We start from the raw sequence: 117003 nt of genomic DNA, 5'->3' as shown, positions 1-117003 counted from the left end.
GCAACAAAGTCAAGGTATTGGAGTTGCCATCACAAAGCCCTGACCTCAATCCTATAGAAAATTTGTGGGCAGAACTGAAAGAGCGTGTGCGAGCAAGGAGGCCTACAAACCTGACTCAGTTACACCAGCTCTGTCAGGAGGAATGGGCCAAAATTCACCCAACTTATTGTGGGAAGCTTGTAGAAGGCTACCTGAAACGTTTGACCCAAGTTAAACTATTTAAAGGCAATGCTACCAAACACTAATTGAGTGTATGTCAACTTCTGACCCACTGGGAATGTGATGAAATATATAAAAGCTGAAATAAATCATTATCTCTACTATTATTCTGACATTTCACATTCTTAAAATTAAGTGGTGATCCTATCTGACCTAAAACAGGGGATTTTTTACTAGGTTTGAATGTCAGGAATTGTGGAAAAACTGAGTTTCAATGTATTTGGTTCAACTGTAATTGATAACATTTTATAGGAATTATGACTCACAGCTAAGCTTGCAGACAAATGTAATTTGGAATCCACAGTAACCTATTCTTACTTACAGTAACTACCTACTGTAGTTTCAGTTCCATGTCTACTTTGAGGAAACTGACACAGCTGCAATAGACTTCCACCTCAGCATCCACCACCATCCATCAATTAGTTGTCCTCTCTCTCTCTCTCTCTCTCTCTCTCTCTCTCTCTCTCTCTCTCTCTCTCTCTCTCTCTCTCTCTCTCTCTCTCACTCTCACTCCATCTCTCTCTCTCTCTCTCTCTCTCTCTCTCTCTCTCTCTCTCTCTCTCTCTCTCTCTCTCTCTCTCTCTCTCTCTCTCTTTCTCTCTCTCACACACAAACATTTTCTAAGAATCTTGAAGAAATTTCAATTAAAGGGACCCAACCATTGGTCAAAAATTAACATTGTTATTACACATTCAAATGTATTTGAAGTAATGCAAAGAATCTGAGCGTTTCCAGGGTAAAAATTAATGGTGCTTTTTCAACAGTGCAGGAACCACGCAGTGCAAGTTTGATTTAATCCTACCCTTCTATTCGCTGTTTAGAGCGTTGTCCAGTATCTTCAGACAGGGCCTGCTTACCTCTGGCGTTGGGGCTGTTTCACTCTTCATGGTCCTATACTTTAAAGCCAGGGTATGGCTCTCCTGTAGGCTGTGAATGGGGACAGTTGTAGTGGTGTCAGGAGCAGGACTCAATCAACATCACCTGCTGGTGGCTCGTCTGGCCCTGGGGGCAATGAAAGGCCATGCGGACAGTCCTGGTGCAGTATGGGCTGCAGCAGCGGCCGCCCAGATACTGTAGGCCACAGAACCGGGGTCTACAGACCCGCGTGCTGAAACAGCCCTGGTGCTCCAGACGAATGGGTAAAGGAGACATATAGCTGCTCTTGCAGGTACCCGTTCCCTTGAATAGACATACTGTACCTAGCCTAGTTGGCATCAGACAGTTATTGATAACATTGAATGAATCTGATTGATCTCTCTCATGAACTCGTATTTGATCAATATGAACTATGAAATATTTTGATAACTTTCACTGCTGTTCTTCATAATGCAATTCTTCTGATGGTATAGATCAGGGGTGTCAAACATACGGCCCGCGGGCCGGAACCGGCCCCCAAGGAGGTTCGATCAGGCCCGCAGGATAATTTGAAAGTGGAAAAAATGCATAAAAGACATGGAATTAATTTTTTTTTTTTTTTTAAGACAAGCCGCATCACTGAGACAGACTGAAAACAGCAGACGGTATCAATGCGCCATCTGCTGCTTGTTACGACGTTGTTAAGATTGTTAATGTCTCTACCTCTCCACTACACCCTCATTAGCCAAAATGTCGTTATCCAAACGGAGAAAAGTAGATAAGGAGTGTAGAATTTTCAAAGAAAAATGGACCACGTCCTATTTATTTACAGAGATGCACGGAAAACCTTTGTGCTTGGTGTGTTTGCAACAAGTTTCGGTATTGAAGGAATATAATATTCGACGCCACTACGAGACTCATCACAGCGAAAAATATGACGGCTTGCAAGGACAACTGAGAAGAGATAAGATTAACGAATTGCTGGCGGGTCTGAGGAAACAGCAGTCAACTTTCATCCAGAGCCAAGAAGTCAGTGAAGCAGCGGTAAAAGCCAGCTACCTAATTGCTAGCGAAATAGCATTAGCATCGAAGCCGTATTCCGACGGTGACTTTGTTAAACGATGCATGATGAAGGCGGCTGAACTTGTATGTCCCGAGAAGCGACAAGCTTTTGCCAATATTAGCATGACGAGGAATACTATAGCAGAGAGGATTTCGGAACTATCGGCAGATTTAGACAGTCAATTGAAACAGAGAGTCAAGTCATTTATTGCATTTTCCGTGGCAATTGACGAGAGCACTGACATCACAGACGTGGCCCAACTGGCCATATTTATTCGAGGAGTTGATGAGACATTGACTGTTACTGAAGAGTTTCTTGAGTTGGTGCCAATGATGGACACCACAACAGCCGAGGACATTTTCGGCTCTGTCCTTGCTGCATTGGACAGAGTTGGAGTGGACTGGTCCCGCACTGTCAGCCTGGCTACAGACGGCGCGCCATCCATGGTCGGAAAGAAAGCAGGTGTCGCGACAAAGTTCAAAGACAAAGTACAAGCCCTTAATGGAGGAGATCGTTTCTGGACATTTCACTGTATTTTGCACCAGGAGGCATTGTGTTGCAAGTCGCTGAAAATGGACCACGTCATGGAGGTGGTTGTTCGCACTGTAAATTTCATCCGGTCCAGAGGTCTGAACCATCGTCAGTTTGACAAACTTCTCAGCGACAGCAACATTAGCCACAGCCTGCCATACCACACTGAAGTGAGATGGTTAAGCCGAGGCGCTGTGCTGAGGCATTTCTTTGATCTACGAGAGGAAATCGGACAGTTCATGGAGAAAAAAGGAAAACCGGTGTTGGAATTACAATCTCAGGAATGGCTACGGGACCTTGCATTCTTGGTTGATATTACTGAACACTTGAACAATCTGAACAAAATGTTGCAAGGCCGCAAAAAAGTTGTCACACAGTTTTCTGACAACATACATGCATTTAAGTTGAAGCTGACTTTGTGGGAGATGCAACTGGCAAATGGCAACCCTGCCCTGATTTTATCAGTATCTACTACCAGGGTACCCCAAATTAACAGCCCTGGCTGCTAAAATGTTGTGCATGTTTGGGACAACCTACCTTTGTGAACAAATTTTCTCAGTGATGAATATCAATAAAACAAAAATGCGTTCAAGGCTCACAAACAAGCACTTAAATGACATTCTGAAAGTGACAGCTAGTCAGGACATGACACCTGGTGTTGATGCACTTGTACAGGCCAAAAGATGCCAAGTTTCAGGTACAAATACAAGTCCAGACTAGACTAACACCTTTAAAATGCTGCCTTAGATACTGTTTGCATTGAAAGAATACAGCTCTGTGAAGATGAATCCTTACTGTGGTGATTTAAAAAATGTGCACTTTAATGTTAGTCAGCAGCTTCAAAACAAAAGTTGTGTGATGGAATTCTACTGTTCATACAACTCCATACATTTTCAGTATGTATTGTATGTGTATGTATGTTTCATGTATGAAGTTTACAGATTTACAGGACAGGCGAACACTTTCTTCATTACACATTTAAAATCACTCTCCTTAGTTTGTAAGGTGTACGCAGGGATTACATTTAGATTTTATATGCGTATGTGTAAGTGGTTTAAATTCCTTTCTTTAAAAGTCTCATTTAATCTTAAAGTGCATTACTATATTTTTCAGTACCAATTAAAGTTTTGTGCCTTTGTACAATCAGTGGGATCAGTTGCAATGCATATTTGTGAATGATAAAAGTAAATTGCACATTTGTCTAAGGAAATATGAGGTGTTTCATGTAATGTTTTGTAAAAGGATAGTTCATTAAATTTCAATATTTTCCTAATGTTCTTGTGCTTCTTTACACCAAAACAAAGGAAAGACATTATATTTTGGTTATTTATAGCAGAGTATGGTATAATTTTAATGGTCCGGCCCACTTGACATCTCCCTAGGCCGTATGTGGCCCACGATGCGAAATGAGTTTGACACCCCTGGTATAGATGTATGATCACTTGATGGTCAATGTAAGTAAAGTTACATCTAAGTAAAGGTATAATTGTAAGCCATATCAAGTCATTATTCTCATTTGCCAAAAAGTGAGGTACGAGAATGAAATGCACAAACTGTCTATCCATCTGGAGTGGCAATCCATCCTACCTGAACCAACCATCTGGAGTGGCAATCCATCCTACCTGAACCAACCATCTGGAGTGACAATCCATCCTACCTGAACCAAACATCTGGAGTGGCAATCCATACTACCTGAACCAACCATCTGGAGTGGAAGTCCATCCTACCTGAACCAACCATCTGGAGTGGAAATCCATCCTACCTGAACCAACCATCTGGAGTGGCAATCCACCCTACCTGAACCAACCATCTGGAGTGGAAGTCCATCCTACCTGAACCAACCATCTGGAGTGGAAGACCATCCTACCTGAACCAACCATCTGGAGTGGAAGTCCATCCTACCTGAACCAACCATCTGGAGTGGAAATCCACCCTACCTGAACCAACCATCTGGAGTGGAAGTCCATCCTACCTGAACCAACCATCTGGAGTGGAAGTCCATCCTACCTGAACCAACCATCTGGAGTGGAAGTCCATCCTACCTGAACCAACCATCTGGAGTGGAAGTCCATCCTACCTGAACCAACCATCTAGAGTGGAAGTCCATCCTACCTGAACCAACCATCTGGAGTGGAAATCCATCCTTCCTGAACCAACCATCTGGAGTGGAAGTCCATCTTACCTGAACCAACCATCTGGAGTGGAAGTCCATCCTACCTGAACCAACCATCTGGAGTGGAAGTCCATCCTACCTGAACCAACCATCTGGAGTGGAAGTCCATCCTACCTGAACCAACCATCTAGAGTGGAAGTCCATCCTACCTGAACCAACCATCTGGAGTGGAAATCCATCCTTCCTGAACCAACCATCTGGAGTGGAAGTCCATCTTACCTGAACCAACCATCTGGAGTGGAAGTCCATCCTACCTGAACCAACCATCTGGAGTGGAAGTCCATCCTACCTGAACCAACCATCTGGAGTGGAAATCCATCCTACCTGAACCAACCTTAAAACAAATCCGGCAGACAGTTTGAGCAGTAAGAGTATTTGCAAAGTGTTTGAGGTAAAGAAAGGTGAAGATAGCTCCCACTCACCTCAAGCGACCTGCTGTGCTGCAAGACAGTGGCCTGCCATAACCTGACCTGGCACAGTCTGGTCTGGGTCTATGAGCGGCAGGCCAAGTTCTGGTTTGAGCTGCGGGTGAAGACACCTGGAACACAGCTGTGGGAGCAGAGGCTCCAGTCTGGGATCTGCTTGATGCAGTTTGTAGCTCAGGTACTTAACCTGAGAGTGAGCTGCATCACCACCAAATTCCTGATGCAACCTCTCCCTCTCTGGTGGTCTTTCCACTGGGTCGTGTTGAAAGACAAGGGCAATGTGATGCCTTTTGGCCTCATGGAGTTTGGCGTGTGACATTATTGTGGTTGGATATGGCTTTGCTAATACACACAAAATACATTTAATGAATAATTAATTAAAAACATATATTGTTCATTAACCAGTTTAATGTAACTAAATTTGATTTTAAAAATGTAATCAAAATAATTCCCAAAAGGATTTATTTACCATGAGAGGGCCATAAACAATAACGAGTAATGTTGCATACTCCAAGAAAGGCTGAAATCTCACCTTTCTGGTAAAAATAGTTATAAATTGCTGAGGTGTAGTCACAGGAGACAAGCTCAAGTACACAGTACAAATATGATAAAAATTTCAAATATTTTTATATGTATTTCCTATTCAACAAAACTGTATGAATAAGGCTTGGAATGACTTATATTCTTTCTTAATATAGTATAATACAAAAAGCTCTGACAAAGGCCAAGAGGCCGATATGTAAAGCTTAATAAAGAGTGATACTAGCAAGAGCAGTGTGCGGGTTTCCCTTTTCTCACGTTATTCAGTTGTTTCAGTTTAGTGTCCGAGTGCGTCCGAATGCATTCGAGTGTCCGAGTGCGTCCGAATGCATCCGAGTGTCCGAGTGCGTCCGAATGCATCTGAGTATCCGAGTGTCCGAGTGCGTCCGAGTGTCCGAATGCGTCAGTGTGTCCGAGTGTCTGAGCATCCGAGCATCCGAGTATCCGAGTGTCCGAATGCATCCGAGTGTCCGAATGTGTCCGAGTGCATCCAAGTGTCCGAATGCATCCAAGTGTCCGAATGCGTCCGAGTGCGTCCAAGTGTCCGAATGCATCCGAGTGTCCGAGTGTCCGAATGCATCCGAGTGTCCGAATGTGTCTGAGTGTCCGAGTGCGTCCAAGTGTCCGAATGCGTCCGAGTGTCCGAGTGCATCCAAGTGTCCTAATGCATCCGAGTGTCCGAGCGCATCCAAGTGTCCGAATGCGTCCGAGTGTCCGAGTGCATCCAAGTGTCCGAATGCGTCCGAGTGTCCGAGTCCATCCAAGTGTCCGAATGCATCCGAGTGTCCGAGTGCATCCAAGTGTCCGAGTACGTCCGAATGCGTCGTCCAAGTGTCCGAGTGTCCGAATGCATCCGAGTGTCCGAATGCGTCCGAGTGTCCGAGTGTCCGAGTGTCCGAGTGCATCCAAGTGTCCGAGTACGTCGGAATGCGTCGTCCAAGTGTCCGAGTGTCCGAGTGCATCCAAGTGTCCGAGTGCGTCCGAATGCGTCGTCCAAGTGTCCGAGTGTCCGAGTGCATCCAAGTGTCCGAATGCATCCGAGTGTCCGAGTGCATCCAAGTGTCCGAGTACGTCCGAATGTGTCGTCCAAGTGTCCGAGTGTTTCCGAGTGTGTCCAAGTGTCCGAATGCGTCCGAGTGTCCGAGTGCGTCCAAGTGTCCAAATGCATCCGAGTGTCCGAATGCATCCAAGTGTCCGAATGTTTCCGAATGCATCCAAGTGTCCGAATGTTTCCGAGTGCGTCCAAGTGTCCAAATGCATCCGAGTGTCCGAGTGCATCCAAGTGTCCGAGTGTTTCCGAGTGCGTCCAAGTGTCCGAATGCATCCGAGTGTCCGAGTGCATCCAAGTGTCCGAGTGTTTCCGAGTGCGTCCAAGTGTCCGAATGCATCCGAGTGTCCGAGTGCATCCAAGTGTCCGAGTGCGTCCGAATGCGTCGTCCAAGTGTCCGAGTGTCCGAATGCGTCCGAGTGTCCGAATGCGTCCGAGTGTCCGAGTGCGTCCAAGTGTCCAAATGCATCCGAGTGTCCGAATGCATCCAAGTGTCCGAGTGTTTCCGAGTGCATCCAAGTGTCCGAATGCGTCCGAGTGTCCGAGTGCGTCCAAGTGTCCAAATGCATCCGAGTGTCCGAATGCATCCAAGTGTCCGAATGTTTCCGAGTGCGTCCAAGTGTCCGAATGCATCCGAGTGTCCGAGTGCATCCAAGTGTCCGAGTGCGTCCGAATGCGTCGTCCAAGTGTCCGAGTGTCCGAGTGCGTCCAAGTGTCCAAGTGTCCAAGTGTCCAAGTGTCCGAGTGCGCCATCGCACGTATGTTGATTTTGTCCACCCACACCAAACGCGATCAGGACACGCAGGTTGAAATATCAAAACGAACTCTGAACCAACTATATTCATTTGTGGACAGATCGGAAAGCAAACATTTATGGCATATTTAGCTAGCTAATTTGTCCTGGAATATAAACATTGTGTTGTTATCTTACCTGAAATGGAGGTCCTCTACTCCAACAGTTAATCCACAGATAAAAGGGTAAACCAATTTTGTTTCTAGTCATCTCTCCTCCTTCAGGCTTCTTCTTTATATGGAGGTTCGCAACCAACTTTAAGGTGCATTACCACCACCAACTGGACTGGAGTGTGGACCCCAGTTCATCTTTCAATCACCCACATGGGTATATGCTCCTAAAGATCAATGAGGAGATGTGAGAGGAAGGATTTGCAAGGCGTCAAGCATCACTAATAGAACCAAGTTCTATTTTAGCACCTGGCTATGCAGGCGCTCATTGACTCGTGCGAGCAGTGTGGGTGCAATGATTGAATAACATGTATGTGTAAATGTATTTTGCGACTCTCGCGTACATGATGTGAGCGGTGTGGTCAACATGTAATGGTCTCTCTTGAGCAAAGCGTCTACCCCTGTCTCTGTGGACGCCTCACAGATCTCTAGCTTGTCTCCCTGAACTCGTTAGGAACTCGCCTTTTAGCTCAAATGAACCTTGTCCGTCTATGACAAACAGAAAGGATTTTTGTTTAAAATGTAAAAACAGGGTCTTTACATCTAGGAGGTTTTAAATGTGAATATTGTGGTTTCAAATGCTTTATTACATTTGACTGCAGGATTCAATACAGCCTGTCTACTGCTGTGCTGTAAGTACTGGACTCCTTGCACACACTCCACACCTTTGAAGCATCTACAGTAGGCTAGCTGCAGAAACGGGTGATACTTTACTTGAAGGGGGTATCCGTACATAAGGCATTCATAACACCTTCATGAAACCAGTCATAACATGTGTTAAGAACGTTGTTATGAATGATACTGTAACCTTCATAAACTGTTATGACTGCTTTCATAAAGGTGTTATGAATGCTTTATGTAAAACCTGGTTCAATGAAAGTGTTAACCAAAAACAGAGTCTCAATGATGTTATTACTCCATTGGAATGCTACTGTGTAAATACTGCCTTGCAGGTTCAATTGAACTGCTCCCTTTTGTCAAACAGGAAATATCTGAAATGCATCCTAATTCCTCTGTGTTTTGCGCTTCAAGATGTTTTGTCATGGCAAACAAGCAGTACATGTCTTTGCAGCACCTAATTTATTTCAAGACTTTAAGCAAGTAGTTACTTCATTTCAACATTTTGACCAAGGGATACAGTTCTCTGTGTATTTTGTTGCTTATGTTTGCATCTGTGCTAGTAATATACGCATATACAGTGCAGTGTTGTAAGTTACAGTATACGAATGTTTAGCTAATGTGGGGTAACTAGTAGGCTGTCAGTGTTCAGAAAGTTGACATTGAGCAATTTGAAATAAATTAACTCAGTTAGATTTTTGTACTTTAACTCAAAATGAACAAGTGTTATTGTCAATCTGTTAATTTTACTCAAAAGATGACCACAATTTGCAGATTGCCTGTTTGCTATCGTAAAGGTGTAAGAAATGATAGCTAGCTAAGTTACTTACTGCAGAGTAGGGCTAGCTATGATTTAACTAGTAATGTAGGCTGGTAGTTGATTTTAAGGTACAGTCATGACAATGGGGATTTGTAATTAAGATTGAGATTACACTAAAATGTGGGTAATTGGATGCTTACATGCTGACCAGACCGGACACATCGTGCGCATCGCAAAATAAATGTAGAAATCCATGTTATTCAATTATTGCACCCACACTGCTCGCGCGCACCAACGAGCATCTGCATTGTGTGTTGTTTGGGGTTTTAGGCTGGGTTTCTGTACAGCATTTTGAGATATCAGCTGATGTAAGAAGGGCTATATAAATACATTTGATTTTATGTTTGATTTGATTTGATTTTATTTGTATGTTTAACACTTATCGACCCAGATGATATATTCATGAAAACAGAGTGACCCAAATCTCTCCAGTGTGTGTGTGTGTGTGTGTGTGTGTGTGTGTGTGTGTGTGTGTGTGTGTGTGTGTGTGTGTGTGTGTGTGTGTGTGTGAGAGAGAGAGAGGGAGAGAGAGAGAGAGAGAGAGAGAGAGAGAGAGAGGGAGAGCTGTAATTCCGAGGTAGAGACACTGACTGATCATAGTATGTTATTAAATAATTTTAGTGAAGTAACCCTTTTAGACCACACTATCTGCCACTTTGAAGAACTCTGGGTGAAATGAATGATCACTTCTACTTCTAATCAGCAATCATAGGATGCATTTTCTGTCATGGCCATTGGACCCCCTGAAGTAACCTTGGCCACCCCCTGGCAATCCCATGTATTTAACTCTAGTTCCGGCTCTGGGTGGAACACATTGGAGTAGGATTCTATTGTGCAAGAATTAGCCTGTATTCTACACAGACCTGTGCGGCATAACCAATCAGAGCTGCAGTAGGCCTCTATGCAATTAGACCATTGCCATATATGGATCTAAGACATTTACTTTGAACTGGACTGTTTTTACAGCTGTGGTGAAAGCAAGAGCTGCATTTAGCCACATGTGCACATTTTGATCATATTCTTTGCTAGTTAGTGAGTTATTAGCCCAGTTATAAATCATTTGTAGTCAGCAATCGGGGAGTGAGTTTTGCCTTAAAGGGTCAGTGTTGTATTTTGAGTCAAGTATATGTAGCTAAGTAGCCAAAAGGCAGAGGGTCGCCTAATTTGTCTGATTCTTTGTAACACTGGTATGGGAATAATAATTCATTTTATTTGTGGTTTCTTACATTAAATAACACAAAAACATTTTCAGTCACCTTCTTGTCTGAACTCCACACATTGGCTGCTACTGTAGGCTGAATGATAGAACAGCTACTTCCATGTTAAAATGTTATGGGATGCATTTTCTACATTGTTTTTGATGGTAGACCACTCTGGTAGGCCTACGTTATGATCAAATAGCCAAAGTAGCCTACTTAGCCACTGTTAAAACTGTAACTTAAAGCGGGTACAACCTCAGTCACAGTAAAATCGCACTGGAAGTTGCACAGAATTTTCACAATGTTCGTTTGCGCTCAGCAGACCAGAAATTTGCCCCCCAAAATTAGAGGGAACATTGGTTGGGAGGTGTGGCATTTGCCAACAAGTGTGCAGTAGAATGTGTATTAGCAAATTGTAGCAGATTTGCTTGCTAGGGTTTTGTGGCAGGGTGGGTAAAAGGCGTGAACTGTGGCTTAGACTCCAAACATGTCACGTGTGCGCTACTGGTGGAGAAGTCAGGTGCAGGAGAGCAGAGAGTTGTAAACAGGAGCACACTTTATTAAGGCAGAGGCAAATAAAACACGCCACTGGGTCAAAACCTCCAGCCAAAGGTAAAAGTCCTATGCGCGAAACATTTACAAAAATTTAGCAAATGTTGTACAATTAACATCCCTCGTGAAAAGCCACGGAATTTCTGTTTCTGTTTTTCTACAGTATTTCAAGCTTTCCTACAGCCTTATGCTAACCTTAACCTCACAGGTGTTATGCCTTGACTGAACCATAGAGGTTCTTGCATTTTGCAAGTTAACCTGTTACTCCTACCCCCTACTTTTTCGAACATTCTGTTAAAAATCGCGCAACATTTCAGCACCCTGCTACTCATGCCAGGAATATAGTATATGCATATGATTAGTATGTGTGGATAGAAAACACTCAGACGTTTATAAAACTGGTTAAATCACGGCTGTGACTATAACAGAACGTGCATATGATTAGTATGTGTGGATAGAAAACACTCAGACGTTTATAAAACTGGTTAAATCACGGCTGTGACTATAACAGAAAGTGCGTTTCATCGAAAAGTGCAGGAAAATCTGATCACTGAAAATTGAAAAATATATCCATGCGCCACTTCAACCGATTGATAAAGGTGAACCACATTAAATGGGGCCGAGGTTGCAATACCTACAGCTTCCACACGATGTCAACAGTCTTGTCATTTGCCTACGATTTGTTTCATGGTCAAACGAACAAGAGACAGCCCATTTCTTCAGGTCTCCGACCGGATATTTTGGTTGAGATTTACCCGGACATTATTTCCAGACGTACAGCTATAGAATATACATCGCCTCGTGATCAATTTGATCGCTTATTAACGTTTACTAATACCTAAAGTTGCATTACAAAAGTATTTCGAAGTGTTTTGTGAAAGTTTATCGTCAACTTTTTTAATTTTAAAAAATGACGTTACGTTATAAAACGCTATTTTTTTCGTTGATCACACAGTCTTCATAGATCGATATCTAGGCTATATATGGACCGATTTAATCGAAAAAAAGACCCAATAGTGTTTATGGGACATCTAGGAGTGCCAACAAAGAAGATGGTCAAAGGTAATGAATGTTATATATTTTATTTTGCGTTTTGTGTAGCGCCGACTATGCTAATTATTTTGTTTACGTCCCCTGCGGGTCTTTTGGGGTGTTACATGCTATCAGATAATAGCTTCTCATGCTTTCGCCGAAAAGCATTTTAAACATCTGACTTGTTGCCTGGATTCACAACGATTGTAGCTTTAATTCAATACCCTGCATGTGTATTTGAATGAACGTTTGCGTTTTAACGAGTGCTATTAGCATTTAGCGTAGCGCATTTGCATTTGCATTTCCAGATGTCTAGATGGGACGCCTGCGTGTCAGGTAGGAGCAAGAGGTTAAAGTTGGACCATAGAATGTCATGATTTTGATGAGCAAATGAGCCCTGCATCTTGGTCGTGCATTTGGAAATATGCTAATTAAATGTGTGTCACCCAATTACTCATTCAAATAGGAAAAGGTTGAAGTCTTATTTGCCTTTCACCTATTGATTACTGTCCTACTGCTATGGTGTCTGGGTAAATGTTGTTGCTTTGGCTGTCACAGACCCATTCCCTGCAGCACCTCCCTGGCTGGTGCACTAGCTGGGGATTGGGGCAGTTGGCTGCGGCAGGCACCTGGAGGTCATTACTGCACAGTGACACGCAGGTCACCCCACCAACCAGGCAGTGGCACAGCTGTGCACACAACTGCTGGAATGTCTGGCCCTCCTCGAAGCGCATTCCGTACACTTCACAGCCCAGCGAGTTCCAGCCTGGGCACAGAGAGAGGAGTAGACAGATCGTGAGACGGGGAGGGGAAGAGTGAACTTTGATCAGTTTAGTACTTGAGGCAAATGGATAGTGTATGTGGTCAAGGGAGAAGATACTGTATGGCTGCCCTCTATTAACATCAATGCTGATAATGCTTGTTGTGTCCGTCAGGAGGTTGTGGGATTATTACCCTTGGCTGCTGTTCACAATACAAGAGAATTTGGAAGTAGTTAGGCTATGTTCCTATTATTTATGGAATTGGGTAATCAACATTGGTCTCAGTCAAAGACTTCCTGTGCATGAATAAAATGGGATACAGTCTTACATCTCTCTCCAATCTAGCTCTTATTATCATTATCATGTTCACATAATGGAAGACATTTGACTATCACACACAAACCTCTCTGTTCAGCCTTCAACCTCCTGCCTGGCACACACCTAGCAGTAGCTCCGCTTGTCCAGCACCGTGGGCACCTCTGGAGGGCAGTGTGGCACGGGCCAGGGGCAGTTGTGGCATGGGACCCCTGCACAGCTGGCACCACACCTAACACAGAGGCGTTTACAGTAGGAGGATGAACTGCAGTGACGTGTGTGGAAGAAAGGTTTTATCCAGCTGCCTTTTGTTGACTGTACGCTGTAAGGCTTTTTTGTGTGCGACTGCACTGTATATCTTATTGTACTTTTGTGTATATTTGTTTGATTAACTTGTTGCAAGGCTGGATGCTGGTAGATGAGAAGCCAGTACAGGGAGTGAACATTGAATTAGCAACGGACATGGAACAGGACAGGACAGCGTCTGGACATGAACATATAATGACATTAATGGTTGAGGCGTGGGAGCCTGATGGGCCGGCTGAAGTATGACGTGGGGTGAGCGCCTCTCGAGCCAGCTAAGGAGTGGAAGCCTGGAGAGCCAGCTAAGGAGTGGAAGCCTGGAGAGCCAGCTGAGGCATGGGAGCCTGGAGAGCCAGCTGAGGCATGGGAGCCTGATGGGCCGGCTGAAGTATGACGTGGGGTGAGCGCCTCTCGAGCCAGCTAAGGAATGGAAGCCTGGCGAGCTAGCCGAGGCACCCCCGGTTCCCTCTGCAATGGCACTCGGATCCGACTTCACCAACCAAAACAAAAACAAAAACTCCCTGATGCTTCTTTTGGTGGTGTCAGCATTCTGTAAGGATCGACGCTGGTAGACGAGAAGCAGGTACAGGAGTGAACATTTAATTAGCAACGGACAAGGAACAGGACAGGACACCATCTGGACATGAACACATAACGGAGCAGACAGAAATAGAGAAGGCAATCAACAATGTGAAGGAGTCCAGGTGAGTCCAGTGAGCGCTAATGATGGTGACAGGTGTGCGTAATGAAGGGCAGCCTGGCGCCCTCGAGAGCCAGGGAGAGCGGGTGCAGGCGTAACACTTACAGGGTTGTAATGTAACTTCCGGTTCGAGGCTTTCTGGAGTCAGCGGGAAATTAGCCACAAAGGAATCCTCCTACCGGAATTTTTAACACAGGATTTCTTTTTAAAAAAACTGAGAATTTATGGAAAGTTTCGGGAATGCTTGCAACCCTACTAATACAGTAAAACAATGATGGTCAAACTTTTGGGGTGGTGTATTTCGATTGCAAATCATTTAATCCAGGATTCTGAACTAGATGTGCTAATTCTCATGGGAAACAACACAAAAAGATTTGTGGTAGGTTCCACCGAGCCCCGTCAGTAAATTACACCATGATCGTCACACAGGATGTATTGCACACATATTACCCACATGAAACATAAGCTGGTCATTTACAGCATCACTTCCACCTTTGTGCTGTTGTAATTTCCTTTAGACTGTTGCTGTGTAGACAAAATACATAACCCCAAGGAGTTCTGCTAATTCTGTGCAATATAGCCTAGAGGTCTTCAATATCTTGCCTCCTGCAGTCAAAGATATGTTATGCAATACACAACTCCCCAACGTCTCACCATAGAGCACCTCAACCCCCAGCATCCCTGTGACCGCGAACATCCAGTCGTGTGCTTTCAGCTCTACCACACTGCTCTAGTTTTAGAACGTTTAGTATCAGTTTGTGAACCACCTTATACTATTCTCGCCAGCCTAAAGCTGGCGATCAGGCTGAACTTTCCATCAACTGTCCATTTTCTTCCAAGAACAAGATAAACCATTTTAAGATGATTGATAACTTGAATTTGTGAGGAAATTCCTGAGTTTGTCAGGCTTCAACTGAGTGACGATACATAACAACAAGGAACTAACGAGCATAGCGTCTCGTCGGTCCATCATCAGGGGTTAGCCAGTTTCTTCTCTCTCTCTATCTCAGGAAAGCTGCGATGCCATTTATGGTGGTGTGTTAGCAAACTGCCTGCCTCTGTCCATTCATTTATAAAGTCTGCCTTCTGATGTCACAGATGGTGGACTAAATATATAAATAGTTACTGGACAGGAATAAAAAATAGTTCAAATTCCACATTCCTGCTACCCAATCAATCATCAATCAAATTTATTTAGAAAGCCCTTCTTACATCAGCTGATGTCACAAAGTGCTGTATAGAAACCCAGTCTAAAACCCCAAACAGCAAGCAATGCAGGTGTAGAAGCACGGTGTAGAAATCTCCCTAGAAAGGCTGGAACCTAGGAAGAAACCTAGAGAGGAACCAGGCTACGAGGGGTGGCCAGATTATAACAGAACTGACATTTACTCCTGAGGTGCTGACCTGTTGCACCCTCTACCACTGTGATTATTATTATTTGACCAGCAGGGTCAAATAATAATAATCACAGTGGTTGTCGAGGGTGCAACAGGTCTGCAACTCAGGAGTAAATGTCAGTTGGCTTTTCATAGCCGATCATTCAGAGTATCTCTACCGCTCCTGCTGTCTCTAGAGAGTTGAAAACAGCAGGTCTGGGACATGGTAGCACGTCCGGTGAACAGGTCAGGGTTCCATAGCCGCAGGCAGAACAGTTGAAACTGGAGCAGCAGCACGGCCAGGTGGACTGGGGACAGCAAGGAGTCATCAGGCCAGGTAGTCCTGAGGCATGGTCCTAGGGCTCAGGTCCTCTGAGAGAGAGAGAAAAAAAAGAGAGAGAGAGAGAGAGAGAGAATTAGAGAGAGCATACTTAAATTCACACAGAACACTGGATAAGACAGGATAAATACTCTCTCTCTCTCTCTCTCTCTCTCTCTCTCTCTCTCTCTCTCTTTCTCTTTCTCTTTCTCTTTCTCTTTCTCTTTCTCTTTCTCTTTCTCTCTCTCTTTCTTTCTCTCTCTCTTTCTTTCTCTCTCTCTCAAAATTCAATGGCTTTATTGGCATGGGAAACATGTGTTAACATTGCCAAAGCAAGTGAGGTAGACAACATACAAAGTGAATATATAAAGTGAAAAACAACAAAAATTAACAGTAAACATTACACATACAGAAGTTTCAAAACAGTAAAGACATTACAAATGTCATATTATATATATATATATATATATATATATACAATGTACAAATAGTTAAAGGACACAAGATAAAATGAATAAGCATAAATATGGGTTGTATTTACAATGGTGTTTGTTCTTCACTGGTTGCCCTTTTCTCATGGCAACAGGTCACAAATATTGCTGCTGTGATGGCACACTGTGGAATTTCACCCAAAAGATATGGGAGTTTTTCAAAATTGGATTTGTTTTCGAATTCTTTGTGGATCTGTGTAATCTGGGGGAAATATGTCTCTCTAATATGGTCATACATTGGGCAGGAGGTTAGGAAGTGCAGCTCAGTTTCCACCTCATTTTGTGGGCAGTGAGCACATAGCCTGTCTTCTCTTGAGAGCCATGTCTGCCTACGGCAGCCTTTCTCAATAGCAAGGCTATGCTCACTGAGTCTGTACATAGTCAAAGCTTTCCTTAATTTTGGGTCAGTCACAGTGGTCAGGTATTCTGCCGCTGTGTACTCTCTGTGTAGGGCCAAATAGCATTCTAGTTTGCTCTGTTTTTTGTTAATTCTTTCCAATGTGTTAAGTAATTATCTTTTTGTTTTCTCATGATTTGGTTGGGTCTAATTGTGCTGTTGTCCTGGGGCTCTGTAGGGTGTGTTTGTGTTTGTGAACAGAGCCCCAGGACCAGCTTGCTTAGGGGACTCTTCTCCAGGTTCATCTCTCTGTAGGTGATGGCTTGGTTATGGAAGGTTTGTGAATCGCTTCCTTTTAGGTGGTTGTAGAATTTAACGGCTCTTTTCTGGATTTTGATAATTAGTGGGTATCGGCCTAATTCTGCTCTGCATGCATTATTTTGTGTTTTACGTTGTACACGGAGGATATTTTTGCAGAATTCTGCGTGCAGAGTCTCAATTTGGTGTTTGTCCCATTTTGTGAAGTCTTGGTTGGTGAGCGGACCCCAGACCTCACAACCATAAAGGGCAATGGGCTCTATGACTGATTCAAGTATTTTTAGCCAAATCCTAATTGGTATGTTGAAATTTATGTTTCTTTTGATGGCATAGAATGCCCTTCTTGCCTTGTCTCTCAGATCGTTCACAGCTTTGTGGAAGTTACCTGTGGCGCTGATGTTTAGGCCAAGGTATGTATAGTTTTTGTGTGCTCTAGGGCAACAGTGTCTAGATGGAATTTGTATTTGTGGTCCTGGTGACTGGACCTTTTTGGAACACCATTATTTTGGTCTTACTGAGATTTACTGTCAGGGCCCAGGTCTGACAGAATCTGTGCATAAGATCTAGGTGCTGCTGTAGGCCCTCCTTGGTTGGTGACAGAAGCACCAGATCATCAGCAAACAGCAGACATTTGACTTCGGATTCTAGCAGGGGGAGGCCGGGTGCTGCAGACTTTTCTAGTGCCCGCGCCAATTCGTTGATATATATGTTGAAGAGGGTGGGGCTTAAGCTGCATCCCTGTCTAACCCCACGACCCTGTGTGAAGAAATGTGTGTGTTTTTTGCCAATTTTAACCGCACACTTGTTGTTTGTGTACATGGATTTTATAATGTCGTATATTTTACCCCCAACACCACTTTCCATCAGTTTGTATAGCAGACCCTCATGCCAGATTGAAATCAACAAAGCATGAGAAGACTTTGCCTTTGTTTTGGTTTGTTTGGTTGTCAATTAGGGTGTGCAGGGTGAATACATGGTCTGTTGTACGGTAATTTGGTAAAAAGCCAATTTGACATTTGCTCAGTACATTGTTTTCATTGAGGAAATGTACGAGTCTGCTGTTAATAATAATGCAGAGGATTTTCCCAAGGTTACTGTTGACACATATTCCACGGTAGTTATTGGGGTCAAATTTGTCTCCACTTTTGTGGATTGGGGTGATCAGTCCTTGGTTCCAAATATTGGGGAAGATGCCAGAGCTAAGTATGATGTTAAAGAGTTTTAGTATAGCCAATTGGAATTTGTTGTCTGTATATTTGATCATTTCATTGAGGATACCATCGACACCACAGGCCTTTTTGGGTTGAAGGGTTTTTATTTTGTCCTGTAACTCATTCAATGTAATTGGAGAATCTCTCTCTCTCTCTCTCTCTGTAAAATCTTTGCCAAGGTGGCTCGTGGTGGCTCGATGCCCTATTAAGATCGTTTACATTGGTGTTTCCTTTATTTCAGCAGTTACCAGTTCTACAGCTGCACCATTGAGAGCTGATATGGCAACTGCTCGGTATCTGACCGTAAGGCGCCACAGAGTGTAGTGGGTACGGCCTAGTACATCACTGGGGCCAAGCTTCCTGCCATCCAGGACCTATATACCAGGCAGTGTCAGAGGAAGGCCCAAAGAATAGTCAAACACTCCAGTCACCTAAGTCATAGACGGTTCTATCTGCTACCGCACGGCAAGCGTTACTGGAGCGCCAAGTCTAGGTCCAAAAGGCTCCTTAACAGCTTCTACCCTCAAGCTATAAGACTGCTGAACAATTAATCAAATGGCCACCTGGACTATTTACATTGACCCCCTACACGGCTGCTACTCACTGTTTATCCTCTATGCATAGTCACTTTACCCTTACCTATATATACAAATTACCTTGACTAACCTGTACCCCCGCACATTTACTAGGTACTAGGCCCCCTGTATATAGCCTCGTTATTGTAATTCTACTGTGTTACCTTTTAATTTTACTTTATTTTATTTAGTAAATATTTATTGATCTGCACTGTTGGTTAAGGGCTTGTAAGGCTGTATTCGGCGCATGTGTTTTTCACAGAGAAGGCAAAAACCTACAGAGCAAAGACCAACCTTGCCACTGTGGACACTGTCCATCGTTCTAGATACTTTGACAATTACAACATCTGCAGGGATGTAAAATCCACACACGTCCTTCGGCCCTTCTCAACGTTTTTGTGGAAAATCAGAAATGTGTTATAATTGACTTAAGTTGTGGATTTTGTTAAATTAAAGCTTTTTCAGATTTGACTTTTTATAAAAGTAATTGCTTTAGAATTATACTTTTTAAATGTTTTAAAATTGAAATTCCATAGACATTTAGAAAGACAAACATGGCGCAAGTAACCCCCAACAACAACTGCTCCTGGACAGTAATTGTAATCAAATGTATCACCAACTGTTTGTTAGCAGAAAAACCTGAATTATAAACCCAATATATATTTTTTATCATCTTGAATAACACTCTATTATATCCCCTCAAGATGGTGCAATTGTAACACTTTGATATCAAGTTTCTACTGAATTTTCATTGGGGAAAAATAGTTATACTTTTTATGGGCCTATTTATTTTTCTGGTGCGACACTGAAAAAACATATACAACCAAAAAGTAGGCTATGGTGCAAAGGTGCGTTCATAGAACTTTATTTTATTTTTATTTTTTAGAAAATAAAGTTTCTAGTGGTCGGGAGTTGGGTATCCTACGTAGGTGTATAGGGGTAGCATCACGCAGCAACACTAGCACATTCAGACTTCCGGTTTTCGGAAGTCTTAAAAGTCTGTGGTAAAATGCTAATCGTATTACACGAAATCAATGATCTTATCACTGAACCAATTGCCAATGCTTATTTTATCAAGATCCTCAGTGGTTACTGAAAACAGTTTCCTCTGAGTTGGCTTAGAAATGTCTTTATGTTGAGAGGAATCACAGTCCTTCAATTCGACAGTGCATAAGTAAATTACTTCTTTCAGACCAAAGTGTATGTGACCAATGAAATGTGATTTGACTTGAAGTGGAGGACCTCTACACTACTTATCCTGTCATATGCAACTAGACAAAATGTGTCTTTGTACAGCAATTTGTTGAGTAATTCTAAACTATAGCCCACTGACAATGTTGATGTCTCAGTGCAGTTTATGTGCCAAAGCTGGCCATGACTTGAATGCAATTTCTCAAATGGGTATTCGTCTGAAAATGTGACTATACTGGAAATAGTATATGTATGTTTGCTAAATATGCAAGGTAGAATAAAGCTTCTAGGTCATTTGATCCTAGCCATGTCCATTTTTACAAGCAGGCTGTGGGGCATAGGTTACATAACGACTTGAATGTTGAGAGCCCTTTGAATTCTTAGATATATCACATGCTCTGTTCTGTTGGTTTTGATTGAAACCAACAAGGTATTGGTCCATGCTGTCTGTAGAAATGTCCCTCAGTTCTACTAGCAGTTGTTTTGTAGTCTGGCCATACACTGCCTGGGCATCACACTTACTGGAAATATTTTAACATAGACTCTGAATGTATTGTCGATAATTTGCTAAGAAATTTGTAGGTACAATTTCCTAAACAAAACGTTAAACTATGTCCTTTACACCACTGTAATTAAGTTGTTTATGAACCATGGATTGTGAAAATGTCCCTGAAATCAATGCTTCAAACTGTGAAATGGCCTTATTAAAGTGAGGAGACTGTTTCACTTGATCAGCTCTAAGTAATCACTTATTGCATTCAGAAAATAGTGATGTACAGTATACGGAAGAACAAATATAAACACAACATATAAAGTGTTTGTCCCATGTTTGATGTGCTTGTTTACATCCCTGCTACATCCATGTTAGTGAGCAGTTCTCATTTGCCAAGATAATCCATCCACCTGACAGGTGTGACATATCAAGAAGCCGATTAAACAGCATGATCATTACACAGGTGCACCTTGTGCTGGAGACAATAGAAGGCCACTCCAAAATGTGCAATTTTGTCACACAACACAATGCCACAGAAGTTTTGAGGGTTTGCAATTGGCATGCTGACTGCATGCCAATTGCATTGGATGACGGATCACCACCTCAAGCTGAACCTCGGCAAGACGGAGCTGCTCTTCCTCCCGGGGAAGGACTGCCCGTTCCATGATCTCGCCATCACGGTTGACAACTCCATTGTGTCCTCCTCCCAGAGCGCTAAGAACCTTGGCGTGATCCTGGACAACACCCTGTCGTTCTCAACTAACATCAAGGCGGTGGCCCGTTCCTGTAGGTTCTTGCTCTACAACATCCGCAGAGTACGACCCTGCCTCACACAGGAAGCGGCGCAGGTCCTAATCCAGGCACTTGTCATCTCCCGTCTGGATTACTGCAACTCGCTGTTGGCTGGGCTCCCTGCCTGTGCCATTAAACCCCTACAACTCATCCAGAACGCCGCAGCCCGTCTGGTGTTCAACCTTCCCAAGTTCTCTCACGTCACCCCGCTCCTCCGCTCTCTCCACTGGCTTCCAGTTGAAGCTCGCATCCGCTACAAGACCATGGTGCTTGCCTACGGAGCTGTGAGGGGAACGGCACCTCAGTACCTCCAGGCTCTGATCAGGCCCTACACCCAAACAAGGGCACTGCGTTCATCCACCTCTGGCCTGCTCGCCTCCCTACCACTGAGGAAGTACAGTTCCCGCTCAGCCCAGTCAAAACTGTTCGCTGCTCTGGCCCCCCAATGGTGGAACAAACTCCCTCACGACGCCAGGACAGCGGAGTCAATCACCACCTTCCGGAGACACCTGAAACCCCACCTCTTTAAGGAATACCTAGGATAGGATAAGTAATCCTTCTCACCCCCCCTAAAAGATTTAGATGCACTATTGTAAAGTGGCTGTTCCACTGGATGTCATAAGGTGAATGCACCAATTTTTAAGTCGCTCTGGATAAGAGCGTCTGCTAAATGACTTAAATGTAAAAATGTAAATGTAGGAATGTCCACCAGAGTTGTTGCCAGAGAATTTTAGGTTAATTTCTCTACCATAAGCTGCCTCCAACGTTGTTTTAGAGAATTTGGCAGTACTTCCAGCCGGCCTCATAACCGCAGACCAGACCAGTACCTCCACATCTGGCTTCTTCGCCTACGGGACAATCTGAGACCAGTCACCCAGAGTAAAACCCCAGTAACTTATATCATTCAGAGCCCCATGAAATTACACCATTCTACAGACCGTACTGAGTACTCCCCACCCCACTTTAACATCAGCACAAATACACATGTTTCTCTATAAAACAATAATGCACATTATTTGCATTGGGGCCATTTATTTGACCTAAACCCCACATTTTACATTTACATTACATTTAAGTCATTTAGCAGACGCTCTTATCCAGAGCGACTTACAAATTGGATTTAATGTAAACGTCACGAAAACATTAACAAATATAAAAAACGGTTAATGATTTTTATACATCCTGAATAAATACAGGTTAAAGGCACTTTTCTACTATTACGTGGGAGACTTTTATTTTGAACAGTTCCGAAATTCCTTGACCCGGAAGTACTTCTTTAGTGTTGCTGATGATATGCTGTTGGGGGTAATAGCCTACGATCGAATGCGGGAGCCAACAGACTGCATGCTTCAAGTATTGTTGCGCTTACAGTCGCATGCACTTGTAGCCCGCATATCAACTGGGAATAGGTTATTTGAAGTTCAAAAGTACAGTTGATTCCTGTCGTTGATAGTTCTTAGATACGAAATGGATGCCAATCCATCCTTCTCGCTGGCATGTCTTTACAGAAGCGATCCAATTTATTCCCTCTGTGCCTCAGATTTAATGACCGCTTCTCAAACTGTGAACAATAATTTCATAAAGGAACAGAAGCAATTTATGAAGGTAACGTTCTGCTTTTTATTGTTATTTTGTATTTTCAAATTTTCCTTCCGATTCGCTTGTTTGAATATAACCCACATATTTAGACTTATGTTTAATCTTATAAACGTATAGCATACAATTGTAGGCTATCTTTTACTGGGCTTGTATATTTTACAAGTAAAAAAAATAAATAGCCTTTTCATGTTCCTGTAAGCATATATTCACTTTCACATTGACATTGAAAGTTAGAAGCATCACGTGACTTTTAATAATTCCACTTACTGCTCTGTTAACTTTGTAAATAATTGTCTAGACAGTGAGACGAGATGGTGACTTATTCATTTTCAGCTTAACCCTTTACACTCGTGGGAATTAGCCAATATGGATAGGGCTAAATTGAAATGTTTCTTACAGAGGAAATATGAAAAGCTTTTGGATAACAATGTTATCAATTGAAAGGGAACAGTTTGGAGATTATGGGGAAATTATTAGACCAAAGGTGAGGACACAACAGTTCAAAACAGAATCCAAACATTACACTGTTGATTTTATATGCAGTTTACATTTACTTAACTTTTTGCTGCATTTGTTGATAGTGAAATCTGAAAATACTCTGGATACACTTAGTAGCATGATAAGTATATTCCTGGAAAATGTGGGCCAGGCAAGAGTTTGAGTGAGAGGACTAACTCATGTCTCTGTGGCCACAAACCTCAGCAAAGTGTGCACAGTTCCTAAGTAATTTCAATGCACTTTTATGACTCAAATAAGAGTCTTCAACTGCAGTGCATTCGGAAAATATTCAGACCCCTTGACTTTTTCCACATTTTGTTACATTACAGTCCTTATGTAAATGTGATATTTCCCGTTTTTTTTATACATTTGCAAAATAAAAATAAAAATGTTTTTGCTTTGTCATTATGGGGTATGTGTAGATTTATAAAGCAAGAAATGTATTAAAAATAAAAATTGAAATATCACATTTACATAAGTATTCAGACCCTTTACTCAGTACTTTGTTGAAGCACTGTTGACAGCGATTACTCCCTCGAGTCTTCTTGGGTATGACGCTACAAGCTTGGCACACATGTATTTGGGGACTTTCTCCCATTCTTCTCTGCAGATCCTCTCAAGCTCTGTCAGGTTGGATGGGACCGTTGCTGCACAGCTATTGTCAGGTCTCTCCAGGGATGTTCGATCGGGTTCAAGTCCAGGCTCTGCCTGGGCCACTCAAGAACATTCAGAGACTTGTCCCGAAGCCACTCCTTTGTTGTCTTGGCTGTGTGCTTAGGGTTGTTGTCCAGTCTGAGGTCCTGAACGCACTGGAGCAGGTTTTCATCAAGGATCTCACTGTACTTTGCTCCGTTCATCTTTCCCTCGATCCTGACTTGTCTCCCAGTCCCTGCCGCTGAAAAACATCCTCAAAGAATGATTCTGCCACCACCACGCTTCACCGTAGGGATGGTGCCAGGTTTCCTCCAGACGTGAAGCTTGGCATTCAGGCCAAAGAGCTCAATCTTAGTTTCCTTCATTCACTCATTTAGCTCTCCCAGCTGTGCTGTTGAGGAACTAGAGCAAGCACACTCTTCATTATTTTGTCTCGAACACAACCCTGCATCCCAGCAATCACACAATTACTGTTGTTGTTTACACAATCCAAAAACGTCCATTATAAATCTCAATATGGGTCAAGTGTGCATCAGTTGATAGGTTGTTCTATTGCCAACATGACTGTTCAGAACAAACCAGGGTATGACGCCATGTCATCTTGTAACTGTACATCAAACATAGTGATCATAAACGTTGACACTGCGTATGGCAAGAGTTTTATGATATGGAAATGTGAAGTGCGTTTCATCTTTCAAAATACTGTACATAGTCCTCTTCAATAAGCATTTCCTTCACTCAGACAACACAAAAGTGGGCCAATTAGCTGGGGGCAACTTCTTGTTGCGAGAGGTGCTCAAGTTCATAACTGCTGTCAGTCAAAACCCATACAGCGCTGTGAAGCACAGAGCCAGAGTTCTAATGTCATGTATAGCATGTTACTGTACAGCAATTGCTCTCCAATTCAGGCGTTTATCAGTGCCCAAATTGGCCATGTTCAACCCGTACACGGTTACGAGTGTAAAGGGCTACCAGAATGTTTCGTAAAAGTTCAAACATGGTTACATTTCATTTCAATTTTGGTCATATTCTAGGAACGTTCTCCAACTGGTTCGATATTGGGAATGTTCCCAAATAGTTCAGAGAACGTTAAGAAAACTTTTCATACAAAAAACACGAGAACTTTAACGTTCAGAGAACATTCTAAGAATGTTATTTAAGAACATACATTCTGTTCTCAGCATCAACAAAACTCCCTCTATCCTGTATTTTGTTAAGTTAATTCAGGCGTGTTGGTCGCGCCCACTAATTGGCCACACCCGATCTTAATGAGTTCTTGTTTCCTTTGATATGTGGTCTGTTTGAAAATACTAAAATGACCAGCTTTGTAAAAAAACATGGCACTCTAGCTCCATCCTGGTGGTGCAGTGGACTAATTCCATGGATAGAGAACAGATTATTATATGTTTGAATCTGAACTGACAAGATAAAGAACAAATATCTCATGCACTTGCTCAACAGATCAAATGACACTGCTACTTGTGTCCATTCCAACATGGCCATTTAGTGACTTCCTCCCTTGCTGTCTCTTTCTCAGACTCTGAAGAGGCTGGAGCAGCAGCAGCTTACCTGCATGCGTCAGCTGAACGAGGAGCAGAGGACCTTTGCCTTCGTCATGAACAAGAGGCTAAGCCAGAGGGGCGCTACGAGGCCTCAAACGCTCCCCTCCAGTTCAGTCTCCTCTTCTATCGTCCCTCTGTCCATTAGGGGGTCCCAGTCTGCCCCGGCTGCTCTCGCCACCCGCAATGGGGCCAACAGAGTTGGCAGTGCCAAGAGCGCCAACGGCAGAGTCAAGTTTGAGCAGTCTTCTTCCAGCCTCTCGCCGTGGGCAGTGAAATTACAGAAGAAGAGCATGGAGATGCAGGACAGAGAGGCAAGGGAGGTGAGCACTGTGAGTGGTCCTCTGTTCCTGACCTGACCATGAGCTGCATTACTCTGAGTGACCACTGTAATGGTTACCAAAAATTACCTTTCTTTCTGTAAAGGTGGCCTTTTTGCTTGGATGAGAAACATCTGTTTTGTTAATGACTTTTTTCTCTCTTTTATTAGGTTTTGAAGGAGTATGGGTCCTCGGCTGGTCAAAGGTGTTGTTGTGAATGTGGTCACACCAGGGAGCTGTTGGACAGGAGACTGAGTTGTCCAGCCATATTACAGAGGCATCACTCTTGATTCTGCTACGGTATGGGGTGTTATGGACGTATGATACAGGATATTGCTACAGGGGGGTGCGAGAGTTTCTCTTGAACATCATCTACCTACTCGTACTGGATCGATATAGCTACCTTATTTCTTGGAGGTTATGCCATGCCAATGGATATCTGGACAGCATTTTACGTCATGACCGATAACTGAGTAACACTGTACGTCATGACGATAACTGAGTAACACTACGTCATGACCGATAACTGAGTAACACTGTACGTCATGACCGATAACTGAGTAACACTACGTCATGACCGATAACTGAGTAACACTACGTCATGACCGATAACTGAGTAACACTACGTCATGACCGATAACTGAGTAACACATGACCGACGTCATGACCGATAACTGAGTAACACTATAACGTCATGACCGATAACTGAGTAACACTACGTCATGACCGATAACTGAGTAACACTGTACGTCATGACCGATAACTGAGTAACACTACGTCATGACTGATAACTGAGTAACACTACGTCATGACCGATAACTGAGTAACACTACGTCATGACCGATAACTGAGTAACACTACGTCATGACCGATAACTGAGTAACACTACGTCATGACCGATAACTGAGTAACACTACGTCATGACCGATAACTGATAACAACGTCATGACCGATAACTGAGTAACACTGCGTCATGACCGATAACTGAGTAACACTACGTCATGACCGATAACTGAGTAACACTACGTCGATAACTGACGTCATGACCGATAACTGAGTAACACTGTACGTCATGACCGATAACTGAGTCATGACCGATAACTGAGTAACACTACGTCATGACCGATAACTGAGTAACACTACGTCATGACCGATAACTGAGTAACACTACGTCATGACCGATAACTGAGTAACACTGTACGTCATGACCGATAACTGAGTAACACTACGTCATGACCGATAACTGAGTAACACTACGTCATGACCGATAACTGAGTAACACTACGTCATGACCGATAACTGAGTAACACTGTACGTCATGACCGATAACTGAGTAACACTACGTCATGACCGATAACTGAGTAACACTGTACGTCATGACCGATAACTGAGTAACACTACGTCATGACCGATAACTGAGTAACACTACGTCATGACCGATAACTGAGTAACACTGTACGTCATGACCGATAACTGAGTAACACTACGTCATGACCGATAACTGAGTAACATTGTACGTCATGACAGCTTCATAATAAGTTACATGAACTATGTCAACATGTCATTACACCTTTAACTGTTTACAGTACATGAAAAATGACACTGCCTTGTCACTTGACAGTCAGTGACATAAGATGCCTTTACATCTTTTGACATTTGTTATGTCATGTTTATGACCATAATATGACACTGTTGTGATGTACAGTTCAAATAAAGTGTTACCAAGGTACATTCTGTGTTCACCTATATAACTTGTTTCCTGAAGATGACAACATAATATGTATATATTGTTTTTATTTTTATCATGGGAAGTTGAATGCCAAGTTTTATTTTTTATCAAAAATGTAAATTAGATCCGACTGTTACTCAAAGGAATATGTTCATAATGTTTTTGTTTTTTTAATTGATGACAGATTTTTGTGTGTGTAGTTTACTAAATAAACTATAGCTTATACTGTATGTTACATTTACATTTAAGGTTGGAATTCAAACATTTGATTTTAGACCAATGACAGCATTAAGAGATGAAACCGATTGGACCGTAGCAGCAACATTGTATAGACTGTACTTATCTGAAAGTAGTGACATCATCCTGTGTGACGCAGTGGGAAACAACGTTCAACGGAAGGAAATCACAGAAGATAGCGCACAGTTGAGGACTTAGTCTAGCAATCGCTTGTAGAGCACTACAACAAAATCATTTAGTTAAAATATTTAGTATTTTCAAAAGTTGGTACTCAAATTATATCTACACTGAGAGTCCAGGACAGAAGAGTAACGTGTACCGTTCCAGGAAGAAAACCACTAAAGAGGTTGAGTGCAATCTTGTGCCGAAATCAGAACATTATGGGAGCTGTCTTCGGGGCCTTTTCTGTCGCAAGCTGGGTAAGGTGCTTCTCGTATATCATCACGACCATATTTGTGAACAAGAACCAGGTTGACATGTATGAAAGAATGGCTGAGTATCCCAGGCAAGTGCAGCTGAGGTGAGCTCATACAAGGTTGTCAGGATCAGTGGTGGAAAAAGTACCCAATTAGCATACTTGAATAAAAGTCAAAATACCCTAACAGAAAAAATTGAACGTCCCCCAGTAAAATAGTAACTTTACTTGAGAAAAAGTAAAACATTATTTGGTTTTAAATATATTTTAGTATGAAAAGTAAAAGTATAAATCATTTCAAATTCTTTATTAAGCAAACCAGACGGCACACTCAGACATAATTCACAAACAAATCATTTTTGTTTAGTGAGTCCGCCAGATCAGAGGCAGTAGGATGACCGGTATGGGGTGCCAGAATTGAGCCTCGTGATGCCTCTCACCAAGTTACCTAACGTCTTCCTTGTGCTGTAAAATACTGCCATGAATTAACATGGACTGTCAATGGAGACAAGTATTTTTCTAATACCCTGACTACACCGAGGGCTTTGCAAAATAAAGTTAGGAATCTATGTTATTCAATTATTGCACCCACACTGCTCGAGAGCGTCTGAAGAAATTGTGTGGAAGAACATACTCTTTGGGGACCAACCAGGTCAACCTGCACTAAGGTTAATTACCTTAGCGCAGGTTGACCTGGTTGGTCCCCAAAGAGTATGTTCTTCCACACAATTTCTTCAGAGGCTTATCAAATCACTTAGAATCTGTTTCTCCTACTAGAAGTTTGTACTGTGATTTACTGTTTAGTGAAGAGAACGGTTAGAGACAAAAACCCCTTATAACACCACTGTTGCTATTTGTGGCGGCAGGGTAGCCTAGTGGTTAGAGCGGTGGACTAGCAACCAAGTTCAAACCCTCAAGCTGACAATCTGTCATTCTCCCCCTGAACAGGCAGTTAACCCACTGTTCCTAGGCCATCATTGACAATAAGAATTTGTTCTTAACTGACTGCCTGGCCGGTTGGTAAAATGAGGAAGTAAAAGTCAAAACTGTTCGCTGCTCTGGCTTTGGAACACACTCCCTCACGAAAAATCAATCACCACCTTCCGGAGACACTCTTTAAGGAATACCTAGGATAGGATAAAGCAACCCCCCTTAAAAGATGTAGATGCACTATTGTAAAGTGGCTGTTCCACTGGATGTCATAAGGTGAATGCACCAATTTGTAAGTCGCTCTGGATAAGAGCGTCTGCTAAATGACTTAAATGTAATGTAAATGTATTTGTTTCAGTATGTCTCGATCAGAAGTCAAGAGACCAGTTCATTTCCACTACATGCATATGCTAATTTATTTGATTCATACACTGGCTTGTCTGGCTGGCATCTTTTCACTTTTAACAGGCTTTCCCTTATCTACACTGAAATAATATTATTTCAGTAGTCCTATATTATGATTTTAAAAAATTATAGCTCATAAGTGGTATAATATATATCTTTGTGCTATATATCTATTGTATGTTCTAGGATACAACAATGAATCATTTTGAACTAACAAATACCACCAAGGGATACTTTACAATTTACAATAATGAACACCTTGTGAAACAGCTGTGAAAACCAATCTGGCAATATTTTAGATTTAAATATATAAACATTCATATATTTTTTTGGTACATGTGTGAAATTTACTTTCACTGATTTTTTGTACACTCACATGGCAATCAAGCTGAACTACTGAATTCTGGTGTGTGGAATATAGAGGTGGTGGTTGCTGTGTGGATGGGAGGTTCTGCCTGTCACTTGTTCTCAACAGGCAGCCAGTCTCAGAAAGGGAGACTGCAAAGTCCAGGCGCTGCTGCTCTCTTTGTTCTGAGTGTTTGCAGTGCTAGTGTTTTTAGTTAATCTGTGTATCTCACATGATATGCCCAGTATGATAGTTTTCTTGCTCTTTCTTAGCAGATAATGACAACATGACAATAACAGTAGCTGATGTAATGAAAAGTTGTAGGGTGGTTGATAATGGAGGACATCAGGTGGATCCATGTCTGGGTGTTAGGCAGAAACCCCTAGGTCCTGGAAAACAGGAGCATAGTAAAGGGAACAGGGTAGGAGATAGCTGATAAACCTGTGTGTTTGCTTGTTTACATCTATGTAAAAATACAGTCATTGAATGATTTAATTGGAATGTTTGATTAGACATTATTAATTAATAATGTTAATGGCAGACAGAAAATAAAGGATACCTGTCTGTAATTTTTTACGTCAGCGGGGTTGATGAGGGAGGTAAGGCATGGGCCATGGAAAAGATAGCGAGATGAGTTGTGAGAGAAACTCCAGAGTGGTGTCATGACCACTGGAGTCATACACCTTAACAGTACCTACCTGGAAGCAGTGGTTACTTAACAAGTCCCAGTCGTTAGCCTTGAGATGGACTATTTGGAGAAACCCCTGGGCCTGTATTGGTACTGCTGACAGCATGGCGCTGCAGCCCACCACGGTGAGGCAAATGCAAATAGTTATCCTCAGAGATGTTTATATTCACCTTAACGGATGGCAGTGAAAGAGCAGCAAGGTTTCCCAGGTCTCGCCTTCCTTTTGTCCTTCTTCCAAGCCTAGTCATTCACCCGGATGTCGAAGCATTTGGTCCCCTTGATCCTCCTCTGGTGGCTCTCCTTCTGTTTCTCTCCCATGTTCAGTCTCACCTTGATAATATAAATACATGCAATTATATTTCTTATTGTTACAAATGGAGGTTGACCGATTAATCGGAATGGATGATTAATTAGGGCCGATTTCAGGTTTTCATAACAATCGGAAATCTGTATTTTTGGACACCGATTTGGCCAAATTTTTTAAATTGTATTATTATTTTTACACCTTTATTTAACTAGGGAAGTCAGTTAAGAACACATTCTTATTGCAGTAAGAAGCCAAGGTAAGTTGCTAACTAGCATTAAACTTATCTTATAAAAAACAATCAATCAATCATAATCACTAGTTAACTACACATGGTTGATGATATTACTAGTTTATCTAGAGTGTCCTGCGTTGCATATAATCGATGCGGTGCGAAAAAGGACTGTCGTTGCTCCAACGTGTACCTAACCATAAACATCAATGCCTTTCTTAAAATCAATACACAAGTATACATTTTTAAACCTGCATATTTAGTTAATATTGCCTGCTAACATGAATTTCTTTTAACTAGGGAAATTGTGTCACTTCCCTTGCAAAACAGTGTTTTTTTTGTCATGTAGCCCAGGGCCTCGAGCAAAATATCTTATTGTAACAACAAGAGGACAAAAGAGCATTGGTCCTCTTTTGGGCACAGCTCAGTGATAAGTTATACAGTCGTTCTTTGTCTCAGGCCCAGGTAATAAGTGTTGGCCAAGGCCAATATGCTATACTACCCATAAAACCCACACCACAACTACCACAACCACTACACAATCAACACCGCCAATTTAAAAAAATATATATATTAGCATTTGAGGGAGTTGACAAGTTTGTCCTCAGATTTTAGACCTCTCAGAGAAGATGAAGCACATTTCTCAGACTAGCACCCAGGGCAATTTTAAATAAATCTCAAAAGGGAAAAAAAAATTGATTGGGTTGTTTTGATTGCGTTTGAATTCGGTTCCTGTCTACTACCACATTGCTGCAAGTGCCAATACTAAGGTTAATCAGTCTGCATCGACTGGCTTGTCCCTAACTGACCTAATATGTTTCAGGAACGTTTGGCAATGGTTTTTCCCTATCTCTTTCCCTCTAGGTGCCGTGTCTGTGTAGCAGTGCGACATGCTTGCTGTGCAGGTGCTGTCCCTAGAGCAAGAACTCCACGGTGACGCGAGTCATCTACACCTTCATCCTGTTGCTAGGGACCATTATAGCCTGCATCATGCTGTCACCGGGAGTGGACGAGCAGCTAAAAAAGGTACGAGGCGTGCCAATCAATGCGTTTTTTCAATATACATACTACCGTACTTCTGTCATCGAAAAAACCTTGGTTTCATGCATGTTAACATCAGAAGCCTCCTCCCTAAGTTTGTTTTACTCACTGCTTTAGCACACTCTGCCAACCCGGATGTCCTAGCCGTGTTTGAATCCTGGCTTAGGAAGGCCACCAAAAATTATGAGATTTCTATACCCAACTACAACATTTCCGTCAAGATAGAACTGCCAAAGGGGGAGGAGTTAGCTTGATGCCCTGATCCACCTCTACGCAGACAACACCATTCTGTATACATCTGGCCCTTCTTTGGACACTGTGTTAACTAACCTCCAAACGAGCTTCAATGCCATACAACACTCCTTCCATGGCCTCCAATTGCTAGTAAAACCAAATGCATGCTTTTCAACCGTTCGCTGCCCGCACCCGCCCGCCCGACCAGCATCATAACTCTGGACGGTTCTGACCTAGAATATGTGGATAACTACAAATACCTAGGTGTTTGGCTAGACTGTAAACTCTCCTTCCAGACTCATATCAAACATCTCCAATCCAAAATCAAATCTAGAATTGGCTTTCTATTTCGCAACAAATCCTCCTTCACTCACGGCGCCAAACTTTCCCTAGTAAAACTGACTATCCCACCGATCCTCAACTTCGGCGATGTCATCTACAAAATAGTTTCAATTCTCTACTCAGCAAACTGGATGCAGTCTATCACAGTGCCATCCGTTTTGTCACCAATGCCATTTGTACCACCCACCACTGCGACCTGTATGCTCTAGTCGGTTGGCCCTCGCTACATATTCATCGCCAGACCCACTGTCTCCAGGTCATCTATAAGTCTATGCTAGGTAAAGCTCCGCCTTACCTCAGCTCAGTGGTCACGATAACAACACCCACCCATAGCACATGTTCCAGCAGGTATATCTCACTGATCATCCCCAAAGCTAGCACCTACTTTGGCCGCCTTTCCTTCCAGTTCTCTGCTGCAAGTGACTGGAACAAATTGCAAAAATCGCTGAAGTTGGAGACTTACATGTCCCTCACTAACTTTAAACATCAGCTATCTGAGCAGCTAACCGGTCGCTGCAGCTGTACATAGTCCATCTGTAAATAGCCCACCCAATCTACCTACCTCATCCCCATATTGTTTTTATTGACCTTTCTGCTCTTTTGCACACCAGTATCACTACTTGTACATCATCATCTGCTCATCAATCATTCCAGTGCTCCGACACTCCCGTGCTCCAGATTGCGTGCTCGGAGTGCGCTAGTATGCATATTGAGAAACACCCAGTGTGTGTGTGTGCATGAGATGATAAGCCATGATGTGTCATAGTAGATGTTTGCGTACATGGTAAATGGTTGCGGCAGGGTAGCCTAGTGGTTAGAGCGTTGGACTAGTAACCGGAAGGTTGCAAGTTCAAACCCCCGAGCTGACAAGGTACTAATCTGTCGTTCTGCCCCTGAACAGGCAGTTAACCCACTGTTCCTAGGCCGTCATTGAAAATAAGAATTTGTTCTTGCCTGGTTAAATAAAGGTAAAATAAAAAAATAAAAAAATAATGCTTGAATACCTGGGGAGGCTATTGGTGAGAAGGGTTAAGTCACACAAAGTATAGAACAGTAGGGGCCTACAGAGATACAACTTACTGCATATTGAGGCTGCATTAACATTGCAACTCTGTGTATACTGTCATTCTAAATGTAAAAATGTACATATACAGGTAACTGACAAAATAACAGAAACACCAACATAGTGTTTTAAGGGCGTTGAGCCACCAGAGCTGCCAGAACAGCTTCAGTGCGCCTTGGCATAGATTCTACAAGTGTCCGGGAACTCTGTTGGAGGGATGCGACACTATTCTTCCACAAGAAATTACATAATTTGCTGTTTTGTTGATGGTGGTGGAAAACGCTGTCTCAGGCGCCGCTCCAGAATATCCCTTAACTGTTCAATTGGGTTGAGATCTGGTGACTGAGACACACAAACCCTTTACACCCTCTATGCTCCCTCTTTCAAAGTCACTGAGATCTCTTCTTCTCGTCATGGTAGCCAAACTAATGGGCTGCCCAGAATTTTTTATACATGACCCTAAGCATGATGGGATGTTTTAATTTCTTAATTAACTCAGGAGCCACACCTGTGTGGAAGCACCTGCTTTCAATTGACTTTGTCTCCCTCATTCACTCATGTTTCCTTTATTTTTGCAGTTACCTGGGAACGTTGAATGACTTTATGACCATGTTAATTTTGTCAACAAAAATAATGACAAAAATATTCGTCAAACACATATTTTTCCGTGGCAGTTGCCGTGACAATAACTGACTAAATAAATCCAGAAAAAAACTATAGCTAATCAAATAAATAAATAATTTATGTTGAGCCACATCGGCCTGCATTTTACATCCACAATGTGGCTGCAGCATCTGGAACGTTGATAACAATGGCAATGATGCGACCGAGTGAAGGAAATGCAAAATACTACTGTACTTTGCCAATACTTTGCAGCACCATCTGGTGATTGTGCTTCTCTCTCTCGTCTGTTTTGTATGTAATGTGTAATATCTATGTAGGCTGAATTAGGAAATTACATGGCCAGATAATTCTTCTGTCATTTATTATTATTATTATTATTGCATATGTTTGTCATATTTCTGCGTTGGGAAGAGAATAGGATGTTATGCAGAAAAATATATTGGTAAGACAAGGCTGTGTATGTTTCTGCTCATGGAAGTCAGTTATTTATGTTCACTATAGGTTGAGGCAATACAAATATGATGGAACTAAAATGAAAGGGCATTTAGTTGATAAAAAATGTCCCACTGTTTTCGTCATTTTGACAATAACTACACTAAATCATTATTCAAATGACAAATGTGTCTAAGTCTTAGTCATTTTGACTGTAATATAATTAAGACTTAACTAAATGAGCACTGTTGTATGAATGGCTATAATACTGTATGTGAAAAGTTAACTTTTGTGGTACCGTCTCTCATGATAATAGCCAACTTGTTGTTGACCAAAGTGAAAATGTTAGGTTATTGAATACAGAATCACACAGCTAGACTATAATAATGCTGCCTACTCTGTACAGTAGATTAGACTGGCCTGAATGGTTTGTGAGAATGTCTATCTGTGCCTGTAGATTCCTGGGTTCTGTGAAGACGGAGCAGGCTCTTCTATCTCAGGAATCCATGCCAACATGAACTGTGAGATCTTTGTGGGCTATAAAGCCGTGTACCGGGTGTACTTCGGCATGAGCATGTGTTTCCTGGTGTTCGCTCTGATTATGATCAACGTCAAGAACAGCCGAGACCCACGCTCTGCCATCCACAACGGGTAATCACCCATCACATGATGCACCCCCTAAAAAAAATACATGAAAAAATAAAAAAGTACAGGCCTAGATGTAATCATATTTATTACTACGCCAACTTTGACTAAAAAGTCAGTATTAAGGTGAATAGCCTTTACTGTTATTATAAACTGAAAATGTACACTGCTTGTAACTAATGTCATAATGAGGTACTGGTAAGACACCCTTGTTTGTTGACTATTTTCTGTCATACAGTATGACTATCACACTGCTACAGGCACTGTCACAACAACCATTGGCAATATTAATAAAATAATCTCTTACACAACAGGTCACTGAGCTAACGTGCTTTAGGCCACCGTGCCTCTCTGAAACAGAGGATAATAACAGCAGTAGAATTTTTAGTAACAGCAATACATCATAAGCCTATTCATATACAGTGCATTTGGAAAGTGTTCTGACCCCTTCCCTTTTTTCACATTTTGTTACGTTAGGTACAGCTAGGGATGCACAATATATTGGTGAGCATATCGGAATTGGACGATATTGGCAAAAAACGCCAACATCTGCATCAGCCCGAAGTCTAGTTTAACGCCGATATGCAAAACCGATGTCAAAGCTGATGTGTATACCTATATACCATAGGTAGATGATGTGTATACCTATATACCATAGGTAGATGATGTGTATACCTATATACCATAGGTAGATGATGTGTATACCTATATACCATAGGTAGATGATGTGTATACCTATAGGTAGATGATGTGTATACCTATATACCATAGGTAGATGATGTGTATACCATAGGTAGATGATGTGTATACCTATATACCATAGGTAGATGATGTGTATACCTATATACCATAGGTAGATGATGTGTATACCTATATACCATAGGTAGATGATGTGTATACCTATATACCATAGGTAGATGATGTGTATACCTATATACCATAGGTAGATGATGATGTGTATACCTATATACCATAGGTAGATGATGTGTATACCTATATACCATAGGTAGATGATGTGTATACCTATATACCATAGGTAGATGATGTGTATACCTATATACCATAGGTAGATGATGTGTATACCTATATACCATAGGTAGATGATGTGTATACCTATATACCATAGGTAGATGATGTGTATACCTATATACCTATATACCATAGGTAGATGATGTGTATACCTATATACCATAGGTAGATATATACCATAGGTAGATGATATACCTATATACCATAGGTAGATGATGTGTATACCTATATACCATAGGTAGATGATGTGTATACCTATATACCATAGGTAGATGATGATGTGTATACCTATATACCATAGGTAGATGATGTGTATACCTATATACCATAGGTAGATGACATAGGTAGATGATATACCTATATACCATAGGTAGATGATGTGTATACCTATATACCATAGGTAGTAGATGATGTGTATACCTATATACCATAGGTAGATGACCATAGGTAGATGATATACCTATATACCATAGGTAGATGATGTGTATACCTATATACCATAGGTAGATGATGTGTATACCTATATACCATAGGTAGATGATGTGTATACCTATATACTATATACCATAGGTAGATGATGTGTATACCTATATACCATAGGTAGATGATGTGTATACCTATATACCATAGGTAGATGATGTGTATACCTATATACCTATATACCATAGGTAGATGATGTGTATACCTATATACCATAGGTATGATGACGTATATACCTATATACCATAGGTAGATGATGTGTATACCTATATACCATAGGTAGATGATGTGATGTGTATACCTATATACCATAGGTAGATGATGTGTATACCTATATACCATAGGTAGATGATGTATATACCTATATACCATAGGTAGATGATGTGTATACCTATATACCTATATACCGTATATAGGTAGATGATGTGTATACCTATATACCATAGGTAGATGAGGTAGATGATGTGTATACCTATATATATACCATAGGTAGATGACGTATATACCTATATACCATAGGTAGATGATGTGTATACCTATATACCATAGGTAGATGACGTGATGATGTGTATACCTATATACCATAGGTAGATGATGTGTATACCTATATACCATAGGTAGATGATATACCTATATACCATAGGTATGATGACCATAGGTAGATGATGTGTATACCTATATACCATAGGTAGATGACGATGATATACCTATATACCATAGGTAGATGATGTGTATACCTATATACCATAGGTAGATGATGTGTATACCTATATACCATAGGTAGATGATGTGTATACCTATATACCATAGTAGTGATGTGTATACCTATATACCATAGGTAGATGTGTATACCTATATACCATAGGTAGATGACGTATATACCTATATACCATAGGTAGATGATGTGTATACCTATATACCATAGGTAGATGATGTGTATACCTATATACCATAGGTAGATGATGTGTATACCTATATACCATAGGTAGATGATGTGTATACCTATATACCATAGGTAGATGATGTGTATACCTATATACCATAGGTAGATGATGTGTATACCTATATACCATAGGTAGATGATGTGTATACCTATATACCATAGGTAGATGATGTGTATACCTATATACCATAGGTAGATGATGTGTATACCTATATACCATAGGTAGATGATGTGTATACCTATATACCTATATACCATAGGTAGATAGGTAGATGATGTGTATACCTATATACCATAGGTAGATGATGTGTATACCTATATACCATAGGTAGATGATGTGTATACCTATATACCATAGGTAGATGACTTATATACCTATATACCATAGGTAGATGATGTGTATACCTATATACCATAGGTAGATGATGTGTATACCTATATACCATAGGTAGATGACGTATATACCTATATACCATAGGTAGATGATGTGTATACCTATATACCATAGGTAGATGACGTATATACCTATATACCATAGGTAGATGATGTGTATACCTATATACCATAGGTAGATGATGTGTATACCTATATACCATAGGTAGATGACGTGTATACCTATATACCATAGGTAGATGATGTGTATACCTATATACCATAGGTAGATGATGTGTATACCTATATACCATAGGTAGATGATGTGTAAACCTATATAACATAGGTAGATGATGTGTATACCTATATAACATAGGTAGATGACATGCATACCTATATACCATAGGTAGATGACGTGTATACCTATATAACGTAGCTAGATGATGTAATGACGCCACGAAAAATACAGCGCTACACAGAACAAAAGCAGAAAAATACTAAGTGCACACTTCCAACAACTAAACAAGTTCAAGTCGAGTAGTCACTTGAAAAAGTAAGAACATTTCAGCGAGACAACTCAATGGCCAAACCCATTAACGCCAAGATAATAGAATTCATTGCCCTTTGACAATCAACCGTCCTCTGTCGTGGATGATGTTGGCTTTCACCGACTGATCGAGCCCCGGTACACACTATTTTTCAGATGTTGCCCTACCGGAGTTCACAGTATTGTTGACACTCACATCCATGAGCTACTTGCTATGGGCGTCACTACTATTAGCTTCCCGACTAAGATTTGGACCAGCGATGTCAGCCACATGAGTATGCTGAGTCTGACGGCACAGTGGGTCGACGAGGATTTTGTACTGAGGAAAGCCGTATTGCATGCTCAAGAATATGTTCTTTCTCATACCGCTGCTGCCATTTCAGTGGCATTTGAGAACATATTTGAAACTTGTAAACATGAACACTCCTAGCTCCATTCGAACAACTGTCTCGAGAAATAAGCTAATCAACTGCGTCTGCAGCAGATGTGATACCCTCTGTCATGGCATTGAAACGCCTGCTCAACAAACTGCCGACACAGACCGTCTGGTTGAAACTTACATAAGTACTCAAGGCTTTGAACAAGCGATTCGGTGGCATTACCTCTGAGCCTCTTTACTGTGTCACCACTATGCTCGATGCCAGGTACAAGGACCGCTACTTCGATGCAGACAAGAAACAGGGTTTAGGTGAAATGTTACAGACATGGCTGGACAAGATGGAAATGGACACAGTGATTGTCCGTGGCCTCTCTTCCTCGGCACGCACTGACAGCTGAAACTTCACTGCTTGATATGTATGATGAAATCCTGTTTGAGAAAGAAACGACTGAACAAATGAACAACAAAACAGCACAGCAAGTAAGTGAAAGAAATAGGTTTTGATTATGTTTTACTAGTAATGGGGACATACGTAAATGCCAACAAAATACATTTTGGGTCAGTGTGGTGTGTGTGTAACCTTTATTTAACTCGGCAAGTCAGTTAAGAACAATTTCTTATTTACAATGACGGCCTACCCCGGCCAAACCCGGCCGATGCTGGGCCAATTGTGCACTGGCCTATGGGACTCCCAATCACGACCGGGTGTGATACAGCCTGGATTCCAACCAGGGACTGTTGTGACGCCTCTTGCACTGAGATGCAATGCCTTAAGAATGCTTAAAAGGCCGCTAAAATTGTAAATATCGGTAACGGTACTGTTTTTTACACAAGGAAAATATTGGATATCGGTATCGGCCAAAAATAACATTGGTGCATCCCTATTTACAGCCTTATTCTAAAATAGATGTTTTTTCTTCCCCTCATCAATCTACACACAATACCGCATAATGGCAAAGCAATAACAGGTTTTCAGACATGCACATCATTAGCCTATTCATGTATATTTACTAGGTATACCCATGCAACAAATAACCATGTAATATGTGCGTTTTGAAAAATGCTGATACTGTCAATGTATATTATTTTGTATTTTATCTGTACACCACATCAAGAGTGGCATTATTGAAAGATCATACTATAAAAAAAATATTTCATAGTTATTTTACATACTTTTTATAATGATTCATGAAGTCTATCAAAACATTATCAAAAGGGATTCGGTTGACGAATGACTTCCTTCCCCCATGCAGGTTTTGGTTCTTTAAGATTGTCACCATGGTTGCCGTGACAGTCGGTGCCTTTTATATCCCTGAGGGGCCTTTCACTCACCATAAGATTGACCCAATTTAAATAAAGAATTTGTCATAACATTTGTCTATTTATTATGATTTATCGATGTAGCACTTGACCATGCACAATCCGCATAAACATTAGTGATATACTTTTAATTGTTGATATTACAATTTATTGGATTATTAAGACAATTCATTGTTGATACACGCAATTAATCATTGAATGAGTTGTAATTGTAATATACTAGTAACTCTATACTTAGCAGTGCTTGTGGATATTTGTGATACGATGATGGTCTCTTTGTGTGTGTGCAGTGTGGTTCGTGGTGGGTACCTGTGGGGCGTTCTTCTTCATCCTGATCCAGCTGGTTCTGCTGGTGGATTTTGCCCACTCCTGGAATGAGTCCTGGGTGGATAACATGGAGAGTGGGAACTCCAGGGGCTGGTATGCAGGTGAGTCTGCCTGACCCTCTGCTAAGGAAGTCAAATCAAATCCAACCTTATATTAAATACACTTACAATCACAACACACGTAGTTAGCAGTCAAACAATACAATGAAGGAGAAAGAAAAGGGCAGAATAAAAGAGCATCAACACACAAGTGTTTATGATTGGCTAAATAATTTTGCTAATTAGAGATGCTGATGTGATGTTTTATTTGAAGTTGTTGGGGCTGTATTCTAGACCTAAGGAAAGCTTTTGATACTGTTAACCATGAGGTTCTCATCACAAAACTGTCCAAGTTTAACTTTTACCCCAATGCCTTGAGATGGATGAAATCATACCTTGAAGGAAGAACTCAGTGTGTCAGAGTGAGCAATAAGCTGTCGCCCACTCTTAGCTATGATGTGGGCGTGCCCCAAGGGTCAATACTGGCGCCCCTCCTGTTAATTCTATACATTAATGATCTGCCTTCTGTCTGTACTGGGTCTGAAGTTCAAATGTATGCAGATGATACAGTGATATACAGTACCAGTCAAAAGTTTTGACACACCTACTCATTCAATGGTTGTTCCTAATTTTCTACTATTTTCTACATTGAGGAATAATAGTGAATATGTCAAAACTATGAAATAACACATATGGAATCATTTAGTAACCAACAAAGTGTTAAACAAATCCAAATATATTTTAGATTCTTCAAAGTAGCCACTTGCCTTGATGACAGCTTTGCTTTTCTAACTGTCTTGAAGAATTTACCACATATGCTGAGCACTTGTTGGCTGCTTTTCCTTCACCCCGGATCCAACTCATCTCAAATCATCTCAATTGGGTTTTTGTGGAGGCCAGGGCATCTGATGCAGCACTCCATCATTCTCCTTGTTGCTTTTAAGTATTTTGTTTTGTTGCTTTTTTGTGCTATTTCTCTGTCTGCATGCTAAGTGTTGCTTGTCTTCTGTTCCTCTGTCTGCGTGCTACGTGTTGCTTGGTGTATGTTCCTCTGTCTGCGTGCTACGTGTTGCTTGGTTTATGTTTCTCTGTCTGCGTGCTAAGTGTTGCTTGTCCTATGTTCCTCTGTCTGCGTGCTACATGTTGCTTGTCCTATGTTTCTCTGTCTGCGTGCTACGTGTTGCTTGTCCTATGTTCCTCTGTCTGCGTGCTACATGTTGCTTGTCCTATGTTTCTCTGTCTGCGTGCTACATGTTGCTTGTCCTATGTTCCTCTGTCTGCGTGCTACATGTTGCTTGTCCTATGTTTCTCTGTCTGCGTGCTACGTGTTGCTTGTCCTATGTTTCTCTGTCTGCGTGCTACGTGTTGCTTGTCCTATGTTCCTCTGTCTGCGTGCTACATGTTGCTTGTCCTATGTTTCTCTGTCTGCGTGCTACGTGTTGCTTGTCCTATGTTTCCCTGTCTGCGTGCTACATGTTGCTTGTCCTATGTTTCTCTGTCTGCGTGCTACGTGTTGCTTGTCCTATGTTTCTCTGTCTGCGTGCTATGTGTTGCTTGTCCTATGTTTCTCTGTCTGCGTGCTACGTGTTGCTTGTCCTATGTTTCTCTGTCTGCGTGCTACGTGTTGCTTGTCCTATGTTTCCCTGTCTGCGTGCTATGTGTTGCTTGTCCTATGTTTCTCTGTCTGCGTGCTACGTGTTGCTTGTCCTATGTTTCCCTGTCTGCGTGCTACGTGTTGCTTGTCCTATGTTTCTCTGTCTGCGTGCTACGTGTTGCTTGTCCTATGTTTCCCTGTCTGCGTGCTACGTGTTGCTTGTCCTATGTTGCTCTGCATGTGCTCACTGCTTATTGTTTGTCTGTATTGTTATTGTAATAGTTTTTAATAACTTGCCCAGGGACTGCGGTTGAAAATTAGCCGCTGCTAAAACCCGCACTTTTACGTTGATTCATGTGCACTCTACCTGTAAAAATTTTAATAAACTCAAACTCAAGTCCTGTTTTAGCAACTTGGTACTTTTTAGTAAAGTATGTAATATCAACTCAAGCAGGTAAATACATGGTGAACTGTATCATAAGGTCAGGGGTCAATAGTGCTGACACTATATAATGCTCTATGACAGAATCTGTCCTGCTTTATAAAAACAATGCAACTAGAATCTGATTCTCTCTGTCCTCTTCTGTCCAGCCTTGCTTGCTGTAACTGGACTCAACTACATCATGTCATTTATCGCCGTTGTCCTGATGTACCTGTTCTACACTCAGCCAAAGGGCTGTCTGCTCAACAAGTTCTTCATCAGCTTCAACATGATTCTCTGTGCTGTAGCCTCTGTCGTGTCCATCCTGCCCAGAGTACAGGTAAGCCCTCGTTCGGTGTTCATTAAATGCTCATTTAACGTTCATATTCATCATTTCATTGGTAGGTCAGTTTTTAGCATTTGCCCTTGTAGTGGTTAAGGTTAGCGTTTGGGGAGCGTAGGCTGAACCTTTATCTGCTAAATGTTTATGGTATGCTTTTGACATTTAACTTTAATCATGGGTGTGACCCACCTGTGTATTGATTTCCTGGTGACTGCTGAGGTTAATAGTGACGCCTCGGAGATAAAGCTTGAAGTAGGTCTTAAAAGACTTGTGTTTAAGAACAGATTCAGGCCCTAATTATAACACATGTCTACCAGTAGGTGGCGGCTGGTGACGTTTGAGGATGGATTTTGAATCCATCCTCCCTTTCCTACCTGGAGAAACCTCCACTGATGCCTACTCAGATGTCACTTTCATCATGTTTTTAATTTATTTATTTTATATATATATACAGTGGGGCAAAAAAAGTATTTAGTCAGCCACCAATTGTGCAAGTTCTCCCACTTAAAAATATGAGAGAGGCCTGTAATTTTCATCATAGGTACACTTCAACTATGACAGACAAAATTAGGAGAAAAAAATCCAGAAAATCACATTGTAGGATTTTTTATGAATTTATGTGCAATTTATGGTGGAAAATAAGTATTTGGTCACCTACAAACAAGCAAGATGTTTGGCTCTCACAGACCTGTAACTTCTTCTTTAAGAGGCTCCTCTTTCCTCCACTCGTTACCTGTATTAATGGTACCTGTTTGAACTTGTTATCAGTATAAAAGACACCTGTCCACAACCTCAAACAGTCACACTCCAAACTCCACTATGGCCAAGACCAAAGAGCTGTCAAAGGACACCAGAAACAAAATTGTAGACCTGCACCAGGCTGCAATAGGTAAGCAGCCTGGTTTGAGGAAATCAACTGTGGGAGCAATTATTAGGAAATGGAAGACATACAAAACCACTGATAATCTCCCTCGATCTGGGGCTCCACGCAAGATCGCACCCCGTGGGGTCAAAATGATCACAAGCAAAAATCCCAGAACCACACGAGGGGACCGAGTGAATGACCTGCAGGGCTGGGACCAAAGTAACTAAGCCTATCATCAGCAAGGGCATTGAAGATGAAACGTGGCTGGGTCTTTCAGCATGACAATGATCCCAAACACACCGCCCGGGCAACGAAGGAGTGGCTTCGTATGAAGCATTTCAAGGTCCTGGAGTGGCCTCCAGTTCTCAACCCCATAGAAAATCTTTGGAGGGAGTTGAAAGTCTGTGTTGCCCAGCAACAGCCCCAAAACATCACTGATCTAGAGGAGATCTGCATGGAGTAATGGGCCAAAATACCAGCAACAGTGTGTGAAAACCTTGTGAAGACTTACAGAAAATATTTGACCTCTGTCAATGCCAACAAAGGGTGTATAACAAAGTATTGAGATAAACTTTTGTTATTGACCAAATACTTATTTTCCACCAGAATCTGCAAATAAATTCATAAAAATCCTACAATGTGAATTTCTGGATTTTTTTCTTCTCATTTTGTCTGTCATAGTTGAAGTGTACCTATGATGAAAATTACAGGCCTCTCTCATCTTTTTAAGATGGAGAACTTGCACAATTGGTGGCTGACTAAATACTTTTTTGCCCCACTGTATATATATATTTGATTTTTAACGCCTCCACCAATCCCCCCCTCTTCGGAGGACAAATATATTTTCGTTTTTTTACAGCTTTTCTGATATATTTACATACATTTTACAGACACATTTTACATATATACTACTGTTCAAAAGTTTGTGGTCACTTAGAAATGTCCTTGGTTTTGAAAGAAAAGCCATTTTTTTGTCCATTAAAATAACATCAAATTGATCGGAAATACAGTGTAGACATTGTTAATGTTGTAAATGACTATTGCAGCTGGAAACGGCTGATTTTTTAAATGGAATATCTACATAGTCATACAGGGGCCCATGATCAGCAACCATCACTCCTGTGTTCCGATGGCACGTTGTGTTTATCATTTTAAAAGGCTAATTGATCACTAGAAAACCCTTTTTCAATTATGTTAGCACAGCTGAAAACTGTTGTCCTGATTAAAGTAGCAACAAAATTGGCCTTCTTTAGACTAGTTGAGTATCTGGAGCATCAGCATTTGTGGGTTCGATTACAGGCTCAAAATGGCAAGAAACAAATAACTTTCTTCTGAATCTCGTCAGTCTATTCTTGTTCTGAGAAATTCCATGTGAGAAATTGCCAAGAAACTGAAGATCTCGTACAATGCTGTGTCCTACTCCCTTCACAGAACAGTGGAAACTGTCTCAAACCAGAATAGAAAGAGGAGTGGGAGGCCCCGGTGCACAACTGAGCAAGAGGACAAGTACATTACTCCGGGATGCTGGCCTTCTAGGCAGAGTTGCAAAGAAAAAAACATAGACTGGCCAAAAAAAGAAAAGATTAAGATGGGCAAAATAACACGGACACTGGACAGAGGAACTCTACCTAGAAGGCCAGCATCCCGTAGCCTCTTCACTGTTGACGTTGAGACTGGTGTTTTGTGGGTACTATTTAATGAAGCTGCCAGTTGAGGACTTGTGAGGCGTCTGTTTCTCAAACTAAACACTCTAATGTAGTTGTCCTCTTGCTCAGTTGTGCACCGGGGCCTCCCACTCCTTTTTGTATTGTAATCTGTATAATTATAGTCTGTATAAAGACAAAAAGGCCATTTTTGTACAAAGGATGAGCCTTTCTTAATAATCTACTGGAGAACTATTTGGGGTTTAAGTATAATTTATGTATGAGTGATGCTTTTAGTGAGGGGTTTAAAGATTTAATATTTCATCATTTTAGCCCCCCAAACTGATATTCATTATATAAGTAGGCATGTTTAATTTTGTCTGGCTTAGCATTCCAAATAAAATGTTTTTTTTTTTTTTGCTCATATGATTTAAAAATGTTTAGTCTGGAGTAGGCAGTGCCATTAGTACGTAAGTGAACAGTGATAGGACCAAAGAGTTAATCAATGTGATTTTTCCATAATTTGACAATGTCATCATGTTCAAGTTTCAACGTTTATTTGCCACGAGCACAGTATACAACAGGTGTAAAACAGTACTGTGAAATCCTTTCTCAAGAGCTCTTTCCCAACAATGCAGTGATATTAATATAGAGAAGCGTTTCCCAAACACGGTCCTGGGGCCTCCCAAGGGTCCCTGGTACTATACAGCTGGTTCAAATAATCATCAAGAATTGGACAAGGGCAAAAACCAAAACGTGCCCCAGGACCGCGTTTGGGAAACCCTGATATCAATCGTAATAAAATCATGGAAGAAAATAAACACATTTTTGGAATCCGTTTGTAAATCACAGTTTTGTTTAATTATTTTTAGAAATTCCAGCCCCGATCCGGTCTACTCCAGTCCTCCTTCATGACTATGTACACCATGTATCTGACCTGGTCGGCCATGACCAACGAGCCTGGTAAGAGACACTGTTATAGCTGCTACCCCAACAGCATCCTTTACCTGTTCATCTATTGTTCATTATTAATTCAAACTTAATTAACCAATAGTTTAAATGCTTCTCTATATGACTAATTACTCGGTACTATCAAATAAATTCTCAATTACAAACACGTTGTTGCTTAAACTCTACATTGCCCACGAAAATGGTAAATTCACCTGTTCAGCTCGAGTGAAACGGAAAAATCACCACCCCCTCTCATGGATTAATGATATGATTATGCTTTACAACTAATTAAAATATATCTATAAAAATGAAAGGGAGAAAAATTTAACCTCAAAGTCTTACATTTTTTTCCCTGTTGGGCAACCACCCCCCGGGCCCCCTTTAGACCGTACATGCAACCCCAGCCTGCTGAGCATCTTCCAGCAGACACTGGTGCCCACGCTGGCCCCACTGGAGATCGAGAACCAGACGACTGTGGTGATCATCGGCACTGAAGAGCCCATCCTCTCCTCCCCCTATCTGCAGTGGTGGGACACCCAGAGCATTGTGGGATTGGCCATCTTCATAATTTGCATCCTCTATTCCAGGTGTGATTGGTCAGTAAGGCAGACTTGGGTACAGCTACAGCACATCGTTTGGGGAATATAAGTCATGTACATTTGTCAGTGCCTCACAGTATTAGTGGATGTGGTGACTCCCTCATTCACATAATTAGAATTTCAGTTTTCAGTTTGAGCACTCTGAAAGCGCTAATGCAATCAAATCAAATCAAATGTATTTATATAGCCCTTCGTACATCAGCTGATATCAATCCACTTTGGTTATATTTTATTAAAGCATTACAATAATTAGAAATACCTATAAATGCTTACCCATGCTTATTGTTAGATTCTAAATAAACAGAGTAAAACAGACAACTAGGAAAAGCTCAAACCAAGTTTATTCCCCAAATGGGTCGGACAGCTGAACAGACAAAAACACATTTACACATTTAAACCTTCCTCGTATGGTGAGACAGCCAATACATCTCTGTTGCTTGGCAGAAAGTTAAGTGATATGAGTAATAAACTGTTCCTTCATCTGACCTGACCTCAACCCCCATTCCTCACTAATCCTGAGCTATCCAACCTTATCAGTGACTAAAACCTTTTCATTTACTCAGTAACATTCCAAGCTCCTGGCTCATATCCAACCTCCATTGACCCCACCATATACATTCCTACTACAGATAACCATTAACGTCTGGTGTAGCAAGTATTTCAAATTACAACCCAACAACTGAAACCAGACTGTTGCCCTTCTCTCCATATGATACTTAATATCTAACAATAACATGTTCTGACAACTCTCTGCATTCCCCTTTCTCCCTCAGTAACATGAATAAGGATATTTCATATTTAAAGTTAGTCAGAACCCATCATTATAAATGCTTTACTTGCTATGTTATAATTGCTAATGAAATTATAGTGCTTATTATAATGCCTATAAATGTGTACTTCCTTGCAGCATCCGCTCGTCCAACACCAGCCAGGTGAACAAGTTAACCATGGCCTCTAACGACACAGTGATCCTGGAGGAGAGTAAAGCAGGCACCCCGGACGAGGAGGGAGGGACGGGACCCAGGCGTGTGGAGGATAACGAGAGGGACATGGTCCAGTACAGCTATTTCTTCTTCCACTTCATACTCTTCCTGGCTTCGCTCTACATCATGATGACTCTCACCAACTGGTACAGGTCAGTATGGCCAAACTACACAGATGACCAACGTTGTGAAATGCTGTGTCTGAAAACGTTACTAGCTGTCAAGACTTTGCTTCCTCCGTCCTTGTTTCCTTAATTCCCTTTGAGGATTTGTTCTTGGTACACCTTGGAGAGGATCCAAGGTTCCTCACTCTGAGAACCTCCTCCAATGAGCTTTGAAGGTAATTGAGAAAATAAGGACAGAGGGAGCAAGGATTTGACAGCTAGTGACATTTTCAGACACGGCCATGTTGTCAAACTTGGTCGTGCACATTTTGAGGTGAAGTTGAACTCCTCTTTTGTGATCCCATTGTGTTCGTCAAAAATACAGAGGAACCACAATGTTTTGACACTAAAGAGGAAATAACATTAATTACACATTGTGTTCTTTTATAGTTCAACATGTTATATTTCAATGGAGGCCGCTCCATCTCTCTAAAATGAAAGTGCCCACAAAGCAACGCTGCAACGCAATACTTCTTCCATGGATATTTCTCTTACAGATTCACATCGTAACAATTGTTCAGATATGACTATATATACAAATCTTATTTTTTTCCCATACAGTCCTGATGCAGACTACAATGCCATGACCAGCAAGTGGCCGGCAGTTTGGGTGAAGATCTCCTCCAGTTGGGTGTGCCTTACCCTCTATACCGGGACCGTGGTCACCCCGATGATACTCACCAACCGGGACTTTAGCTGAGAACGCAGTATTTTCTTTTCGCGTTCCTTATTGTGATTCCTGATTTAGTAAAAAAAAAAAAAAAACACAACATTGACCACATGGCCTAGATTTCAAATGATTTCCTGTCAAAATTACCTGTTTTGTTTTGTGTATTAGATGTTGATGGTTTCTCATAAAAAATCTCTTTAGTTGGCCTTTAGATGCATTAGAAGAAATAGATTCACATATGAACCTGGTGTTAAATCGCTAACCTTGTTGGTGCATTTGAAGGTTGACAGATGTGTTTTTTGGTCAATTTTGTGCAATTAGGGACCAAATCGTGTATTGATGGTTGACCTTTATGTCAAAAGAACATTTTTACATTTTCCTTTTTTTTTTGTACATTCTCTCAATGTAAATTAATCTTTGACTGACTAACATTCCAAACCAACTATAAGAATGTAAGATCCTTTATCTCTTGAGTAAATATACACTGAGTATACCAAACATTAGGAACACCTTCCTAATACTGAGTTGGACCCCCCCCCCTTTTGGACTCAGAACAGCCTCAATTTGTTGGGGCATGGACTCTACAAGGTGTTGAAAGCGTTGTGTTGTGACATGGTAGGGGTGGTATACAGAAGATAGCCATATTTGGTCAAATACCAAGTATACCATATTTTGGCAAGAACAGCTGAATTTAGCAAAGAGAAATGACAGTCCATCATTACCTTAAGACATGAAGGTCAGTCAAAAACTATCAAGCGCTATGATGAAACTGTCTCTCATGAGGACTGCCACAGGAAAGGATGACCCAGAGTTACTCTGCTGCAGAGGACAAGTTCATTAGAGTTACCAGCCTCAGAAATGGGCAATTAACTGCACCTCAGATTGCAGGCCAAATAAATTATTCACAGAGTTCAAGTAACAGACACAAATCAACATCAAGAGTGTTCAGAGGAGACTGTGAATCAGGCCTTTATGGTCGAATTGCTGCAAAGAAACCGCTACTAAAGGACACCAATAATACTGTAATAAGTCTTCCGATTAATGTTATAGTCAAGTCAGGACAATTCCCTTTACCGTTATATTTAAGTCGCTTAGCGTATTACAGACGCTTATTTAGTTATAGCTAAATGTTTTTTTTTCTTTTCTTTACCCCTTTTTTCTCCCCAATTTCATGGTATCCAATTGTTGTAGTAGCTACTATCTTGTCTCATCGCTACAACTCCCGTACGGCTCGGGAGAGACGAAGGTTGAAAGTCATGCGTCCTCCGATACACAACCCAACCAAGCCGCCCAAACTGCTTCTCAACACAGTGCGCATCCAACTCGGAAGCCAGCCGCACCAATGCGCCAGAGGAAACACCATGCACCTTGGCTAGCGCACACTGTGCCCAGCCCGCCACAGGAGTCGCTGGTGCACGATGAGACAAGGACACTGACCAAGCCCTCCCAGCCCTAGGCCACAGGAGTCGCTAGTGCGGCCGATGAGACAAGGACGAACCCAGGGACTCTGATGGCACAGCTGGCGCTGCAGTACAGCGCCCTTAACCACTGCGCCACCCGGGAGGCCCAGTTATAGGCAATTCTGTTCAGTAGTAATTGAGTTTGCATAGGTTTATCCTAACATGATTTAATAGTGTAGTAAGCTGCCATCCCCTTTCCAATGCCTTTCATACTGTATCTGTAAATTGTGTATTATGAATCTTTGAATTGAGAGCAACATGAAAGTGTAGCTATCAGTGTTTGTGGATTGCTTTCCAAAAACATCTATTTCAACAATCTACTTCAAGTGTTTATGCTTCTGCCAAGTATTTGTGTAATCTTTATGTTTGTGGAACATGCTTCAGTTCCCATTCAAACTGTAGTTGTGATGAGGGTCTGCTTGTGGAACATGCTTCAGTTCCCATTCAAACTGTAGTTGTGATGAGGGTCTGCTTGTGGAACATGCTTCAGTTCCCATTCAAACTGTAGTTGTGATGAGGGTCTGCTTGTGGAACATGCTTCAGTTCCCATTCAAACTGTAGTTGTGATGAGGGTCTGCTTGTGGAACATGCTTCAGTTCCCATTCAAACAATGAGGGTCTGCTTGTGGAACATGCTTCAGTTCCCATTCAAAAGTTGTGATGAGAGTCTGCTTGTGGAACATGCTTCAGTTCCCATTCAAACTGTAGTTGTGATGATGGAACATGCTTCAGTTCCCATTCAAACTGTAGTTGTGATGAGAGTCTGCTTGTGGAACATGCTTGTTCCCATTCAAACTGTAGTTGTGATGAGGGTCTGCTTGTGGAACATGCTTCAGTTCCCATTCAAACTGTAGTTGTGATGATTTGGAACATGCTTCAGTTCCCATTCAAACAGTATGAGGGTCTGCTATTTCAGTTCCCATTTAAACTTTTGTGATGAGGGTCTGCTTGTGGAACATGCTTCAGTTCCCATTCAAACTGTAGTTGTGATGAGGGTCTGCTTGTGGAACATGCTTCAGTTCCCATTCAAAAGTTGTGATGAGGGTCTGCTTGTGGAACATGCTTCAGTTCCCATTCAAACTGTAGTTGTGATGAGGGTCTGCTTGTGGAACATGCTTCAGTTCCCATTCAAACTGTAGTTGTGATGAGGGTCTGCTTGTGGAACATGCTTCAGTTCCCATTCAAACTGTAGTTGTGATGAGGGTCTGCTTGTGGAACATGCTTCAGTTCCCATTCAAACTGTAGTTGTGATGAGGGTCTGCTTGTGGAACATGCTTCAGTTCCCATTCAAACTGTAGTTGTGATGAGAGTCTGCTTGTGGAACATGCTTCAGTTCCCATTCAAACTGTAGTTGTGATGAGGGTCTGCTTGTGGAACATGCTTCAGTTCCCATTCAAACTGTTATGAGGGTCTCATGCTTAAAGTTCCCATTCAAACTGTAGTTGTGATGAGAGTCTGCTTGTGGAACATGCTTCAGTTCCCATTCAAACTGTAGTTGTGATGAGGTCTGCTTGTGGAACATGCTTCAGTTCCCATTCAAACTGTAGTTGTGATGAGGGTCTGCTTGTGGAACATGCTTCAGTTCCCATTCAAACTGTAGTTGTGATGAGGGTCTGCTTGTGGAACATGCTTCAGTTCCCATTCAAACTGTAGTTGTGATGAGGGTCTGCTTGTGGAACATGCTTCAGTTCCCATTCAAACTGTAGTTGTGATGAGGGTCTGCTTGTGGAACATGCTTCAGTTCCCATTCAAACTGTAGTTGTGATGAGGGTCTGCTTGTGGAACATGCTTCAGTTCCCATTCAAACTGTAGTTGTGATGAGGGTCTGCTTGTGGAACATGCTTCAGTTCCCATTCAAACTGTAGTTGTGATGAGGGTCTGCTTGTGGAACATGCTTCAGTTCCCATTCAAACTGTAGTTGTGATGAGGGTCTGCTTGTGGAACATGCTTCAGTTCCCATTCAAACTGTAGTTGTGATGAGGGTCTGCTTGAACATGCTTCAGTTCCCATTCAAACTGTAGTTGTGATGAGGGTCTGCTTTGGAACATGCTTCAGTTCCCATTCAAACTGTAAATGGTCTGCTTGTGGAACATGCTTCAGTTCCCATTCAAACTGTAGTTGTGATGAGGGTCTGCTTGTGGAACATGCTTCAGTTCCCATTCAAACTGTAGTTGTGATGAGGGTCTGCTTGTGGAACATGCTTCAGTTCCCATTCAAACTGTAGTTGTGATGAGGGTCTGCTTGTGGAACATGCTTCAGTTCCCATTCAAACTGTAGTTGTGATGAGGGTCTGCTTGTGGAACATGCTTCAGTTCCCATTCAAACTGTAGTTGTGATGAGAGTCTGCTTGTGGAACATGCTTCAGTTCCCATTCAAACTGCGACTCTAAAAAATATTGTATGCTATGTAAGATAAATAAAGAGAATGTTTTGTTACAAAAGTTTGGTGCAAATGTATGTAATATTTCCTGTTGTTTAACAGTAATACTATTTCACTATTTTGTTATCAGACACACTACCATGTGCTATGGCAAGTATGACTGTATTTCCACATGTAAAGTGAATAGTGACTTGGTCGCGGAGTTCAATAAATAGTATATAAATATAATATATGCCACTGAGCAGACACATTTATCTAAAGCAACTTATAACAGTGAGTAGGCCTACTTACATTGTATGTATTGGCAACTCAGCAGGAATTAAACACAACCCTGGCATTCCGAGTGCCCAACCTTGAACTAACTTAGCCAGACAGGACAACGCAGATCACAGGACTACAGATGTAATTTCCGCCATATTCTGAATAAATGGAACAGTCAACGAAAGGTGCTCAGATTGCAATTGAATAAATTAAATGGTGTTTACAAATATATTTTAAAGAAACATTTCTGTTGACCATCATTGACATTGCACTTACTCGTTTGCCTTCTGCTGAAAGTATGGGTAGCTGCAGCCCAGTATGGCAACTGGAGTGTGGGTGAGTGGGTGTGTCGCCAGGAGTGGATGTATGGAATTCGAATCAGCTAATTGGGCATATTTGTTGCCACTCAAGCCCGTTTTGCGCAGCCGTGTTGTATTGTGTTGTACAGCCATGCCTGAGACCTGATCATATCACAGTCATGTTGTCGGCAGTAGCTAGTGTGGCCATTTGATTCCCTTCCATGATTTGATTTCAAGTAGGATAGCAGCCCACACAATCAATAACTAATATTGATAACCATCTAGACATCACCTTGTACAGTGCCTTGCGAAAGTATTCGGCCCCCTTGAACTTTGCGACCTTTTGCCACATTTCAGGCTTCAGAGCTAACTTCCCACATGACAGAGAAAAAAATACCTCAGTGCTGCTGCACGTGACGACGACCTCTATCCACATCACTAGCTTCTTCAACCCGGAGTCAGCCGCCGTGCCAACCACCTTCTCTGCTACCAAGCAAACATTGATTGTGGTAAACAAGAATGAAATGCTAGATGCTGGAGTATCGTGGGCTCTGAAAGTGGCGAACTCACACTATTCTTATAAGTCATGTGTAGACACGAGCCTCGTTTTCCCAACCATGTTCCCGGACAGCCAAATTGCATGGATATTTGCATGCGGCGAAATAATATGTGCATATCTCAGTACATTTGGGCTCGCACCTTACTTCATTCAAGTCCCTCACAGTCAGAGAGTTGTCCAGGCAACGGACATATGTAATGCTGTTTGACAAGAGCCTGAACCACCAATTGCAATCAATGCAGATGGGCATGCATGTGAGAGAGGGAGAGAGAGAGGAGAGAGAGTGAGATGGTGAGTGAGTGAGTGTTAGAGAGAGAGTGAGTGTGTTAGAGTGAGTGTGTGTGTTGGAGAGAGAGAGAGTGTAACCATACATTTGGTTAGCAGATGTTAACGCGAGTGTAGCGAAATGCTTGTCCTTTAGTTCCGACAGTGCAGTAATATCTAACAAGTAATCTAACAATTACCCAACAACTACCTAATACACACAAATCTAAAGGGCTGAATGAGAATATGTACAGTCGTTGCCAAAAGTTGAGAATGACACAAATATTAATTTTAAGAAAGTTTGCTGCCTCGGTGTCTTCAGACATTTTTGTCAGATGTTACTATGGAATACTGAAGTAAAATTACAAGCATTTCATAAGTGTCAAATGCTTTTATTGACAATTACATGAAGTTGATGCAAAGAGTCAATATTTGTAGTGTTGACCCTTCTTTTTCAAGACCTCTGCAATCAGTCCTGACATGCTGTCAATTAACTTCTGGGGCACATCCTGACTGATGGCAGCCCACTCTTGCATAATCAATGCTTGGAGTTTGTCAGAATGTGTGGGTTTTTGTTTGTCCCCCTGGCTCTTGAGGATTGACCACAAGTTCTCAACGTGATTAAGGTCTGAGGAGGTTCCTGGCCATGGACCCAAAATATTGAAGTTTTGTTTCCCGAGCCACTCAGTTATTTATCACTTTTGCCTTATGGCAAGGTTTTTATTTTTATTTTTTTATTTCACCTTTATTTAACCAGGTAGGCTAGTTGAGAACAAGTTCTCATTTGCAACTGCGACCTGGCCAAGATAAAGCATAGCAGTGTGAACAGACAACACAGAGTTACACATGGAGTAAACAATTAGCAAGTCAATAACACAGTAGAAAAAAATGGGCAGTCTATATACAATGTGTGCAAAAGGCATGAGGAGGTAGGCGAATAATACAATTTTGCAGATTAACACTGGAGTGATAAATGATCAGATGGGCATGTACAGGTAGAGATATTGGTGTGCAAAAGAGCAGAAAAGTAAATAAATAAAAACAGTATAAAAACAGTATGGGAATGAGGTAGGTGAAAAAGGGTGAGCTATTTACCTATAGACTATGTACAGCTGCAGCGATCGGTTAGCTGCTCGGATAGCTGATGTTTGAAGTTGGAGAGGGAGATAAAAGTCTCCAACTTCAGCGATTTTTGCAATTCGTTCCAGTCACAGGCAGCAGAGTACTGGAACGAAAGGCGGCCAAATGAGGTGTTGGCTTTAGGGATGAGGTGCTCCATCATGCTGGAAAATGCATTGTTCGTCACCAAACTGTTCCTGGGTGGTTGGGAGAAGTTGCTCTCGGAGGATGTGTTGGTACCATTCTTTATTCATGGCTGTGTTCTTAGGCAAAATTGTGAGTGAGCCCAGTCCCTTAGCTGAGAAGCAACCCCACACATGAATGGTCTCAGGATGCTTTGCTGTTGGCATGACACAGGACTGATGGTAGCACTCACCTTGTCTTCTCCGGACAAGCTTTTTTCCGGATGCCCCAAGCAATCGGAAAGTTGATTCATCAGAGAGAAAATGACTTTACCCCCTCTCCTTGAAGTTCTTGATGATCCGATAAATGGTTGATTTAGGTGCAATCTTACTGGAAGCAATATCCTTGCCTGTAAACCCCTTTTGTTCAAAGCAATGATGACGGCACGTGTTTCCTTGCAGGTAACCATGGTTGACAGAGGAAGAACAATGATTCCAAGCACCGCCCTCCTTTTGAAGCTTCCAGTCTGTTATTCAAACTCAATCAGCATGACAGAGTGATCTCCAGCCTTGTCCTCGTCAACACTCACACCTGTTTTAACAAGAGAATCACTGATGTCAGCTGGTCCTTTTGTGGCAGGGCTGAAATGCAGTGGAAATGTTTTTTTGGGATTCAGTTTATTTGCATGGCAAAGAGGGACTTTGCAATTAATTGCAATTGATCTGATCACTCTTCATAACATTCTGGAGTACATGGAAATTGCCATCATACAAATTGAGGCAGCAGACTTTGTGAAAATGTATATTTGTGTCATTCTCAAAACTTTTGGCCACGACTGTACATATAAATATATGGATGAGTGATGGCCGAGCGGCATCACTCATATCATACAATGTGGCATTGTTTAAAGTGACAAGTGATCCATTTATTAAAGTGGCCTGGGATGGGGCTTCAATGTAGGCAGCAGCAGCCTCTCTCAGTTAGTGATGGCTGTTTAGCAGTCTGATGGCCTTGAGATGGAAGCTATTTTTCAGTCTCTCTGTCCCAGCTTTGATGTACCTGTACTGACCTCGCCTTCTGGATGGTAGCGGTGTGAACAGGCAGTGGCTCGGGTGGTTGTTGTCCTTGATGATCTTTTTGGCCTTCCTGTAACATCAGGTGCTGTCGGTGTCATGGAGGGCAGGTAGTTTGCCCCTGGTGATGCGTTGTGCAGACGGCACCACCCTCTGGAGAGCCTTGCAGTTGAGGCCGGTGCAGTTGTTGTACCAGGCTGTGATACAGCCTGACAGGATTCTCTCAATTGTGTATCTGTAAAAGTTTGGCAGGGTTTTAGGTGACAAGCCAAATCTCTTTAGCCTCCTGAGGTTGAAGCACCACACTGCCTGTGTGGGTGGATCGTTTCAGTTTGCCTGTGATGTGTATGTTTAAAACTTTCCACCTTCTCCACTGCTGTCCCTTCAATTTGGATGGGTGGTGCTCCCTCTGCTGTTTCCTGAAGTCCACGATCATCTCCTTTGTTGACATTGAGTGAGAGGTTGTGTTCCTGACACCACACTCCGAGTGCCCTAACCTCCTCCCTGTCGGCTGTCTCGTCGTTGTTGTTACTCAGGCCTACTACTGTTGTGTCGTCTGCAAACTTGATGATTGAGTTGGAGGCGTGCATGGCCATGCAGTCGTGGGTGAACAGGGAGTACAGGAGGGGGCTGAGCACGCACCCTTGTGGGGACCCAGTGTTGAGGGTCAGGGAAGTGGAGATGTTGTTTCCTACCTTCACCACATGGGGGAGGCCCGTCAGAAAGTCCAGGATCCAATTGCAGAGGGGTTGAGACCCAGGGCCTCCAGCTTGATTATGAGCTTGGAGGGTACTATGGTGTTGAATGCTGAGCTGTTGTCAATGAACAGCATTCTTACATAGGTATTCCTCTTGTCCAGATGGGATAGGGCAGTGTACAGTGTGATTGCGATTGCATCATCTGTGGACCTGTTGGGGTGGTATGCGAATTGGAGTGGGTCTAGGAAGATGGTGTTGATGGTTTCATGACCAGCCTTTCAAAGCACTTCTTCATTACAGATGTGAGTGCTACAGGGCGATAGTCATTTATTCATGTTACATTGGAGCTCTTGGGAACAGGGACAATTGTGGTCAGTTTTAAACATTTTGGGATTATAGACTGAGACAAGGAGAGATTGAAAATATATAAAAATAGGGGTGCGTGTGTGAGAGTCTGTGGATTTCTTTAGATATTGTTATGAATTAAGGAAACAATAATACAAATATATATAATATAAATAAGAATAATATATGCATATTAACAGCTGTAACAACGATAAATGTCCAACGGTGGTGGGGGCCGGGTAAATGTTAGTTGGGACAGGTGGAGCAGGTGGCTTGTGTTGTTTCGGTGGGAAGAAGTTGTGTGTGTGCTGCTGCTCCAGTTTCAACTGTTCTGCCTGCGGCTATGGAACCCTGACCTGTTCACCGGATGTGCTACCTGTCCCAGACCTGCTGTTTTCAACTCTCTAGAGACAGCAGGAGTGGTAGAGATACTCTGAATGATCGGCTATGAAAAGCCAACTGACATTTACTACTGAGGTGCTGACCTGTTGCACCCCCTACATCCACTGTGATTATTATTATTTGACCCTGCTGGTCATCTGTGAACATTTGAACATCTTGGCCATGTTCCGTTATAATCTCCACCTGGTACAGCCAGAATAGGACTGGCCACCCCTCATATCCTGGTTCCTCTCTAGGTTTCTTCCTAGGTTCTGGCTTTTCTAGGGAGTTTTTCCTAGCCACCGTGCTTCTACACCTGCATTGCTTGCTGTTTGGGGTTTAGGCTGGGTTTCTGTACAGCACTTTGAGATACAGTGCCTTGCGAAAGTATTCGGCCCCCTTGAACTTTGCGACCTTTTGCCACATTTCAGGCTTCAAACAAAGATATAAAACTGTATTTTTTTGTGAAGAATCAACAATAAGTGGGACACAATCATGAAGTGGAACGACATTTATTGGATATTTCAAACTTTTTTAACAAATCAAAAACTGAAAAATTGGGCGTGCAAAATTATTCAGCCCCCTTAAGTTAATACTTTGTAGCGCCACCTTTTGCTGCGATTACAGCTGTAAGTCGCTTGGGGTATGTCTCTATCAGTTTTGCACATCGAGAGACTGACATTTTTTCCCATTCCTCCTTGCAAAACATCTCGAGCTCAGTGAGGTTGGATGGAGAGCATTTGTGAACAGCAGTTTTCAGTTCTTTCCACAGATTCGCGATTGGATTCAGGTCTGGACTTTGACTTGGCCATTCTAACACCTGGATATGTTTATTTTTGAACCATTCCAATGTAGATTTTGCTTTATGTTTTGGATCATTGTCTTGTTGGAAGACAAATCTCCGTCCCAGTCTCAGGTCTTTTGCAGACTCCATCAGGTTTTCTTCCAGAATGGTCCTGTATTTGGCTCCATCCATCTTCCCATCAATTTTAACCATCTTCCCTGTCCCTGCTGAAGAAAAGCAGGCCCAAACCATGATGCTGCCACCACCATGTTTGACAGTGGGGATGGTGTGTTCAGGGTGATGAGCTGTGTTGCTTTTACGCCAAACATAACGTTTTGCATTGTTGCCAAAAGTTCCATTTTGGTTTCATCTGACCAGAGCACCTTCTTCCACATGTTTGGTGTGTCTCCCAGGTGGCTTGTGGCAAACTTTAAATGACACTTTTTATGGATATCTTTAAGAAATGGCTTTCTTCTTGCCACTCTTCCATAAAGGCCAGATTTGTGCAATATACGACTGATTGTTGTCCTATGGACAGAGTCTCCCACCTCAGCTGTAGATCTCTGCAGTTCATCCAGAGTGATCATGGGCCTCTTGGCTGCATCTCTGATCAGTCTTCTCCTTGTATGAGCTGAAAGTTTAGAGGGACGGCCAGGTCTTGGTAGATTTGCAGTGGTCTGATACTCCTTCCATTTCAATATTATCGCTTGCACAGTGCTCCTTGAGATGTTTAAAGCTTGGGAAATCTTTTTGTATCCAAATCCGGCTTTAAACTTCTTCACAACAGTATCTCGGACATGCCTGGTGTGTTCCTTGTTCTTCATGATGCTCTCTGCGCTTTTAACGGACCTCTGAGACTATCACAGTGCAGGTGCATTTATACGACTTGATTACACACAGGTGGATTGTATTTATCATCATTAGTCATTTAGGTCAACATTGGATCATTCAGAGATCCTCACTGAACTTCTGGAGAGAGTTTGCTGCACTGAAAGTAAAGGGGCTGAATAATTTTGCACGCCCAATTTTTCCGTTTTTGATTTGTTAAAAATGTTTGAAATATCCAATAAATGTCGTTCCACTTCATGATTGTGTCCCACTTCTTGTTGATTCTTCACAAAAATATACAGTTTTATATCTTTATGTTTGAAGCCTGAAATGTGGCAAAGGTCGCAAAGTTCAAGGGGGCCGAATACTTTCGCAAGGCACTGTATCAGCTGATGTAAGAAGGGCTTTATAAAAACATTTCATTTGATTTGTAGGGGTGTCCATGTTGCTGGGGATCGGGAGTGTCTGGTGCGAGAGAGGCAGGTTGAAATGGCCAGAGTCAGAGTCAGAGTAGCGCAGAAGGTGACATATGCTGAGGCAGTGAAGAAAATAGAGAAGTATGAGCCAAGGGTGAGACATCCTGAGAAGATCCCAGTGATTATTAGATTTGTGCCAGCACAGAGGGATAGGCTAACGAGTGATTTATGCTTCAGTAAGGTTGGCTTCTTAGCGTTCATAGCAATGGTTATCAACTGTACTGCAGAAATGGAACGTAAATCACAGACAATAGATGTAAAAAATAAAATAAAATAAAAAGTGGAAAAATGATTGGAACCTTTTCCCTGTTTGACCACTAGAATGTTATGACATCTCCACTGTGGGGCTCTGTAGTCTAGTTTGAAACTTTGTCAGTAATTGGCCCAAGGTGGAGGGGAGACATGTTTACTGTTGCCTTGTTGTAGGTGTTTATATTGTAAGTACTGAACATGGAATAATAGAGATATTATAGATTTTGACTGCCAAAATGCTGTTATTAATATAAATGACCAGATTTGCAAATGTAATGTATAACGATACCCAACTACATTGAAAATAGTAGGTTGACAAAAACATCTACTGACAGCAATTATATCATAAATATCAGGGGCCTGATTTGATCATAAATTGTGCATACCGATATGTTGAAATAAAAAAGTGATTTATATGCCTGTCAAACTTATTATTCACGTTGGATTTTGCATGAAAATGTAAAAAATCAAATAAACATACAGTATTTTTAAAGAACTGAGTTACGAATGAAATTACACATTTCTATAAATTAGTTCCCAGATAAATGTAAATGCACTGGTGCACTGAACAAATACATGGAAAAATGAATGCTAACATGATAAAAATAATAATAATTTAAATCATGCTGCCAGGTAACTTTCCCCATCTCTCAGAACTGCAGATTTTCCTGCTGAGATCTAGATTAGCTGGGAAGAGTTCAGCAGGAAACGCCATCCTCGGCAGAGATGAGTTTGACCTGAGGAGAGCTGCTCAGTGTGTGAAGAGATGGAGAGACGTTGCAGGGAGGCAGGTCACTGTGGTCGACACTCCAGGCTGGTGGGGAAATTACCCTGTAGTGTCCACTCCTGAGCTGATTAAACAGGAGATTGTGCTCAGTGTGTCTCAGTGTCCCCCATGACCACACACTCTCCTCCTGGTCATACGGGGGGGGGGATGATTCATTCACAGAGGAACACAGAGAAGCAGTAGGGGATCACCTGGAGCTTCTCAGGTGAGAGAGTCTGGAGTCACACTATAGCGCTTTTCACATATGGGAAAAGACTGGGACAAACGACCATTGAGCAGCATATTCAGAGAGAAGGGAAGGCTTGTTGAGAAATGTGATAACAGGTATCATGTCCTTAACACTAAGAACAGGGGAGATGTCACAGCGCTGCTGGAGAAGATAGAGAAGATGGTGACAGTAAACAGAGGCCTTTATAAGCTAAAGAGAGGGATACTAGAAAAGATTGAAGACAGAAGGAAAGCAGAGGATGAAGGGAGTGAAACGGAGACTGAAGGTGCAGCAACAGAGAGATCATTGTGAGACTAATGGGGATGTTTATCTGACGTTAATGACGCTTGTCAATTTTTAGAACATTTTATAGTTATTTAGCTGAAAAACTTACCTATTTTGCTCTGTGTCACAATATACTATAATTTCTGACACAGAGCTAAGGCATATGTCTTACAACATACTGTATGTCTCATGTACATGGCAACAGTCAATGGAATATCAATTTAGCAAACAGTTTATTCCGAACAATGGCCATTTCATTCCTATAGTCATGTATGTCATCACCTAAAAAGTCTGTTCTATCTCTCTGCCAGGTGACTCCGTCCATCTCTCAATGCTGAGGATTGTGCTGCTCGGGGCTAGATTATCTGGGAAGAGTTCAGCAGGTAACACCATCCTGGGCAGAAAGGAGTGCCTGTGGGTAGCTGCTCGGGGCTAGATTATATGGGAAGAGTTCAGCAGGTAACACCATCCTGGGCAGAAAGGAGTGCCTGAGGGTAGCTGCTCGGTGCTCAAAGAGTTAGCATCCTGGGGAGGCCAGCTCCCTGATTATATGGGAAGAGTAGACACTCTAGGCTGGTGGGAAGAGTTCAGGGAAATCTCCACATAGAGTTCACTCCTAGAATGGTTAAACAGGAGATTATGCAGCTGCTCGGTGCTCAAAAGTAGCAGGGAGGCAGCTCCCTGTGGTAGACACTCTAGGCTGGTGGGGAAATCTCCACATAGAGTTCACTCCTAGAATGGTTAAACAGGAGATTATGCACAGTGTGGGTCAGTGTGTCCCAGGACCCCACACTCTCCTCCTGGTCATACGGGGGGATGTTTAATTCACTGAGAAAGAAAAGCAATAGAGGAACACCTGGAGCTTCTCAGTGAGGCAGTCTGGAGTCACACTATAGTGCTGTTCACCTATGGGGACTGTCTGGGAAACACAGCCATTGAACAGCACATTGAAAGTGAGGGGGAGGCCCTCCAGTGGCTTGTTGAGAAATGTAGAAACATGTATCATGTTCTTAACAATGTCAACGAGGGAGATAGCACTCAGGTCACAGAGCTGCTGGAGATGATAGAAGAGATGGTGGCAGGAAACAGTGGAGATGTGTTTCCTGATCAGATCAAACAATCTGCACCAATCAGGAAAACTGACAGTATGAAGTGGCTTCCTCCAAACAGTAAGAATAATTCTGACTAAGATGTACAGGGGTCTATGCAGAGTATATTTCTGCAAATCTGACATTTGATAAAAACATGTAGAATCTATCTCAAATTCAAATAACACCATTTTTCCAGCATGAACATTGCCATTTTGTTTACTTTATAACCATTGTGATTAGGTTGATCAACACTGGTTCTAATTAATGTTCTTATTTTATACCACAGTGAGTGGAGATGACTGATCTGACTACCAGTCTCAGAGAACCTCTGCATATGGCTCCCTGAGCTCCATAGCTGAATCTGAGATAAGATCAGGATCCACTGGAGGAAATGGACGACTGATGATGCTGACAAAACCAGGAAAGAGAGCAGAGAACTATCAGTGGCTTCCTCCTAACAGTAAGCTATAAGCTGGTAACTTAATTTCTATTATCTTACTCTGACTTCCGGTGTCCAACTCCCCATCTTGTTGTGTTGTTCCACAGTGAATGAAGATGACAGATCTCGTAGCCAGTCTCTGGGAAGCTGTCAAAATAATTCTATGAGTTTCATAACTGAGTCTGAGACCAGCTCAATACCCAGAGGAAAATACAGGGGTCTGGAACAATCTGCATCAATCAGGAAAGCTGACAGTATGAAGTGGCTTCCGCCAAACAGTAAGAAGTATTCTGACTAAGATGTAGTACAGGGGTCCATGCAGAGGATAGTTCTGGTAATCTGACATTTTCTTAACATTTATATAATCTATCCAAAATGTATTGAGCATGAAAATGATATTTTTTATGTTTAGTTTATAACCATTGTGATTAGGTTGATCAACATTGGTTCTCATTTAGCTAAATATCTCCCTATTTGATTTCTAGAAAAACATTCCTTTGTCTGATCTTCCCCGTTTTAATTTTGCTCCACTTTCTGGTCTGCTTCCTGTCTTTCAGTTTGGTGTAGGTTTTTCTTTTGATTGCCTCTTCTGCAAATTTAGTGGGTGGTCATGGTGGGTGTCTTAGGTTCCAGTTGTTGTTGCTAGTCAACTTTCAGTGGACACCCCATGAGTCTTTCAGAACCCCTCCTAAAATAGTGGTGGAAAAGTAACCAATCTTCATACTTAAGTAAAAGTAAAGATACCTTAATAGAAAATGACTCAAGTGAAAGTCACTCAGTAAAATACTACTTCAGTAAAAGTCTAAAAATATTTGGTTTTAAATATACTTCAGTATCGAAAGTAAAAGTATAAATCATTTAAAATTCCTTATATTGAACAACCCAGTAGTACTTTTTACTTAGGTACTTAACACCACTGCTAAATCCCACTTGTTTGATTTTGGTTGTGGTCAGTGACTTTTTGGTAGTTCCTCCTTCTGTTTGAGTGACATTATTTGGTTATTATTTGGTTTTCTTGCTGGGAAAAAGCCACTACAAAATCCAGCTGATAGGGGTAACTGTGCAAGATATTGTATATTGTATAGATATTGTATATTATTTTTTCTGTAGCACAGTTGGTAGAGCACGGCGCTTGTAACGCCAGGGTTAGTGGGTTCGATTCCCGGGACCACCCATACGTAGAATGTATGCACACATGACTGTAAGTCGCTTTGGATAAAAGCGTCTGCTAAATGGCATATATTATTATTATTATATTATTAACACTAACAAAGGGGGAGTGGTAGGACCTGTGTTTTTAGATTTGCAAAAATTATTTTATACTGTAAATCAGTGTTCTACTTTCAAAACATTCAATGTTTAATTTCTCTCCCAGTGCCTTAACATGTATGGATTCATATTTATCTGACAGAATTCAGTGTGTTAGAATCAATTGGAAAGACTCATTTTCTGGCAACTGTACAACCAGAAATGTCTAAACTTTCAAGGATTTTAGGTCCATGTAAAATATATAAAATAATATGTTTTAAATATAAAATAAATAAAAAATAGAATTACAACGCTGTAAAACATGATCAGGGTTTCAGGATGTTATTTATTTTACTATGACTTTGTTTTGGTGGCAGTTATGAAGAAAAAAAAACACTGCAGAGTTCATTGAAAATGTCATGGTTGATTAGCTTTTTTCATTAGGTAGGGTATTTTCTCTTGAACCATATGGTCTATCCACTACAAACCCATGGACAACATGTAAAGACCATTTTTAAGAAAAAATTTTAACACCCTTTTTCGTGGTATCCAATTGTTAGTAGTTACTGTCTTGTCTCATCGCTACAACTCCCGAATGGGCTCGGGAGAGCAAAGGTCGAGAGTCATGCGTCCTCCGAAACACAACCCAACCAATCCGCACTGCTTCTTAACGCAGCGCGCATCCAACCCGGAAGCCAGCCGCACCAATGTGTCGGAGGAAACACCGTACACCTAGCGACCTGGTCAGCGTGCACTGCGCCCGGCCCGCCACAGGAATCGCTAGTGCACGATGAGACAAGGATATCCCTACCAGCCAGACTCTCCCTAACCCGGACGACGCTAGGCCAATTGTGCGTCGCCCCATGGACCTCCCGGTCACGGCCGGCTGCGACAGAGCCTGGGCTCAAACCCAGAGTCTCTGGTGGCACAGCTAGCACTGCCCTAGACCACTGCGCCACCCGGGAGGCCCGATTAAGACACATTTTTAATTCATATATATTTTTTAAGTCATTCAAGTATAAATGACCTGTTTTAATTACATAAATTACTGGTTGTTTTGCAACCCTAGCCTTGAGCAGTCATGTCTGTGGGTATTAATGTTACACTCAGAAAGTGAAAAAACTGTTTAAGTAAATTAAGGAAATAACCACTTCACTGAGCTGTCTGTCTAAACTACTGGCACACATCTGGAACACCCATGCATACCCCACAAGACATGCCACAAGAGGTCTCTTCACAGTCCCCAAGTCCAGGACAGAATTTTAGAGCCATGACTACATGGAACTCTATTCCACATCAAGTAGCTGTAAAGCAGTACAATTAGATTTTAAAAACAGATTAAAAAACACCTTATGGAACAGCTGGGTCTGTGAAGCAACACAAACATTGGCACAAACACATACGATAACATACATGCACATGGATTTAGTATTGTAGATATGTGGTGAAGGAGCCTGAGGGCACACAGTGTGTTGTGAAAATTCTGAATGTATTGTAAAGTTTTTAAAATGGTACAAACTGCATTAATTTTGATGGACCCCAGGAAGAGTAGCTGCTGCTTTGGCAGTTTGTTTTGATTAGTTCTTGTTTTCTTGTCTTTTTTTTACAATTTTAAAACCCATCTAGGCAATGATTGATGATTTAAATTTGTCTGTCCCTAATACATAAACTGAAGACCCAGAGCTCTGACTTAATGTATGTTACTATTAAAAAATATATTATTAAAAATATTTATTATTATTAAAATAATAATAATAATATTTAACCTTTATTTAACTAGGCAAGTCAGTTAAGAACAAATTCTTATTTACAATGACGGCCTAAGAACAGTGGGTTTAACTGCCTTGTTCAGGGGCAGAACGACAGATTTTGTTTTACCTTGTCAGCTCGGTGATTCGATTAACACCCTTTCGGTTACTGACCCAATGCTCTAACCACTAAGCTACCTGCCGCCCCAATTGAAGTGTTTATAGTGATCAATCTGCCATTTTCATACCGTATGCAGGATGTAAGTATATAGGGTTACGAACCTATGTTTGTTAGATTAATTTACCTCAATATAAAAGGTGTAGTACTGACACTTTTTTCCTAGTTTAGGCCCCACATTTCATGAGCATATCTAGTATGCTACGACAAATGCATCAAATTAATTTACAAAAATAACCTTAGGTATACTATATACTTTAGCGGTAATATCCTTATATACATCCCAGACCTGGGTTCAAATACTACTTGAAATTATTTCAAATACTTGAGCCGTCCTTTATTGAGCTTTCCTGTTGTAATGGAACCAATAGAAAAGTCGCAAAAGTGCAAACACAGTATTTGATCAAAGGTCTGACTTCCCTTGACTAGGTGACTATGAGATCTGATGTGTGAACACCCTTTCCTCCGGTTCCTTCTGGGCACTGTGGACCACCCGGCACCTGAACTCTGAGCCGTAGTCCTCCGAGGTGTGGCTCAGTTTGAGGAAGCTCCACATAGAGTAGAGGCCATTGATGTTGAGGCTGGGTGGGGAGTTGAAGAACTGGCTGTTGGGGACCGTCTGTCCGTCCTTAAACCATGTGACAGACACTTGTTCAGGACAGAAGTCTTTGACACAGAGGTTGAGCGTGCACTCCTCATCCTGCAGAGGGAGTAGTGGCTCACACTTGATGAACATCACGCTTGGAGGAGTACCTGGTGAAGAAGGTCCTATTTATTACAGTAGGCATCAAATGGAATAAATTGCCTGAAACAGGGAGGGAGTACTTGGACTTGTCTGAAAAGAAATTATAATTTTCAGTTGCAAAAATAGTTTTGCTATGATAAGCCCAAATGAACATAACTGATTACACACATCACGTTTGCGCAAAAAAGTTATCAGAAGACACTCAACTTATCAGAGGAAGACACTATCAACTTATCAGAGGAAGACTATCTTGAATAACAGCTCCATCAGTTATATTCTGTCTCTTGATGCCTTCTGAACAAAATTAGGACAACCAACAAATAGAATTCCATTTCCAGGATGTAAACTTGCCCTCTAACTCATATTTCATCTACACATTATGACAATTACCACCATATAGCCTAGCTTTGATTGTCTGAATACGTTTGTGAGATAAATGTAGAAACGTAACTAAAATAGAGTTAGACGCCCCAACCAGTTTGAAAAAGAGTTTGTGACCCCTGTGCTAAAAAGAACAGCATGTCTTTGATTACCTTGTGTGTTAATATGATAGAGAACGTCTTTGTATCCTGGCCCGGCGAAACTGGAGTGATACAAGCGGCATGTGTAGACCACCTTCTCGTCTTCCTGAGCTATTGTCAGTTCGATCTTACTCCACATGCTGTACATCCGCTCGTGGTCAGAGAACGGTCCATAGTTAGTGACTGTCCTCACCTGCTCCCCGTCATTTCTCGACCACTCGAGATGGAGGTCGTCCGGGTAGAACTTCTCGACCCGACAGCAGAGCACCAGCAACCTCTTCACCTCTGGGATCTGAGGCATGCTGGAGATGTGAAAGAACGATGGAGTCACTGGGGAAAATGAAAAGGGAACCGTGTGTTATGTCAAAAGTGGCACATTTCTAGATATTGGTACAGATTCAGTTGGATGGACTTTTTTGGTTGTTTTATGAATGACAGTGTATATAAAATATTATATATAATGTTAACATGTCCACTCATTTGTATTGCTCTCAAGACCCACTTCAAGCTTGTACTACTACACGACTTTGAACACAGAACAGTTCAGCATGACGTACTGGTTACATTACGTTATTACATTATTATAGTTATTCCATGACATTATTACATTACCTTTTACACTTACAGTGGTCTCTCTGGTGATCTTCCTACCTCTGTACTGCACAACACACAGGTACTTAGCCTGGTCCTCCCTAACTGACAGACAGACGGACAGGGTGGACACGTGATGCGTGCTCTCAGAGTGGATTTTAGCCTGGTCACTCAGGTCCTTGTGGCTCAACAGTGCCTTTGATTGGCTATTGGAAGCTGCGTTACAGTCCCTGTTGGCTGTTATCTTGTACCATTTCACTTTGAACTCTCTCAGTCGTACTCTTTTAATGGTGCATTTTAAGTTGGTCGGCTTCATGGCATAAACGATGGTGGGTTTGATGATGTCAGAGATGCTGGGAGGAACTGAGGAAAAATACACAAATATTATGACAATGATCATGCTACATCGGTAGTCACTGTGATGCGTCAGGAGTCACCATGCTGCATCAGTATTCACCATGCTGTCAGTAGTTACCATGCTACATCGGTAGTCACTGATGCGTCAGTATTCACCATGCTGTCAGTCGTCACCATGCTACATCATTATTCACCATGCTGTCAGTCGTCACCATGCTACATCATTATTCACCATGCTGTCAGTCGTCACCATGCTACATCAGTATTCACCATGCTACATCAGTATTCACCATGCTGTCAGTAGTTACCATGCTACATCAGTATTCACCATGCTGTCAGTCGTCACCATGCTACATCATTATTCACCATGCTACATCAGTATTCACCATGCTGTCAGTCGTCACCATGCTACATCAGTATTCACCATGCTACATCAGTATTCACCATGCTGTCAGTCGTCACCATGCTACATCAGTATTCACCATGCTACATCAGTATTCACCATGCTACATCATTATTCACCATGCTGTCAGTCGTCACCATGCTACATCATTATTCACCATGCTGTCAGTCGTCACCATGCTACATCATTATTCACCATGCTGTCAGTAGTTACCATGCTACATCAGTATTCACCATGCTGTCAGTCGTCACCATGCTACATCAGTATTCACCATGCTGTCAGTAGTTACCATGCTACATCAGTATTCACCATGCTGTCAGTCGTCACCATGCTACATCATTATTCACCATGCTACATCAGTATTCACCATGCTGTCAGTAGTTACCATGCTACATCAGTATTCACCATGCTGTCAGTCGTCACCATGCTACATCAGTATTCACCATGCTGTCAGTAGTTACCATGCTACATCATTATTCACCATGCTGTCAGTAGTTACCATGCTACATCATTATTCACCATGCTGTCAGTCGTCACCATGCTACATCAGTATTCACCATGCTGTCAGTAGTTACCATGCTACATCAGTATTCACCATGCTGTCAGTCGTCACCATGCTACATCATTATTCACCATGCTACATCATTATTCACCATGCTGTCAGTAGTTACCATGCTACATCATTATTCACCATGCTGTCAGTAGTTACCATGCTACATCAGTATTCACCATGCTGTCAGTCGTCACCATGCTACATCATTATTCACCATGCTGTCAGTAGTTACCATGCTACATCATTATTCACCATGCTGTCAGTAGTTACCATGCTACATCATTATTCACCATGCTGTCAGTCGTCACCATGCTACATCATTATTCACCATGCTACATCAGTATTCACCATGCTACATCAGTATTCACCATGCGACTTCGGTAGTCACCATGCTACGTCCGTAGTCACCATGCTGTCAGTAGTCACCATGCTACATCAGTAGTCACCATCCTACATCAGTATTCACAATCCTACATCAGTATTCACCATGCTACATTATTATTCACCATGCAACATCAGTATTCACCATGCTACATCAGTATTCACCATGCTACATTATTATTCACCATGCTGCATCATTATTCACCATGCAACATCAGTATTCACCATGCTACATCAGTATTCACCATGCTACATCAGTATTCACCATGCTACATCATTATTCACCATGCAACATCAGTATTCACCATGCTACATCAGTATTCACCATGCTACATCATTATTCACCATGCTGCATCATTATTCACCATGCAACATCAGTATTCACCATCCTACATCAGTATTCACCATCCTACATCAGTATTCACCATGCTACATTATTATTCACCATGCAACATCAGTATTCACCATGCTACATCAGTACTCACCATGCTACATTATTATTCACCATGCTGCATCATTATTCACCATGCAACATCAGTATTCACCATGCTACATCAGTATTCACCATGCTACATCATTATTCACCATGCTGCATCATTATTCACCATGCAACATCAGTATTCACCATCCTACATCAGTATTCACCATCCTACATCAGCATTCAACATCCTACATCAGTATTCACCATGCTGCATCATTATTCACCATCCTACATCAGTATTCACCATCCTACATCAGTATTCACCATGCTGCATCATTATTCACCATGCAACATCAGTATTCACCATGATACATCAGTATTCACCATGCTACATCAGTATTCACCATGCTACATTATTATTCACCATCCTACATCAGTATTCACCATCCTACATTAGTATTCACCATGCTGCATCATTATTCACCATGCAACATCAGTAGTCACCATGCGACTTTGGTATTCAACATGCTACGTCGGTAGTCACCATGCTACATCAGTATTCAACATCCTACATCAGTATTCACCATGCTACATCAGTATTCACCATGCAACATCAGTATTCACCATCCTACATCATTATTCACCATGCAACATCAGTATTCACCATGCTACATTATTATTCACCATCCTACATCAGTATTCACAATCCTACATCAGTATTCACCATGCTACATTATTATTCACCATCCTACATCAGTATTCACCATCCTACATCAGTATTCACCATGCTGCATCATTATTCACCATGCAACATCAGTAGTCACCATGCGACTTCGGTATTCAACATGCTACGTCGGTAGTCACCATGCTACATCAGTAGTCACCATTCTACAAGGTGTGCAGGCTTTTGTTCCAGCACAACAGAACACACCTGAATCTAATAATCACTTCTTGGATGTAAACGTACCTGTGTAAAAATACCTGTAGAAGAGCATTGCACCACCGATGACAGAGAAGACCAGAAGAACACTAACAAGACTAGTAACTACCATCAGCGTTACAGCATTCAACCCTGGATCTGATGAGAGGAGTTAGAAGTACATGTTGATAAAATACACTAGAAATACACTGAAATTGACTTTCAGTCCATTGAAATACACTATGTGTATAGTAGTGTTCAGTTGAATCCTTATTAAAACACCCAATTGCATTTTTTTTAAAATTCTCATTGTATTTATCTGTATTTGTTTTTATGTCTTTATATTTTTATGTTTATGTATGCTTAATGAAATATTTTCATTTATGCTCAGAGCCGCAAACTACATTTCCCCATGGGGAAAATCCAGTATAATTTGTTCTGAATCCCAATATAAAGCTGATAGAGTGGTGTGTTGGCTTCCCACCTTGCACAGTCAACAAGATGCTTTTGCTGTATTTTCCATCAGGGTAGGACCTATGTTCAATGTGACAGATGTACATGGCTCCTCCGCTCCCTACGGCTGAAGCCTGGACAGTGATGTGACTGCTGACACTGTAGGTGCCGTCTGGATTGGGCACAGCCATTCCAGTGCACACATCACGCGAGATGGCCCCGCGAGCCATGCTCCCACGGGCCACCCGGGAGCCATTTTGGATCAGCCAGGTCACAGCCAGATTCTCTGGGTAGAATCCTGTGATGTCACACATCAATGTCCGTTCCTCCCCCTCCTTCACCATGGCGGTCTCTGGGAAGGACACTGAGGGTCTGGCTGTAGGGAAAAGATGGAGTAAAGAGTGTGAATTACTTTCCCTCACTGTGGCCTAGTTCACACACAATTAAATACATTGTACACAAAGAGTGTGAAGTTGTGAACTAGGCATGTGTGTGTAAGGTAAAGCCATGTCATTATGTAAATAATAAGATACATCCATTAGGATACTACTGGAGGCCTATTCTCAAAAATGTCACTTACTTTCACAGCAATAACAAATACGATTATAGCATCAGTGGAGGATGGTGTCAGTAAAATTGGAGGACCGGCTCATTGTAATGACTGGAACAGTAACAAACACATTCCATTCCACTCATTACTATGAGCCGGTCTCTTTTCAACAGCCTCCACTGCCTATCATTGCTTCATTTTCTGCTGGGCTAAAATGTTCTGGTGATAAAATGTACAAAAGGGGCTAACAGAACATCAGACATCACCTGATACTTCCAGCTGTGAGGAAACTTTGTATGTGTTGGGAGTGATGATCACTCTGCAGCGGTAGAGTCCCTCATCAGCCACGGTCATGTTGAACAAACGAAGGGATGCATTGCCCTGAAGCAACCCCGTTTGGTCGACTCGAGACCCTTCACGATGCACCTTGGCACTCTCGTTCTGGAACGTATACACTAGGTGCTTTATGGTCTCTTTATCCACCATCATCCCCCACTCAACCGTGATTTTCTTCAGCGGTACATGTTCAGGCTTCTTGAAAGAGCAGTTTAAGGTAACATCTGTGCCAGCTAAGATGGCGATCTTTGTTGTAGACTGGGCCATTGCACCTACAGTCCAAAACACAAACCAGTTTGGGTAATATATTTTTATGCCAGTCATGAGAGTTTGGGGTTGAGTGCCTTGCTGCAGTATTTGAATATGAAAAATGTTCACATGAGACTGCAGCATGTAGCTGGCAGGTATTTTATGATATCACCCTGACTCACGATCAATATGTAGGATACAATATGTTTTTGGTCAATTTCTCACTGATAAGCTTACATTTTTTTGTTTTGCTGTCACCGTACCCAACCGGACACATTGGGAGCAGCGCCCCTGGGAGCACTTAGGGGTAAAGTGCCTTGCTCAAGGGGTAGGTAGTATACAGGGATATGAGAGCCAACAACCAGATCACTTCTTGCAGATTTCCCCACAGGCAGCTTGGGGGTTCGACCACTGCCCCATAATTACAACTGACATTTTTTATTTTATGTATTTAACGAGGTAAGTCAGTTAAGAACAAATTCTTATTTACAATGACGGCCTACCCCGGACGACGCTGGGCCAATTGCGCGCCGCCCTATGGGACTCCCAAAAACAGCCTATTCTCTGTTACATAAAAAACATGCATAGCAGAAACAGCTACTGTAAGATATCTTCCCATAAATGTAGTAATGCAACGTTAAAGATTAGACGTGAAAAAATGTTTAAGAACTTGTTTCGTAGCCAAGACAAATACTATTGCTCTCTACTAGGACTGACTTTGACCTTTGTCCCACTATTCCGAAGAAACCTGTAGTTAGAATACAAAGACAATCAAAACACTGGCCAGTTTTTCCTCTTACCTTTACAATGCAAAATAATGAGCAGAATCGTAGTGACATTTTTAATATCCCAGCTACTATTCATTGGTAATCACTTTGGGTTTTTACTGTGACAAGCGCATTGAGACTGGAGAGCAATTCTGAAAGTAAACTTTGACACAGATCTCAGTCAAGTGTGTTCCAATGCTCCAATTGAGTCACAGGAAAGCTCATAAGTTACCAAATATGGACATCGTTACGTAACAGTGAATATTGTGATTGGCGCAATAGAAATAGTATTGAGAAATCATTGCCTGCATACTGTATGGGGCTGACTGAGGAACCACATTCTAGATTCTCAGCATACTAAACTAAACTGAAAGAACACAAACCAATAAAAGCGAGCAGTCTTTTATTTCAAAAACAAATATTTCTAGTAACATAAAATTGTGGCACTGACAGTCTCTATGCTTCCATACAAATATCAAATAGAACTTAACAAATCAGTGCCAAACAGGGCATGTCATTATAAATGCATATGCACAGATTATCTTGTAGGTTCCCTTTAACCTACCGTCGACCTTTCTATTCTCAACCGACCCACGGCCTCTTTCTCCCTCTCAACCGACCCACGGCCTCTTTCTCCCTCTCAACCGACCCACGGCCTCTTTCTCCCTCTCAACCGACCCACGGCCTCTTTCTCCCTCTCAACCGACCCACGGCCTCTTTCTCCCTCTCAACCGACCCACGGCCTCTTTCTCCCTCTCAACCTTTCTCCCTCTCAACCGACCATCGGCCTTTCTCCCTCTCAACCGACTATCTGCCTCTTTCTCCCCCTCAACCGACCATCTGCCTCTTTCTCCCCCTCAACCGACCATCTGCCTCTTTCTCCCCCTCAACCGACCATCTGCCTCTTTCTCCCCCTCAACCGACCATCTGCCTCTTTCTCCCCCTCAACCGACCATCTGCCTCTTTCTCCCCCTCAACCGACCATCGACCTCTTTCGCCCTCTCAACCGAACTTCGTCAAGCTTTTTGATGACAGCGTGGGACTTCTTGGATGAGGCTGCGTAGGCCTTCAGCAGCTTCTCGAACAGAGCCTCAGTGTTGGGGTGGGTGCTGAGGAAAGCTTTCTCCAGCACGTACATATCCACTCCCTTGTCCTCGGGCAGCGCTGATATGTAGCTCAGGCCAAAGTCAATGAGGACCAGCTCCGTATCTCCGCTCTCAGTGCCCGCCTTCAACAGCATGTTGGAAGTGGTCAAGTCTCCATGGACAACGTCCTCATCGTGCATTTTGGCCAGAATCTGACCCATCTTCTTAGCGAGCTGGTCCAGGCGTTCCTCTGGGGGTTTCTGGGCAGAGGAGAGCGGGGTGGAGGCGATGTGGTCTCGTACGGTGATGGAGCCGACGATGTCTTCAAGGAAGATGCAGTGGGAGGTGTAGTCTACAAAGTAGACGACTGGTGCAGATATGCCTGAACAGAGAGAGAGAGAGAGAGAGAGTGATAGAGAGATATATTGGTGGGGATGAGAGAGAAGGGGGGGGTATAATTAGACACTAATACAGATCAGGGATATACCGGCTTGTATCTTATCTGATATGTACACTACATGGCCAAAGTATGTGGGCACGTGCTCGAACATCTCCTTCCTAAATCATGGGCATTAATATGGAGTTGGTCCCCCCTTTGCTGCTATAACAGCATCCACTCTTCTGGGAAGGCTTTCTACTAGATGTTGGAACATTGCTGCGGGGAATTCCATTCAGCTACAAGATCATTAGTGAGGTCAGGCATTGGTGTTGGGCGATTAGGCCTGGCTCAGAGTCGGTGTTCCAAGTCATCCCAAAGATGTTAAATGGGGTAGAGGTCAGGGCTCTATGCAGGCCAGTCAAGTTCTTCCACACCGAATACCAACAAACCATTTCTGTATGGACCTCGCATTGTGCATTGGGCCATTGTCATGCTAAAACAGGAAAGGGCCTTCCAAACTATTGCAAGCACAGAATCTTCTAGAATGTAATTTTATGCTGTAGAGTTAAGATTCCCCTTCACTGGAACTTAGGGGCGTAGCTCGACCCATGAAAAACAGCCCCAGACCATTATTCCTTCTCCATCAAACTTTACAGTTGGCAATATGCATTCAAGCAGGTATAGTTCTCCTGGCATCCACCAAACCCGGATGGTCAAACACGATTCACAACTCCAGAGAATGTGTTTCCACTGCTCCAGAGTCAAATGGCGGTGAGCTTTACACCACTCCATCCAACGCTTGGCATTGCGCATGGTGATCTTAGGCTTGTGTGTGGCTGTTCGGCCATGGAAACCCATTTCATGAAGCTCCCGATGAACAGTTCTTGCGCTGACCTTTTCAGAGGCAGGTTGGAACTTGGTAGTGAAATCAAATCAAATTTTATTTGTCACATACACATGGTTAGCAGATAATGCAGGTGTACCGAATCCACTCATTTAAAAAGGGGTGTCCACATTTTTTGTATATATAGTGTATGATCTGCGGTAGAACAGTATAGGCCTAGCAATCATCAACATCCTGTATTGGAAAGATTTGACAGCTGTCCAGTTCTAGACACCTGTGCAGTGAGAAGCAGCTCTGTAACTAACATATATTTCAAGATTAAAAATGATTGCATAGAACCCCTGTAGTAACTCACTACCTCTTGTCCAAAGATTGTCCCTCTGATTTTCAGTTGAATCATTCATGGCAGTGCGGACTGCATACAACAGTTAATTTGGCCTATGCTCTAGGCCTGTTTTACATTCAGCAATTAGCAAGAGCAAGCCTGCTTCTCTCCCCGAATAAACTATTAGGTCTAGTAGAAACATAAATGTCCTATAGCTTTTGCTGGGATGTCATGAGGTGAGGAATTGCCTACTGCGGAGAGGCGTGCATAGGCCTATAGACTATTGCACACAGAAACAGCTGGGAGAGAATAGTGATGTGTAACTGAAGTAAGAAGTTAAGTTAGTTCTTTCATTAGCTAAATATTAGTGCATAGGCTAAATGTTTATCTGTGAAAGTGCCTGAAAATAAAGTTGACAGATTATGAAATGGCAGATCTGAGAGTTCCTCCAGGCCACTCTGAGCTCAATTTCAAGTCTCATAACAAAGGGTCTGAATACTTTTGATAAATGTGCAAATATTTCTGAAAACCTGTTTTCGCTTTGTCATTATGGGGTATTGTGTTTAGATTTTAGGGAGAATAACATTTTTAAAAACGTTTTAGAATAAGTCTGTAATGTAACATGTGGAAAAAGGTGTCTGAATACTTTCCAAATGCACTGTATAGACTACATGTGAAGCATCCACTTGGCGTTTCCACTCACTACAAAATATGGTGATGAGAGAAAGCTTAGTGGCAGGCAGTGGGAGAAGATGGAACGAGATGGATTTTGGCAGACACATTTTCTAAATTATTAAACATTTGATGTCGATACAGTTTTATGTTTCCAAAACTACAATCTCCAAGACTTTACCCTTTGCGAAAGTTTTCCAAAAATTACGTTTAGGAGTGCAAGATCGAATTACGTTAATGCACACATGAACTTCAGACATTCCATAACGGAAATATGCAACTGAATGCTAGAATGCGCCAATAGGATCTCACAAACTCGTGCATGGCTCTGCCCAACTCCTTGCTTGTTCTGCCCACTATGATTAATATGCTACCATTTGAGACGACATCCTATCGTCTAGGTCTTTCTTGGGTAAGTTATTTTTTTGAAATCGTTGGCTAAAAGCTAGCAAGGTGGAGTCTGTGTACTTCCGTTTGTACCACAGCAAGGTAAAGCAACGCACGAGTCGAAAATACAGAACGCACTGCAGTACCCCATAACGTAGAGTTGCGGACTGCTCCATTGACAATGACTAACGACGGAACGCAATACATCTGGTGGACATGAGGCGTTGGTCAAGGCCGCTACGTCTCCAAAAACGTATTTGGTACGTTTTTTACATAAAATTATGAATTTCGCGCGACCAGTTATCAAAGCTCAACTCCGCCTTGATATAAGAGAACTGAGTTGAGCTTTCCTCAGCTACATCTTGGGCTAACGCTACTCACCAGCTTTTCGACAGCGTAGTATTGAGCGCACCTCTTGCACGGTTCTGCGATGTGTGAGTTTTTCATCCAACAACGGGTGTCTATACAATTTCGGAAACCTTTCTTTTACAATGGTTGGCTTGCCCAAAAATGACCCTCGATATACACGAGCTTCTGCACCCTGTTTTATCAGTTCTATTTTGTTAAGAAACTGCGGTAGGGCCACGCTGTTCCCCTCAGCCATGTTTACAAATCGCTGTATCTTCCTGACAGTTGGCACAATTACATATATTTAAAACTGCTGCCACCTTCTGTTTCGGCGTAAAACTGACGAGGATCATAATTGATCATGTTCATGCCATCAGTCGAAATCTGTAAAGATTGGAGATAACGCAAGCCAGGTCACATCAAACATGTAATTCACAACTGGAAATGATAGCCCATACTGCCTACTGCGAGGTTAGTTATTAGATTGAACATTTGTCACACAATACGTGTTTTTCTTTACTTCTGTCATTTATATGGGCTTTGCAGCCAATAATTTATTTACATATACTACTGTGAGGGTTTTTATTTAGCCTGCTTGTTGCTCTCAAGATCCCAAGGCATTATAAGAAAGAATTCTTATCCCAAGTTTTTCTCAGCCAAGCACTGCTTTCAGTGGGTCCATGTGAACTACAATCCTGACGTTTCTAAATGTTAACAGATCGCTTGCAATACGGTTTTTGAAACATATGGAACTTATCTTTCATATTAGCAAAAATAGCATTTCAAATAAAAAATATACACTTACTGTACAAGGTCAGATCCATACGGCTGTGTGCCTCCAGCCGACGAACTACACTTCCTCCCTACTTACACTTACTCACAGCTGTTTGAGCACCATAGATAGCTAATTAGCACAGGTGGTTGCTTCCATCTGCCTTCCGTAAACAAGCACTGTAACATGGATACAGTGCCTTCGGGAAAGTATTCAGACCCCTTAACTTTTTCCACAGTTTGTTACGTTACAGCCTTATTCTAAAATGTACTTATTAAAAAAAAAAACACACACTACCCCCTAATGAAAATGCGAAAACAGGTTTCTAGACATTTCTGAAAATGTATTATGAATAAAAAACAAAAATATCAAAGATATCTTATCTTAAAATATCTTATTTATGAGACTCTAAATTGAGCTCAGGTGCATCCTGTTTCCATTGATGATTGAGATGTTTCTACAACTTGATTAGAGTCCACCTGTGGTAAATTCAATTGATTGGACATTGTTCGGAAAGGCACACACCTGTCCATATAAGGTCCCACAGCTGCCAGTACATGTCAGAGCAAAAACCAAGCCATCAGGTCAAAGGAATTGTCTGTAGAGCTCAGAGAAAGGAGCAATCAGGGTAGAAGGGCCTTGGTCAGGGAGGTGACCAAGAACACGATGGGCACTCTGACAAAGCTCTAGAGTTCCTCTGTGGAGATGGGAGAACCTTCCAGAAGGACATCCATCTCTGCTGCACTCCACCAATCAGGCCTTTATGGTAGAGTGGCCAGATGGAAGCCACTCATTAAAAAGGCACATGACAGCCCACTTGGAGTTTGCCAAAAGGCACCGAAAGACTCAGACCATGAGAAACAAGATTCCCTTGTCTGATGAACCCAAGATGACATTTTTTGGCCTGAATACCAAGCGTAACGTCTGGAGGAAACCTGACACCATCCCTACGGTGAAGCATGGTGGTGGCAGCATCATGCTGTGGGGATGTTTTTCAGCGGCAGGGACTGGGAGACTAATCAGGATTAATGGAAAGATGAACGGAGCAAAGTGCAGAGAGAACGAACCTAAGCACACAGCCAAGACAACGCAGGAGTGACTTTGGGACAAGTCTCTGAATGTCCTTGAGTGGCCCAAATACAGGTGTACCAAGCTTGTAGCGTCATACCCAAGAAGACTCTTGCTATAATCTGAATACTTATGTAAATGTGAGTTTTTTTTATATATACATACATTTGCAAACATTTCTGAAAATATATTTTTACTTTGTTAATAGTATTGTGTGTGGATTGGGGGGTGGGGGGGACAATTTAATCAAATTTAAAATAAGGCTGTAACTTAACAAAATGTGGGAAAAGTCAAGGGGTCTGAATACTTTCCAAATGCACTGTACATACAAATAAGTTTGCCTAAATAGATGACCACTAACAACTAACACAATTTAGAGCTCTGCTAGATTGGAGGACATCCTCCGGAAGTTGTCATTATAACTGTGTAAGTCTATGGAAGAAGGTGAGAACAATGAGCCTCCTAGGTTTTGTATTGAAGTCAAAGTACCCAGAGACGGACAGAATTGACATGTGAATATATTTAGTATAGTTTTATCTAAAAAGGATAACTTTTTCCCTTTTAATTTTATGAATTTCACTGAGGATGGTCCTCCTTCCTCCTCTGAGGAGCCTCCACTGATGTACAGTAGGCCTAAAAGAATATGCAATACTTATTCAATGTTTTAGTCTGCCATCTGCAGAACTGTAATAAAGCCTGAATAATCATTAAAGATACCACATAGGGTTTACACATTATCCTGGATTTTTGCCAGATTCATCAGCAATATATTGCATATCAAACATGTATATATGTACATGAAGAATATATTGTTTATGACCTCTCTCCAAACATGAATGTAGTTTTTAACAGCTAATGTTTTATGGGACATTGAATATATTTATGATAAACAAATTAGCATTTTCTTTTAGCTGCTTTACTATATACATTTCCTCCATATAGGCACACATATGAAAATAGACACAAATTAGTACATTCTGTTGCACCTTGACATTTTTACCTTAGGTCAAAACCATGATCAATTGTGTCACATCATCCAAGGATCATTCAAATGTAGACTAAATTAATCCTATACTCAAACAAAACATGTTAAACTCATATACTCCAAATGTTTTTCTTCTTTCCAAGGTTAAGTTTTATTGTCATGTGCACAAGTACAGTGAAATGCATTGCTCCAGGCCTAGTTCCAGCTCACCTGTGTCCAGCAGGAGGCGGTGGTCAGTACCCTTCTGATTGGGGCCTTGTAGGCTTCCCTGGTCGGCGGGTGGCTGATTGACCGCTATGGCTGAAGGAATTCCATCATCCTCAGCAACGTCCTTATCCTGGCAGGGAGTCTGGTCCTGGTTAGCACCTCTTACTTAGCGCTGGTGGTGGGAAGAATCACGGTGGGCTTCGCCATATGCATCTCCTCCATGTCCTGCTGTGTCTTTGTGTTGGAGATGGTCACCGACAAGCATAGGTTTTTTTTGGACCCAAAGAACTCTATCACCGTGGGCATTCTGGGAGCTTATGCCATGAAATATATCCTGTCTGATACCAGACATGGATGGAAATATCTGTTTGGGTCAGCCATTGTGCTGACTTTGGCTTAGTTCGACTCCATTTGGTTCCTCCCGTCCAATGCTGGAGCACCTGCAGAATGCCAAAGGGCAGGCGCTCAAAGCCAAAGAGGCCTTATTTGCTTCATTGAGGATCACGAAGTAGAGAATTCAGCAACCGTTTCCAACAGACTTGATAACGCACAGTACAGCATTGTGCACCTCTTACAACGGCTGGATAACATGAGGATCAGGACTATGATAGGGCTGGGCTTGGTGATCTTTCATCAGTTCACCGGTCAGCCCAACGTGCTCTTCTCCAGCTCAACCGTCTTTCATTCAGTGGGCTTTGAGAGTAAATGCCTCAGCAGTGCTGGCATCCGTGGGCATGGAGGTAGTCAAAGTGATCGCCACCTTGGTCTCCATGGTGTTTGCCAATAGGGTTGGCAGGAGGCCTCTGCTCATCGGTGGATGTACAGTAATGTCTGTGTTTGATCACCATAGGACTTCTGAGCAGGCGTTCGGTGGTCAACACCAAGACACCCTGTAGTGCTGGGGATAACGTTTTCACAGCTGTTGCCAGATAATTGTTAATTTCTCTAACATGTCATTTTAGAGAATTTGGCAGTACGTCCAACCGGCCTGAACTGCAGCCCAGGACCTATAAATCTGGCTTCTTCACCTGCGGGATCGTCTGAGACCAACCAACCAGACAGCTGATGAAACTGTGGGTTTCCGCAACCAAAGAATTTCTGCAAAAAATGTCAGAAATCATCTCAGGGATGCTCATCTGCAGCAGCTAATGGACTACTGCAGTTTGGCGTCGTAACAGACTTCAGTAACAAATGCTTACCTTCGATTGCCACTTGCACGTTGGAGAAGTGTGCTCTTCACAGATAAATCCCGGTTTCAACTGTACCGGGCAGATGGCAGACTGCATGTATGGTGGCATGTGGGCAAGAGGTTTGCAGATGTCAACGTTGTGAACAGAGGGCTCCATCGTGGCGGTTGGTTTATGGTACGGACAACAAACACAATTGCATTTTGTCGATGGCAATTTGAATGCACAGCTACCATGAGATCATGAGGTCCATTATCATGCCATTTATCCGCCTCCATCACGATAATGCACAGCCCCGTTGTCGCAAGGATCTGTACACAATTCCTGGAAGCTGAATATATCAGATTTCTTCCACGGCCTACATACTCACCAGACATGTCACTCATTGAGCACGTGTGGAATGCTCTGGATCGAAGTGTACGACAGCGTGTTCCAGTTCCCGCCAATATCCAGCAACTTCACACAGCTTTTGAAGAGTAAGACAACATTCCATAGGCCATAATCAACAGCCTGATTAATTATATGAGAAGGAGATGGGTCACACCAGATACTGACTGGTTCTGATCCACAGCCCCATTTTATTTTAAAGGTTTCTGTGATCAGATTCATATCCATTTCCCCAGTCATGTGAAATCCATAGATTATGGCCTATATTAATTTATTACAATTGAATGATTCCTTATTTGACCTGTAACTCAGTCAAATATTTGAAATGGTTTCATGTTGCATTCATTTTTGTTCAGTATAAATGCTAGAAGCAGGGGGAAATGTGCGAGTTGAGCTAAATACAGGAGATGATTCAGACAGCAACATGATATTCTAGTTCAGCGAAATACAGGAGATGATTCAGACAGCAACATAAACATGATATTCTTATGGAGGGGCAGTGGTCATTCAGATGGAACTGTTAGCAGGCAAAGGTGTGTGACGGCCAACACGCTGCTCATCCAATTTATTCGAACTAGGCAAGTCAGTAAAGAACAAAGACGACCTACCCCGGTCATACCCTAACACGGACGACGCTGAACCAATTGTGCGCCGCCCTATGACTCCCAATCATGGCCGGTTGTGATACAGCCCAGCATCGAACCAGGGGCTGTAGTGACGCATCTAGCACTGAGATGCAGTACCTTAAATCACAATCAGCATCCAAACAACCAGTTTTATTATCACCGTTACAATTAATTTAAAAACATAGCAAAAACGCATACTGTAGAAGTGACGTCAAAATAATACAATAATTAAGGAAATTGATTTACAATCAGGAGACAATCTGTGTGAACATACCAACTCAGATATACTTGATAAAATGTGTTTATTTACACAAATATTTTCAAATACTAGTCTACATACGGACAAAAATATATACAGTGATGTAAGGACTCATACAACTTCATTATGTCGATGTATGCATGTATTTCATACGTTGTGAGATTTCAAATGAAAAAAAGGATGCATATGTACAGCTATACTCAAACAAGATTCCCATTTCTGGCACTAACACAGGAAAAATTCAACCGTTCAAGTTCAATACATCCTTCAGTGTTTAGCCAAACAGATGATCGATCAAGAAACTTAGCCTCGAAACAAACTAAATACAAAAAAATAAACAATTCCTCAGGTTCGAACAGCAGAGAAAAAATTTCAAGCTAACTTAACCAGGACTCCGGTGCTTTTGTATTCTGTTGTGATCTAACAAATATTTTCTCCCCCATATTATCTCCACATAACTCAGTGTAACTCCAAGAAAACAAAGGTTTGGTCAGTCTCCTCTTTTTCCAAACGATTGCGTAACCTTTGGTTTTTTTACAACTTGAATTAATTCAAGGAACTGTAAAGCAGCAAGTTTGAGAGAAACGTTTCAAATTAACCAAACGGATGGCTTTGTCTGGATTTCGAATGGTTTGGATGACAATACTGACATCAAACCGTTTCCACAGCAAATTAAACCCATCCAGCACCATAGCATTTCAGTACAAAAAAAAGAAAACGGTCAGGGAACCCTTACATCAAAAAGACTAGGTATCCAGTTCGGTAGAAAGGCAAGACATACTATTCAGACTAAAGTGTCATTAGTATAGGTGGAGTGAGGCGGCTTCAGTGTTTCAACACACGACTGGAGCACCAAACACTTTCAAATGCCGTGGGGAAGAGTCTTTATAATGGTGGTATGGAGTTCTGGATTGACCTAAACACAGGGGATTGCTTAAGGTGTTCTAGCCAGGTCTTGTTTGACAACATTGCATTAGTAAACTACAGATTCTGCTCCTTTTGGTATGAATGTTACCGTCCTTTCCTGTTGCCTCCCGCTAACTACTTCGCGTGACCATTGTCAGTGATGTACAAACAAAACGTGTTGCAAGGGGAGGGACCCCCATCACCAGTGGATTCGTAACTTATTCTTGGCTTGTGAACATAAGACACAGCCACACACACACAGCCACACCGTCACTTCAATATGAAAGGAATACCTGTATGTGTCAATTACACAGAACATTCATTTCATATGTCTGTTTACCTCAAGTTCATTAAAGGAGATACAAACTAACATTGTTCAGATGAGACTGCCTTCAGAGGTTGGCAGTCCTGGATCTCAGGGCAGTTGGACTGTGTGAGTGAGTAGAGGTGGTGGCACGGGCCGGCAGAGTGAGTGGCTCCTGTTGGTTGCAATCACTGGGGGGGACCAGCAGCGGCGGGTACGGGAACGCTCAGGGCGTTGGTGGCTGCAGAGAGAACGGGCGAGCCGGTGAGGGTGACCAGGGCAGTAGCGACTGGCAAGGCAGAGATGCCTAGAGAGACAGACAGGGAATTTAGCTTAACTAAGCATGTGGGTTACTTAGAAAACACTCCAAGGGAGTTCTGATGATGCAGTGACTACATTAACCAATGGGTTACATAGGAAAGATAACAATGGATGCACTCAAATATGGTGAGAGTTGAGCTCTTCTGAAATGTATTGCATTAAATTACAGTATGTCAATTATAACAATGTTGATAGTCATTATTTTACTACCCATCTTTAAAGGCCTTTGCTGAAAATACGATTTTAGCCATCTTATGCCACCCTGGAAAAAATGTGCACGCCGCGGGCAAATTCTTAGGTCATAAACAACAGTCGGGTGTCTTGGCTTGATCAGTGTGACAGGGTCTATGTCTGCCGATCGTGCATACATTTATTTTGTCCCCCCACACCAAACGCGATCACGACACGCAGGTTAAAATATCAAAACAAATTCTGAACCAATTACATTCATTTGGGGACAGGTCAAAAAGCATTTAACATGTATGGCAATTTAGCTAGCTAGCTTGCTGGCTAATTTGTCCTATTTTGCTTGCTTGCTGTTGCTAGCTAATTTCTCCTGGGATATAAACATTGTTATTTTACCTGAAATGCACAAGGTCCTCTACTCCGACAATTAATCCACGCATAAAACGGTCAACCGCATCATTTCTAATCATCTCTCCTCCTAGGCTCTTGACTTTATATTGCGATTGGCAACTTTCATAAATTAGGTGCATTACCGCCACTGACCTCGTTCGTCTTTCAGTCACCCACGTGGGTATAACCAATGAGATGGCACGTGGGTACCTGCTTCTATAAACCAATGAGATGGGAGAGGCAGGACTTGCAGCGCGATCTGCGTCGGAAATGGAACTGACTTTTAGCCCTTGGCAACAAGACGTTAATTGGCGCACACGAGCAGAGTGGGTGCAATAATTGAATAATATAGACATCTAAATTTATTTTGCAGCGCACGCCACAGGAGCAGTGTAGTCAGCCTGTAAGTAACACTACGTGCAGTCGTAGTCATGTGTGGCTGGTGTTGAGCCGATCCCAGTAACTGATCAATAGGAACACACCCGGCACACAATAATACGATCGTTGTGAATAGTCCGATTAATTGAAACGTTTCCATGCTGTGCAAGAAGAACGATTTCCCTAATAATCTTGCTTGCATAACATCTGAAATCAGGTTACCTGATTGGATTTTGAAAAACTCACCAATCAAAATAAACATTCTACCACAGCGACCATGTTATTTTGGGGCAGCTGCTTCTGAACTTGGACATATGAAGTTTGTATGTGAAAACTATTTCTAAGATGCATACTTCAGTTTTTCCCGAACTCACTTGACACGTGCATAAGCAAAGAGAGGCTTGCTCTGCTGGCAGATGCACAGATCAAACACACAGCAGCAGTTGGCCTAGCCTCTCAAGCCAATTGCATAATGTGACGACAGAACTAGATCAAATCGTACAATCTGGCCAGGTTGATAAAGATATTAATTTGGTAACGTTGCACAGTGACGTTATAATCGTAAAAAATAGAATCTGACGTACAGTCTACAAAGGCCTTTAGAGGAATGACTAACATCAATGACAGCATACTGAGGACATTTTCCTGGGAAAATATAGCAGGTGACCAAGCTTCATCGAATCTTTACACAGACCAAGTTCGCTTCTTGAATCCATTACATTTCCGAGCTCGGCCTCCCACTGACAAAACATCCTCCTCAACACTTGAGTAATGGGAGATCAGACGAGAAGCCGGGAGGGCATTCAGGCTGATTGGTGTGTGTGTGCGCGCTCACCAGTGATCATGTTGGCTGTGCTCACGGCTGTATTTCCACAGGGTAGGTTAGCCGACCCTGGCATGCGACCCTGCTCTTTCACAATGGGATCTGTGAGGACAAGAAAACACATATTAAACAAACCTCTAGTGTCATGACTGTCCTGTGAGGATCCAAATAGGTCAGTACAGGTTTGTAATGAATGACTTCAACCAGACCCCCCCTGCTACACTGCTCCTGTGGCGTGCGCTGCAAAATAAATTACGCTACTCTCACCCCCCCACTGGGAACCATCGACCCAGCTGGCTAGCCCATCTTCTACGTATCATCTTCAGGAGCGAATGGAAGGAAAATAAAGTGTAGTTCTGTTCAGTACTGTGCCGTGAATAGGCAGTTCTGTGCCGTGAATAGGCCCAACACCTTTTCCAAGGCGGCCCGGTTCCGAGAGAGATACTTGACGAACCAAGGCATGTCACGTAAACACATTCATGACTTCTTACTCAAAGAGGGAGGCAATTGTGTGCAAAGTATATGATTACTGTAATTAAACAAAGATGTAACCTTTAGTTAACTAGACAAGTCAGTTATTTTACAATGACGGCCTACCCCGGCCAAACCCTTCCCTATACGGGTGATGCTGGGGCAATTGTGTGCTGCCCTATGGGACTCCCGATCACAGCCTGTTGTGATACAGCCTATATGTACCAAAGTTAAGTGTGTCTGTCCCTCTCTGCCCCCCCATCCCATCTTTTGTAACAAGCAGCCATATTGTTGTCATTCCACTAGGGACCTGTTTAACATATTAAGTGTGCATGTTTATTCTGTGTTACCATTTAATTAGCTAGTAAATAAATAAACCAATTTGTGTAGTAATGAATCACAAGGCTCTGGTTTTTGCAGATGCAAGGAGGACTGTTCAGAATGATGACATGATACAAGGTTATGATTAATAAGTTGACTGTTTATAGATGTGATAGGTAAAGTCCTTTTAGAGTTTAATTCAGGAGATGGTAACTCTAAAAGAACTTCTCTCATGGTGCCTCAAATCCTAATGAGTTAATTGTTATTTTAAAATCGGGTAACAATTAAACAGTTAGTTGATTAGATAAGTAATCAGATTAATATTAGTCAAGTCACGACAACAGTCGAGTCCCTAGTCTCCAGCTACTGCAAGTAGATAGTCATAAGCAACTACTAATGACCACCTTGAACTGGGCAATGTTCATTAAATACAAAATGGATGAAAACGGAGTAAAACAAGGTAGAAGAAACATTTGTTTTTCTTTGCCACTACAAAACGTTTTGCTTATGTGCCCTAATGAACACAACCCTGATTAGCACAAACAAACGATATCAAAGCCAACTAAATGTGAAGAGACCAGAACATCAGTCTCCCTTAAACTGTTTAAGCTGTGAGTTGCTTTTAAAGAGAAACCTTGTTGCAATGCGAAGTAACCTCAGTTATAACAAGCCTTTTATTTGCTGTTGTAACTGCAGCTTGGCCTATAGAGCCATAGAGAGGACCACAGGTTCAAAGACATAATAAAAACACCACAGAACAAAGCACACAGGGTTACAGTTGGGACCACCTTTCCTGTGCAGCCACAACTAAATCATTTTCTCATCTAATCAACAAACCCACAGCAGTTCCATTCCAATCATTATTATGTGGGCAACTTTCAGAGAATATTCTAAGATCATCACCAACCTAGAAATGTCTCACAGAATGTGAGAACATAATTTTTTTTAAAGAAATTAAGTTTCTCAACTTTCCGACATTGCTGTTCATGACACCGCAGACATTCAAATGAGCGTGATGCGAAACTGTGATCTCATACAGCCAGACATTATCTGGCCATGTACGCTTCACGTCATTACAAAGTGGTATCTACGGGACCAGAACAGCAAAGGAATTTAGCCTTGCACTTCAACACTCTTAGTTGTTGCGGAAATCAACCCGATATTGCTGTTTACTTCATGCATCGCTGAGTCTACCTTTAAAAACCTTCAACATCCACACTCACAGAAGTAGGGGTGATCCATGGCCTCGCGGGCAGTCAACCGGGCCTGATGGTCATAGCGCAGCAGCTTGTCCAGAAAGTCCAGACCCTCAGGACTGATCAGTTGCTGGTTCTCACTGTGGACGAAGCGCTCCCACCGCTTACGAGAGTGTCTGGAAGAGGAGAGCTGGTTAAGAGCAGCTGTGTGTGTTTAGATTCAGGAGGTGGTTTTACTAAGTGCCCAAAACAAGTGCAGAAAACCACACATTAGTAAAAGACAGACAACCACCTACCTTCCCAGAATGTCATTGAACCGAGGCTCCAACTCTATGTTGTACTTGTCAATGTAGTCGTACAGGTCTTCCGTTCCCAACACCTTGGCTATTCTCACCAACTGACAAAGGGAGAAAAAAAAATGTAGAAATATAATTCATGAATAGAACTGACAGGATTCCCTATAGTACCTGACATAATCAAATCTGTTGTATACAATCCATTTCCATCGGAATGTTCTGGAACCTTTCACCCTCCTGAACAGGCACAAGGTTATTCTCGTCACTTGTAATGAATGGGGCCCTTGCGACATGGCGCACAACGTTTTGGAGTGTTTACCTGGTCGTAGTAGATCATTGAAACATTTTTTTTTATTATTTCACCTTTATTTAACCAGGTAGGCTAGTTGAGAACAAGTTCTCATTTGCAACTGTGACCTGGCCAAGATAAAGCATAGCAGTGTGAACAGACAACACAGAGTTACACATGGAGTAAACAATTAACAAGTCAATAACACAGTAGAAAAAGAGAGTCTATATACATTGTGTGCAAAAGGCATGAGGAGGTAGGTGAATAATTTCAATTTTGCAGATTAACACTGGAGTGATAAATGATCAGATAGTCATGTACAGGTAGAGATATTGGTGTGCAAAAAAAGCAGAAAAGTAAATAAATATAAACAGTATGGAGATGAGGTAGGTAAAATTGGGTGGGCTATTTACCGATAGACTATGTACAGTCACAGGCAGCAGAGAACTGGAACGAAAGGCGGCCAAATGAGGTGTTGGCTTTAGGGAGGATCAGTGAGATACACCTGCTGAAGCATCGTGACCAGTGAACTGAGATAAGGCGGAGCTTTACCTAGCATGGACTTGTAGATGACCTGGAGCCAGTGGGTCTGGCGACGAATATGTAGCGAGGGCCAGCCGATTAGAGCATACAGGTCGCAGTGGTGGGTGGTATAAGGTACTTTAGTAACAAAACGAATGTCACTGTGATAAACTGCATCCAGTTTGCTGAGTAGAGTGTTGGAAGCTATTTTGTAGATGACATCGCCAAAGTCGAGGATCGGTAGGATAGTCAGTTTTACTAGGGTAAGTTTGGCGGCGTGAGTGAAGGAGGCTTTGTTGCGGAATAGAAAGCCGACTCTAGATTTGATTTTAGATTGGAGATGTTTGATATGAGTCTGGTGTACAACGTATTGGATAGTGTTTACCTGGTCGTAGTAGACCATTGAAACATGGTGTACAACGTATTGGATAGTGTTTACCTGGTCGTAGTTGTCGTGGCCGTGGAAGAAAGGCTCCTTCCTGAAAACCATGCTGGCCAACATGCAGCCCAAGCTCCACATGTCCAGACTGTAGTCATACATCTGGAAGAAGAAGACAGTCAAATCAGTGAGTTAGAGAAAAGCCAAGATGTCAGAATTTAAGAGGTGCTTGCAACAGCCCCTTAGGGAAATATTGGGACCATCTAATGAAATGGATTTGAATGACCAATGGGAGATTTGCCTGTTTAGTTTTCACATTGCCGTGTTGAGCATGGTTCCTGTAACCACGGTGGATGCTTAACCAGCTCAGCAGTTTGGTTCAATGGTGTGAAAAGGGTATGTAGCTGTGATCTACACAACAGAAAATAATATAGACTGAGCTTGACAATTAAGAACAATAACTGGACAACATACCTGATAATCGACCAGAAGCTCAGGTCCTTTGAAGTAGCGAGAAGCCACTCGGACATTATACTCCTGTCCCGGGTGGTAGAACTCAGCCAGACCCCAGTCAATAAGGCGCAGCTGGAAGAACACAAACACAGACAGTCGATACTGAGAGGAGCAGAACAGGGTTGTGTTCATTAGGACAACAAACATAAAGAGACAAACGGGGAGGGACTACTTGGGCATTGTAATGTTGTTGTGCAATATCTGCTTGTATTACAGCTCCAGTAATACATCATAACATGATTCATCAAGAGTTAAAATATTTCCATTTAAACTAGCGTATTTTTTTGTCGTCACATTAAATGTTAAAATGACAAAGGTCTCATCTACGGGCAAATCGGATGGAGGGAAAACAACCGTTCCTCTGCCGCATTGGTCATAAACACTCACCTTGCGGTGTTCGTGATCAATCATCACGTTGTGGGGTTTCACGTCCCTGTGCATGATTCCCATGCTGTGGGAGTAGTCCAGGGCCTGCGGACAGAGCCAAAATGGCTGCATGTTAACAACAAGGAGGCTGGGGATTTAATCAACAAAGAAATGCAGATGACAAAACAGACGTTTTCTTCCTGTGTGGGCGCACAAACATGTTGATGGGCAAATAGACGGGTTAATATGTAACCGTCAGACAAACAAGGGGCTTATACTCCAAGCACCCGAATGGTCTCGTTTTGGGAGAGGAAAATGCTGACTCATGTCTAGCAGTCTCTGGGCCTTCCAATACATTTTAAGAGCACAAATGAAATGGGGTCGGACACCCAAATTACAACATTACGAGACCCACCTTGAGGATCTCGAACATGTAGAACCGGATGTCATAGTCCGTTAGGGTCTGGTACAATTGCTGCAAGTAAAAACGGATGAATCAATACCGTGATTTAACCAGTCCCTGAAGAGTCCATGCATATATCTGTCTAACCAACCTGAACACATCTAATACAAAGAGTTCACATATTATTCAAATCACAAGCTATCAACTTGGGCATCTGACTGGTAACACTTAGGCCTATCACGGAACACCAAACTTGACGCAACCATTCCAATGGATCATCGTGTACCAGTGATTGAGGATAGAACCACAAGACATGAAACATCCTGGCCCCCGAAGACAGCACTGAACCTGTTTACATACACTGATGTTGGAGTCATTAAAACTTGTTTTTCAACCACTCCACAAATGCCTTGTTAACAAACTATAGATTTGGCAAGTAGGTTAGGACATCTACTTTGTGCATGACAAGTAATTTTTCAAACAATTGTTTACAGACAGATTACTTCACTGTATCATAATTCCAGTGGGTCAGAAGTTTACATACACTAAGTTGACTGTGCCTTTAAACAGCTTGGAAAATTCCAGTAAATTATGTCATGGCTTTAGAAGCTTCCGATAGGCTGATTGACACCATTTGAGTCAATTGGAGGTGGAGGTCAATTGGAGGTGTACCTGTGGATGTATTTCAAGGCCTACCTTGACATCATGGGAAAATCCACCAAGACCCCCCCCCCCCCAAAAAAAATAATAATAATAATTGTAGACCTCCACAAGTCTGGTTCATCCTTGGGAGCAATTTCCTAACACCTGAAGGTACCACGTTCATCTGTAAAAACAATAGTACGCAAGTATAAACACCATGGGACCACGCAGCCGTCATACCGCTCAGGAAGGCGACGTGCTGTCTCTTAGAGATGAACGTACTTCGGTGCAAAAAAGTGGAAATCAATCCCAGAACAGCTGCAAAGGACCTTGTGAAGATGCTGGAGAAAACCGGTACAAAAGTATCTATATCCACAGTAAAACGAGTCCTATATCGACATAACCTGAAAGGCCACTCAGCAAGGAAGAAGCCACTGCTCCAAAATCGCCATAAAAAGCCAGACTACGGTTGCAACTGCACATGTGGACAAAGATCGTACTTTTTGGAGAAATGTCCTCTGGTCTGATGAAGCAAAAAAAGAACTGTTCGGCCATAATGACCACCATTATGTTTGGAGGAAATAGGAGGATGCATGCAATCCGAAGAACACCATCCCAACCGTGTAGAACAGGGGTGGCAGCATCATGTTGTGGGGGTGCTTTCCTGCAGGAGGGACTGGTGCGCTTCACAAAATATAGCATCATAAGGTTGGAAAATATGTGGATATATTGAAGCAAAAGCCATCAGGAACTCAGGTCTTCCAAATGGACAATGACCTCAAGCATACTTCCAAAGTTGTAGCAAAATGGCTTAAGGACAACAAAGTCAAGGTATTAGAGTGGCCATCACAAAGCCCTGACCTCAATCCTATGGAAAATGTGTGTGCAGAGCTGAAAAAGTGTGTTCGAGCAAGGAGGCCTACAAACCTGACTCAGTTACACCAGCTCTGTCAGGAGGAATGGGACAAAATTCACCCAACTTATTGTGGGAAGCTTGTAGAAGGCTACCTGAAACGTTTGACCATAGTTAAAACTATTTAAAGGCAATGATAACAAATATTAATTGAGTGTATGTAAACTTCTGACCCACTGGGAATGTGATGAAAGAAATAAAAGCTGAAATAAATCATTCTCAACTATTATTATGACATGTCACATTCTTAAACTGAAGTGGTGATCCTAACTGACCTAAGACAGGGCATTTTTACTAGGATTAAATGTCAGGAATTGTGAAAAACTGAGTTTAAATGTATTTGGCTAAGGTGTATGTAAACCTCCGACTTCAAATGTACACACTGGAGTACAGGGAAACAACATGCAAATGAATAGAGATGTACACTGTCAAGAAACAGAAGAAAACAGACTGCAACGAGGACGGACTACCCGATTACCGGGACCACCCATACGTAGAATGTATGCACACATGACTGTAAGTCGCTTTGGATAAAAGCGTCTGCTAAATGGCATATATTATTATTATTATTATAAGTTGTAAGAAACGCAAAACGTTTTTGATGTGGTGTGGTCTAATGAATACGACCCCGGGGTTAAAACGGATGTTCCATCTTACCTTGAAGTCTGTGTTGTTGACATGTTCAAAGACCAAGGCCGGAGTCCGAGACTGAAAGAAAAGAAGGGGTTGTTGCATTAAAGTCATGGGAGCCCCTCTAAAAGTGTAATACAGTTCACACCTCTTTCCCCACCATTCCTACTCACCACTGGGTCTTTGACGATGTCTACAAGGGAGATGACGTTGGGGCCGCCGCGGAGGTTCTCCAGGATCTTAATTTCACGCTTGATTTTCTTCTTCTTGACAGGCTATGGACACAATTAAAGACCAATTGTATTGATTGTTGGGGTGGTTTTACTTCAATATGATTCCAACAAGCCAATGTGAGTCTGTATCAAATGGCAAATCTATGATCTGAATGATATTGATTTCTCATTGTGGCCTTACCTTGAGTATTTTCACCACAACCTTCTCATTGTTGGTGATGTTGATTGCTTCAAACACTTCACTGTACTTTCCACGTCCCAGCTTCCGCACCAACTGGAAGTCATCTTGATTTCTGAGGTCAGAATTGTTTTTGTCAATTACACAATTCAAGGAAATTGGAATTAAACCGCAGAGTTTCAATGTGCAAAGAAGAAAAAGTAATCCGTTTGTTTAGCAAGCACCAACCAACATTTTCGGACTTAATTTAGAGACTGGGAGTTTGTGTGTATGTGTGTGGTCGCTGCATACCCCCATTCCACCACATGGGACTCATAGTCCCAGTACTCCCTGGGCCGTTGTGTGTTGACATCGGTGTACACGCGGGCCCGACTCGGCACGGGTCCTGACATGTCCGACAGCTTGGCAGAGGAGAGGGGGTGCACTTACTGCAGAGAAGGATGAGGAGGGAAGAGAGTAGGCAGGAGAAGAGGGAAGGTGGCGTAACAAGTCAGGGGCCTCTTCCTGGCAGGGCAGGGGGTAAGGGGGGGCTTTGGCTGTAAGGTGGGGGGCACCAGGGGAGGACAGCTGAGACAACAGGGGGATAGGGGGGGGACAATGTCAATTATATTTGAGACCATCACCTCGGCCAGATCAAATATGTATCATTGACATGGGTGTAAAAATTCCCTGCAGAACTGATGACCAGTACAGACAATCAAAGTCTCTACAGGTGTGTGTGTAATGCAATGCAATTTGATGCACTGTTACAACACTGCATTTGTTGTTGCAAACTAAATTAAAGGCCTGATTACCAGCAGGCTGTTTTAAAATGTGTCACTGCATCGCCCATAAAGTATTGACAATGTTTAATTACTAAAGCTGGTGGGGATAAGCTATGCAACTATTGATTTAGTTTAAAATACAAAATCCATTCTCTTACTGCCCTGATCATCAAAGTTTGATGGAATTCATCATTACCACCACACACACACACAAAAAGGGGTGAAAATACTATCACATTTGACTTTTTATACTCTAACAGAAGGTCCCATTTGTTCAGAAAAATGTTCATACATACTCATATATAGGCTTCTATTGATAAATGATGAGATCTATCCATACGTCATGCCAATAGACCATTTCCTCTGCAATAGTCAAGCCTTCGCTTATCTTTGCCAACAACAAACGGTCATAACTCTGGTGCCTGTCAAAGATATCCTCTAGCTCTGTATAGAAGTTGGCATAGGTATGCTTTTTCATTTATTTAACTAGGCAAGTCAGTTACGAACCAATTCTTATTTACAATGATGGCCTACCCAGGATGACTCTGGGCAAATTGTGTACCGCCCTATGGGAATCCCAAATTCGGGCCGGGTGTGATGTAGTATGTAGCTGACCTAGGCTTAAAGTAAGTGCTTTTAGCAACTATCCGTGGGAAGCCAGAAGTCATATACAATTCCATTTCAACTTATTGTGCTGGTGGGCAGGATGGTTGGTCATTATTCAGTGACACGAGTTATGCAGAGGCAGTGGGTCTACAACAGACCCACATTTGGAAAGTATGTTTAATAATATGATCCTTTAGATATTTTGTCTCAAACTCCCACCCATCATAAAGACCAACCTCCTACTCCTTGAAGTTACCTCAGCAGCCGGGCAGAGCCCAACTGTGGATCCGGGTCATGACACCATTGTAACAGAGTGCATTTGTTCTGCTTCGAGCAACTAGCAACCACTGAGTGACAGTTGCCTTCAGATTTCAATTTAATATTAACCTCAACCAACATGCTGCAGGCGAGTTCCACATCATTCTAAAGTTAGCATAGTTTAATTCGAAAAAGATGTAGCAATAAATAATCTCTGCAATGGATGCAAGACACCTTTGGGGAAAGTTGTGTTGCTACCCTCTGGCTAAGATATAGCTAACAGTAGCTAATGCCAGGTTTGACAACAAACATGTGTATCTTGCTTTTGAGGAATACATGTTTGTTTGCTCAGTGCCTCATGAGTAGTTACGATAGTTAGCTAGACTAACGTCTCCCGAGTGGCGGTCTAAGGCACTGCTAGAGGCGGCACTACAAACCCGGGTTACATCCCGGGCCGTATCAATAACCGGCCGTGATCGGGAGTCCCATAGGGCGGTGCACAATTGACCCAGCGTCGTACGGGTCAGGGGAGGGTTTGGCCGGAGGGGCTTTACAAGTAGGCTTTCATTGTAAATAATAATTTGTTCTTAATTAACTGACTTGCCTAGTTAAATAAAAACATTAAAATAAAAACGTTAACGAAATCAATGTAACAACTGTAGGTTGCAGTTTATCCCCAAACTCGTTCCTGGCCATCCTAAGGGATGCACGTTTTGATTTTTGCCCCAACACTAGACAGCAGATTCAAATGTTCGAAGCTCAACGATCAGTTTATTATTTGGATCAGCTGTGTGGTGCTACTAGGGCAAAAACCAATAGGTGCACCCCTTGGGGTCGCCAATACCAAGATTAGGAAACGCTGAGGGGTTGCTTCAAATATTAGCTATACTAGCTAACGTTAGCACTTTCACATATCTAGCTAGCTAACGCATGGCTGGTTTGCGCAGTTTGGCAGCAATAACTACATTGGACAGTTGTGTTATCCAACTACAGTAGCTAGCTACCGGTAGTCTCATCTAGCCCAGCGAGCTAACGCGTTAGTCACCAGTCCCAATGGCAAGCTTGAAAACTAGCTAGATAGCTAACTGACTGCTTGTTTCATAAAATAATTTGAACCAGAGTCCAAACTTCCATTGTATAGTTAGTTACCTCTTTGATCAAATCTGTGACCCACCTCCTCTTTTAGGAGCGGAGTGAAGGCAGGATCCCTTCCTTTCCTCTCGCCGGTGTACTTGCGTATGATTTTTGCTGTCTCAGGGACAATATGGCCGACTACCGCCACTCACGGCTGTTCTTCTTCTTTTGGCGGATCGCAACCAACTTAAAGGTGCATATGCCGCCATCTAATGTACTGGAGTGTGAGGCTGGTCTCCTCCTTATTCTGTGGATTTTATATGGCAGTTGGCAACCAACTTTAAGGTGCATAACCGCCACCAACTGGACTGGAATGTGGACCAGAGACAGCGATGGTCTAAATCCAACCCAATAATCTCATCTCCCTAAGGAAACAAAATACATAATTAAATACTACATCCCCTGAAGATTTCCCCAGCATTTCACTTAATCCTGGCTCTTCAACCACATTACTCCTCACATCAAATAATAATCGCTCCCTTTCTCTCACATATTTCTGGCACTGAAATAGAACATATTCCACTGTCTCCATCTCCTCTTGACAATGATCACACCTCCCAATTGGATGTTTCCCCAGCCATTTCATTTACATTTACATTTAAGTCATTTAGCAGACGCTCTTATCCAGAGCGACTTAAAAATTGGTGCATTCACCTTATGACATCCAGTGGAACAGCCACTTTACAATAGTGCATCTAAATCTTTTAAGGGGGGTGAGAAGGATTACTTTATCCTATCCTAGGTATTCCTTAAAGAGGTGGGGTTTCAGGTGTCTCCGGAAGGTGGTGATTGACTCCGCTGTCCTGGCGTCGTGAGGGAGTTTGTTCCACCATTGGGGAGCCAGAGCAGCGAACAGTTTTGACTGGGCTGAGCGGGAACTGTACTTCCTCAGTGGTAGGGAGGCGAGCAGGCCAGAGGTGGATGAACGCAGTGCCCTTGTTTGGGTGTAGGGCCTGATCAGAGCCTGGAGGTACTGAGGTGCCGTTCCCCTCACAGCTCCGTAGGCAAGCACCATGGTCTTGTAGCGGATGCGAGCTTCAACTGGAAGCCAGTGGAGAGAGCGGAGGAGCGGGGTGACGTGAGAGAACTTGGGAAGGTTGAACACCAGACGGGCTGCGGCGTTCTGGATGAGTTGTAGGGGTTTAATGGCACAGGCAGGGAGCCCAGCCAACAGCGAGTTGCAGTAATCCAGACGGGAGATGACAAGTGCCTGGATTAGGACCTGCGCCGCTTCCTGTGTGAGGCAGGGTCGTACTCTGCGGATGTTGTAGAGCATGAACCTACAGGAACGGGCCACCGCCTTGATGTTACTTGAGAACGACAGGGTGTTGTCCAGGATCACGCCAAGGTTCTTAGCGCTCTGGGAGGAGGACACAATGGAGTTGTCAACCGTGATGGCGAGATCATGGAACGGGCAGTCCTTCCCCGGGAGGAAGAGCAGCTCCGTCTTGCCGAGGTTCAGCTTGAGGTGGTGATCCGTCATCCACACTGATATGTCTGCCAGACATGCAGAGATGCGATTCGCCACCTGGTCATCAGAAGGGGAAAGGAGAAGATTAATTGTGTGTCGTCTGCATAGCAATGATAGGAGAGACCATGTGAGGTTATGACAGAGCCAAGTGACTTGGTGTATAGCGAGAATAGGAGAGGGCCTAGAACAGAGCCCTGGGGGACACCAGTGGTGAGAGCGCGTGGTGAGGAGACAGATTCTCGCCACGCCACCTGGTAGGAGCGACCTGTCAGGTAGGACGCAATCCAAGCGTGGGCCGCGCCGGAGATGCCCAACTCGGAGAGGGTGGAGAGGAGGATCTGATGGTTCACAGTATCGAAGGCAGCCGATAGGTCTAGAAGGATGAGAGCAGAGGAGAGAGAGTTAGCTTTAGCAGTGCGGAGCGCCTCCGTGATACAGAGAAGAGCAGTCTCAGTTGAATGACTAGTCTTGAAACCTGACTGATTTGGATCAAGAAGGTCATTCTGAGAGAGATAGCGGGAGAGCTGGCCAAGGACGGCACGTTCAAGAGTTTTGGAGAGAAAAGAAAGAAGGGATACTGGTCTGTAGTTGTTGACATCGGAGGGATCGAGTGTAGGTTTTTTCAGAAGGGGTGCAACTCTCGCTCTCTTGAAGATGGAAGGGACGTAGCCAGCAGTCAGGGATGAGTTGATGAGCGAGGTGAGGTAAGGGAGAAGGTCTCCGGAAATGGTCTGGAGAAGAGAGGAGGGGATAGGGTCGAGCGGGCAGGTTGTTGGGCGGCCGGCCGTCACAAGACGCGAGATTTCATCTGGAGAGAGAGGGGAGAAAGAGGTCAGAGCACAGGGTAGGGCAGTGTGAGCAGAACCAGCGGTGTCGTTTGACTTAGCAAACGAGGATCGGATGTCGTCAACCTTCTTTTCAAAATGGTTGACGAAGTCATCTGCAGAGAGGGAGGAGGGGGAGGGGGAGGAGGATTCAGGAGGGAGGAGAAGGTGGCAAAGAGCTTCCTAGGGTTAGAGGCAGATGCTTGGAATTTAGAGTGGTAGAAAGTGGCTTTAGCAGCAGAGACAGAGGAGGAAAATGTAGAGAGGAGGGAGCGAAAGGATGCCAGGTCCGCAGGGAGGCGAGTTTTCCTCCATTTCCGCTCGGCTGCCCGGAGCCCTGTTCTGTGAGCTCGCAATGAGTCGTCGAGCCACGGAGCGGGAGGGGAGGACCGAGCCGGCCTGGAAGATAGGGGACATAGAGAGTCAAAGGATGCAGAAAGGGAGGAGAGGAGGGTTGAGGAGGCAGAATCAGGAGATAGGTTGGAGAAGGTTTGAGCAGAGGGAAGAGATGATAGGATGGAAGAGGAGAGAGTAGCGGGGGAGAGAGAGCGAAGGTTGGGACGTTTCTATGTACTTGTGTGTCCCAGTCTCAGCCTTGTGACTACACTTTCCTCCCTGCCCCCACCTTTTCCTGGATCTTTATATAGGTGTCTTCCCTCTCTCTCCCTGTTCCACAACTCTTGCCAATTATTTTGAACCACTGTTCTTATTAAAGCTTGAAGCCCCACCTGAGGGACCACTGCTCTACTTCACTAATCGATTATTGAACTCTTCTGGCTGTATGGGTAATATTTCTACCTCTCTTCCACATCGCTCCATCATCCGCAAACAATGACCTCACAGTGTCAGGTCTCACCTAAGAACACATCGTCAATCATAATAGAGAACAAAAAAGGACTAATGACACTTCTCTGGGGGGTACCTCATAGCTTTCTGACATAGAGCTCTCCACCCTCACTTGTATTGATTGCACCCAAAAATAAATCCTTTATCTAGTTAAAAACCCTTCCCCCTACCCCCATGTTATCCAGCTTGATAAATAGGCCTTCCTTCCACATCATATCATAAGCCTTCTCTACATCAAAGAAAATGGCTACCACAACATCCTTATTTGCCTGTGCCTTCCGTATGACTGACTCAAGGCACAGTACAGGATCCATTGTTCCCCTGCCTTTCCTGAACCCACTTTGATCAGGTGACATTAGTCCTCTACTCTCCAGAATGTACGTCAGTCTTTCCGTTATCATCCTTTTCATAGTTTACATACGTGAGAGGTCAACGCTATCGGCCTATAGCTTAAAGGACTAGTAGGGTCTTTCCTTGGTCTCCGTATTGACACCACTACCGCCTGCTTCCAATAGTGGAAGACACAGTGACTTAAAAACTACTACAGACTCCCTCGACACCAATTCTGACTGACCTCCAGGCATTGACCTGAAAATTACCAGACTACGTCAGACTCATTCTGAACAAGTTGTAATCTGCCAGGATACTTGGTTTTCTTCCCTTGACATGCGCGCTTGTGAAAGCATAAACGCACATGCACAATGGAACATCCAATTAGGATTTATGCTATGATCACTTAAGGATCCAAGCAAAATACCAGCCTTAGTAAAGTTGAACATTTACCTCTAGGCCTTTGACTCTTCAGCACTCACCAGTTTTCTTCCCAGAAGTCCATAGGTCATCCCTGTAGACTGCCCAAAACTAGTGCCTTACAGCTGTAAACTTATCATATAGTTATCAACTTAGGATAGTGCCTAAGCAACACACCAAGTAGAAAAACCCTAGATATGGCATTAGAGACAATGCCATGATAGTCATTTTGCCAGAACATTGGACGTATATAAAATACACTCCAATTAGATGATTTTTGTGTGAGAACTATATTTTGTATATCTTTTGTTTATGCTTTCATTCCTTTTCGGTTCAGTTCCTTTGACACTTAGGAAGTGATAGAGCCATAAACAAAGTCCCCATACAACCATCACTTAGTGCCACAGCGCCACTCATTGGGGAATGGAGGTAATTATATATATTTCATGAGTGTGTGTGTGTGCGTTGTTAACTTCTGCCTAAGTTACATCCCAGATCTTCCAGTCTGGACGACGACCAGACGACGGGTCCGGAACGGCGACCCCAAATCCGGACACCCACGGCCCATCCTTGTGGCGGCATGCCCCGCTGTCAGGGAGCCTACCAAGGTAAACCACCAGAAGGGGAGGACCAAAACTGCCATCAACCAACCAGGACATTCCCTGGCCCTCCCTAGGATACTTTGCAGCTTCCAGGGAACCTACCAAGGTACATCACTAGAGGGGACCGCAACAGAGATCACTAACCGGACATCAACTGCCATCCTTGTGGTGCACTGCTCCGCTTTCAGAGAAGCCTACCAAGTTCAACCACCAGAGGGGACTGCAACAATGATCTACAAACAGGACATCACATGTTCATGATTTTATGTTGATTTGTAACTTGCAGGACAAACAAGATCCAAACCACCAGGGTTGTCATGACGTTGCCCTCTTTGGGTACAGCAAGCCCCATCCCCCTCTCCCTGCCTCCCCCTTGCCTCCTTCAACAAGGCTGCTGTGGTCAGAGAGAGGTTGTAAATTCCTGAGGAGAGGATATCCTCATGGCCACACAGTATAGAGATAGAGTGAAGTTTCATAGAGAACAAAGGAATTTCTTCCACCTCGCAGAACTTGAGGTCCGAACAACATTTATGTTCCGGAGAAGGTATAAAAGCTAGGTGAAGAATCCAGCTACGGACTGGTCTGTTTGTTTGGAGACGGTGTGGCCACATTACTATAATGCTGTTTATATAATAGCCTCAGATATGAGGTTTACATCTAATTGTTGTATAAGATGAATGAGTGAGTATGATACTGTTTCTAAAATTGTGTAATGTGAGTTTGGACTGTTTAATGAAGGAAACTCCAATTCCCTTTTGAGTTTAACTAAATCAGAGGACCGCCCATGAGCCCAGTTAGGGTCAGGCATCCTGGGACAGCCCCTTTTCTGTAATTCCGAATAAAACCCAACTTTGAGAAATTCTCAGTAGACCATGTTCCTCTCAATCACGGGAGTAGAAAGGTTGCAGACCATTGCTGAATCGTTTAACCATACCACGTGGTTAAACTCTTAGACTATCGATACCGACAGAATAGAAACAAGTATTTGATATGAATTACTAGTCTGCAGCTAGGAATTCGGTATCATTGAACGGGGGCAGACACTTTTCTGTGTTTATATCAATGATGTCGCTCTTGCAGCTGGTGATTCTCTGATCCACCTCTACGCAGACGACACCATTCTGTACACATCTGGCCCTTATTTGGACACTGTGTTAACAAACCCCCCAACGAGCTTCAACGCCATACAACACTCCTTCCGTGGCCTCCAACTGCTTTTAAATGCTTGTGAAACTAAGTGCATGCTCTTCAACCGATCGATGCCCGCACCCGCCCACCCGACTAGCATCACTACTCTGGACAGTTCTGACCTAGAATATGTGGACAACTACAAATACCTAGGTGTCTGGTTAGCCCGTAAACTCTCCTTCCAGACTCACATTAAGCATCTCCAATCCAAAATTAAATCGAGAATTGGCTTCCTATTTCGCAAACAAAGCCTCCTTCCCTCATGCCGCCAAACATACCCTCGTAAAACTGACTATCCTACCGATCCTTGACTTTGGCGATGTCATTTACAAAATAGCCTCCAACATCCTACTCAGCAAACTGGATGTAGTCTATCACAGTGCCATCCATGTTGTCACCAAAGCCCCATATACCACCCACCACTGCGAACTGTATGCTCTCGTTGGCTGGCCCTCACTACATACCCGTCACCAATCCCACTGTCTCCAGGGCATCTATAAGTCTTTGCTAGGTAAAGCCCCGCCTTATCTCAGCTCACCATAGCAACACCCACCCGTAGCACGTGCTCCAGCAGGTATATTGCACTGGTCATCCCCAAAGCCAACACTTCCTTTGGCCGCCTTTCCTTCCAGCTCTCTGCTGCCAATGACTGGAAGGAATTGCAAAAATCTCTGAAGCAGGAGTCTTATATCTCCCTCTCTAACGTTAAGCATCAGCTGTCAGAGCAGCTTACTGATCACTGTACCTGTACACAGCCAATCTGTAAGTAGCACACCCAACTACCTCATCCACATATTATTACTTACCCTCTTGCTCTTTTGCACCCCAGTATCTCTACTTGCACATCATCATCTGCACATCTGTCACTCCAGTTTTAATGTTAAATTGTAAATTATTTTCACCTCTATGGCCTATTTATTGCCTACCTCCCTACTCTTCTACATTTGCACACACTGTACATCGATTTTTCTATTTTTCTTTTCTTTTGTGTTATTGACTGTACGTTTGTTTATGTGTAACTCTGTGTTGTTGTTTTTGTCGCACTGCTTTGCTTTATCTTTTCCAGGTCGCAGTTGTAAATGAGAACTTGTTCTCAACTGGCCTCCCTGGTAAATAAAGGTGAAATAAAACATGTAAATAAAAAGAGGCAGCTGGACATGAATCATCAGCTAACAGACAACAGTCAAATGGTAATTCATTCAAAGAGCAATGAATAAAAACATCATTCTAATATAGTTGCATTAAACAGACGTGCCATTTTCTTTACACCACACTCTAGAGTATAGACAGATGTTATATATAACACTACAGAAACTTTATTTAGGCTACACCACAAGGGGGCAATATGTAACTTGCATCTGTGAATGCTCTGCCAGTGAGTTATAAGTAGGCTACAGTCGGCCTACTGAACCTTGCTGTGCCCACACACAGTTGTAAATGTGTGTTGTGTTGCTGTCCCCTTTTGGTTATGATGGCCACTTCCCACTTCAAAATGGTTAGGTTAGACTGGATCCATGTGAAATGTCATCATGCTGCTTGCAGATGTTTCAGATATACGTCTAGACGTTTGGCCGGACAATTCTTAAGAACAACAATAAGCACCCTCACAGCAATTATCCCACATTATGTAGGTTTTATTTTGTTTCTGTAAGTGAGGCTATTCATTGCGGTCTTTGGGTCCTTGGGGTCTTTGATTGAGGATATCCTCCTAACAATTGCTCCTGGTGTTAAAATGAATTGTGTCCCACCTTACTTTACGTTTTAGATGTCTAGTCATCTACCAAGCCAGAAGAGTTTCCAAGCTACTGTAAAAACAAAAATAAAACACACAAATTCTCACACACACATTGGAACTGGTGGGAAAGAGTCAGCCATCGCTGTCCTGAGTGACAACAAAAATATCAGATTTAATAATAATAATATAATAATAATATATGCCATTTAGCAGATTTATAGACTCTTTGACCTCATTTTACACATTTAAGTCATTCACACACCATCTAATGTCGAAGTTAGAATATACAGAAAATAGTTGGTCAATGAGTGTACGGCACAGTTACACTTTTGTGGTGATGCAACCATTAGATACACTTAAAGTTTACAAGAGAGGAAAAGTACGCTGAATAACATGATCTGCATTCCATTTCCTGATTTATTCATTCTGACATTGAGATGTATAGAAGACTCATAACATTAAGTTCATGGTAGATGGAGGTCAAGGCCCGTATTCATAAAGCGCCACAGAGTGCTGATCTAGGATTAAAACAAATATTTTAGATCATAATGAATAAGATGGCATGGAAAGGAGGGACCTGACCCTCCTGTCCCAGCACTCCTACTCTGAGAGGTTTTGTGCCTAGTGTCTGGTATTATACAAGCAGGCCTGATGGTTGGGCAGCTCCACTTGACCCCCCAGTGAGCCCATGCTCATGCGCAAGACAACGATGAATGACTATGCCATGATGGATGGTTACTCTGATGACTGCCTTGCCTGGTACACCAACTACTTTGCAGACAGAGTTCAGTGTGTCAAATCGAAGGGCATGTTGTCCGGTCCTCTGGCAATCTCTATGGGGGTGCCACAGGGTTCAATTCCCGGGCCGACTCTTTTCTCTGTATATATCAATGATGTTGCTCTTGCTGCGGGTGATTCCCTGATCCACCTCTACGCAGACGACACCATTCTGTATACTTCTGGCCCTTCCTTGGACACTGTGCTATCTAACCTCCAAACGAGCTTCAATGCCATACAACACTCCTTCCGTGGCCTCCAACTGCTCTTAAACGCTAGTAAAACCAAATGCATGCTTTTCAACCGTTCGCTGCCTGCACCTGCACGCCCGACTAGCATCACCACCCTGGATGGTTCCGACTCTTTTTTTTAGAATATGTGGACATCTATAAGTACCTAGGTGTCTGGCTAGACTGTAAACTCTCCTCCCAGACTCAAATAAAACATCTCCAATCCAAAATCAAATCCAGAGTCGGCTTTCTATTTCGCAACAAAGCCTCCTTCACTCACTCCGCCAAACTTACTCTAGTAAAACTGACTATCCTACCGATCCTCGACTTCGGCGATGTCATCTACAAAATAGCTTCCAATACGCTAATCAGCAAACTAGATGCAGTTTATCACAGTGCCATCCGTTTTGTTACTAAAGCACCTTATACCACCCACCACTGCGACCTGTATGCTCTAGTCGGCTGGCCCTCGCTTCATATTCGTCGCCAGACCCACTGGCTCCAGGTCATCTACAAGTCCATGCTAGGTAAAGCTCCGCCTTATCTCAGTTCACTGGTCACGATGGCAACACCCACCCGTAGCACGCGCTCCAGCAGATGTATCTCACTGATCATCCCGAAAGCCAACACCTCATTTGGCCGCCTTTCCTTCCAGTTCTCTGCTGCCTGTGACTGGAACGAATTGCAAAAATCGCTGAAGTTGGAGACTTTATTTCCCTCACCAACTTTAAACATCTGCTATCTGAGCAGCTAACCGATCGCGGCAGCTGTACATTGTCCATCTGCAAATAGCCCACACAATTTACCTACCTCATCCCCATACTGTTTTTATTTATTTAGTTTTCTGCTCTTTTGCACACCAGTATCTCTACTTGCACATGATCATCTGATCATTTATCACTCCAGTGTTAATCTGCTAAATTGTAATTATTCGCTCCTATGGCCTATGTATTGCCTACCTCCTCATGCCTTTTGCACACAATATATATAGACAAGTTTTTTTCTACTGTGTTATTGACTTGTTTATTGTTTACTCCATGTGTAACTCTGTGTTGTTGTCTGTTCACACTGGTATATCTTGGCCAGGTCACAGTTGTAAATGAGAACTTGTTCTCAACTAGCCTACCTGGTTAAATAAAGGTTCAATTAAAAGATACATTTTAAAAACTTCCTCCTGAAGGGCTGCTTGTCATATTTTTTAAACAATTTGACAGGGAAGAAATCAGGCTAGAAATTAGCTGCCTTTTCACCTCTGCATTAAGGACCCCACCCTGGGTCTGAGGGCCAGCGGCAGAAGCGGGAGCCAGGGACACATGGCAATCAGGGCCCCGCCCCGGTAGAATGACATTGTCTCTGGACTAATGTCTCAGAGCATTCATTCCCTTCCTCACACTGTAGAGAAACAATAGCCCACAGGGTGTCCGTCGGGTGGAGAGTGTGTCAACAGTATCGCTTCTACGGTACGCGCACACACACAGCCACGCACACACACACATGCACGCACACATTGTATCCCTCCTTCTGTCTGGCTCTGGTTGGGACTGCTTGGCTGGATTGGGTGGCTCCCCACCCTCCTACCATGGAAAAAGGATCATAAAAACTCGGAAGCAGAGTATCCAAAGCCATGTCTCATGAAAGCGCCGCAGTGCCGTGTCTGATGGCGATTAGCTCTCCTGACATGCAAGTTGGCCAGGAAGCTTTAAGTTGAATGGGGGGGCAAGCTCCCTGCTCGATTGTCTGAGATACAGCAGCATAAGTGTTTGTTTTGGTCGAAGTATGGTGTAGGGCACGGAATCACAATATTAGCCCCATGTATTTGTCCCATGGTTTCCTTAGCAAATGTCTAGCAGATGGGAATTGATGCATTGGGACTTGTTGACAAGACAATTTACTTGTAAATGTATATGTTCCTGTCACGTTCTGACCTTAGTTCCTTTTCTATGTCTTTATTTTAGTTGGTCAGGGCGTGAGGTGGGGTGGGCATTCTATGTTGTTTTTCTATGTTTTTCTATATTTTGTTCTGTGGTTATATTATATTATATATGTGTTTGGCCTAGCATGGTTCTCAATCAGAGGCAGGTGTCAGTCGTTATATTTAGGTAGCCTGTTTTCTATTGTGTTTTGTGGGTTGTTGTATCCTGTGTTAGTGTTTTCACTATACGGGACTGTTTCTGTTGTTTGTTTGTACTTTTGTAATTTTGTTCAGTGTTCTGTTGATTTATTAAATATATCATTATGGAAACTTACTACGCTGCACATTGGTCTGATCCTTGCTACTCCTCCTCTAAAGAAGAGGAATTCCATTACAGAACCACCCACCGCCAAAGGACCAAGCAGCGTGGTATCGGGCAGCAGCAGAAATCTCGGGACACATGGACATGGGAGGAGATTCTGGATGGCAAGGGACCCTGGGCACATTCTGGGGAATATCGCCGCCCCAAGGCAGAGCTGGAGGCAGCGAAAGCTGAGCGGCGGTCGTATGAGGAGGCAGCACGGCAGCGCGGCTGGGACGAGAGGCAGCCCCAAAAATGTATTGGGAGGGTCACACAGGGAGTGTGGCTAAATCAGGTAGGAGACCTGAGCCAACTCCCCGTACACTGGCCTGGCTACGGGGAGTATCCAACCAGGTAGGGTTGTGCAGGCTCGGTGTTCGAGACCTCCAGTGCGTCTCCAACGTCCGGTCTATCCGGTGCCTCCTCCATGCACCAGGCCTCCGGTGGCAGCCCCCCGCACCAGGCTGTCTCTCCGTCTCCTCCCTACAGGTGCTCCCTCCTGTCCTGAGCTGCCGGAGTCTCCCTCCTGTCCAGCGCTGCCGGAGTCTCCCTCCTGTCCAGTGCTGCTGGAGTCTCCCTCCTGTCCAACGCTGCCGGAGTCTCCCCCTGTCCGGTGTTGCCGGAATCGCCCGTCCATTCGGGACCCGTTGCTAGGGTCCCCAATCCGGGGTCGTGGCGAGGGTTACATCGCAGCGCCTCGTATCGGCCGGGCTAGAGTGGGCATCGAGCCAGGTGCCATGAAGCCGGCTCAGCGCATCTGGTCTCCAGTGCGTCTCCTCAGGCCGGTGTACATGGCACCAGCCCTACGCATGGTGTCCCCCGTTCACCAGCACAGCCCAGTGCGGTCTATTCCACCTCACCGCACTTGCCTGGCTACGGGGAGTATCCAGCTAGGTAGTGTTGTGCAGGCTAGGTGCTCGAGACCTCCAGTGCGCCTCCACGGTCCGGTCTATCCGGTGCCTCCTCCACGCACCAGGCCTCCGATGGCAGCCCCCCGCACCAGGCTGTCTCTCCATCTCCTCCCTACAGGTGCTCCCTCCTGTCCAGCGCTGCCAGAGTCTCCCTCCTGTCCTGAGCTGCCGGAGTCTCCCTCCTGTCCAGCGCTGCCGGAGTCTCCCTCCTGTCCAGCGCTGCCGGAGTCTCCCTCCTGTCCAGCGCTGCCGGAGTCTCCCTCCTGTCCAGCGCTGCCGGAGTCTCCCTCCTGTCCTGAGCTGCCGGAGTCTCCCTCCTGTCCTGAGCGGCCGGAGTCCGCACCTTTGGGGGGGGGTGGCATTTATTTGTCCCATGGTTTCCTTAGCAAATGTCTAGCAGATGGGAATTGATGCATTGGGACTTGTTGACAAGACAATTTACTTCTAAATGTATATGTTCCTGTCACGTTCTGACCTTAGTTCCTTTTCTATGTATTTATTTTAGTTGGTCAGGGCGTGAGGTGGGGTGGGCATTCTATGTTGTTTTCCTATGTTTTGTTCTGTTATATTTCTATGTGTTTGGCCTAGTATGGTTCTCAATCAGAGGCAGGTTTCAGTCGTTGTCTCTGATTGGGGGCCATATTTAGGTGTTAGTGTTTTCACCATACGGGACTGTTTCGGTTGTTTGTTTGTACTTTTGTTATTTTGTTCTGTTGATTTATTAAATATATCATTATGGACACTTACCACGCTGCATATTGGTCTGATCTTTGCTACTCCTCCTCTGAAGAAGAGGAATTCCGTTACAGTTCCTTTTATTCCGTCTTAACCCCATGGCAGTTAAATGTTCTGTTCTCAACGACGTACAGGTTGCTGCTGTAAATATCTGCTCTTAGTCAACTTACTCGGTAAAATAAAAGTACGTAACAATAAAAACAACAGCCTCCATGTCTGGCGGTATTACAGTACAGGTTGCCATACTGTTACAGTGTAACATCTTTTCTCCTGTAACCTTATCAGCTGTTAGGGACTTGGTGTTACAGTTTACCCCTCTAGACTTGTATAATACATGATGGAATGCCAGGTTTTCCCACCCAGGAATTAAAATTAGAAACTGGACATCTGGACCCCAGCTCGGCAGGCTGATGTCAGTACTGGCACTGACCCAGCACTTGCTGGCCCCACAGGGATGGCCTCTGCCGTGTTGGCTGCTCCGGCTTTTCCTTCCTGTTCCTCCGTGACATCTTCCTGCCTTGGGGCCCTCTGGGAGCCATTTGAAGGGGCCCTTGTGGGCCCAAGACCCAGACTTTCAGGATAAGCTCAGGCAGCAGCAGCTTCTATTTAGATTTGTTTTGACAGCATATCAGGTTCAAATACTATTTGAAATTGTTCATATATTTGAGCGTTTGCTTTAGTGTGCCAGGTGGGCGGGGTTTAGGACGCTTCCATTGCAACCAGGCAAGCTCACTTGAGCCCAGCTACAGTATTAGACATTTGTTTGAACTCACTGTCTGTTGGACAGCAGATAGAGAGGGGAGTGGGACTGGCTGTAATGTAACGCACCACTGCAATGCCACTTTGTGACATCTGTCATTTACAGTAATGTAGTAATTTTGGTGACATGACAACATTCCAAATCTGATAACGGTAACTAACTAACTGCAAATATCGATTTTTTTGTTGTCCTTATATTATCAGAGTTGAGGTAACCAACTATTCAAAGAAGATGACCTCATGTGTGTTATGGAGAAAAGACATATAAGTCAATATGACAGCAATAAGTTGTCTTTATGACAGATGATTATATAAAAAAAAAGGGCTAAGTCACAACCTGCACCAGTTTAGAAGTGCTTACAAAGCAACAACTCCCCTCTTAACCCCCCATACCGCTCCAGCTCCGGGGACTAGAGTTGTGATTTACACCATTAATATATCAGCAGCTGTGTTTTGCTCGACACAGGCTGCTAGGTGATATTAGGTGTGACTGATCAATAGCACATGTGCATGAAAAGCCCATGAGATTCACTGAAACACACCAGTGCCAAAGAACACCATGCAACTTACTGCTTACTTGGATCCTTTGCAGCTCTTGAAATGCAGCTTCAATACATTCTAAGCTAAAATCATTGAATGGTTTTCTACTCTAAGTACACTGTACTGCAGACCTGAGAATTGATAGACTTGTGGATCTGTAACTCAAACATGTAATTTGTTCAGTTAATAACACTTTACTTAAAGGAAAGTTCCACTCAAAAACTATATTTTGGTATTTGTTTCATTAGTCCACTGTTGATATAGTCCCAACAAATGTTGCATGTCACCAATCAAGGTTCCAAGATATAGGACTTTCAAAATACAGAAAGGCACAATGCTATGGAAGAAGCATGGGGAAGTAACAGTGGATGTGCATTGATACTTGAAATGGAATTATGGCATTATGACATTATTCAGGAATGGATGCTATCAACCAATCAGCATCCAGGATTCAACCAACCCGATTTATAATGGCCATCATAAACCAGGCCATTCGAACCCTGGATGCCGATTGGCTGAAAACCGTGGTATACATGTAACCAGGTAACATATTCCGACCTTTGGTTCGCAATGCTCCCATGTAGGGAAACAGAGCCTGCAAGAAGAGCCCTGTGGCTTCAGGCTATTCGGGGTGGGAGAGTGGGAAATGTAGGGACCCAGTGACCAAGTAGTCTACACGTAGCTATGTTTATGGGAAACATTTCATCACAGGTAAGACGTTTAACTTGTTTAGTATAGTCCGTTTGTAACTCCACTCACAACTTGTAGTTGTATAGTCCGTTTGTTTGTGTTGTTGGTCTTGTCTAGCTTAATGTTCTGGAGCTAGCTAGCAAGGACTCACATGGCTGCTAGCAACATCATGAAAATGGGCATGAGAGAAGCTACAATATTATGTTTTTTCTAAGTAGTGAGAATGCTCTGCAGAAGGCAAAGTTGAAAAGTCATCTTTAGACATATTGTACTTTTTTAAAATGTAGTTTTGTAATTGGCTAAAACAAGCATACAACAAAAAAAATGGAGGTCAAGGCCCGTATTCATATAACCTGACCTTGAAAAAGGTCAGTTCTCTCACGTCACCCCGCTCCTCCGCTCTCTCCACTGGCTTCCAGTTGAAGCTCGCATCCGCTACAAGACCATGGTGCTTGCCTACGGAGCTGTGAGGGAACGGCACCTCAGTACCTCCAGGCTCTGATCAGTCCCTACACCCAAACAAGGGCACTGCGTTCATCCACCTCTGGCCTGCTCGCCTCCCTACCACTGAGGAAGTACAGTTCCCGCTCAGCCCAGTCAAAACTGTTCGCTGCTCTGGCTCCCCAATGGTGGAACACACTCCCTCACGACGCCAGGACAGCAGAGTCAATCACCACCTTTCCGGAGACACCTGAAACCCCACCTCTTTAAGGAATACCTAGGATAGGATAAAGTAATCCCCCCCTTAAAAGATTTAGATGCACTATTGTAAAGTGGCTGTTCCACTGGATGTCATAAGGTGAATGCACCAATTTGTAAGTCGCTCTGGATAAGAGCGTCTGCTAAATGACTTAAATGTAAATGTAAATGTATAAGGCCATAAGCAAACAAGAAAATTCTCACCCAGAAGCAGCACTCCTAGTGGCAGGGGACTTTAATGCAGGCAAACTTAAATCAGTTTTACCAGCATGTCACATACAGTATGCAACCAGACTCAAAAAACTCTATAGACCACCTTTACTCCACACACAGAGATGCATACAAAGCTCTCCCCCGCCCTGCATTTGACAGATCTGACCATAATTTTATACTCCTGATTCCTGCTTACAAGCAAATACTTGCTCAATACAGAAGTGGTCAGATGGTGCGGATGCTACGCTACAGGACTGTTTTGCTAGCACAGACTGAAATATGCTCCGGGATTCATCCAATGGCATTGAGGAGCACACCACCTCAATCATCGGCTTCATCAATAAGTGCATCGACGACGTTGTCCCCACAGTGACCATACGTACATATCCCAACCAGAAGCCATGGATTACAGGCAACATCCGCATCGAGCTAAAAGCTAGAGCTGCCGCTTTCAAGGAGTAGGACACTAATCCAGACGCCTATAAGAAATCCTGCGATGCTCTCAGATAAACCATCAAACAAGCAAAGAGTCAATACAGGATTAAGATTGAATCCTACTACACAGGACCTGACTCTCATCGGATGTGGCAGTGCTTGAAAACTATTACGGACTACAAAGGGAAACCCAGAAGCGAGCTGCCCAGTGACGCGAACCTACCAGACGAACTAAATGTCTTTAATTCTCGCTTCGAAGCAAGCAACACTGAAGCAATCACGAGAGCACCAGCTGTTCTGGATGACTGTGTGATATCGCTCTCAGTAGCCGATGTTAAATCAAATGTTAGTTGTCACATGCACCGAATACAACAGGTGTAGATCTTATAGTGAAATGCTTACTTACAAGCCCTTAACCAACAATGCAGTTTTAAGAAAATACCTAAAAAAAAGAAAGAGATAACAAAAACAAATCATTAAGAAGCAGCAGTAAATAACAAAGCAGGGCTATATACAGGGGGTGCCAGTTCAAAGTGAATGTGTCAATGTGCAGTTGCACCGGTGTTGAGGTAATTGAGATAATTATGTACATGCAGATAGGCTTATTTAAGTGGCTATGCATAGATAATAACAGAGAGTAGCAGCAGTGTATGGGGGTAGGGGTGCAAATAGTCTGGGAAGCAATTTGATTAGCTGTTCAGGAGTCTTATGGCTTGGGGGTAGAAGCTGTTTAGAAGCTTCTTGGTCCTAGACATGGCACTCCAGTACCGCTTGCCATGCGGTAGCAGAGAGAACAATCTATGACTATGGTGGCTGGAGTCTTTGACAATCATTGGTGTCCACATCACCAATGATCTATCATGGTCCAAGCACACCAAGACAGTCGTGAAGAGTGCACAAAACATTTTCTCCCTCAGGAGACTGAAAACATTTGGCATGGGTCCCCAGATCCTCAAAACGTTCTACAGCTGCACCGTCGAGGGCATCCTGACTGGTTGCATCACCGCATGGTATGGCAACTGCCAAATATTGTCAGAGACTCCAGTCACCCAAGCCATAGACTGTTTTCTCTGCTACCGTACCCGGAGCGCCAAGTCTAGGACCAAAACGCTCCTTAATAACTTCTACCCCCAAGCCATAAGACTGCTGAACAATTAATTAAATGGCCACCGGAGTATTAATTTGACCCCCCCTCCATTTGTTTAGTACATGCTGCTACTTGCTGTTTATGCGTAGTCTCTTCACCCCTACCTACATTTACAAATTCATTCTAACCTGTTCCCCTGCATACTGACTCGGTACCGGTACCCCTGTATATAGCCTCGTTATTGTTATGTTATTGTGTTAATTTTTAATTATTTTTTACTTTAGTTTATTTGGTAAATATTTTCTTAACTCTTCTTGAACAGCAGTGTTGGTTAAGGGCTTGTAAGTAAGCATTTCACAGTAAGGTCTACACTTGTTGTATTCGGCGCATGTGACAAATAAAGTTTGATTTGATAGGACGCTAGTCTATCGCAGGGCCTTACCCCCAATCTCCTTAATGCTGAGCGCCCGGCAAAATGCATCATGTCCCATTTGTACAGTGTTTGTATGACTTGGCCGGTGATTGAAGTGCCAACCTTCCAATCTCAGGGTGGACACTATAACCAGAAGCCCCTGAGTTGGTTGAGGCTTTAACTAAAGTGCTACCAATTGTTCAGCTCACTACCTTTAACCATTATTTCCTGATATTGGGCATCGGTTCAGCAATGTGCCACACGTTTTGATGGTTTCCATGAGTAATCATTAGTCTTGACAATAGATCTACTCATGTTGCCTTTCCTGTTTTCCCCTTTAACTTTGTACAGCAAATTCAGAGAATGATGATTCGGAGTGAATAATGTTTTCCTCACACTTTGCTATGTCCTATCCTTACTAGGCTCAAAGGGCCCTTGGTTGGCCACTTTAGAATCGGCCAGCTCAGCTATTTTGGAAAGGCCCCATCTCACACTTCCTTTCAGAGATTCCTTTGCATTGCTCAAGTATGTACTTAAAATTCCCATATATACGTTATCTTCAAAGAATTCACTACATCACCTTGTTGGTGGAGATTTCGGTAGCCCTTTCCATCACGTAAACAAACGGGTTGAAAATGGCAGATCTTGTCATTGTTAAATACCTAAATTGGAACGCAGTCGCTGTACAGTAACATGCTATACATGACGTCAGAGTTACGGTTTTCAGCTTCACTGTTCTGTATGGTTTTTGACGAACAAACGTTATAAATTTGAGCACAGCGCGTGACAAGAAACCCCCCCCCCCCCCCCCATCCCTCCCACTAATTGTGCTACTTTTGCACATTTGTTGTTCTCTGAGTGAGGGAAATGCTGTAAATTGAGAAGTCGATGTGTTCTGAAAGATGAGACATTGAGGATTATAATAAATACAGTGTTGATGTCATACAAGCAGACCACACACCCGTGAGTCCAAATGTGCACATCACATTTCCATATTTGAAAAATAATTTAATTTACAGTATCAACGTTTATGATCGCTATGTTTGATCCACAGTTAAAAGGATGACTGCCATGTGTTATACCCTGCCTGGGTTGTCCTGGACAGAATGAGCCTATGTTTGTCGGGTTGCATGCAGCAGAACACACACTTGAATGCACTCATGTCATGACTCCATTCTATAAGCCCCAAAATTACAATATGTTTGTCTGAAGTGCCGTTTGAAAGCCTAACACTGTAAGATCATATTTTATAACTTGTTAAGCAACTTTATAACCATATCGCCAAGAGAAGACGCTTTCAAATGATTCCCACCTGACCCAGTTTGCAATTTATAATGGAACATTTTTGGATTGCGTAAAGAAAAACAGTAATTGTGTGGATCCGGGCTGTGTTCCTATCAAAGCTAGAAGAGTTTTTTTTTAAAATCACCTTATAGTTGAAGGCTCTTTCCTTGAGTCATATACAGTGGGGCAAAAAAGTATTTAGTCAGCCACCAATTGTGCAAGTTCTCCCACTTAAAAATATGAGAGGCCTGTAATTTTCATCATAGGTACACTTCAACTATGACAGACAAAATGAGAGAAAAAAATCCAGAAAATCACATTGTAGGATTTTTAATGAATTTATTTGCAAATTATGGTGGAAAATAAGTATTTGGTCACCTACAAACAAGCAAGATTTCTGGCTCTCACAGACATGTAACCGCTTCTTTAAGAGGCTCCTCTGTCCTCCACTCATTACCTGTATTAATGGCACCTGTTTGAACTTGTTATCAGTATAAAAGACACCTGTCCACAACCTCAAAGTCACACTCCAAACTCCACTATGGCCAAGACCAAAGAGCTGTCAAAGGACACCAGAAACAAAATTGTAGACCTGCACCAGGCTGGGAAGACTGAATCTGCAATAGGTAAGCAGCTTGGTTTGAAGAAATCAACTGTGGGAGCAATTATTAGGAAATGGAAGACATACAAGACCACTGATAATCTCCCTCGATCTGGGGCTCCACGCAAGATCTCACCCTGTGGGGTCAAAATGATCACATGAACGGTGAGCAAAAATCCCAGAACCACATGGAGGGACCTAGTGAATGACCTGCAGAGAGCTGAGACCAAAGTAACAAAGCCTACCATCAGTAACACAGTACGCCACCAGGGACTCAAATCCTGCAGTGCCAGACGTGTCCCCCTGCTTAAGCCAGCACATGTCCAGGCCAGTCTGAAGTTTGCTAGAGAGCATTTGGATGATCCAGAAGAAGATTGGGAGAATGTCATATGGTCAGATGAAACCAAAATATAACTTTTTGGTAAAAACTCAACTCGTCGTGTTTGGAGGACAAAGAATGCTGAGTTGCATCCAAAGAACACCATACCTACTGTGAAGCATGGGGGTGGAAACATCATGCTTTGGGGCTGTTTTTCTGCAAAGGGACCAGGACGACTGATCCGTGTAAAGGAAAAAAATGAATGGGGCCATGTATCGTGAGATTTTGAGTGAAAACCTCCTTTAATCAGCAAGGGCATTGAAGATGAAACGTGGCTGGGTCTTTCAGCATGACAATGATCCCAAACACACCGCCCGGGCAATGAAGGAGTGGCTTCGTAAGAAGCATTTCAATGTCCTGGAGTGGCCTAGCCAGTCTGCAGATCTCAACCCCATAGAAAAGGGAGTTGAAAGTCTGTGTTGCCCAGCAACATCCCCAAAACATCACTGCTCTAGAGGAGATCTGCATGGAGCAATGGGCCAAAATACCAGAAACAGTGTGTGAAAACCTTGTGAAGACTTACAGAAAATATTTGGCCTCTGTCATTGCCAACAAAGGGTATATAACAAAGTAATGAGATAAAATGTTGTTATTGACCAAGTACTTGTTTTCCACCATCATTTGCAAATAAATTCATTAAAAATCCTACAATGTGATTTTCTGGATTTTTTTTCTTCTCATTTTGAAAATTACAGGCCTCTCTCATCCTTTTAAGTGGGATAACTTGCACAATTGGTGGCTGACTAAATACTTTTTTGCCCCACTGTAAATACATTGAAATTAGTTAAGAACTGTGCAGTTTGGTGAGGTGTGTGGCCAATTGGAGACATAAGTTCGACATCTCAGTCAAACTCTTGTAATCGTTTTTTTCTCATCTTGCACCTACTCCAAAAT

At 42.7% G+C, this 117003-nt stretch overlaps 4 protein-coding genes, 1 long non-coding RNA gene and 1 gene segment (V, D, J or C); 3 read left to right on the top strand and 3 right to left on the bottom strand.

Annotated features, from left to right (window-relative positions):
- Positions 1-22496: 22496 nt before the first annotated feature.
- LOC127910382 (uncharacterized) lies at positions 22497-26496 on the top strand. Of its 2 annotated transcripts, none has more exons than XM_052473967.1 (3): positions 22497-22825; positions 25509-25853; positions 26021-26496. In XM_052473967.1, the coding sequence occupies exons 1-3, from the start codon at positions 22688-22690 to the stop codon at positions 26138-26140; spliced, it is 603 nt and encodes a 200-aa protein (XP_052329927.1). In that variant the 5' UTR covers positions 22497-22687; the 3' UTR covers positions 26141-26496. The 2 variants fall into 2 exon arrangements, with proteins under 2 accessions (XP_052329927.1, XP_052329926.1); XM_052473966.1 differs by having other exon boundaries at positions 25509-25862.
- A 439-nt stretch (positions 26497-26935) lies between these two features.
- LOC118400592 (serine incorporator 3) lies at positions 26936-50612 on the top strand. The gene is given in 10 exon segments (XM_035797592.2): positions 26936-28235; positions 32001-32162; positions 35330-35523; positions 40521-40594; positions 40872-41015; positions 43138-43307; positions 46691-46781; positions 47155-47356; positions 48276-48503; positions 49077-50612. Coding segments are annotated over 10 exon segments (1443 nt in total). The 5' UTR covers positions 26936-28196; the 3' UTR covers positions 49216-50612.
- Positions 50613-52724: 2112 nt separating this feature from the next.
- Positions 52725-64724, top strand: LOC127910381 (uncharacterized). Its single transcript, XR_008074619.1, has 4 exons — positions 52725-55122; positions 55677-62148; positions 63143-63316; positions 63403-64724. It is a non-coding gene; the product is annotated as an uncharacterized LOC127910381 (long non-coding RNA).
- Positions 64725-64869: 145 nt separating this feature from the next.
- On the bottom strand, positions 64870-73953 carry LOC118400591 (immunoglobulin heavy constant gamma 2-like). The segment is given in 6 exon segments: positions 64870-67222; positions 67748-68065; positions 68348-68689; positions 71845-72189; positions 72630-72971; positions 73749-73953. Coding segments are annotated over 6 exon segments (1731 nt in total).
- Positions 73954-74101: 148 nt separating this feature from the next.
- On the bottom strand, positions 74102-78769 carry tp53rk (TP53 regulating kinase). Of its 2 annotated transcripts, none has more exons than XM_035797590.2 (2): positions 78561-78769; positions 74102-75182 (listed from the first exon to the last, which is right to left on the bottom strand). In XM_035797590.2, the coding sequence occupies exons 1-2, from the start codon at positions 78577-78579 to the stop codon at positions 74689-74691; spliced, it is 513 nt and encodes a 170-aa protein (XP_035653483.1). In that variant the 5' UTR covers positions 78580-78769; the 3' UTR covers positions 74102-74688. The 2 variants fall into 2 exon arrangements, with proteins under 2 accessions (XP_035653483.1, XP_035653482.1); XM_035797589.2 differs by lacking the exon at positions 78561-78769 and adding an exon at positions 77789-78064.
- A 4503-nt stretch (positions 78770-83272) lies between these two features.
- On the bottom strand, positions 83273-96866 carry LOC118400589 (casein kinase II subunit alpha-like). 4 transcript variants are annotated; one of them, XM_035797587.1, is made up of 13 exons: positions 96709-96866; positions 94198-94334; positions 93910-94021; positions 93669-93770; positions 93523-93573; positions 91323-91382; positions 90929-91012; positions 90503-90613; positions 90089-90190; positions 88839-88939; positions 88570-88718; positions 86567-86656; positions 83273-84763 (listed from the first exon to the last, which is right to left on the bottom strand). In XM_035797587.1, exons 2-13 carry the CDS (start codon positions 94296-94298, stop codon positions 84645-84647), a joined length of 1182 nt encoding a protein of 393 aa, XP_035653480.1. In that variant the 5' UTR covers positions 94299-94334; positions 96709-96866; the 3' UTR covers positions 83273-84644. The 4 variants fall into 4 exon arrangements, with proteins under 4 accessions (XP_035653480.1, XP_035653479.1, XP_035653478.1 ...); XM_035797586.2 differs by having other exon boundaries at positions 94198-94473; positions 96684-96851; XM_035797585.2 differs by having other exon boundaries at positions 96684-96851.
- Positions 96867-117003: the final 20137 nt, after the last annotated feature.

The sequence above is a fragment of the Oncorhynchus keta genome, chromosome 21 (assembly GCF_023373465.1).
Source record: "Oncorhynchus keta strain PuntledgeMale-10-30-2019 chromosome 21, Oket_V2, whole genome shotgun sequence".
NCBI classification, from domain to species: Eukaryota; Metazoa; Chordata; class Actinopteri; order Salmoniformes; family Salmonidae; genus Oncorhynchus; species Oncorhynchus keta.
This window is presented reverse-complemented; position numbering and strand designations above follow the sequence as displayed.

Coding starts and splice junctions, on each gene's coding strand:
- LOC127910382 (XM_052473966.1), top strand. CDS start 22,688: ATGGATGCCAATCCATCCTTCTCGCTGGCATGTCTTTACAGAAGCGAT. Junction 22,826..25,508: donor AACAGAAGCAATTTATGAAG/GTAACGTTCTGC, acceptor TCTCTTTCTCAG/ACTCTGAAGAGGCTGGAGCA. Junction 25,863..26,020: donor AGGCAAGGGAGGTGAGCACT/GTGAGTGGTCCT, acceptor CTCTTTTATTAG/GTTTTGAAGGAGTATGGGTC.
- tp53rk (XM_035797589.2), bottom strand. CDS start 78,011: ATGGCTGAGGGGAACAGCGTGGCCCTACCGCAGTTTCTTAACAAAATA. Junction 75,183..77,788: donor ACTACGCTGTCGAAAAGCTG/GTGAGTAGCGTT, acceptor CTCTCTGTTCAG/GCATATCTGCACCAGTCGTC.
- LOC118400589 (XM_035797587.1), bottom strand. CDS start 94,298: ATGTCAGGACCCGTGCCGAGTCGGGCCCGCGTGTACACCGATGTCAAC. Junction 93,771..93,909: donor TTGTGGTGAAAATACTCAAG/GTAAGGCCACAA, acceptor TTGTGTCCATAG/CCTGTCAAGAAGAAGAAAAT. Junction 90,614..90,928: donor TTGATCACGAACACCGCAAG/GTGAGTGTTTAT, acceptor GTGTTCTTCCAG/CTGCGCCTTATTGACTGGGG.